This window comes from Lepidochelys kempii, chromosome 2 (genome assembly GCF_965140285.1).
Source record: "Lepidochelys kempii isolate rLepKem1 chromosome 2, rLepKem1.hap1, whole genome shotgun sequence".
NCBI lineage: Eukaryota > Metazoa > Chordata > Testudines > Cheloniidae > Lepidochelys > Lepidochelys kempii.
Window position 1 is genome coordinate 267,032,280 of NC_136381.1, and position 108,699 is coordinate 267,140,978.

At 48.9% G+C, this 108,699-nt stretch overlaps 1 protein-coding gene across 11 annotated transcripts; it reads right to left on the reverse strand.

Annotated features, from left to right (window-relative positions):
• Positions 1-297: 297 nt before the first annotated feature.
• Positions 298-107,552, reverse strand: SCAP (SREBF chaperone). 11 transcript variants are annotated; one of them, XM_073334905.2, is made up of 25 exons: positions 107,465-107,545; positions 106,600-106,877; positions 104,353-104,494; positions 77,829-78,055; positions 40,420-40,549; positions 38,205-38,362; positions 33,443-33,663; positions 32,114-32,219; positions 30,924-31,096; positions 30,090-30,216; positions 22,874-22,986; positions 21,787-21,881; positions 14,825-14,923; positions 14,165-14,383; positions 12,938-13,374; positions 11,941-12,135; positions 10,534-10,735; positions 9,488-9,603; positions 7,542-8,112; positions 6,447-6,532; positions 5,529-5,611; positions 4,522-4,688; positions 3,229-3,309; positions 2,063-2,269; positions 298-1,135 (listed from the first exon to the last, which is right to left on the reverse strand). In XM_073334905.2, the coding sequence occupies exons 4-25, from the start codon at positions 77,948-77,950 to the stop codon at positions 890-892; spliced, it is 3,954 nt and encodes a 1,317-aa protein (XP_073191006.1). In that variant the 5' UTR covers positions 77,951-78,055; positions 104,353-104,494; positions 106,600-106,877; positions 107,465-107,545; the 3' UTR covers positions 298-889. The 11 variants fall into 11 exon arrangements, with proteins under 11 accessions (XP_073191006.1, XP_073191005.1, XP_073191009.1 ...); XM_073334904.2 differs by lacking the exon at positions 107,465-107,545 and adding an exon at positions 87,098-87,182 and having other exon boundaries at positions 106,600-107,407; XM_073334908.2 differs by lacking the exon at positions 106,600-106,877.
• Between the last annotated feature and the right edge of the window lie 1,147 nt (positions 107,553-108,699).

Consider the following 108,699-nt stretch of genomic DNA (forward strand, 5'->3'; position numbering starts at 1 on the left):
GCTATGGCCACCCTATGAGCAATGCCGGCACGGACTCCCTCTCCTCACACTGGAGGGCCCCGTGGCTGACCTGGGCAACGCCCCCCACCAAGCACTGGGCTACACTCTCCAGGCTTTCCAGTCTCCAGGGGGCAGGGTAGGGTTAACCTGCTTCACAGCTACAGAAACATCCCACAGAGAGCCCCAGGCCCCTGCTGGAGGCAGCAGCCAAGCCAGGTGTTGGACACAGCAGGGCCAGGCTCCCCATCCTGCAATCAGACCACTAGGCTCCCCCCCCCCCCCCCCGCAGCCCCCTCCCCAGCTGTAGCAGGAGTTCCCCTCTCTACCGTCTCAGCCCCATGGGTACTGGGCCCCCATGCTCCCCAAGCCCATAGCACTGCACATACCAGGCTCTGTTAAGCCCCATCCCACAGACTGCTCCTCGGTTTTCTGGCCACCTGCAGTGCAACGCAGCCAAGGATGTGCCGGGGCTGCCGGCACTCAGCACCGAGCACCAGACACATTCCCCATTGCGGCAGCTCCCCCAGGGTATCCCTCCAGCTGGTGACAGCACCAGCTTCCTGCCTCACGGGGGACTGCAGATCCATGAGCTGGGTCCCATCCTCACTGAGCTCAGCCGCAGCCCCAAGGGAAGAACTGACCTGCTGAGCAAGAGCAGGGCAGGAGGATGCCTCGGGTGGGGGGGACACAGGCAGAGCAGGGCTCTGCCCCACCCAGGCAGCTGCAGGGGGAGCGCCTGGGATCCAAGGAGCTGGGGAGGGGGAGGAAGGGATGGAGAAGCAGGCTCTCTCCTGGGAACCCCACTGGAGCTCCTGCCCTGTCCTCCCACCCTAGGCGCCAACCAATCAGAACTCAGATACGGTGGCCCGCAGGGCCCAGCTCCACCCCCTCAGTCCAGTTTCTCCAGCACCGAGGGCACGTAGACCAGGCTGAGTTCGCTGCCGAAGTTGCAGACGATGGCGGCGTTCTCCAGCACCAGGATCTGCCGGGCCGGCTGCGACTCGTTGCTCTTCCCCAAGTAGACGGTCTGCAGCAGGTCGCCGTAGCCGATGTCCCAGAAGGAGACGCAGCCCTGGCCTCCCGTCACCAGCAGGTTATCGGAGATCACCCCCAGGCTAGCCCCGCACCCCAGGTCCTGTGCCGGGAACAGAGGGGAGAGCCTCAGAGACAGCGCCTGGCAGCCAGGGACAGCTGGTCTCAGCGTGGGAAAGGTGCTGGATTGAGCCCTGGGGCCACGGGTCCAGGACAGGCCCAGCTATCCCCATCAGTGCATCCCCCTGCGCTGGAGGGGCCACCTCCAGGGATGAGTGTCCACGTGCCCATGGCCTCTCGGCTGCCACTGCCGGACACATCTTTGTCAGTCCCAGGGCTGGGCCCAGCTGTCCCGTCCTACAGGCTAAGTGCTGGAGCAGTAGGGGGCGCTGCAGGCAGGGCTGAAGGGCAGTGGGGGAGCTGGGGGAGCCTGGTCTGGAATTCAGCAACTGGCCTGAGACCCGACCTCAGTGTTCTGCCCTGCTGGCCTCCCCATGGGGCCTTGAGCAGGTCCCTTGGTCTAGCTCCACAAGGTTGATTTCCATCTGTTCATCCTAGTCTGGTCTTAGATCTCCTCTGCCCGATGGGGGGAACTGCCCTGCCTCGGGGGGGGGGGGGGGGGAACGGGAGAGGGGATATGACTCATTTCAGCACCTGGGATTCTGCTGCCGACGGCAGGGTCCAGGCTCTCCACAGCCGACTCCATGCACCTCCACTCCCCGCCTTGGGGCAGGTCCTGCCCTGCCCTGCCCGCACGGCTCCTCAGCTCCTACCTCCCGCACCCTGCTGGCTGGCAAATGCTGTCGGAGCTGGGGCAGTGAGGGGCCTGAGCCAGGCTAGGCAGGCGCGGCTGGCCTGGATACTCCCAGCTCCTGTCAGAGCTTGCGCAGCCTCTGCCCTTGGAACAAGGAAGCCCCCGCAGCGATCTGACCACAGAACTAACCCCGCCCCCAGCAGACACACGCCCCACAAAGCTCCCCACGGATCGGGGCGTCTGCAGCTCCCGGCTGGGCCTGGGCCCTGCACCTGCCTGCTGAATGGAATAGAGTTTGATCCCAGAGCTTCGGTCCCAGATGCTGATCACGTCATCCAAGCCACTGCTGATCACGCAGGAGGTGGTGCAGGTCAGCGAGGTGACATCCCCGCGGTGGGCGTACATGTGACTGACCCTGCTTCCTGTCAGCACATCCCAAAGGCAGATAGCGCCGTCCTGGCCCCCGCTCGCTAGCCCCATTGTCTGCAAGGACATGGGCCAAGAGATTGAGCAGTGATCCCTGCGGTGGCCCTCCCCTTCGTCCGTCCCCTGGTAGTGCAGGGGCGCACCGCAGCACGGCTCGCACACAGGCCTACCCGGGACAACGGGGTTCCCATCCAAGCGCCTCCCAGTGCTCAGAGCAACACCCTCCCCTAGGCTTTAAAGAGCCCTGGTCTCTGTGGCTAGGCCCGTAACGCATACTGCTGGGGCAAGGCTGGCGTCTGGCACATTCCCCTTACTGCCTACAGGTCAGAGGAGGACCGGTCCAGCAGAGGGGGACAGAGGGGCTCCTGTTTGTTACTGTGGGGTTGCAAAGCACACCGTCTGTTGTTAAAGCCAGGTTTGCAGCAAGTCACCGTGCCAGGCCTCCAGCAGACAGCTCCGGCCCGGACGGGCTGCAGAGGGCCTGGCACGGTGTCCAGCCTGTGCCCATCCCCACACACGGCAGCCCTGGGGGTGCTCCCAGGGAGATGAGCCCAGCTAAACAGTCTGCCCCCTTTGGTGAAGGCCAACTCCCGTCGGGGCGGAACTTCCCGCAGCGGGGTAGAAAAGGCACCACTGGGCCAAACTCATCTTGATGTGACTCTCTGATGTCAGAGCCGCTGCCTTCGTTAGCGTTACGCCAGGGATTTGGTCCCCCGCCCAGGACCCCCTCAGAGCTGCACCCCCATCACACCTGCCAGCCTGCCAGCCAGTCGGGGCCAAGCCAGCTCCCAACGGGAAGGGCAAACAACCCAGAAAGTGCCACCTGTAGGAACAGGGATCCCCTGCCTGAAGCAAGCAGTGCTCTGGCTGGGAGGGTGAGCCTGACCCTCATCTCCTAGCGCGCCAGCTGGCTGCTTGCCGTAACGGAGCCCACTGAGGGGAGGCCCTGAACCCTGCCCATGCCCCGAGCTAGGCGCACAGCACTGGTCTCCCCATTCAAGGCCTCAGGGTCGTACCTGGTCTATATACACAGCTGTGATTGCTCCTGAGTGACCCTGCAGTGTAAACAAGCAGCACGAATCTTCCAGCCGATACACCTGCAGGGGAGTGAGAACACAGCCTGAGCCCTATTGCTCTAGTGGGGTGGGTGGTTCAGAGACATGTATGGGGAGTGTACGTGTGCGGGCAGTGCACCGATCAAGTTGGCTTGGCAGAATGAGTCCAATCCACTGCCCTCCAGATTCCGCAGGTGGACGCTGGCATTGCCCTTCTGCCCATGGCCCCGGTCCAGGGGGGTTTGCAGGCCAGAGCACCTCGCTGACCCCCTGGGTCATGGCTCCTGCTGCGTCTATCTAGAAATGTGGCCTGGGCCATGAGAGCTGCCAGCTGCGGCTCTGCCTCTGGCCTCCCCTGGCACCCAGATGCTGCCTGGAGAACGCTCTGCCCTTGGGGGTCACTGAGGGCGAGGGGGGACGCCAGGCTGACATCACCGCCAGACCCTGGAGCTCCCTCCGCTGGGCGATCTCCGTGAAGACACTAGTGCACCAAGGGAGTAAGCCAAACCGGCGTGTTAACACCATGCTGCCAGTGAAACAGAGGGGGGGAGATGGGGAAGGGACCTGGTGGTGAGGAAGGGGCTCCACACACGGACATGCCCTGTACACATGTACTCCATTCAGACACGCCCCCTACACGTGTACTCTGCTATGCAGACATGCCCCTAACGTGTACTCCGCTCCGCACACAGACATGCCCCATACACATGTATGCCACTCTGCACATGGACACGCCTCGTGCACCTGCACTCCACTCCGCACACAGACACGCCCTGGATGTGTGTACTCTGCTGCTGACATGCCCCCATACACATGTACTCCCCTCCGCACATGAACACACCCGGTACACATGTACTCCGCTCCACACAGAAACGTCCCCCTGCATGTGTACGCTGGTCTGCACATGAATATGCCTCGTACACGTGTACTCCACTCCGCACAGACACGACCCATACATGTGCACTCTGCTCCACCAATGGACACGCCCCCCCATGTGTACTCTGTGTCACACATGGACATGCCCCCTCATGTGTACTGTGCTCCGCACATTGACACACCCTTATGTGTACTCCTCTCCACACAAGGACATGCCCCCACATGTGTACTCCTCTCCACACACGTGTGCCTACCAACCCATCACCCCCATGACAGACGCCCATGTGCTAACAGCCCCGCCCCATACTAACAGCCTACCCACACCTGCCCCGCCAGCCCATGGCCTGCTGGGGAGAGCCACGGCAGTGGGGCACTTACTTTCAGAGTATGGTCCTGGCTGCCTGTCACCAGCCGCCCGGCCGCAGCCTTCAGTGCCGTGATTGGCTTCTGATGGGCGCAGGGCACTGTGTGGGTCAGCTGGCAGATGATGAGGTCATTGCTGCTGCACATGGGGGAGGATGGGATGCTGCTCCTGCTCAGGGTTCCTGGGGGAACACACACACAGCGGGGGTGGTGGGCACTGCGGCCTTCCACGCATGGGCCAGCACGCCCAAGAGTGGCCACGGAGGGTGGCTGCCCCCATTTTGGAGGCCCAACCTGAGACGCCTGGTGTCTGATTTTCAGCACAGCCGGGCACCCATTGCTCCAGTGGAGGCCATTGGAAGCTGCAGTGCTCAGCACCTCAGAAAGGTAGGCCTGGAGAGCTCCAGGTGGGCCCCCAAATCAGTGGCCGCTTCTGAGTAAATCTGCTGCTGGAGACCAGTGCCCTGGGATTACCCAGCAGGCAGGTCCAGCACAGGGACCTGCCTGCGGGAAGGAAGGGCTGTGCCCATGACCTGTTCAGATCTTCACCTCTCTGCACAGACTGTGCAGTATCCAGCCCCCAACGGCTACGGTTCAGAGGCCATCCACCCCACCACAGCTCCCCTCCCCACCAGCCCACTCCCAAGTGGAGGGAACTATCGTGCACTGGCAGGGGGCTGGGCTGGCTCGTCATCCCAGAGCAGTGACACCTCCAGGGTCCAGCTGAGATCAGGGCCCCTGAACAAACTCCCAGGGACAGACAGGCTCTAGTCCGAAAAGCTCACAGTCTAACTGGACAAGACAGACAAAGGGTCGGAAGGGCCACAGAGGCACATGGCAGAGCTGGGAACAGAACTCGTGTCTCTCGAGTCCCGCTCCAGTGCTCTGTCTGTTGGATCAGTGCCACAGACCCAGATCCTTGAAGGTACTGAGGTATCTCAGTGCCATTGAAATCAGTGGGAGTTTGGCACCTGAATTCTTTTACAGATCTGGGCCGTTTTCCCTCCCAGGCGCTCGCTCACCTCGGAACTGCAGGTGGTTGTAGGATGAATGGGTTTCTAAAGAGAAGAAATCCAAGGAGCCGTTCAGCCTGGCAGCTACAATCCTGGGAGAGAGAAACAGACAGAGGTGAGGAGAGGCCTCTTCTCTGTCCCCACAGGTGCTGGGGTGGCAGCCCTGGAGGCTGGACGACTCCAGCTGCAGATAAGGACAACACCCAGATTTCCCTGGCTCCCAGCACTCATGTGACCCAGCCACCACCTGAAGAGGGGCAGTGGGGGAGTCAGTCTCCAGGCCCCAGTCTGCCAGCATGGGGACATAGTCCTGGGTGGTGGCTTTTGTGATGAGGACACTTGTCCCCTGGAAACCAGACTGAGACCAGGCCACTGAACAGCTGACAGATGGGAACAGCTCGACTGGCACCCGGCTGGGCTGGATGGGAGCTGGGGACCTGGGGAAAGGCTCTTTATACCTGTCTCCTGAACCATTCAGCACCCGGTGGAGAGGTTAAATAAGTGGTGGAGAAGAGGCTACTGGGCACATGGGTACCAAGAGTTTTAGGATTGCCAACACTGCATTTCAAAAAGAAGGGAGTGTTTTCTTAGCACCCCGCGCTACCCCATCTCCTGCTATTATTAACACCACTAAGCAGGACTCAGCTGCATTCGCCAGGGGTATTTCTTGCTGCTTTTTGCAACACTCAGCTGCTCCCGATCTTGTTGTATGGAGGCATCCATACAATAAGACCCTGTTGGCAACCCACCGCTCTCAGCTAGAGCTTCAGGGGTACAGGCCAGAAAGGGGAGCTCACAGCTCTGTCCACCACGACCTGGAGCTGCCTGCATCACCTCCCCTGGACCCAGACAGCTGGGCTCCTGCCTTCCCAGCCTCCTCCCGGGTGAGATCCCTGGGGAGGGAGCGTCAGAGGCTCAGTCCGTTACCTGTTGTTCAGAAACACAAGTGCTGTGATTCCGGACTGACCCTCCTCGTTACTGAACCGTAAGGTCCCCTCGATGGCATCCCACACCTGGAAGAGAGGCGGAGTTACAGGGAGCCGAGGCAGAGCAGCTGGCCAGGGAGAATTTAAGCGGTTTGGAATTTAAAATGATAGTAACAATAATGCTGGCTGTGGCCAGGCCCCCTGAGAGCTGGGCCCGTGAAATCACAATAGTTGGATCCCCCAACCCATCTCAGTCCTGCCCTGCAGCACTCCCTGCTAGTCCAGTCCTGGGGCCCGGCCCAACTGCTGTTCCTGTTCGCAGCAGAGACTGATTTGTACCAGATTTTGAAGCAATCTTGTGAGGCGGCCCGGAGACAAGGTTTAGAAGTGAGTTCAGGGCACGGCTGTGCTATGCAGACTACACCAGCCCGACTACGGAGTGCAGCTGAGCTGCCGTCACCCTGCAACATAGTTGCAGGCATGCCGATAAGCGGGTTCTTCTGTCGCTGTGGGAACACCGCCTCCCGGAGCGATGGCAGCTGCACTGACGACCGACCCGCGGCTCCACGGGGGCCAGGGCGGCCCAGCTCTGCCAGTCCGTGGTGGGGATTTTTCACACCCCGAGCGATGTAGCTTTTTGACCTAACTTTAAGGGGAGGCCCGGCTGCAGTCAGTCCTTCCCAGCTCCAGTGTGGCAGAGTGGCCTGAGCTCAGAAGCATGGACGGGAAATGGAAACTCATGTAATGAGCTGTCTAGTGTGTCTGTCACCAGCCCCGCCCTGCTGCCCTCGGCTACCAGTGCGTGTCCTAGGCCCTGTGCAGGTGACAGCAGTCCCTCCAGGAGCCCCGTAGCTGCGGCCCTGGTGCTGGCGCCAGAAGAGTTGGGCACGCAGGTGGCGTACCTGACTGCAGATCTGTTACCACCTGGCTCTGCAGGAGTTCTAGGGACACCCCAGTACAGCTGCCTTGTGCTCTCACTCGCAGGGGCGGCACGGCAGGACCAGCGCTCCGGGACCACCAACGGGTGAATGTGGAGTGCACCCTGCTATGGCTTTCTCAGTGCCCATTCCAGGGGCAGCGAGCTCCCCACTCTTACCTCCAGCTTCCCATTGCTCCGGCCAGCCACAATGAGGTTGCCCCGCAGGTCCAGGCTCCAGACAGAGCTTTCCAAGTCACCGGCCCAGGCAGAGACTGGGGAGGACTTTTCAAATCCGGCCAAAGGCTCGTCCCCTAGGCTCTTCCTGCGGGCGCTGTACCCTCCCTCCCCGGTCCCGCAGCTCAGGGCCCTGGCGCTGCCTGTCCTAGTGCAGGAAGCAGCCTGCCCATGGGGGGTCGGGAAGCCGGCGAAGTTCATGCAGTTCGAAGCGCTTTGCTCCTCGTAGACCTTCTCTACCAGTCTGTCGAAGTCGTAGCCAGTGTCCTTGTGCCGGCTGCAGACTGCGCGGTGCCTGGGCTCTGGCTCCACCACCTTGGCCTGCTCCGAGAAGTTGGTGTCGATGAGTGAGGTGAGGTCCGGCTGGTCGCAGAACAGAGGGGGCTGTGGGGGGCTCAGCATCCTCTTGAGCTGGTGGCTGTTGTCGAAGGGATCCTCCAGCCCGTTCTTGAGGTCTGGGCTCTGATCCCAGCTCTCCTGGTAATCAAAGATGCCGCTGCTGTCTCTACGCAACCTGAAATGCAACAGCTGCAGGTTAGTGCTCCCTTCCGTACAGGCTGGAAACAACAGGCAACAGGTGAACTGTGACTGTGGAGGGGTGAAAATCACCCCTTTCCTAACAGCTGGGGCAGTGGGGTGTCCTATCAAAAACCATGAGAGTTAATTTCTTCCACCATGCGTTTACGTGGGTTAGTGAGCAGTGATCGTATAAGGACGGGGGAGTGTTTACATGAGGTAGTGAGCACTGATTGTGTAAATAAGGTGTGTGTTTCCACAGGTTAGTGAACACTGATTTGTAAGTACAGGGGTATGTTTGCAAGGTTTAGTGAGCAGTCATTGTGTAAGAACAGGGGTGTGCTTGCACGGGTTAGCAAGCAGAGACTATTTAAGGACAGGGCATGTTTGCACAGGTCAGTGAGGAGTGAGAGTGTAAAAACAGGGGTGTGCTTGCATGGGTTAGTGATCAGTGTCTGTGTAAGGACAGGGATGTGTTTGCACGAATCAGTGAGCAGTGGCCATGTAAGAAGAGGGGTGTGTTTGCACAGGTTAGTGATCAGTGTCTGTGTAAAGACAGGGCATGCTTGCACAGGTTAGTGAACAGTGACTGTTTAAGAACAAGGGTGTGTTTTCACGGGTTAGTGAGCAGTTACTGTACAAGGACAGGGGTGTTTGCACAGGTTAGCGAGCGGTGACTGTGTAAGGACAGGGGTGTTTGCACGAGTTAGCGAGCGGTGACTGTGTAAGGATAGGGGCGTTTGCAGGGTTAGCGAGCAGTGATTGTATAAGGTCAGGGGTATTTACACAGGTTAGCGAGCAGTGACTGTATAAGGACAGGGGTGTCTGCACGGGTCAGCGAGCGGTGACTGTGTAAGGACAGGGGTGTTTTCACGGGTTAGCGAGCGGTGACTGTGTAAGGACAGGGGTGTTTTCACGGGTTAGCGAGCGGCGACTGTGTAAGGACAGGGGTGTTTGCACGGGTTAGCGAGCGGCGACTGTGTAAGGACAGGGGTGTTTGCACGGGTTAGCGAGCGGCGACTGTGTAAGGACAGGGGTGTTTGCACGGGTTAGCGAGCGGCGACTGTGTAAGGACAGGGACGTTTGCACGGGTTAGCGAGCGGCGACTGTGTAAGGACAGGGACGTTTGCACGGGTTAGCGAGCGGCGACTGTGTAAGGACAGGGGTATTTGCACAGGTCAGTGAGCAGTGACTATGTAAGGACAGGGGTGTTTTCACGGGTTAGCGAGCAGTTACTGTGTAAGGACAGGGGTGTTAGCACGGGTTAGCGAGCCGTGAATGTATAAGAACAAGGGTGTGTTTGCATGGGTTTGCGAGCAGCGATTGTATAAGGACAGGGCGTGCTTGTGCTACTCACACAGTAGAGAACGTACCCTTGTTTGGGGATGACAGTGAGGCAGTCTCCAGTCTGAGCATCCCACACTCGGATCTGACCCACCAGGCAGCAGCTGACGAGCAGCATCCCGTCGCTGGCCAGGCACTCAATGTCCTGAGGGGGGAAGAGCAGCCTAGGCTGAGTTCATGGAACCAGCAAACCCCAGAATACCTGGGAGTGCCCTGCACCCTCCCCCTGCCCTGGCAGAAGCCCCTAGCCAATGAAGCTCAGGTAGAAACAATTCGCTGGCTCAGGATCCCGAGAGCAATAGGCTCGGAGCCCAAGGACTGCGGCAGACGCCAGCTGCCTTCACTTTCAATGCAGAGGTGTGGCCTGAGGAGACAACAAGCCCCAGCATGCAATGCGGGCTGGCTGCTTGGCTCAAGACAGAGCACTGCATGCTGGGACTTGTAGTCTCAGCTCCGTACTCAAGATGAAGGCAGCTGCAGGGTAAAACTCTGGAGTCTGTGTGTAGAGTGGGGTGCTGTAGTCTCCATGGGCCCCATCTGGCACCCAGGCCACATGCTGGCCTGCTGTGCTCTATGGGGCATGGCTCCCCGTGGGAAAGGTATGGAGGAAGGAGCCATGCCGGGCCGTCCCAGCCTGGAAGTCAGCTTGCTGGGAATCTAGCACATTTCTATGAAGCCCATCTGGAACATACCCACCTCCTCATACTACTGAGAACAAACCAGGACGCGCTCTGCAAGCTACTGCCAGGGGAGAGGGGCTGAACAGCCCGGCTAGTGAAGGGTGCCAGCTGTGTCAGTAAGTAGTGGAGCAGCAGCAGCTGAGGGCCCAGAGCATATCACAGACCGTGGGGGCCAAAGACATGGGGGCACATCATGCTCCATCACCCCATGGGTGGCCTGCACCATGCCCCTGGCCCCCGTTAGCCCCACTGAGCCACATGGCTCCGTGCTACATTACATGCCCACCAGTTCTGATGTCTGCGACTTCAAGGTGGCAAAGGGGGTAAGAGGTGGGTTGTGTGGGCCCCCTGCAGTGAGGTGCACTGGACACTGCATATGCCCCAGGCCAACCTACCATGAGGTGACCCCTGAGGACCAGGGGGACGATCTCGGTCTCAGGTGGGGAATAGCCGTAGTCGTCACAGGGCAGGTCCCCTCTCTTCCTCCGGCTGTGCGAGAGCCCGTTCTGCCCGTAGTTTTTGGGGCAGAACACTCTGTACAGGCAGAAGAGCAGAAGAACCAGAAGGATGCCAGAGGCCAGGCCCAGAGCAGCTACCCTGATGGGAGAGAGGGATGTTAGCTGTGCCACACCACCACCTCTGGCACACAATACTCCCAACACAGCGCTTCAGCGTGCCTCCGAGGAAGCAGCTGGTCTGACCTGGACTGTTGCTTACACAGGGAGCCGGTTTAGGGCTCCCAATTTAGCTTCTTAACAAAGAGGAGAACTTCAGTGAGTCCAGCCACCTGCGGGTAGTCAGCTGGGGCAGCCGAGGGCAAAAAGCACCTGCAGCTTTTAGGAGCCGCTGCACATGCGGTCTGGGAGGCCTTTTACAACACCTGTTTACAATGTTAAAAAGGCAGACGGAATGGGGGGGGGGTTAAAAAAAAATCTCTCTCTATTGATTAAATTGTTTTAAATCCAATCAAGTGACATCTCCGAGCCTGAAAGCGTCAAGCAAATGGCTGGTATCAGTTGGTCGACTGAAATTTCTCCAAGACAAAATAGGAGGTTTGCCTGAAATTGACATTTTTCCTGGGGGGAAAGTCAGTGTTGGCAGCATTTTTCAATGGGAAAATTCAGAGTGAAAAGTTTCAATCGAAAACATTAAAAAACACGTCTTTTCAACAGTTCTGAATGGAAATCTTTCAGAAACTTTACACAAAATTGTTTGCTATTCTGACCTTTTGTCCATTTTGGAATGAAAACAAACGTCGAAGCGTAAGAATTCCCTGCAGGATCGAAATTCCGATTTCCAGACAGACACGTTCTGGCCCTCCTGCCCCGAGCTGCTGCACCATATTGGACCTTGTGGCTTCATCATTCTGACAGCTGCCCCGCCAGCCATAGCTCTGAACGAGCAAAGCTGGCTCTTCAAAGTGCCTGGCTAACTGCACGTGATTATCTCACGCACATGCAGTGAACGCTTACGCACGCATGGAGTTTTACCGTCAGCCCCTCAGTGTCTAGTACAGCATGACAAGCAGCCCCACTTTTCTTGGGGCTCAGCGCACTAGCTAACAGCTTAGGCTGCTCACTGAATCTCCCACTTGGAAGCCCTCAGCCTCTGAAGACCACAATATGGGGCATGATTAAAGTAACACTGCCCTAGCAGAATGGAAGCACCAGGGACTTTGCAGGGCTCTTTTTGGGCCCTGACCGTAGTCTCTCCCCAAGGAGACTCTGAGCCCCCAGGCAACTAGCTGGGTGACAGAGGCAGGGCCAAAGGGGTGGATCACGGGGGACTGTCGACTCTCTTACTTGTAGAGTGTGACGTCCCGGTGCCCTTGCAGTTTGGGCAAGGCCTCGCCAGGCTGATCCACCGCCTCCAATTTCCCAAGGCTCGAAGGGAAGAAAGAGTGGTAGCGATCAGCCTCCTGAGGGTGGCGCACTTCTAAGGCTTCTCGTGGATTCAGGTACAAGGTGACAGGGATGGCTGGGAGGATGCTGATGTACCTGGGGAGAGTGGGGAAAGACGAGGGACCGGCTTAGGAACAGCAGGATGCAGAGATGGCAAAATCCCATAAGATCATCTAAGTCATCCCTCCCATGGGGCCACGCCAGGGCAGAGCCACTCCGAGTATTCTCTAGGGCTTCATCCAGGCCAGATTTAGCTATCCCAACCCCCGGGGCTTTGTTATGTGCCTGGAAGAGCATTCCAAAGTCTAATGGGGCTCAGCTTCCTCCCTGAGCTCTCCGAAGAGGGGGACAAACAGCCAGCACTGGAGCTGCTCACTGGGGACTGCCTGGATTTCAGGGATTTTAAGGCCAGAAGGGACCAATGTGATGATCTAGCGACTGTCTGTATGGCTCAGGTGAGAGAACCTCGCCCCGGGAGCCTTGCACGGAGCCCAGTGAGCTGGCTGCACTGCAGCATGTCTGTCATTCACCCTTAGTTTGGCCTTTAATTCCAGATGGCCACAAGCGGCTCTCCGAACGTGTGCATATGGCCCCACTGCAGAGCAGCCACCTCTGGGGTGGAGGGAAGTCACCAGGCACACAGCACGCCCAACACCAGTGGGAAGGAAAGGGCATGTTTTGGACAAAGACAAAGCCCCATGCCACGTGCTCAGTGATGTCAGCATCCATGCAAGGCAGACTCAGCTGTTTGAAAGGGCTGCCCAGAAGACCCACCCGAAGTGAGCTGCGTGGAGTTTGGTTTATCTGCTCCAAGGGCGAACGGCTGAGCCAAACCTGATGGGATTCTATTCTGTGTGGACTCCAAGGGCTCTGGGCACCTGGTCTGCGACCCACTTGCCTTTTGGCCAGGGTGATGTTGTAGTAGCTGAAGAGGGATGGCCAGTGTCGGAAGGAGAGCTTCCTCCAGATCTCCTCATCCTCCACTCCCCACGTCACCTCCGCCTTGGTGCCAGGCTCCGGCTGCCCATTGCCTTGGCTCTCCGGTCCCTGCGCCCACGGCTGCTGATTTGCCTCCAGCCCATTCCGGGACTCTAGCCCTTCCTTCTGCTCGCGCTGCTGCTGCGTCTGGTTCTCTGACAGCTGCACGGGCTCCGAGGGGAAGACCGAGAGGGCGAGCTTGGCATCCCCAGCCGGAAGGACCCCTCCAGGAACTGGCATGGGAGGCAGTCCCGCTTCTCCCAGCGGGCTCTGCTCTGCGACCTGCGATGTGAGGTAGGTGCGGAGGCCAGCTGGATCCGTGTACACCAGGATTCCAATCCAAATCACCGTTCCAGCCTGCACCGTACAAGCGAAGAGACAAGGCTGTTTAGTACACGGCACCCTCCCCCCACCACCATAACTGTGCAGACACCAGGGCATCGGTGTGGCCAAACTTCAGCCACATCCCGCAAAGGGTGCACCCCGCCCTGAGATACAGCCCTGCTTCCTGGGACTGATGCCCATAGGCCTGGGCAGAGACTCACCCTTCAAAGAGGGACTGCAAAGGTCTGCAAACCACCCACAAAAACCAGACACTTGGGCTCCACCTGACACCCCCCCACCCATACATGCACAAGTGCACTCTGGGAAACCGGCTCCGTACTGACAACAGGGCCCCCATGACGTGCTGCAGAAAATACTTTAACTGCTAACGTAGTAAAATGCTGCTGTGCCAGCTTCCACGCTGCCCCCAGGACCTGAACTCTCCTTGGCTGGTCTGCCAGGGTTTCCGCCCTCCCCTCGCCCAACCATGCCTGAAGAGCCACCTCTGCAGAGCACCCCTCAGGTTGCAGGGTAAGTGGGAATTGTCAATCACTATCCATGTGCTATTTAGACAAACAAGAGACCACACGGCAGCTGGTCACTCCATTAAGCAGAGCCCTAGAGCAGACATGTGTAGGTAGAACATTTTCCTGGAAAATCAATTCTCTGACAGCAGCCACCCCTCTCAGGGGAGTGCAAGGACTGCCGAGAAACGAGGAGGCATGAGCATCTTTTGGGTGTCTGCTCCGTGGTTGTACAGCCAGGGCAGGGCGTGCACGGCCAGAGGGGAGGTGAATCAGACAACAAACAGCACAGGGTGTACCATGATGAGCCGCTGGGCCAGCCGGGTCCTGGCAAAAAAGTAGATGACCCGCAACCTCTTGGGCAGGCGCAGATTCCTGAAGGACGACGGCTGCAGGGTGATGGTGTGGGGGGTGGCTGGTTGCATGGCTGGCTGGCGCTCGTACCTCTGGGAGCGGCTCACTGGCTTTGCCGGGGGCATGCAGGCTTCTGCCGGCAGCCGTTTGTTCAGGTCAGCGAGCTGCCAACAGGAGAGCACATGGAGTAGAGCCGCAGAGACTAGGCCCTTCCTCGAGAGAAACTAACACAATTAGCTGCACACACATCCGAGCCCAGGCACCGGCTGTTCTCACACACAGCTGTGCGGTCCACAGGTGCATGCCTTCATCTGAGCGCACAGTCTCACAGATACACCCATGACCACGCCTGTCCTTGGTCTCCCTATACTCATGTGATTGGAGCTGCTTACTTTCACACCCAACCGCCCTTGCTGCTGTTCCCCTGCCCTACCCACTCACCCCCACATCCGGATGCCTGGCATGCACTCCTGTCCATCCAAACCAGCCTGCTCACGCTCAGTCACGCCATGAAAAGCACAGGAATAAGCTGTCCTGGTCTCGCTGCCTGGCACAGCCGCAGAAAGGTCAAGCGTGAAAACCTACCTCCCGTGCCCGTCACCTACCTCCATCCGGCGAATGTCAATGGACAACACGGTGGTGAAGAAAAACATCTGTAGGAAGAAGTCAGACACTAGGCCAACCACAGCAAAGAGGCAAAACTCCTGCAGGACACAACATGTCCATGGGTCAGCAGAGGGCTCTCTGAGCTCACGGCAAGTCTTCTAACCCCAGAGTAAGCAGCACAGCAAAGGCCTGTCTATGGCACAGCCATGAGTGTATTCTACTGGCAATCCCTGTTATCAGTACTCTGGTTACCTTGGTGTGTGTGATGTTCGTTCTGGCGGAAGGTGCCCAGCTGATAACTCTGGAGACTGTGCAGTCATGGGACAGGCCTAACATTCTTTGCACTGATCATCCAAAAGTCTCAAAGTACTTTGGGTAAACTGAGGCAAAATTATTTGAGTCCACAGAGCAAGGCAGTGGCAGAGCTGGGACCTAAACTCATGACCCCCGATTCCCAGTCACGTGAACTAACCACTAGATCACAATGCCCCCCAGTCAGCAGCAGTGCCAGCTTTCTTGGCACCACTCCATCAATTAGCCTCACCCCTGACCTGAAGGTACCTCCTAGAGCAGTGATACTCAGACCTCAGTGCTTCAGGAGCCAAATTAGCAATCACCGTTCCCCAAAACAGCCACCTGAGTGTGACTCATTGTCTCATTTACTCTAGCACTCTGTATTCAGTCACACCATGATTTAATATCACATGCTGCAAAGAGCTGCAGGAGACACATTAAAGAGCTGCTTGCCGCTCCCGAGCCTCAGTCTGAGGATCGGTGTCCTACAGGGATGCAGGGAGTTCTGAGGCTAGTCAATTACTTCTACAACCAGGCCAGTTTATGCCAGCAGTGCTGGTGGTTTTGCGACGTGACCTGGCCTTAGACCTCCAACAATCATTTCACACTGTCCACCAAACAGACACTTTGCCGTCCCCAAACCCTTTCCATGGAGGTGGATGGATTCCATGAGCTAACAGGTCTTTTCAATTTCTAACCACTATGAACCTGTCAGGATAGTGATGAAGCTGGTTTCTCAGACCCCATGCAATGCTCAGCTCTCACCAGCAGGTGTCATTGCAGGCACAAGGATTACACAAAAATTGCTTATGCTCTAATAAATTGGTTAGTCTCTAAGGTGCCACAAGTCCTCCTTTTCTTTTTGCGAATACAGACTAACACGGCTGTTACTCTGAAACAAAAATTCCAACCTTTCTGATGAAGGGAAATGAACTGAGCCCTAAACCACAACAAAACAAATGTAATCAGTCACCCCAAACCCAGCACCAAGTGTCCCGCAAAGGGCTCCAAACCAAACTTTCTCCCCATAGGAAGGCATTTCGGAGGGTGACTCTTCTACCATCTGAGAACCAGACTCCTGTCAGCGTTTTCTACCACTGACAAGGGCCAGGGGACAAGGCAGGAGCGTGAGTTATAGATAAAAGCCCCTGGAGACGCAGCAGAAATCCCTTGTAGAGCCTGCTGGCCGCAGCCCCTGGGAACTGCAATTTCACCCATTGCGAAGCCAGTCAGGCTGCAGCCACTCAAATGGGGGTCACCAAGAGCCACTTGTTATGGGTCCTCGGCCTGATTGGCCTCCCCGCCTCACATGCAGTGCTGGTCACGCACTGCCTCAATCCAGGCACATTGGGACGGAAAGCGCCTAGTGGTAACAGGGAGAGACCGGCTCCTCCAGGCCTTCCAATCTAACCGAGAGGCTTCCCCAGCCTGCCAGGGCTATTCTCAAACCCAAGCAACACAAACAACTGCTTGGAGCCACAGGTGGAATTGGCAATTTACAGGCCTAGTAGGCCATATGAGGGGGCGTAATTCATCACTGGATCAGCTGCCCCCTCGGACAACAAAGCCACAAGGAAAGGCATCTCCTGGCTAGATATTTCCTTCTGCTCCTTCCCCAGCAGCTGGGCTGGAGATTTTGGGAGGGGCGGGACACAGGAGCACAAGGCCAAATCCACCCTCTAGACAAGGGTCCAGAAGGGAACAAAAGCCCGCCACAACCAGGGACTCCACAAAGGCTGGGCCAGCTCTGCTCTGTACAGAATTCCACATGGCACTTGGGAGCCAAGACACACCTGATCCTGGGAATGCCAGTAGTGAAAGGCTACGAACCAGGCAGACCCTGATCCTGTTCCGTCCGCAGCAAAGCTCTCATGGATTTCAGTGAGAGCAAGACTGGGCCCTCAGTCTGTGACTGTCAGATGTTTCACATGAGCAAGGTAGGCAGGGCATTGGCAGGAGCAGGAGGACACAGGACTACTCCCCAAAGCACCAAGGTGCATACAATGTCTCAGGGCCTGGGGTTTCTCCACAAGGCCTTCATTGGGCCGCCAGCCCCGGAGAATGGGCGTCCTGCACGTCTGCAATTCCTGGGAAGAGGCTCCCATCATTATAACTTGTACCAGAGTGCTTGCAAAATGGCTCCCTGCTTTAGGCATGGGGAGAGCAGCAGCTGGGGGGGGGGGGGCAAATTCTCCTCCCCCAACTCGGATGGGCTGCCTGGGTGTGATTGAGAGGAGGCGGCCTGTCCAAATGTTTGGAGCTGATCCCAGGCCTTGGACAGTGGGAATTCCTCTTCCCTCTGCTGCTGCTCTCTGTACCATGCGGTGCCTAGATGACTTCAGCACTGCACTGCTCCCTTGGGCAACCACGAGCAAAGGTCCCTGCCAGATTTATGCAGCCCAGCTCCCTATTGCCAGGGCTCCTTGGACTCTGTGACACAAGGGCAGCATGTTATCTCTGCTGTGTCCTTCGCTCCCAGAGACAAAGATAAGGGAGACACACACACCAGACTCCCGCAGAGCAGCAGCCACTCTTAGACAGCATCGCTGTGGGGCTCTGCCTAGGGAAGCCAGAGTATGCAAGTCTGCACCCCAAGAAAGACAAAACCATGTACAAAGCACAGAATGAGTGTGACCACATACCTCGTGCCCCGACCTGGCACAAGCAAAAGCCATGCTGGCAACCTGCTGGCCAAGGACACACATGGGTGTGGGGCATAGTGGTACCTTCTTCCACAACCCCACTGACATGCCCCATCTCCCACTCGTCCCATTCGTCTCTTCTCTCCTTCTGTAAGAGGAGAGAAGAATGAGACGAGTGGGAGTCTAAGTGAGTCACTGGATGCTGCTGGATGGGCATGATGGGAAGAGATGACTTGGAGTCTAGATGGCATTCGCTCAAGCCAGAAATGTTGGAATTCGATTCACTGTCTCGCTGCAGCTCAGCAACCACCAGCCCTAAGCGGTCCACCTGTCACGTCAAACCAAGCAAACACCCACCTGCTGAATGCGTCAAAGGCCCCAAATGAGAAGCAGGTCCGACAACAAGTCCATGACTAATAGCATCAGTTCTATCGGAGGAATGCCACTCAACAACACAGAGAGCCGTTCACAGCCACAGCGTTAGACAAAATTCTGAGTGATACTAGGATTGGCATTGCTGCTGGCTATGACAACATATCGCTAGAGTTTCTGAAGCACCTTAGGACTTGTGCTCATCAGTGGCTAGTGCAGTTCTTCATGCGAGTAGTCAACATAGAGTGATTTCAGAAGACCTGGCCAATGTCAAACACCATTTGCTCTACTGCAACCAGGGAAAGAGCCACATAATGTTGCAAGCTATCCAACATCGGGGGAGGGATAGCTCAGTGAAACCCAGGGTTGTGAGTTCAATCCTTGAGGGGGCCATTTAGGGATCTGGGGCAAAAATTGAGGATTGGCCCTGCTTTGAGCAGGAGGTTGGACAAGATGACCTCCTGAGGTCCCTTCGAACCCTGATTCTCTATGATATCCCTGTTGGTCTGTGCCTTTCAAAGTGTGGGGGCATCTCGTTCTCCAGTGTATCTCCCCAGAAGTGGAGTCAATACTCAGCATCGAGCAAACAGGCTTTCAGAGAGGTTGAAGCACCTGTCATCAAGTGCTAGCTTTGACAACATTAATCAAAGACAGTTTTTAGAAGAACCTGAAGACAGGAGCCATATTTCTGGACATGACAGCAGCATATATGATATGGTCTGGCACACGGGGCTCCTAGTCAAACTGTTGAGAGCACTCCCAGCATGGATAGTCAATGTCCTTGACCTCCTCCTCCACAACAAACATTTCTGAGTACACATGGGAGAGGGCGTTAGCACGTGAAAAAGACAAACCACTGGTCTACCCCAAGGCTCTGTGCTGCCATTGACACTTTTCAATCTGTACACAAATGACCTTCTTGACCAGTTCTGCAAGTTCACATACACAGATGACATTTGCTCAGGCATCCAAGCATAGTCATTCCCAGTACTCGAAAGCACCCAAAACACTGACTTGACTAAGATGGCTGAATACTGTAATCAGTGGCATTTACAACTATTTGCGACCATGACAGTTTCAAGTGTGTTCCAAATCTTCACAACGCCAGAGCCCTCAAGAACTGAATATCTTTCTCAATGGTCATTACTTGAACTATGAATCTCACCCACGCTACTTAGAGTAACCCTAGAGAGATCTCTCACGTTTTAACCACCTGAGGAAAACTGCAGCTACAGTGAGGTCACATAATGTTCTAAGCAAATTGGCTGGGACTTCATGGAGAGCAAATGCTCAAACTCCATGCTCATCCAGTCTAGCCCTCTGTTACTCTGCAGCAGAATACTGTGCTCCGGTCTGGCTCCATCCGTCTCACGTCAAGTTAGTAGACACACAGCTACACTCAATCATGTGCATTGTCACTAGGATGGTTCGACTGACACCAGCACCATGCTCCCCGTGTTAAGCCACATCATTCCTCCACACGTCCGTTGGGAGGAAGCTACAGTCAGAATGGTTGAGAAGATCCAGGCAAACCTGAGCCTACCACGACACACAGACCTCTTCAACCACCCAAGAACGTGATTGTTGTGGAGGTGCCTGTTGTGCGTCCATATTTCTCTGCAATGTCAATATGGAGTGAAGAATGGTCTGTAGCTGATGTCAGAAACCAGTCTCATAACTGACCCCACTATGCGTGCACCCAACTTTGCTTTGCCATGCCACTCATAAGCCCTTCAAATGGGCCAGGGTCAATGTGCAACCAGCCTTCACAGCTGGGCCACTGAGAAGTTCCCACGTGCGGCTGGGGCCAAAGACAGACAGCGCCACACATCCCTGATGACTGCCCTCTGCCCAGACTGCCCTCTGCATTTCACTGATGAAGCTGGCACAAACTGGTTTGACAAACTCCGCATTCAATAATAACAAGAACACCAGAGAAACAAAGGCAGGATAAATGGAACTCCAATCGTCCCTCTGGGTTCTGTTTCCATCACTTAATCATAGTCATGTGATGTTTTCATACCGTGATCATGAGGGACCAGGTTCTCACTGCATATGCTGTGCTGTGATCTGGTCAGCTCTCTTTGAGAAGACTTGGTCTGGGCTTGCATGACAGGGCTGGAGCATGGCCAGGACCCTGCAAGACCCTCTACCTCTTGAAAAAAGTGATTTGGGGACTTATATACCATCAATGCTCTACACCAGTGATTCTCAAACTTATTTCATCAGGCCCCCCTTTTTTGTGTCTGCACTCATTTACGGCTCCCCACCCCCAAACAAGTACATATACCACTACCCAGCTCTGAAGGCAGAGCAGAGAGCAGCGGCTGCTGGCCAGGCACCCAGCTCTGATGGCAGAGCGGAGAGCAGCGGCTGCTGGCCAGGCACCCAGTTCTGATGGCAGAGCGGAGAGCAGCGGCTGCTGGCCAGGCACCCAGCTCTGATGGCAGAGCGGAGAGCAGCGGCTGCTGGCCAGGCACCCAGCTCTGACGGCAGAGCGGAGAGCAGCACTGCACCAGCAGCAGCACAGAAGTGAGGGTGGCAATGTGAAAAGTGGTATTTGTCTCTCTCTCTTCTCAGCAGACTTAGCGCCCCACTGCCACCCTTACTTCCACACCGCTGCCACCCCGGGGCTGACAGCTGCCTCCCGGGGAGGGATTGAGGGCAGGGGAAGGAGAGCCCATGCCCAGGCTGCCTCCCAGTGAGGGACTGGGGTGGGGAAGGACCGCCCAAGCCTGGGTTGCCTCCTGGTGAGAGATGGGGTGGGGGGAGAAGAGCCTGAGCCTGGATGCCAGGACTCCGGCTGTCCCCTTTATCCCTGCGTCCTGAGTGGGCACGGTCTTCTGCATGAGTCCCAGCCATCCAGGGCTGACAGCCAGAGCTCTTAAATAAAAAAACAGAACCACACAGCTCGTGCCTCCCTTGACACATTCCTGTGCCTCCCTTGTGAGGCCCACCTCATAGTTTGAGAACTGCTGCTCTAGATCTTTGTTTTACATCTCATTTGAAAGACAGCTCCATCCACCAGTGCAGAGCCCCCCAACATCACACTGCGGCATGGGTTCAATACGGATTTCAATAGCCAACGGAAGTCTTACTGCTTCACTCTGGTAATAAAATTCTGCCTCCTCAAAAGGGAGGCAGCATTACCTAGGGGTTAGAACAAACAACTGGGGACCTGCGTTCTATACCTAGTGCTGTCACTACATTGTTGTACAACATCAGGCATGTCACGTCACCACTCCCTGCCTCAGTTTCCCCAACAGTTAAATGAGGATGTTACATACCCCAAAGTGGCACTGTGAAATTTGATGTTTGTAAAGTGCTTTGAGAAGGCACTGGAGAAGGGCAAAACACTATACATTCTCCTGTAGTTGCAAACGGAGATAGGACTCTTCATTTCCTGTCCTAAAGTGTGGCGTGGTGCAGCTGTACACTGTAAAACTGCTGTTGGGTTTAACCCCAGAGGTGGCTGCATTTCAATAGGGAGTGACGTGATCCTTGTGTATTGAATGCATAAAGCCACTTGAGATCCTCTGGGAGGTGCCAAACTTGTTACTGAAAATCAGCTACTGCCATTGTGCTTGTAGCTGAGGTTACACACCTCTTCTCCACAAAATCCTTAACCGTTCATATTGATCAACCACACACACCTGGATGGCCGGGACGAGCGTGAAATAACCAATCAGGATGATCCCAAGCTCTGTGGCCATGTTCTTCATAATAGACCAGCTCTCATTGCTCAAGCCTAGAAAACAAAACATGCTAGTGATTAGAACAGGGGACTGGTGCTCAGGACTCCTGGGTTCTAGTCTGCCTCTGCGAGTGAACTTAGAAAAGGCTCTGTCCCTCAGATTCCCTACCTGTAAAAGGGGGATAATACTCTGAGATCGTGACAGAAGGCAGCAAAGCCTTATTATTATTACCGGAGACAGGAAGTTTCTGAGATTAGAAAAAATTAATTTCCTTTACTCAGCTACCCAGAGAGACCAACCCTTGTAGTCTAGGGAACACTGGGTCACAGCCAATCCACCAAAATATGGACGAGCCCCTTGTTTTTGTCCATCCCTCTATAAAGGGAGCACAACACTTTGAATAATGTGCAAGGGATCATGCTAAATTCTTCACATGGTTTTTGGCTGGTAACATGCTCAACCGTGAGTCATTCTGACTGCCTGCCAGGAGCCCAAAAGCCAGCCTGAACATGTATGGAGCAGCCAGCACAGACTCTTGGACTATCTCAGCATGCAATGCTCCACCTTGAGCTAAGCAGCCTGCATGAGTGGACTGCATGATGAGCTATGCCACCCCCAGGGGGCGTAGCACCATAGTAAAGACATGAACCTGTCCCCCGTGGGGCTGCATGCAGCCTGTAGGCAGCACTTTGGCCATTCGTGCTCTGAGAAGACATGGCACCAAAGGTCCATACTAGGGGATGTTGCAGCCATCCCTGTGCCAGTGATTATTTCACAGCAGGTTATGTAGCATGGAGGAACCACGGCTGTGTTCCAGGCTCCCAGTGACTAGGGGACCCCTTGATGGGCTTACAGGAACTCCTGGGCTTGACAAGCAACAAGCTGAAATGGACATTAGACCCAGAGTGCAGAACACACAGCTCCCACATAACAGCATCTCGGTCCAAGGCTGTTTCACGCCCTCTCGCAGGCCAAGAATTACAATCACTCCCCTTTGGGGCTGGAGCGAATAGGAATTTCCCCCTTGCCAGAGCCAGACGGGTACCTTGTGCAATCCTCAGTTTTACTTCCAGGTCAACGGGCGTGGAGACGACCGATTTGGTGAGAACCAGCACATTCTCCAGGCCAATCACCACCACCAGGTACGGAAAAATCTCCCTAGGAAAACAAAGCCAAGCGTGAGAACCAAGGGAGCAGCCAGGCGCCCTTCAGCTTAGTCCGGGGCAGGGCTGGTTACAAGCTCTCATTTGCTACTTCAGCAAGCTGCAGTAAGGGGCCCTCTCGCACCGTGCTTTTCTGCGACCAGGCGAGAGGTTGTGCAGTGTCTGGTTCAGACAAGCGGTAACATTTCAGCAATGCTGACCGTGTTACTACAGACTGGCCATCACGTGCCATCCTTATGTTAGATTTAAGCTTGCCAGGGCAGGGACAGTGCCCTTCTGGGTGTCTGTACATGCTAGCACAGGGGGCCCTCGGCCAGGGTCCAAGCTTTGAGCACTGCAGCAAAAGCTAACCATAAACAGCCAGTAAACGAAAACTAGCAAGTTGGGGAGGAGTCAGAGCCAGGCGCCAACACAAACTCCACTGATGAACCCCAGGCAATCCTTACACTATCCAAACCAAACCACTGCAGAGAGAGTCAGGGGATGTGTGGGGGGTGGGGTGGGGGAGGGAGGGAGGAAGGATGGAGAAGGGGCAGGCGCCCATGGGTAGCGGGTTCCTCACCGTACAGCTGCTACTACAAAGACTCAGCTCTGCTACAATCGTAGACACTGGGGGGGAACTCCCCCAAAGGATGCCTGATGCCTGGAGCAAGCCTGTGCTGAGAGCGCAGGGGGAAGCCTTGTCTGTGCAGGACACTGCAATGCAGATGGAGGCCGACGGAAGAGGACAGCTGCCTGGCCTTTTGTACAGTAGGGAGGGTCAAAGGAGGGGTGTGCCAGCTGGACGGGCACTGAAGGCCCAGCAGTGGGGTTTCCTAACACTGACCTTCCTGCCGCTGAAACGAAATCCCTTCTGCCTGTCTGAGGTCAGGCTGCGGTGATCAGCAAGTGCTGCTGACTCCTGTGGCCCTGGAGACTGAAGCCCTCTGATCACAGACCAGCTGGAACCTGCGCTGCCCCGACTTGCTCTGCCCTGCCCCTGCACTGGAGGGGTCATGTCATACCTGGGCCTCCTGAGCCCATCAGCTAGCCCGATGGGGGGATAGGTTTGCAGTGACATGGACACCCAGAGCTCCCCACTCCTTCCCCACAGTGAGTGCTGGCCTTTGGTCACCGGCCAGGTGTGGAACTAGTCACCTGGATTGAAAAGCTCCATGGCCCATGAGCCCATCAGTCCCTTGCAGCCTTTCTAAAGGCCAGGAACATCATGAAACTCCAGTGCCCTGATCCAGCTCCAGCGTGAGCCATTACAATCTGCCTGTCTAGTGAGGAGAGACATCAGCCTCTGGGAAGATTTCCCTCTTCCCCTTCGCGTCAGGGTACCTAAACAGCTACCACCGTGGGCTGGGATCAGATGGGGAAGCGCAAGGAACCAGTGAGACAAGACTGATCACCATGAGTGTTGCTACACAACTGCAGCCTATCCACTCTCAAGTCGCATCCTGGCAGAGGAGAGTTCTGAGGCCTGGCTTGAAGGAGGACAATGAGTTCGTTTTTCCAAAACTACAAGACTTTCCCTGGCCCCTGCTGGGGCTCCCATCACCCCTCCCTCCTACTGCCACTATTCTCTGGGCTGCTCACAGCAGCCGGGCTGGCTCTGTTCAGGGGAAGCAAACAGCTGCTCCAAGCATAGGGCCAGTACCCAGGATTTGCTGAGCATGGCAGGTTCCAGCTACCTCTCTGCCACCACCAGCCAGTCATTCACAGACATCGACCTCTCCCGTGGGGGCACCGAAATCCATGCCCCAAAGGTGACCACTGCACTACGAGCACTGGGCTTGTGTGGCACGGAAAGGGGTGGGCAGGAGAGGGAGCCAAGACGGAAACTCTTCTCCGTGGCGATGCAGCAGCAGGCAGGATGGCTAAGCGATGGGGCTGGAGGCAAAGCAATCCGGGTGGCTGCCTTTGCTGCTGCCTGTGTTGAGCCCTAAGGACCAAGCGCTGCCCTCGGTTACCCGCAAGCAGCTGCCACTGGCTTCAGCAGGAGCCACACACGTGTAACTGAGGGCAGAACAGCTTTCTCCTGTCGTCAAGGTCAAACGCTGCGTTTAGGGAACCGACGAGTCTGGCACCGACGGCAGCTCTGCTTTCTCACCCGAACTGATCCATTAAACAAACATGGCAAGATGAAGCCGCACTGGCTCCTTTTCCAAACAAGAGCAAAGCCACAACCCTCTCCCCGGGCTGCCGGCGGCGCTAGCTGCTCTCGCTCAAGCTGCCAGCGAATGGGAGTGGGCAAGTGTGGTGACTGAGCTCCCAAGTAGCAGTGGCGTGATCCAAAGGGCCCCAGCCCACTGGCCAATGCGTTCTGCCAGGGGAGGGGGACGTTGCACTCACACCAGATCAGCTGAGAGAGCCGCAGGGGCATGTCTGTAGCGTGAAGGTCACGCTGTGGGAATCACACAGGCACTGGCTAATGCCCTCTCAATGGTTGCATAAGAAAGTGATGCAAGTATTAAATGGGGGGGAGGGGGAGGGAGAAGGGTGCAGGGTTCTCCATAACCCGCTATCTATTGTGACATAGCTACCTAGAGAGAGAGAGAGAGAGAGAGAGTGGGGCGGGGGGATTGTATAACACATTTCCTCTAGTGCGTTCTCCCCTCCCCCTTTGTCCACACCCTCAACGCAGAACCACAGCCCCCACTGCAAGCTGCACCTCCATTCTGCAGCCACGCCCCCTTGATTCCTTGACTTTAGCAAAGCTTTTGACACGGTCTCCCACAGTATTCTTGTCAGCAAGTTAAAGAAGTATGGGCTGGATGAATGGACTACAAGGTGGACAGAAAGTTGGCTAGATTGTCGGGCTCAATGGGTGGTGATCAATGGCTCCATGTCTAGTCGGCAGCCGGTATCGAGTGGAGTGCCCCAAGGGTCGGTCCTGGGGCCAATTTTGTTCAATATCTTCATTAATGATCTGGAGGATGGTGTGGATTGCACTCTCAGCAAGTTTGCAGAGGACACTAAACTGGGAGGAGTGGTAGATACGCTGGAGGGTAGGGATAGGATACAGAGGGACCTAGACAAATTAGAGGATTGGGCCAAAAGAAATCTGATGAGGTTCAACAAGGACAAGTGCAGAGTCCTGCATTTAGGAAGGAAGAATCCCATGCACCGCTACAGACTAGGGACCGAATGGCTAGGCAGCAGTTCGGCAGAAAAGGACCTGGGGTTACAGTGGACGAGAAGCTGGATATGAGTCAACAGTGTGCCGTTGTTGCCAAGAAGGCCAATGGCATTTTGGGATGTATAAGTAGGGGCATTGCCAGCAGATCGAGGGACGTGATCGTTCCCCTCTAGTCGACATTGGTGAGGCCTCATCTGGAGTACTGTGTCCAGTTTGGGCCCCACGCTACAAGAAGGATGTGGAAAAATTGGAAAGTGTCCAGTGGAGGGCAACAAAAATGATTAGGGGACTGGAACACATGACTTATAAGGAGAGGCTGAGGGAACTGGGATTGTTTAGTCTGCAGAAGAGAAGAATGAGGGGGGATTTGATAGCTGCTTTCAACTACCTGAAAGGGGGTTCCAAAGAGGATGGATCTAGACTGTTCTCAGTGGTCACTGATGACAGAACAAGGAGTAATGGTCTCAAGTTGCAGTGAGGGAGGTTTAGGTTGGATATTAGGAAAAACTTTTTCACTAGGAGGGTGGTGAAACACTGGAATTCATTACCTAGGGAGGTGGTGGAATCTCCTTCCTTAGAAGTTTTTAAGGTCAGGCTTGACAAAGCCCTGGCTGGGATGATTTAAGTGGGGATCGGTTCTGCTTTGAGCAGGGGGTTGGACTAGATGACCTCCTGAGGTCCCTTCCAACTCTGATCTCCTATGATTCTGTGGCACCCCAGGCTGGAAACTGGGGGGTAGCTCCCTTTGAAACAGGAAAGTGCAGGTTTTATTGCATTCTTTAGGAAAGCGGAGTAGGCACTCAACTCCTGCGTTATTGAGCTCCCAGGGAATCCCATTCACTCTATGCTGGCCCCACTTTTGCCATTTCTCAGTGTGCTGCCGCATTTTGCATCATCACCAAGTAACTCCGTCACAGAAGCTGCCAAGGGGAAGCAGAAGGTTGTAGCAGTTGAGTAGGGATAGCTGGGACTTCGCCCACCTGGAAAGCCTTGGGAAGCAGTATAGTATGATGGGAGAAACACATCAGCTGGGTGTTTCTGCTGAAAGGATCAGCAATCAAACAGCAAACACTGGCAATATTTAACAGTTACCATCTTTCAGCATGTCAGAGTCAACAACGAATTGAAATGAACTGGGCACTTCACAGCTCTCAGAGCCTTGTTCCAGGCTGCCTGCAGATTTCCCTGCCTCAGTTCAATTCAGGTCATGCTTTTCTGGTTATCTTCACACCATGAGGGCTAGAACTATCTTTTGTTTAATTAAAGCTCTGATTCTAGAGCAGACACTGTGGCTGGAGGTGGATTCTGGGGCAAATTCCATGTCTGAAGAATCACAAACTATAAGGGAGAGGGAAAAGGGCAGGAAAACAGCTGTGTTATCACCTTCGCTGTTAATGTTTGTAACATGACCAGGGGAAAAGTTAATCTGAATTGTCACAGATCCCTAAAACATCTCCTCAAGCCTGCTATATAGCCTCCTCTGGATGCCCTGGGAGGCTAGAGACGGCTGTCTCTTTAGAAGTCTGCAGTCACACCACCTCGGGCTGTGGTCTTGACAGATCTCACAAGCTAAGCTGGGCCAGTACTGGGACAGGAGACTTCCCAGGAGGACACCGACTGGAAATGCTGCTGGGGATTCAGTAGGGGGCGCTCATTCCTCAGACGCTGGACTAGACAGTTACCCCAGCCTGTTGTTACTGATACTGGTTTCAGATAAGCCCCAGGCCCTCGCCATTCATGGTTTTTCTTAAAGATCTCAGAGCATTATTTTTCTTTCCAACAAACACGTTAGCCCTGGTACCCTGGCCTAATGCAAACTCAAGCGATTCTATTTCGCCTGCCTGCAGTCCCTTTGTCATTTCAGCTGGACATAGTACTCTCTTCACTTTCTGGCCACAACTGCCATGTAGAAACTGCATTTCACTGGGGAAACAAATACACATACCCAGAGATCACTTCTGGGCAACTTCCTGTTGAAAGAGACCACCTCAAGAATCCTCCAGTCCAGCAAGTACGGCTCGGCTCCATCTTTATTAAAAGACCCTGCTATTAACCAACCAAATTTTGTCAGTCTCTGGCACTGGCCACTGTCGGAAGACAGGATACTGGGCTAGATGGACCTTTGGTCTGACTCAGTATGGCCGTTCTTATGTAATCCTAGGATCTACGTACTGCCCTCCAAACAGCATGCTTAATGATGGTACCGTACAAAACCAAAGCGCGAGAGACCTGACATAAGAAAAGGCTCTACTAAAACCCTCCCCTCCAGTAACCTTGCTGCAGAAACAGGTCAAATGAAAGCTTGAGCAAACAGACAGGGCTGACATGGCATCCTAAAGCTGGCCAAACACAAGCTCCGGCACACTGCCAGAGGGTGCAGGTTCCATCGAGGACACCTCGCCACCAGGCCTGGAAAGCTACCCCTCATGATCGGCAGGAAGAGAACCCCAGGAGATGGTAAGGTTGCAAAGGGACACAGGGAGAGAGGTGATCTCTCAGGTAGCTGGCTCTCAACCCTCCCCTGGCCTATCAGCACCACTTCCATCTCACCCAGACCAAGCTACCTGGCTCCCACCATGTCCCCACCTCTGACAGGTGCTGGGAAAGGAGAGACCAGAGTGTCAGCGTTTGATGAAAGGAAGAGAGATCCTACTGCCTTTCAAATACTGAAGGGTCTAAATGCCTCACGATCTCCCCTTGCAGCCCTATGCACATGGGAGACAAGATGCATCCCCGTGGGACCCCTCCCTGTGAGAGCCTTTATAGAGAGAGGGAGCTGCCACCAGACCTAACAAAATGGGTTACATGTGTCCCACACAGGAAGACCCCATCCTCCATCCCTCGCAGTCAGGTCTCTGTGGTAAGCCTACCTATGAAACCAGACTGTGGGGGCCAGGGGTAGGCAGGGAGTCAAGAGGTGCCGGCAGCTGCTCCAGCATGAAGAGAGGGTTCGAGAATGGACCACAACGTACCAGGTTGCTCTCATCACGAGCGAAGCAAAAGAAATGAGTTCTAAGTGCAGTGAGACCTGTGAGCCTTCTTAGCGCTTGTGGGAGGGAATTCCCCAGGCTAGAGCTGGCTCCTGAGACAGTTCTGGCTCCTGTGCTCACCAGCCTCCCCCGTTGGCTGGTAGCATCGCTGTCCCAGGGGAACGTAGATAGCAAGGGGGGTGGCTGTGCTGTAGGGAGAGGCAATCTCTCAAGTGGGCTTCGACAGAGATCTTGACCTGGGCGCTGTATTCAGTGGGAAGCCTACGGAGAGCAAGCACCAGGGTGATGCGCTCACAGGGCCCCGTGTTACTTAGCAGGAAGGCTGCTGAGCTTTGTGCCTGGTAGAGCCTTTCCAGAGCATGCAGTTTCCCACCTCGGTACAGCCAAGTGCAGTAACCCAACCTGGAGGTCACCCAATGCATGGATCGCAATACACATGAACACCGCCGCCCAAGGGAAGAGTCAATAATCCCCACCAGTAACAGCCCCAAAGCCTCCCTGCTAGTCCCCATCAGCCCTGAGCACCAGGTTCGTCCAACCTCACTGAGCAAAACACAGAGAACCTCGGCCAGGAAAGGCAAAGACACACAACCTCCTGCCCTGGACATCGGTCTGATTCAGAGCAGGCTTCCTGCCACTGGCATGCCAGCCATGGTGACTGGAACAGGAAGAGGCTGTCTACGTGCCAAGCTGCTGATGTTTAGGGAGAAAAGATGGACACAATATTTCATTAATCTGTCAGCAGCCAAGTGTGACAGATGTGTAGCAAAATGTCCCCAGGAGGCCAGGAGCCGTCCAGTCCATCAGTATCCTGGGGAAGGAGGGCCAGGCAATGTGGAAAGTGATCAGGCAATGAAAGTGGGTATGGTTAGAAAATCCTCAATCCTGGACACAAAGGGGTAAGTAGCCGGCATCAGACAGGTTAGCACCCACCCTCCCTTTGTCCCTTCTTTTAGCAGGAGACTCTTATTTCTGGAAACCTACCCTCCGTTGAGAGTAGGTGTCAGGCCAAACAGCGTACACAGACCCACCGACATGAGCAGAGAACTGAGCACCGTCACAACTGCTGCCAGGGCCAAGCCCCATTTCGACTTCACCATGTCAATCTTCCCTGTGAGAGAGAACACGAGGCCCACATCACTGGGGGAAAGCCAGTGCCAACTCCCCCATCATGGGGAGCAGGATCCGCGTGCTCATTCACTTCGAGAGGCAGCGCGCTAGACAGGGATGGTAGTGGTGGGTTCAAGGCCTCGGGCGCCTAGCTGGTGTTGACATAGCAACACAGTACCAGAGAGGCACGCTCCAGCCAAAGGACACAGCAGAAGAGAGCAATGCAGGGATGGGCCACAGACTCTCATTCCAGCTACAGGATGGTCCAGGGCACGTGTGAAAGGAGCATACGTAACCTCAGATCAGTGGCAGGTCCTGACGGCACAAACACAGACTATTTGTGGGATCTTTCTGGCCGTGGGCTGGTCCCCCAGGAGAAGCGGGACATGTGCCATCATGTGGGGCATTTAGAACTGAATAGGTCAGAGCCCTGTAGGATATACCACAGGGAACAACCCTGCACTGGCTCAGGGAACGGAACAGCTGAAACTAATAGGGCCTCTTCCCCTCTAAATCCTAGTTCTATGTCCCAGTGGAAATTTAGCTTCACCTGGCTGCAGGAGTGATAGGAGACTCAAGCACTGAAGATAGGTGCTTTACCCTCCCTACACGTGGGGCAGGGTGTACTGTGCCATCAGGCCCCTGTGCCCCCTCTGCTGTGAAGCCCATGGGTGGGGCACTCGCCCTCCCTGCTGCCCACAAACCTACGTGTGGAGAAGTAGATGTAAGCGAAGAGGATGATGTAGGTGGTGACGAGGGGGATCAGCTCAGCAATGCCAATCTCTTCCTTGAAGTGGACGTGAATGATGTGCTCCTCCCGCAGGGTGCAGTTGGGGCTAGGGTGCAGCAGCTTCAGCCGGGAGCGGAGGCTGGTGAGGAACCTGACACGTGAGAAAGGCAGAAGGACGTGACCCTGGTGCTATGACGTACACCTAACGCATCCCTCAGAGGAGGGCCCCAGGGCTGCAGCCAGCTGGGAACATGGCTCTATAGATTTATGCAATACTTGGCAACCAAGAGCAAGGTCAGCTCTGCCTGTCTAGGTTTTGCACCTCATTCATCACCAGGTACCACCAAGTTCCCCTGAAATCTACAGCGTTCCTGCGGAGGATTCAAAGAGGGGAGCTGCAAGACCTCAATAAAGGTGTTTAGAGAAGGGTGTTGGGGTTTACCAAGAACTCTGATTCTGGGGGATGGCGTGTGCTGTCGGTTCAAACACGTTTACTGTTGCCGGTGTTTGGTAAGTAGTGCTGATGAATGATGCTAATAGACAGTCCTGGAGACGGGAGGCTTCTCTCCCCAATGCACAGCATGGTCAGCAGCGGGGCAAACTTCCACCGGCCAGCCTGCCAGGCTGCCTTGAAGGCACCACCCGGAGGAGGGAGAGGAGCATTCATTCTCCAGTCCCATTCAGTCTGTGCCCTCTCTGCTGAGACGGCCAACAAGAGAGCCAGTTAGTGCCAACCAGCATGGCACTCACTGGGATGTAGAAGCCCATCCACCAGGAGCTGGACTGAAGCCAACTCCCCAGACCAACCAGCTGCCACCAGGAGGGCCACGACTCCACTCACTACAAATATGAGCTGAAAAGAGGACTGTGATTGTGGGCAGGGGCAGCCATCAGCAGAGGAATGCTGGGGTGGCTCCTGGGTGTGCTGGTTTCTTTTTAAAGCGACAGTGCTATGCGTCCAGTGGTGGCAGACAGCTTTATATTGACGATGATAATACTCTGTGCTTCTATAGTGCCTTCCCTCTGAGGATCTGACCGTGCTCTGCACGGCTCTATCCAGAACAGCGAAAGGACAAATAAAGAGAACCAACGAGCTTCCCAGGAGACAAAGAAGGGAGCCCAACAGGCAGGTGATCTGACATGGGAGCAGCAGAGCCAAAGCACTTACCGGGAATCATATTGCTGGAGAGCTAGTGTGACAGTGTAGGACACCACCCGCTTCCTGTTGTACAGGTTCACGCCGCTGTACTTCCCCGGGACTCCAAACAAGAGATCTGCAAACACAATGGGAGCCTAACACCATGAGCCTGGACAGAGGTCACTGAGGGACAATGCATGAGTGTTCATCACCAGATGGGAAAGGATGCTGGAGAACCACGGCCCACCTTATTGCAAGGGCTGCCAAGTCCCCACAGAGCAGCAGGGCCTTTGCCTTCCAGGGCTCCCCCAACCCCATGTCCCCACCGCCACACACAGTAAAATGGAACTTCAGTCACCTGCCTTTGGAGAGAGCAACGACTGAGTGAGGTTTTCAGCTGTGGTTTCAAGAAGACATGGTGTTTTGAGGTTTTGCTCAGACTGTTAAGCCCGGCCTCCTCTACTTAATCTCACTAGTACAATGCTGACCCCATGCCATTTCTGTGCACACTTATACATCCACACGCTACATCAGCACATTCTCTGAGAGTGAGTGTTTGTGTGTGTATTCGTTTTCTGCTTGGGAGAAGGTACGGTCCCCGGAGATGTAGCCCTGTCTTCCTTTGGGGTGGTATAGTGCTGAACACATTCTGGGTACTGAACTGGGAAACTTTTTAATCAATAAGTCTTAAGGCTCCAATGCACCTCTTTAGGCAGAAGGGATTACAGGGGTCCTGACCTCAACTGGATCCCCTTATACAGAAAGAAGTGAACAATCCTCTAACTCGGTGGAACCAGGGAACAGCATGACTTCAGACGTGGCCAGATTCCTTATTCTAATTAATGCAAGAGACTTTCAGTGGCACCAGTAGCCCACTTGAGGACAAACCCCGTGGGTCACTCCAGGCAACGATCAATAAAAGGACAAGAGGGAGCACTATGAACATTCACTCCTCACCTATGGCAATCTGCCCCACCTTTGGGCAGCGCAATCAGTGCTGTTCTCAGAGCAACCGGAAATAGACAGGGTGGGAGAAAGCAGCATGGTTAGAATAATTCAGATCAAAGGGCATGGGGCGGGTGGGGGGTTGTTGGCTATACACAGATGTTCTCTCTATACCCACAGGCAGCAGGCTGATGGGGTTAGAACACCCACTTTTCACCTCTGGAGGGCTGGGTCAAAATCCACTTAAAACCCTAGGTGGAATGAGTCCAGTGGCCTCATCCCAGACTCTGCGCAAGGTAAAAACCACTGCCCGATTTGGCACTGCTGGCAATCGGCTCACGAGAGACCTGGGACTGGAACAGCAGAGCAGGGATAAGGCACTTCTCCCAGTACCTGTACCACTCAGCCTCCTACCTTTGAGGGTAGCTGATGTCTGCAGTGTCTTTGGTTCGTGCTGGTGGATGGTTTTGATGATATTAGGGTCGGAGTTAAAGCGCTCTCGGTCATTCTGCCAGAAGTTCCCTGGAGACAGCAGGAGGCAGCCATGTTCAGGTAGCAGGTCTCGCAGCTTCTTTAAGCTGGGCAGGAGGTCTGTCACCTGAAGGCAGACTTCCTCCAAACTTCTGATCCCAGAACTGAAAGACAGGTAGAGACCAGAAGCTTCAGCGTGTTAGGGTATTCACAGACAGCTCATCTCAGAAAGGCAACACATCCATGCACTCCTGAGCTCTAATTCTCACTCACTACTTGGCTTGTGACCACACAATTTCAAAAGCCTCCACCAATTCTGGGGGCCTCAGTTCTCAGCACCCAATTTAAGACTCTCAGGGCCTCATTGTCAGAAGCGCTGGGCACCTGTAGCTAACTAGCTTTAGCTGGAGTTATGCATCTTCAGCGTTTCTAAAATCAGACCCAAGGAGTGGGAACTTTTGAAAACTTGGGCCGTAACCTCTCTGCCTCCTTCTTTCCCCATTTGCTAATGTGGGATGATAATACAAACCTCCCTCAGTATTTCTGGCATGGATTAGTTAGGGGTCACACGGCTCTGAAGTGCGTGAAAGATATAGCAGGAGTAAAACTGCTCAGCACAAGCAACTCAGCAAAATCTTCTCCAAACTCCTCTGCGGTGCACAACGAAGGGAATGCCCCAAGCCAGGTGAACTCGTGGGGCTGCAGCACCACCCTGCATGTCATATATGGCTTGGATGGGTTGGCATTTCCAAACGGTAGGCACAAGCCTGCAGCCCTTGCTCAGGGACTCTCCTCACATGAGTACAGACTGCAAGATCAGGCCTCCATTTCAGAGCACCTGTCACAGCACTGCAAAGTGATGCTTTCCCAGTGGGTAAAGCTGTGTGAACTCGTGTTAACGTTGGGCTTACACTAACATTCACAATAAAGTGATCTTGTTATAAAAGTTCAAGCCTTGCTTTATATGCTTACACAATCCTTAGATACCCACTAACAAATCAGATACGCATCCGACTTGACCCAGCCTGGGTCTACACTAGCACTTGTCCGAGTGTGCAAGGCTCAGTGGCAGACTGGCTGCCAGGGCCAGGGTTGGCTAGCATTGCCCAAAAAGAGAGCAGTACTTCCTTGTGAGTGGGCACAGCCAAGGCAACTGGCAGGATCTACCCTAAAATCCATGTCCAGCCACAGAGGCACCCAGCAAAATCGAGGCTTTCACTTCAGAAAAAACTACATTTCTAGTCCTCCTGGAGGCAAAGACAACCTTCTGCATGGGAACTGACGTAGTGAGGCCTGCCTGAGTCTGCAGAGAGCTTGGAACAGCTCTGGAAGATGTCAGAACTCTGCTCTGTCCCCTCAGTCAGGCAGTGACTCTGAAACCTAATGGTGACAAAGTTCTTGTCAACAGTATTCACTATGACATCCCGGATCAGTTTAGCAGGTATATATGGCTCATGCGCTTCTCCCTAATGCCAGATGCAGTGACAGAGACTGGGACAGGATGCAATGGAATGGCTAGCTGCCCTCAAGGCTGCTGGGATCTGGAATTAGGTGTTCAAACCACTCCAAAAATTTCAGGTCATCCCTGTCCCTGCCAGAAGGGACAACTGCCCAAAGCCTTAACTGTCTCCAGGGCAAAAAATGCAAACTGCCTCCCATATCATTTGGCTGGAAAAAGCCCTGGCTGTCCCGTACCCAGACGCCCAACCCCCCACTGACAGCTTCAACATGCGGATATGCTTTTTCCTATACAGTTTTTTTGCAGCACTTTAACAATTGTGGAGCAGACTAAACTAAAAGGAATTTGACGTCAAAATGAGTCTCAAGCCCCAGGAATATGCCACTGACTGTGTTACTAATTTCAGATTTAATTCAAGAACATCCGGTTTGGAAATTATTTCTCTGCCACAGAAATGGGAGGCTTGTCCCAGAGCTGAGGTCTAGCTGGGCACGGAGCACATGGAGCCTTGTTTCATTTCCATGCAGAGTGGCTACCCATCAAGGACACTGTCACAGTGATCTGAGACACCGTGCACACCAGGAGGAGAGGGCTTATAACTTGCCACTGACGAATGTGCGGCATCACCAGATAGCGATCCACACATATGTGATAAAAGGGCAGCTGAACTGAAGACAAACACTGTGTAGCAAGGACTTAGCCAAAAGTTGTGACTAGAAGGGTATCGAAAGCTCTTTCTGAACACAGCACAGGCAGCTTCTCTGGCACATAAGACTATAAGAACGGCCATACTGGGTCAGATCCAAGATCCATCTAGTCCAGTATCCTGTCTTCTGATAGTGGCCAATGCCAGGTGCCCCAGAGAGAATGAAAGAACAGGTATCAAGATCATCAAGTGATCCACTTCCTGTCGCCCATTCCCAGCTTCCAGCAAACAGAGGCTACGGACACCATCCCTGCCCATCCCAGCTAATAGCCATTGATGGACCTATCCTCCATGAATTTATCTAGTTCTTTTTCGAACCCTGTTATAGTCTTGGCCTTCAAAACATCCTCTGGCAAGGAGTTCCACAGGTTGACTGTGCGTTGTGTGAAGAAATACTTCCTTTTCTTTGTTTTAAATCTGCTGCCTATTAATTTCATTTGGTGGCCCCTAGTTCGTATGTTATGAGAAGGAGTAAATAACACTCCTTATTTACTTTCTCCATATCAGTCATGATTTTATAGACCTCTATCATATCCCCCCTTAGTCGTCTCTTTTCCAAGCTGAAAAGTCCCTGTCTCATTAACCTTTCCTCATATGGAAGCTGTTCCAGACCCCTAATCATTTTTGTGGCCCTTTTCTGTACCTTTTCCAATTCCAATATATCTTTTTTGAGATGGGGTGATCACATCTGCACACAATATTCAAGATGTGGGTGTACCATGGATTTATATAGAAGCAATATGGTATTTTCTGTCTAATTATCTATCCCTTTCTTAATGATTCCCAACATTCTGTTTGCTTTTTTGCTTCACATTAAGTGGATGTTTTCAGAGAACTATCCACAATGACTCCAAGATCTCTTTCTTGAGTGGTAACTGCTAATTTAGACCTCATCATTTTATATGTAGAGTTGGGATTATGTTTTCCAATGTGCATTACTTTGCATTTATCAACATTGAATTTCATCTGCCATTTTGTTGCCCAGTTACTCAGTTTTGTGAGATTCCTTTGCAACTCTTCGCAATCTGCTTTGAAATTAACTATCTTGAGTAGTTTTGTATCATCTGCAAATTTTGCCACCTCGCTGTTTATCCCTTTTTCCAGATCACTTATGAATATGTTGAACAGCCCTGGTCCCAGCACAGACTTCTGGGGGACACCACTATTTGCCTCTCTGTATTCTGAAAACTGACCATTTATTCCTATCATTTGTTTTCTGTCAATTAACCAGTTACTGATCCTTGAGAGGACCTTCCCTCCTATCCCACAACTGCTTGCTTTGCCTAAAAGCCTTTGGTGAAAGATCTTGTCAAAGGCTTTCTGAACATCCAAGTACACTATATCCACTGGATCACTCATGTCCACGTGTTTGCTGACTCCCCTCAAAGAATTCCAATACATTGGTGAGGCGTGATTTCCCTTTACAAAAACCATGTTGACTCTTCCCCAACAAATCATGTTCATTTATGTGTCTGATAATTCTGTTCTTCACTATAGTTTCAACCAGTTTGCCTGGTACTGAAGTCAGGTTTACTGGCCTGTAATTGCCGGGATCACCTCTGGAGCCTTTTTAAAAAATTGGCATCACGTTAGCTACCCTCCAGTCATCTGGTACAGAAGCTGATATAAATGATAGGTTACATACCACAGTTAGTAGTTCTGCAATTTCACATTTGAGTTCCTTCAGAACTCTTGGGTAAGTACCATCTGGTTCTGGTGGCTTATTAGTGTATCAGTTTGTTCCAAAACCTTCTCTAATGACACCTCAATCTGGGACAGTTCCTCAGATTTGTCACCTAAAAAGAATGGCTCAAGTTTGGGAATCTCCCTCCCATCCTCAGCTGTGAAGAGCAATGCAAATAATAAATTTAGCTTCTCTGCAATGGCCTTATCGTCCTTGAGTGCTCCTTTAGCATCTCGATCATCTAGTGGCCCCACTGGTTGTTCAGCAGGCTTCCTGCTTCTGATGTACTTAAAATTTTTTTTGCTATTACTTTTGGAGTAATATGAGCTTATCTACACCGGGGTGTGGAAAGGATGTGACACCATTTGCCACAAAGCCCACCTAGTTTCTTGCTTTCCTTATTTCCAGGAGTCTAAGGATTTCAATCTTGATGGCTAGATCTAGAGAGCACTAGGTCAGAAGGGGGGTCAGTGTGACACTGGCAGGCCCAGTTCCGTATCCCTGCTCTCTAGAGTCTCTAATCCAGGGGTAGGCAACCTAGGGCACGCGTGCCAAAGGTGGCACGTGAGCTGAGTTTCAGTGGCACACACACTGCCTGGGTCCTGGCCACCGGTCCGGGGGGCTCTGCATTTTAATTTAACTTTAAATGAAGCTCCTTAAACATTTTAAAAACCTTATTTACTTTACATGCAACAATAGTTTAGTTATATATTATAGACTTATAGAAAGAGACCTTCTAAAAACGTTGAAAATGTATTACTGGCACACAAAACCTTAAATTAGATTGAATAAATGAAGACTTGGCACACCGCTTCTGAAAGGTTGCCGACCCCTGCTCTAATCAATGGGAGTTTACCTGTCTCTCAGGGCGTGATTTCTGATCTCCTCCACTAGCTGGAAGACGCGGGAGAGCGGTGAGCGGAACACGTCCACAGCGAGGAAGTTCTTGTGCCATGGCGAGACAGTAGCTTTCACCAAGATCTGCTGGACGTAGGCCACAGGAGCGCCCAGGTACTGGGGGAAAATGGGGGTAGAGAGAAAGGTGACCTTCTGGAGACAGTGAGTTGGCAAGCCTGCAGAGTGAGCGTGGATCTCTCCTGCAAATCGTACAGCATCAACTCCTAACCCTTCCTTCTTGCAGTCCTCTCTCTTGTGATGGATGGGTGCCCCCTCCCCCCCACATGCCCCCTTGTGCCACACCCAACCATGGCTTGTTTTCCTCCTCTGATTTTCTGGTTTCTTTCTAGCTTCATAGTTTTTTTTCCCTCGTGTTTCCCCTCATTTGGTAGCTCTCCCATTCCTTCCCGGTGGCTGCATGCTGCTTTGGAGTAGGTGTGGCCTCTGGTGGCCACACCCTTCGTGCTCTAGCAGCTGACCTGAGTGCCATGGCTGAAGAGAAGCTTTCCTCAGCCAGCTGCAGCCTGAGCCTTCAGCCCTGCACACCCAAGCTGCTTCTGGGGCTGGCTGTACTGGAGCGACTGCAGGAGCCTGGAGGAAGGCAAGTGTCTTCAGCCACAGTCAGAAGAGCCCGGGGAGACCTTGATTTACCAAAAATGTTCATGCCTTGGAAGCCTCTGCTGAAGAGAGGCCTCAGAGTGTAAAAGCAGGGGGCTTGCAGGTCAGGCTTGAGGTGCCCTGACAGAGCTGTGATGCGCCAAGAACTAGGATACCCAGGGATCCCGCAGATCAGGAAGGAAGGGCATTGACAGAGCTATGCTGAGCAGGGGGGGAGGTTTTGAACTGTCCCCAGCCTCCAGGAGAAGGGCTGCGGATACAGGCTGCTCATGCCAAAGAAAAGTCAAACTCTTATCCGGTACATTCGGACACAAGCAGCATTGATTTGCATGATCCTCCCCAATACAAGAAACCTTTGGCTTCTACCCACGTCAGTGTTAACCCTTTGTTCATGCCTCTACTGCCAGAGCACAATGGGCTCAATACGCTGGGACAGTCACCCAGCTCGGAGTGTGGCTGCTTAACCTCAAATGGAAAACACTTGGTTTTGCCCTTAAGAAGCAGGCGTAAATGTTGGAGATGAGACCCGAACTGGCAGCAAATGGCTCCTAGTTACCACGGACACTTCAGGCAGCTAGCCAAGCCAAAGGAGCGAACACACACGACGAAGAGCTCAAGGCACAGGGATCCACAGCCTTTCATCTCCAGGCCAGCAGTCTGATCCCAGCTGAGCTTGGCAGTGATGGACCAGTCATTCTGTTCTGATGGCTGGTCAGTGGAGTAGGAGTTGTGAGCTAGTTGGTAGGTCAGAGACCAAATCTCCACAGACAGGGGTACAGCAGTAAGTGACCCCCGGATTGGTAGCATCTCTATGGATGATAGCAGCAATATGGACTGGCTGAGCTCTATTCTCACCCTTATGGGGGGGGAGTGTCCCATGGCAGGGTTGAGCCATGCCAGCAGAGTGGTGACGGGGAGCTTGCCCTGTTGCTGCCCGTGTTGTCCCTGTTGGAGGGGAAGAACTGAGACCTTTTGTCTCCTGGGCTGTCAGTCCAGCCCTGGGGGCATGGATCAACGTTCATGTCATGCTCCCCGTCAGTCCCCGGCCCAGGCTGGGGAAGCGAAGGATGCAACCAGTGGACCAAATTCGGTGCTGAATCCTGGTCATGTGCCACCCGTGGCACATTGCACACAGGCTAAGAAGAATCCAGCATCTACCACTAGCACTAAATTGACTTAAAACAACTGAATAACAATTGTGAAAAAATGCAGCAAACAAAATGCAATACTTGACTCAGGATACAGTTCTCTGTCTCCCCTTGGACAGCAGGCTCCTGCTGAACAGCGTTTGAAAGCTTTTACCCACCCACGCTGAAGGCCCAGAATTGGGTCTCCTGACAGCATTCAAGTCTGACGACAGGAGCACATTAGCTCGAATTTAACAGCCAGGCGAGGTGCAGAAATTACAAGGCACTTCTTCAGTTCACTACATTAAGGTGCAAATAACACCAGAGTGAACTCCCCCCTGCTCTCTCTCTCTCTCTCTCTCGGGTGCACACACACACACACACACTAGTCAGCAGGGGGCAGCACACACACACATGCAAAAGACCTACCCAATCAGGTCGCTCACTAGGATCTCCTTGCTGGTGGCCTGGCTCTGAAGAAGGTGGCGAGTAATCCTTCACGGGGGTGCTGTACTCCACAGGGCCTGTTCCAGGTAAGGGGAGTTTAAGCAGCGGGTAGCTAAGATTAAGACACAAGCAGGAAGAATTATACATTTAAACAAGCCCACGATTTACTGCATGTCACTTGCTGAAATGTGCTGGGCCCATCAGCCAACCTTGCAAGGACTGGGAGCTGTATGGGGAACTTTTTCCAGGTTACCAGTCTGAATCTGACCCAGCACAGTAATATCCCAAAGCTGACACCCTCTGTTGGCCTCTCTGTGTCTACATGGGGATAACAAATATGCAGCTGGCTCACAGGTCTTGAGCTCTGGGGCTGAAAATTACTGTGTAGACACTTGGGCAGGGTCCCAGAGGTTGGGCTCCAGCCCAAGCCTGAATAGCCATTTTTAGTCCTGCAAGCCTGACGCAGCTGACCTGGGCCGGCCATGCCGTGGGGCTTTTATCCCCATGTAGACATACCCTCCGAGTTGGTGGCTTCAGTAGAGTTCCTGTCAGACGGATTTATGCATCACAGCCAGCCCTTTAGTTGGCAGCCTTGGGGAGAACTCAAAGAATGAACGAGCCATGCAGTTCAACCACCCTCTGAGCCACCACGCCATCTCCCCCCGGGCGGGTGGGACAGCTAGAACATAGTGACAGGTTTCAGAGTAGCAGCCGTGTTAGTCTGTATTCGCAAAAAGAAAAGGAGTACTTGTGGCACCTCAGAGACTAACAAATTTATTTCAGCATAAGATTTTGTGAGCTACAGCTCACTTCATCGGATGCATCTGATGAAGTGAGCTGTAGTTCACGAAAGCTTATGCTCAAATAAATTTGTTAGTCTCCAAGGTGCCACAAGTACTCCTTTTCTTTTTTCTAGAACATAGTGAGGATGTGGAACTAGTGGAAGCAGATTTGTGTTTTTCCTTGAGGGAGCGGTTAGTCATGTGTGCTGTAGTTTTGCAGTTTGGGAGAGGACCGTTGAGCAGCTCAGCATAGAGACAGCAGAAAAACTAAATTGCTTTTAAAGTCCTGAAAGTTAGCAGTGTCAGAGACAGATTAGGGTGCTCAGGCAGCCGGCTCTGGCTGGCTACTCCACAGTCTGTGAACTCTGAAAGCAGACACCTCTCACAGAGTTAGGCTCCACCAAACACACTCTGCATGGGCCACATTCTTGAATAACCAAGAGATGGTAACTACTTTTGATCACTCCTGATCCAAGCTGGATTCGAAAGGCCCCAGGTCTTTCCAAATCCTTGACATCCAGCACCACCCCTATAATTTTCCAGGACTGGCACTCAAAGGCCTGTCTCCAGTGTGTTTTGAACCATTTCTGACACTTGCCACAAATTTCACTGGCCTTGAAGGCACTGTTAATGGTGGGTTCTGAGACACCAGACCATAAAGTCATGTCATTCTTATTACCTTCTTGCCCCCTTGCAGCTGCAATTTCAGTGCGATTGTAGCAGCTGGTAACCTATTAACCGTTCATATTAGAGATTAATGCTTTATAACACTTGAAAGCTGAGAGGCCCAGCTTTCAGACAGTAGAGAGCATTTTCTTTTTTAGCTCTAGACATCCTTTTGGTTCTAAAATCATGTTAGACTTGAACTGGGGGGAAACAATTCAGCCAATGCCATTAAGCCAACCCACCAATGCTAGAACTATTAAGACAGGATTCCTGGTTTTCCAGCAGCATACAGCGTAGCTCTGTAGCCTTGTTGGTTCACAATATATCAGATCTGGAATTTGTCACTGGTCCTTCAACCTCGCAAAGCTTTTTATGGCCGTGATCCCAAGCAAACTATAAAGGTCCTGGACCAATGCCATTTTCAATACCTGAAACGATTAGTGACACCGTAATAAATGCACTACCCACTTGGTTTATCCGTGGATCTGTTAAAGAGTCTGGCAACACAGGAGATTTCTAAGACTTAAAGTTTCAGAGGGCAGGGTGCAGACAAGCAACAGATAGAAGATGAGGTTTGAAAAAAGCCAGCAAATCAGAAGAGGACAAAGAGTGATGTGACTGGTTAAAGAGGGTCACTTTTCTGTTTTAATATTCCATACATTTTCAGTCACTTGACAAAACCCACTGGCCAGGCCATGAAAAGATTTGACCCAGACGATGGCAAGTGGATCAGGGAGGAAGATGACAGTGCATCGGGATGAGAACCCCCAGTACAGGCCACAATCTTGGAGGCACAGTTGCAGCAACTGTTTTTTTCTGGGCTGTGATTACCTGCTTTTGTCCTTTTTCTACATAATTCAGTGGTCCCCAAACTTTTTACCTCGTGCCTCCCTTACCCCTGTTCCCCCCCCCCGCCGCCCCCCAGAGCCGGGGTCGGGAGCAGGACTGTGACTCCAGGAGGCGGGGATACACACGGGGTAAGGGGGCTGAGGCAGGGGCCACAGATAGAGGTGGGGTGCAGCTGGAAGTGGAGCCCAGGGCGTGGGCTGCCAGCCGGGACTCCGGGCACAGGGCCGGCAGCTGAGCTGGGTGGCACTCCCTCCCCACCCCCTATGGGGGCTGGCCTGGGCCCCAGCCATGCCCCCTCCCTGAATGTTCCTCCGCACCCCCGCGGCCCACAGTTTGGGGACCTCTGACATAACGTCTAATAACTTGAACATTAAACCACCTGCACAGCACACGAGATCTGGTGAAATCACAGCCCAAGGGGGTATGGTTTCATTTCACAGAGTAAACTGGTTGGCTCTGAAATGGGTGTGACATTGCACCCCATAATGCTTTATGGAAATATGCTTATGAAAGTAAATATGACATAACTGGAATATGTTTTATGCTAGATATGCCATGTAACGTATCTCTGTAAGGTAATATACTGGATATATTCATCCTATTTGTATGCATGTATCATTTTTGTATTCGAAGTTATGAATATTGCCTAGGTACTTGTTTAATTTTAAGCAGCCTCAGTGAAGCAGTTGGTCAGCTTCCTGAAAAAGGACTATTCTCAGTAATCACAGGTTTCAGAGTAACAGCCGTGTTAGTCTGTATTTGCAAAAAGAAAAGGAGTACTTGTGGCACCTTAGAGACTAACCAATTTATTTGAGCATAAGCTTTCGTGAGCTACAGCTCACTTCAGCTGTAGCTCATGAAAGCTTATGCTCAAATAAATTGGTTAGTCTCTAAGGTGCCACAAGTACTCCTTTTCTATTCTCAGTAAGCGCCCAATCAAGAAACACTTAAATTAACAATTAACTTGGAGACGCCAATCCACATCTGAGCTTTCCCAGGAATGTGGCCTGGCTGGTAAGGAACTCAGTCATGCATGGACATGTGACTTGACCATGTGACTCCAAAACTCCATCTTGGAGCTGAATTCTGGATAGGAGGGAGGCGGGGATCTCCACCCACAAGAGAAAGTCTATATAAGCCCCTCGGAAACCCCTCCATTTTGTCTTCAGCTGGCTCCAGAGATAGCCTCTCCACCCCCAAAGAATACCTGAAAGAAACTGGAACAAAGGACAGTAACCACAGGGGTGTCAGTGATTGCTGGACCAAGACTAGAAGGAGGTTAGTCTGTAAAAGAGGCTTATTGGAACATCTCTGAGGGTGAGATTTCATCTGTAATCACTTTCTTACTGTATTAGGTTTAGACTTGCATGTTTTATTTTATTTTGCTTGCTAATTCACTTTGTTCTGTCTGTTGCTACTTGGAACCACTTAAATCCTACTTTTTGTATTTAATAAAATCATTTTTTACTTATTAATTAACCTAGAATATGTATTAATACCTGGGGGGGGTGGGGGGAACAGCTGTGCATATCTCTCTCTCAGTGTTACAGAGGGCGAACAATTAATGAATTTATCCTGTATATGCTTTATACAGGGTAAAACGGATTTATTTGGGGTTTGGACCCCATTGGGAGCTGGGCATCTGAGTGTTGGAGACAGGAACACTTCTTAAGCTGTTTTCAGTTAAGCCTGCAGCTTTTAGGGGATGCGGTTCAGACCTGCATCTGTGTTTGCAGCAGGCAAGCGTGTCTGGCTCAAACAAGGCAGTAGCCCACCTACAGGGGCACCTCACCACGTAGCCACCTGGGAAGTTTAAACGCCAGATATATGTTCATTCATATATCTTACCTCATTTAAAATTAGGTGCACTGAACGCAGAAAGCGAGTGTGTTAATGAGAAGGACATTGCTTATGACTGATGAACACCTGTTCAGCAGTGCACACTTTGAAGCCCATCTCATCCCTTCCCTGGTTAAAACTCTACTGCCCAGGACTGTGATCTTAACAGATAAAGCTAAGCAAGGTCCAGGCCGGCCAGTGCTTGGATAGGAGATACAAGTGCCACAGGAAATGATGATGGTGATTCACGGGGTGACTTTCCTAAAGAGTCCATAGCACTGTGCCCTGACTCAGGGTGTTTACCCCTGCTGTCTCGGACAAATGCCTAGTTAGGGCATTGATTCCATAGATAAATCTTACCCCGCTGCTGCTTCTGCTGGTCAGAAGGTTCTTCCTCACTTCCTGTCCTACAGCACTGTGGGCAGTTCCCTAAACAGTGAAAGAAGTTCCTACATTCCAAGTTGTGGGGTGAATTCTGTACAGTGTGTAAAACACTTTGGGAGCCTTGGCCACGAGAAGTAGCGCTATCATTATAAATATACAAATAAGGACATGTACAGTCCACACAGGCTGGTTGGTTTTATCCTCTCCCCTTCAGTACCGCAAGATGCAGCTCCTCCTCCACCCCCTGCACATGACCCCCATCTCCCAGAATACTTTGAGCTACTGCTTTTAGTCCTTCAAGAGATTCCTAGTGGAGCTCTTGATTGTGGCATATGTGGAGAGGATGCTTCACTCTCCCTGCTCCCTTAGGACCTGTTTGGAAGGAGACCGTCTCCTTCCCTCATTGCTGGGGAGGGGCAGGCTCCGCTCTCACTGGCCAGAGGAGAGCACTAGTGTTGTTCAGTGCCTCCCCGCTACTGGATGTTTTGCTTCCTTGTATTCTGGAAGAGCACCGGTGTGACAGGTATTCCAGTCACTTTGCGTATGGTGTGGGAAGAGCATGGACAGTGCTGACCAGAAACACCCAGCAGTGGAATGACCGCCAACAGGGACCAGTTTATGACCTACGGAAACCCACTGGGGGCTATGCCACAGACTTTGAGATCTACCAACTGAGGCGATGAATGAAATTCTGCACTATAATCCATATGGCAGCCAAGATAACAATGTTAAAGGAACGTTATGGCTGCCAAGTAACTGCTCAGAAGTTAGGAAATGACCTAACAAATGTTGCCATTGCAACCTGAAGTTAACTCCCTGGTGCACATACATCATCATAAAAAGAAAAGGAGTACTTGTGGCACCTTAGAGACTAACCAATTTATTTGAGCATGAGCTTTTGTGAGCTACAGCTCACTTCACCGGACTGAATGCATCCGATGAAGTGAGCTGTAGCTCACAAAAACTTATGCTCAAATGAATTGGTTAGTCTCTAAGGTGCCACAAGTACTCCTTTTCTTTTTGCGAATACAGACTAACACGGCTGTTACTCTGAAACCATACATCATCATACTGGCTTCAAATGATCGAGGGAAGTAAGGCTGTATGCTCAACTTAATAGCATTCCTCTGCGCTCTCTGCTCCTTGGGAATGTAAGGTGATAACTTCTGAACATGTGACCAGTCTGTAGGTCTAAGAGCTGGCTGATGGCTGCCCTTAACACCTTCTGGCATAACTACCTCCTGCATCTCCGTTCTGCCCAGAATCCCAAGGGAGTTTAACATGCTGACATATGAGGGATTTCTCTCTCCTTGGCCTTACACTGTTCAGGGAGGTGGTGTGACTGCGTCCAGGTACCAGCGTGGCAGCGTCAGCGGGAGACAAATTTAGCTCTGGATGAATGCAAAACTACCCCAAAACAAGTTGACATCAGTCAACATAATTTTGCAGCATAGCCCAAACCACAAAGAAAAGAACTCATTTAACAAATTACCAATTATACAAACTGACCTATTTACATCTCTTCCTGAACTTGCGGGGGCCAGGAGGGTGGCACATAGGGAGCTTATGGGGATTGGGGGGGGAGAGAGAAGGGTGCAATGAGCCCCTGATGTGTGCAGTGAGCTTGGCCTTCAAAAGCTACAAAGTGTGTGTCCTTCTAGACACAGGTAGGCCAAGACAGGAGTAGTCACAAGGGAAACGGGCACACAGAGCCCCTGGCATAGGGCGGGGAAGGGGGGGCACACAGAGCCCCTGGCATAGGGCAGAGAAGGGGGGGCACACAGAGCCCCTGGAATGGGGAGGAAAATAGGGGACCCCAGAATGTAGGGCACAGAGTCCTTATCATGAGGGAGCGCATGTGGGGGATAGGGGTTGTGAGACCTTGAACTAGAGGGGGATGGGAGGGTGGTACACAGGGAGATTTTTGGGGGAATGGAGGGATGCAAAGAGCTGCATTGTGTGCAGTGAGCTCAGCCTACAGTAGCTATGAACTATGTGACCCTCTAGTTATTTTTTCCCATAGGACCCCTGCCTCATTCACTGAATGCACAGTTATTCAACTTCTTTTTATCCCCCTCATTCAGTGTGTAACCCTAGCCTTTATTTAACACTCAGCAGAGATCTCAACCACTTGAGCTAACAAAGTAACTGGCAGCAGTAGTGGGTTGTTACCCTCTAAGGGAACCAGCCCCTAGAAGGTGGTAATACACACAATGACACACTCATTATGTCACCTTGGTCAAGTCACTTAGTTTCTCTCGGTCTTATTTTCCCCAGCTGTAGAAAAGGGATCCTGGTACACAAAATCGTGGGGAACATCTACTGCTGTCTCCAGGTACATTAGCACAATGATTGTAACCTGGAACAGTTGAGTATGCCCCTTTCAGGAGTTTGATTTGTCTTGTGTACTCCCAAGTTTCACCTCACTTAAAAACTACTTGCTTACAAAACCAGCACACTATTACTGAAAAATTGCTGACTTTCCCATTTTTACCATATAATTATAAAATCAATCAACTGGAATATAAATATTGTGCTTACATTTCAGTGTATAGTATACAGAGCAGTATAAACAAGTAATTGTCTGTATGAAATTTTAGTTTGTGCTGACTTTGCTAATGATTTTTATGTAGCCTGTTGTAAAACTAGGCAAATATCTAGATGAGTTGATGTACCCCCTGGAAGATCTCTGCATACCTCTGTACATGTTCCCCTGGTTGAGAACCACTGCACTTACACAAAGGGTGCACGGGGAGGGTGGAGTTAACTCAACAGAGCTCTGAAGAAGAGGGGTTAAGGATCAATATTATTACAAGACATACCAAAGAAAGAAAGGGGCTGGGCTTGCTGTAGACAGATGAGACATTGCTTACCACCTGCAGAAGATGCCTAGGACAGGACAGGACACCTGAATTTAGTTTTAATTAAAAATTATACAGCCAATAGGGAAGTGTGAGGGTTTTTATGGCAGTGGTGCGGGAGCTCGTGATAGGATTTGAACACTCCTCCTAAGTCAACAGGACGCTAGAGAAGGGGAGCTAGGCTAAAAGTGTGTCACCCAAGGGAGAGGCAAGCGTGCACATGGCTTGCCACACCTATCATTTCAGCTTCATGCTCACCCTCTGGCAAAATTAACACAGCCCAAGGAAGTGTTGCTAAGGAACAGGTATCTCCCAGATCAGATCCACCTTAGCAGTGCAAGACGCAGGCTCCAGAGCCAATCCCCAGCTCTTGGTTGTTTTATAACACCGTTCTGAAGTGATAGCTGCATTTTGATCATACATGGAAAAAGGACTTTGTAGGCTAATAAATATGGATACACTTTTACCAGGAAGGTGACCAATTCAGACGTGCTTCTAGGTGGTGGGAAAAGGCAGGTACTAATGCCAGCCCAACAGAGTAGGCAGATAGACCCCGCACCAGATTGCAAATCAGATGAATTGTATTTCAACTGCCTTCAGCCATGGCTAGTGCCTCTGTTACCCCAGAATCTGACATTCCTGCATACACCCAAGAATTTGACAATTCTGCAGCCAACAATTTTGTATGTTCAGCCACTGCTAGCTGAAAACCAAACATCACATAGCTAGGAAAATCTTAGGCCTTTGTGAAGCAAGGGCAGATGACTTCAGGCTTGCAGTTTCTTAATCGGAAGGGGAAGATAGGACAGAAAGTTAACAAGTATGAAAGAGAGTGTGAGTTGATAGGGGCATTTGAAACCAAGGTCACTAATACATTATTGGTATACCCTAGAAATGTTTTTATAAATAAGTAGTTTATAAATAAGTTTTTATAATAAGTAGTTTTATTGAAATTAGGAAAATGAGTGACCCATTAGGAGTCACAACAGGTTGTTTTGTTTAAAGTTAGCTATATAAAATTAGGCGAAAGAATGTGCTTTGGAACAATATGATTGGGCAAGGATCCGGCCTCTAAGCTCTCCAGCAGTCAGACAGGAGGCAGGGCCCCACTCAAACCTGGCTGCTGATTCCTTAAAACCATTTCTTGACCTTAGGTAAACGTACGTGTTTTAAAATTCTGTAACCCTACTGTGACAGCATGTTTGTGTGTGTGCTTGAAATCTAATGAAAACATAATTTTAGGTGAAAGCCGTCTGCTTTGTATCAATTATTTATCAGACAGAAGCACTGTGTTCGCACTGATTAATTCTTGACACAGCCCAAAGAGAAACAATGAAGGCAGTGGTTCTCAACCAGGGGCACATATACATCTGGGGGGTACGCAGAGGTTTTCCAGGGGGTACATCAACTCATCGAGAGATTTGCCTAGTTTTTCAACAGGCTACATAATAAGCACTAGCAAAGTCAGCACAAATTAAGATTTCATACAATGACTTGTATATACTGCTCTACATAGAACACTGAAAGTAAGTATATTTATATTGCAATTGATTTTTTTTATAATTATATGGTAAAAATGAGACAGTCAGCAACCTTTCAGTAATAGTGTGCTGGGACTCTTGTATCTTTGTCTGATTTTGTAAGCAAATAGTTTAAGTGAGGTAAAACTTGGGGGTACGCAAGACAAATCAGACTCCTGAAAAGGGTACTGTAATCTGGAAAGGTTGAAAGCCACTGAGTTAAGTTACCATTGCTTTGAGTTCTGAGAAACCCCGCTAACACCCAAGCAGAAGTCACCAATAGCAACCGTGGAGAACGTAAAGGTCTTTAGCGTATAGGATTGTAAGAGTAGTTGTCATGTTGGAGCAGTTCAAAAAACAAGCCAAGAATTTCTTTGGGGATGGGGGGGGAGAATTTTATTTTTCAGTCTTTTCTCACTCCATGGTTGAGCTGATTTTACTCAAACTTACACACACACACAATCACCTTGACAGAGACCAAGCATGGAAAATTTCAGCATGAAAAAGTAAAGGTTTTAAACAACTATGAGCAACCGGGCAAAAAAAAAAAAAAAAAAAAACAAAAGGGGGAGGGGGGGTTAGAAGTGAAATAGTTCTGGATTCTTACAAGAGAAGGAGCTATGGTCTTTGCTCTCTTATAACACTTTGCCCTGTCACAGCATACAGGAGATGATCTCAAAGCACTTTACATATATCATGAATGAAGCTTCACGCTAGTCATATCAGGGCGCGTAAAAGTGAGGTACTGAGAAATTAAGGACAACATCTTTAAGATTAGCTACTACTTGTGTATCTCAATTGCTAGAGGCCTACTCTGACACAGTGTGCCTGATTTCCACAGGTAATACACACCTACCACTCAAACTGAAATAAGACCATAGGAGCTGCCATACCAGGTCAGACCATGGTCCATCTTGCCCAGTAGCCTGTCTACAACAGTGGCCAGTACCAGAGCTTCAGGTGGAGGGTACAGAACAGAACAATTATGGAGCGATCCACCCGCCTTCCACTCCCGGCTTCTGGTAGTCACAGGTTTAAGGTCACTTCAAGCATGTGGTGCTGTCCCTGAGCATCATGATTAACAGCCATGGATGGACCTATCCCCCATGAACTTATCCCATTCTTTTTTTAACCCAGTTATAGTTTTGGCCATCACAACATCCCATGACAATGAGTTCCAGAGGTTGACTGTGCGTTGTGTGAAAAAGTACTTCCTCTTGTTTGAATTAAACCTGCTGTCTATTAATTTCATCGGGTGACTCCTGGTTTTTGTATTGTGGGAAAGTGTAAAACAACACTTTTCTATTCACTTTCTCCACACTAATGATTTAATAGATCTCTATCACATCCCCTCTTAGTTGTCTCTTTTCTAAGCTGAACTTCTCTGATTATTTTACTCTCTCCTGGATCAGAAACTGTTTGATACCCATATCCTAGAATCATAGGACTGGAAGGGACCTTGTGAGGTTATCTAGTCCAGTCCCATGCACTCAAGGCAGGACTAAGTATTATCTTCTAGACCATTCCTGAGAGGTGTTTGTCTAATATAATTGTTAAAATCTTCAATGACAGAGATCCCACAACCTCCCCAGGAAATTTATTCCAGTGCTTAACTACCCTGACAGTTAGGAAGTTTTTCCTAATATCCAACCTAACCCACCCTTGCTGCAATTTAAGCCCATTTCTTCTTGTCCTATCCTCAGTTAACAAGGACAATTTTTCTTCCTCCGCCTTGTAACAACACTTTATGTACTTGAAAACTATCATCATGTTCCCCCTCAGTCTTCTCTTCTCCAGCCTTAACAAACCCAGTTTTTTCAATCATCCCTCACAGGTCATGTTTTCTAGACCTTTAATAATTTTTGTTGCTCTTCTCTGGACTTTCTCCAATTCGTCCACATCTTTCCTGAAACGTGGCGCCCAGAACTGGATACAATACTCCAGCTGAGGCCTTATCAGTCCGTGTCTTGCTTACAACACTCCTGTTAACACATCCCAGAATGTTTGCAAAAAAAAAGCAAGCAATGGTGTGACACTGTTGAATCATATTTAGCTTCTGATCCACTATACCCCCAAATCCCTTTCTACCGTATTCTTTCCTAGGCAGTCATTTCCCCTTTTGTATGTGCACAGCTGACTCTTACCTCCTCAGTGGATCATCTTTGTTGTCCTTCTCTGAAGCTATGACATGGAGGAACTAGAGCATGCACAGTAGGCAAGGTGCAGTAGTAGCAGATTTTCTGTCTTATGTTCTGTCCCTTTCCTAATAGCTCCTAAAAGACGGTTAGCCTTTTTGACCACTGCTGCACCTGAGGCAGAAATTTCAGAGAACTATCCACTGTGAGTTTAAGCTCTCTTACTTGGGTGGTAACAGCTAATTTAGAACCTACCACTGTATATGTATAGTTGGGATTATTTTTTTCCAATATGCATTATTGTACTTAGCAACACTGAATTTCATTTGCCATTTTGCTGCCCAGTCACCCAGTTTTGTGAGATCCCTTTGTAAATCCTCACAGTCTTCTTTGGACTTAACTATCTTGAATAATTTTGTATCATCTGCAATCTTTGCCTCATCTGTTCACCACCCCTTTCAGCTTATTAATGATTATATTTGAACAGTACTAGTCCCAGTACAGATCCCTGAGGGACGCTGCTGTTCACTTCTCTCCACTGTTAAAACTAAACCATTTATTCCTACCCTTTGTTTCCATCTTTTAACCAGTTAGTGATCCATAAGAGGACCTGCCCTCCTATCCCATGGCTCCTTTGTTTGCTTAAGAGCCTTTCACGAGGAACCTTGTCAAAGGTTTTTTGAAAATCCAGCTATACTATCAACTGGATCATCCTTACCCACCTCGTGTTGACTCCCTCAGAGAATTCTAGTAGATTGGTGATGCATGACTTCCCTTTACAAAAGCCCTGTTTACTCTTCCCTACCAAATAATGTTTATCTAGATATCTGAGTCTATTCTTTACTATAAAAAGAAAAGGAGTACTTGTGGCACCTTGGTTAGTCTCTAATTTATTTGAGCATAAGCTTTCGTGAGCTACAGCTCACTTCATCGGATGCATACTGTGGAAAGTGTAGAAGATCTTTTTATACACAGAAAGCATGAAAAAATACCTTCCCCCACCCCACTCTCCTGCTGGTAATAGCTTTTCTAAAGTGATCTCTCTCCTTACAATGTGTCAATGTCTACGTGGCTCTGGGAAGAAGGATAAAGGAGTTTGAGGTGCAAGTGGTCTTCTCTTCCATCCTCCCCGTGGAAGGAAAAGGCCTGGATAGAGACCGTCGAATCGTGGAAGTCAACGAATGGCTATTCAGGTGGTGTCCGAGAGAAGGCTTTGGATTCTTTGACCATGGGACGGAGTTCCAAGAAGGAGGAGTGCTAGGCAGAGACGGGCTCCACCTAACGAAGAGAGGGAAGAGCATCTTCGCAAGCAGGCTGGCTAACCTAGTGAGGAGGGCTTTAAACTAGGTTCACGGGGGGAAGACCAAAGCCCTGAGGTAAGTGGGGAAGTGGGATACCAGGAGGAAGCACGAGCAGGAACACACAAGAGGGGTGGGCTCCTGCTTCATACTGAGAAAGAGGGACGATCAGCGAGTTATCTCAAGTGCCTATACACAAATGCAAGAAGCCTGGGAAACAAGCAGGGAGAACTGGAAGTCCTGGCACAGTCAAGGAATTATGATGTGATTGGAACTACAGAGACTTGGTGGAATAACTCACATGACTGGAGTACTGTCATGGATGGATATAAACGGTTCAGGAAGGACAGGCAGGGCAGAAAAGGTGGGGGAGTTGCATTGTATGTAAGGGAGCAGTATGACTGCTCAGAGCTCAAGTTGAAACTGCAGAAAAACCTGAGAGAATCTCTGGATTAAGTTTAGAAGTGTGAGCAACAAGGGTGATGTCATGGTGGGAATCTGCTATAGACCACCGGACCAGGGGGATGAGGTGGACGAGGCTTTCTTCCGGCAACTTGCAGATCATCCCAGCCAGGGCTTTGTCAAGCCTGACCTTAAAAACTTCTAAGGAAGGAGATTCCACCACCTCCCTAGGTAACACATTCCAGTGTTTCACCACCCTCCTAGTGAAAAAGTTTTTCCTAATATCCAACCTAAACCTCCCTCACTGCAACTTGAGACCATTACTCCTTGTTCGGTCACCAGCAACCACTGAGAACAGTCTAGAGCCATCCTCTTTGGAACCCCCTCTCAGGTAGTTGAAAGCAGCTATCAAATCCCCCCTCATTCTTCTCTTCCGCAGACTAAACAATCCCAGTTCCCTCAGCCTCTCCTCATAAGTCATGTGTTCCAGTCCCCTAATCATTTTTGTTGCCCTCCGCTGGACACTTTCCAATTTTTCCACATCCTTCTTGTAGTGTGGGGCCCAAAACTGGACACAGTACTCCAGATGAGGCCTCACCAATGTCGAATAGAGGGGAACGATCACGTCCCTCGATCTGCTGGCGATGCCCCTACTTATACAGCCCAAAATGCCATTGGCCTTCTTGGCAACAGCGGCACACTGTTGACTCATATCCAGCTTCTCGTCCACTGTAACCCCAGGTCCTTTTCTGCAGAACTGCTGCCTAGCCATTCGGTCCCTAGTCTGTAGCGGTGCATTGGATTCTTCCGTCTCAAGTGCAGGACTCTGCACTTGTCCTTGTTGAACCTCATCAGATTTCTTTTGGCCCAATCCTCTAATTTGTCTAGGTCCCTCTCTATCCTATCCCTACCTTCTAGCGTATTTACCTCTCCTCCCAGTGTAGTGTCCTCTGCAAACATGCTGAGGGTGCAATCCACACCATCCTCCAGATCATTTATGAAGATACTGAATAAAACCAGCCCGAGGACCGACCCTTGGGGCACTCCACTTGATACCGGCTGCCAACTAGACATGGAGCCATTGATCACTACCCATTGAGCCCGACAACTCTAGCCAACTTTCTATCTACCTTTAGTCCATTCATCCAGCCCATACTACTTTAACTTGCTGGCAAGAATACTGTGGGAGACAGTGTCAAAAGCTTTGCTAAAGTCAAGGAACACCACGTGCACTGCTTTCCCCTCATCCACAGAGCCAGTAATCTCATCATAGAAGGCAATTAGATTAGTCAGGCATGACTTGCCCTTGGTGAATCCATGCTGACTGTTCCTGATCACTTTCCTCTCCTCTAAGTGCTTCAGAATTGATTCCTTAAGGACCTGCTCCATGATTTTTCCAGGGACTGAAGTGAAGCTGATTGGCCTGTAGTTCCCAGGATCCTCCTCCTTCCCTTTTTTAAAGATGGGCACTACATTAGCCTGTTTCTAGTCGTCTGGGACTTCCCCCGATTGCCATGAGTTTTCAAAGATAATGGCCAATGGCTCTGCAATCACAGCCGCCAACTCCTTTAGCACTCTCGGATGCAGCGCATCTGGCCCCATGGACTTGTGCTTGTCCAGCTTTTCTAAACAGTCCTGAACCACTTTTTTCCTGCACAGAGGGCTGGTCACCTCCTCCCCATGCTGTGCTGCCCAGTGTAGTAGTCTGGGAGCTGACCTTGTTTGTGAAGACAGAGGCAAAAAAAGCATTGAGTACATTAGCTTTTTCCACATCCTCTGTCACTAGGTTGCCTCCCTCATTCAGTAAGGGAGCCACACTTTCCTTGACTTTCTTCTTGTTTCTAACATACCTGGAGAAACCCTTCTTGCTACTCTTAACATCTCTTGCTAGCTACAACTCCAGGTGTGATTTGGCCTTCCTGATTTCACTCCTGCATGCCCGAACAATATTTTTATACTCTTCCCTGGTCATTTGTCCAATGTTCCACTTCTTGTAAGTTTCTTTTTTGTGTTTAAGATCAGCAAGGATTTCACTGTTAAGCCAAGCTGGTCGCCTGCCATATTTACTATTCTCTCCACACATCAGGATGGTTTGTCCCTGTAACCTCAATAAGGATTCTTTAAAATACAGCCAGCTCTCCTGGACTCCTTTCCCCCTCATGTTATTCTCCCAGGAGATCCTACCCATCAATTCCCTGAGGGAGTCAAAGTCTACTTTTCTGAAGTCCAGGGTCCGTATTCTGCTGCTCTCCTTTCTTCCCTGTGTCAGGATCCTGAACTCGACCATCTCATGGTCACTGCCTCCCAGGTTCCCATCCACTTTTGCTTCCCCTACTAATTCTTCCTGGTTTGTGAGCAGCAGGTCAAGAGCTCTGTCCCTAGTTGGTTCCTTCAGCACTTGCACCAGGAAATTGTCCCCTACACTTTCCAAAAACTTCCTGGATTGTCTGTGCACTGCTGTATTGCTCTCCCAGCAGATATCAGGGCGACTGAAGTCTCCCATGAGAACCAGGGCCTGCGAACAGAGGGTTGGACTAGATGACCTCCTGAGGTCCCTTCCAACCCTGATATTCTATGATTCTATTCAGGGGACAGAGGACAAAATGTGAAACAGCAAATGCAGACTGTCTGATCTGGCCCAAGAGAAATACCTACGGAAGTTAGAGGTCTGTATTTGCACTACACGTTGAGTGCCTTCACACGGGGACACTACCTAGGAAAAGAAAGGTGCTGCTTTACTACGTATTAAAGCAGAGTGCTCCCCATTTTACAGGGCACCAAGAGCAAATTAGAACTGAGGCAATCCCAAGGAACATAGGCCCAGATTCTCAAAGGTATTTAGGCTCCTAAGTTGCACTGAAATCACTGGTCACTAGGAGCCTAAATCCATTTGAGGATCTGGGCCCTACATCTAACAACTTGAGCCCGCAAGTACTGCGGAATCTACAGTCTCTGCTGGATCTTTATGAGACTGTCTGCTCAACTGCTGCAGGTTTAGAGAAAGACACACTTTGGAGAAGTGACTTGAAAACAAAAGATCACCCCCATTAAATGAGGACACACGTCAGTCGTCCCCACAACTTACACACACGCACCCCCACCCACTACACAAACGCAGCTGGGTTTTCAGGATTAATTAGGGTGTGCTGGCACCCTTCTCAATCCTCTCCTAGAACATAAGTCACAGAAATACCTTCACCTGCAATTCCATGTGCTCCATATAGTATATGCCCATTGCCATGGATTCTGATGGCCAACAGCAGGAGAGAAAGGTAATGCAGTATTGAGAACAGGAAAATGGGAGTCAGGGACTCCTGGGGTCTATTCCCAGCTGTGACAGTAACTCACTCCACAGGCCATGTCCAGGGCCCAGCCTCTATTTGCTTCTTCTGTACAGTGAGCTAATGTTGACCTACCTCCGAGAGATGCTAAGAGAATCTGTGTCACAATTTCAAGCACAGTGAAGTGCGCTAACATTAATACACAGCAGCATGAATCTTAAAATGCACAAGGAAGGAGAGATGCTCTCTCCTGCTGTTCTGCATGTCATACCAGGCTATCACCATTAATCCTTTCAGTGCTTCAGAGCTTGGGGGAGAGGACTTCACAGGGCAGCTAACATACCAGAGATCTATTGGGAGGGGGGGCAAAAGAGAGAATTTTATGAAAAACAAATCAACTCTTGGTATCTCTCAGCGTCCCCACAACTGCCCAGCCAGTGGCAGATTTACATCTGAATAAGACTGTTCACTCCTGCTGCCAGATCCAAGGGGTGGGTGTGTGTGTGTGTGGGGGAAACGACTGACACGACTTATTTCTGTTTAGTGACAAATTCCCTCTCCCGTTCATATCTGCATTTCAGGGCAGCACAGATTGTTGCTATGGAAGCAGCTGCAGTATCACACGCCCTGCAATATGCAGTGGTGGTGCAGCCAGTGTCAGTCCCAGGACAGGAGAGAGACAAGGTGGCTTTGATAATAGCTTTTATTGGACCAACGTCTATGATAATTACCTCACCCACCTTGTCTCTCTGAAGTCCTGCAATGTGACTTCGTTCCAGGACAAGCAAGGAGGCAGCTGCTAAAAAGCACAAATATGGCATGGGAGAAGAGAGAGGAAGTGGATTTAAAATTTTAAGTGTAAAGAATGACAGAAGTGTTCCTTGCTGTGGGTGGATGCAGCAATAAGCTGCCGCCACTCACGATACCTACCTACTACACAGGCCCATTAATGGTCATCAAGAACCTGTCTACATAGGAAGTTTAAACTGAATTAAATTGAGTTAGTCTGGTTTGAAAAATCTTGCATACACAACGTAATTCATTGTAGTACACTGACTCTTCATTCATCAGGAACTCTGCAGTCTCTTTCAGAGTGAACTAGCTTTGCTGAAAATCAAATTAGTCTGGTCTATTGTTTGCACGCATACAATGCTGCTGCAAACTACTTTAGCTGCTATCCCAACACCGCTTTGCAGATGACTGTTACTGACTCGTCTGTTTACCTGTGTACTTCTGCTGCTCGGAGGCCAAGATGACCGGATATCCCCAGCCCTGTTTATAGGCTGCCGCAGTGCCAGATTTTGCTCATTTGCTCCTAGAGACGAGTATATCCACATTGCTGCGATAATACTCCAGAAACCCCAAGTGCCTCAAGCAACCACTTTGAGCCATGCGGACACCCTGGATCTCATCGTCATCTGGGGAAAGGGCAGGAAAGTGCTTTGGTGCAGGAAACTAGTCAGCCAGTCACCAAAATAAGGATCCGGTTGGGGACACTGCGAAGAGGATGCATGGGAGAGGCTACCACCAGAATAGAAACAGCGTCATACAAAGAGCAAGCAGCTTCCGAGGACCTATATTAAAATGAGGGATGACAGGGGAAAAAAATCTGGCAGGGGACATGTAATCTGTACATATTTGAGGAGCTGGACAGGATTTTCCAAGGTTACACAACCACCCAACCGAGGAAAGCAGTGGAGCCTGCTGCCTGTTTCCTTCTCCCCCGACCCCTTTATTAACAGCTGAGTGGCTGGCGAGCCTGAGGGGCAGAAAACGAACGCTGAAATGTTCAGACATTATTACAGAGTCATCCCCCTGCCCCCGTAACAACCACAAAAAAAAAAAAAAATGAAAGTCAAGTCACAGAGAGATGGAGGTAGTACTGGAGGACAGAGAGGGAAACAAAGAGCTGCAGTGGCCAGGGACAGCATTGCCATGGCCAAAAACAATATGGAAAGACAGGGAGATGCAAAGGCAATTCCTGGAGGCAATATAACACCAAAGGGCCCTGTTGCAGCATGTTACTTTTAGGACAGCAAGCAACGCAGTACTGCAAACCACCACCCAGACTCGGGAGGCAGACCCTGGACAATGATGTGATGGAGTGGGAATTTTCTATAAATGTTTTGTAGGAGTACTGAGGTGTGCCTCGGTTTCCCCATATACTGCATTGTCCCCCAGGAAGTGAAGGAGGGTTGCTGACTCTCTGCGGAGGCCTAGAGGTACAGGTGTGACTGACACCTAGCTGTCTCGGGTTTGGGGCACAGGTCAGTGGAGAGTCCCTGAAAACAATAGCAAATCTAGTCACGGAGACATTTTGTTTTAACCCCGTCACATCTCTGGGGCTCCGATTTCCAAGGTGAGGCAGGGATGCAGGGTGCTCCTGCACACTGGCAGGCGCCCCCTGGAGTCGGGTCCCAACCAGAGAGCTGTGCACACGCCAGGAACCTATCTCCCCTCATGGGGTCAACCTATTGCCCTCACCCCCAGGACAGAGTCCTCTCTCAGCCCCTTCTCCTGGGGGCTGTGTTTTGCACCTCTTGGTGGGCCCACCATGCCCATGGCCACCTTCTGAGCAGGTGTCTCTGTAACCAGTAATCACTTTCCAGCTGCTTTCCCTTTCTCTCCCCCTTAAAAAAGGCAAGCATATTTTGGCAGTCATCCTTCCTTGCTGGCATTCCCACCCTGCTCAGCTCTGCCTTTGCTTTCCCAGTGATGGCAGGGCGAGAGCTTGCTGCCTTAGGCACAGCATCAGAGTCAGCGAGACTCACATCTCCCCTGTAGAGATAGGCGGGGACCATCCTTCTGCCCACTCAGCTACAGACAGAAAGATATCTTGAGCTTAGCAGCTCTTCCTTTGTGTTACCAAAGGGAAAAACCCCTCCTCCCTGCCAGACACGCTATGTGCTGTTCACTGACACCTTCACTCCCGCTTGGCGCGATTCAAATCTTTGGTTGTTACAAAAGCAGGGACTGGAACCTGAAGAAGAGCTCTGTGTGGCTGGAAAGCTTGCCTCTCTCACCAACAGAAGTTGGTCCAATAGAAGATATCACCTCCCTCACCTGGTCTCTCTAACATCCTGGGCCCAACATGGCTACACTACACCACATTAAAGCGATAGTCACTTCCCAAAAGGACATCAACACTGATATTCTGGAGAACCCCAACCACCCCAATCCTTCCTGTGGCTGCACAGGGATCTGAGCCATAGGTAGGGGAAATGGCTTCACATGTGAGACTTTCACCCAAGTTATGCAGCTTTTCAACATTTGATGGGGTTATACAGGCTACTGGGAACAACTCCTCCTCCTTCACTGTACCACTGCAGCCATTCCTTTCACAGACCCAAGCTCAGGGCTCTGAGCACAGCAGCCCCCTGGGAACCCAGTGCTTTTGAGCCCTCTGTCATGCCTGGGAACTTGGAGTCTTGGCACTGCACGCCAACAGGCCCAGGAACAAAAGGCAGAGCCAAGACAAATGCTTGCCTGTGACTTTAAGCCCCCCCAGCCTGTGTTGTGCCCTGCACTGCACTCTTGCCAGATGCAGTTTTGTTTCACTCCTGTGTTAATGAAATGGCGCTTTGTAGATGGATTCTTCCGAAACAGTCTATTTTTTCATTTCATTAATTCATTCATTCCTAATTAATCATAGTTACATTAAGGTTCATTTCTGTTTGTAACAGACTGTTGAATAATCAAAACCTTGAAAGCGTCATTCACAGGACTTACCAGCTCATTTTACAGAGAAAATCATTACGTTTGCACTAATTCATAAGGTTGTAAAAACCATGTAGGCAAAGACAAGGTCAAACAGCGATTGCTACAATGGTGCACTTCCACCGCCCATCAGCAACACTAACCCCCTCAAAAAACCGCTCCGCCTCCCACGGGTTAACAGCTGGATGTACAGCTGCACGATTTCAGGACTGAGATTCTCAGGAAAAGCAATAGGCATGCCCAGGGCTGGATTAAACTTTTGTGGGCCCGGCACCAAACATATTTGTGGGCCCCCATGGGGGCAATGGAGCATGGTGCGGGGAGGTCAGTCCCCAGAGCGAGGGGTCAGCCAGTGGCAATGGGGCATGGCATGGCAGGAGTGGCCCCGCACCACCCAGCCCAATGAGAAGGCACTACTTACAAACCAGCAGTTGCCAGACACACAGTGACCCGCCTCAGGGGTAGGCCCATGCCGTACCACACAGCCCTCCCACCCAACCACCCACCCACCTCCCGGCTCCCTATGGCCAGAGCCCCTCTGGATCCACTATGCCCAGTGCCCACCCCCCTCCCCTCCACAAATGCACAGCACCAGGTATGCCATCACCCCTACCCAGTACCCCCCTGCCCACAGCCCCACTGCAACTACCCAGCACCCCCACAGAACCCCTACTCCTTAGTGCCCCAACACACACATCTTCCCTGCCCCCCTCACAGTCCAGCACCCCAGGCCTCCCAGAGACCCACTCCCCCACTCCCTGCCTCACACACCAACCCTTCTGGGAGGCGACTGCGTTTGCCAGGCTGAGCCGGTAGTGCAGCCAGGGCTGATCCCACAGCCGGGAATTGCTCCAGCCCCTCAGGAGCGGTGTGATCAGCCAGGCCAGGGTCTGCCCCAGCCAAGCTCCCTCAGGACCCACCTGCCTGGAGGGGCTCAGCCACTTCTCCTCACCTGCCCAACCCCCAACTGGCCGAGACTGGCCAGGCTTCTGCACCAGTCCCAGGAGGCTCAGCTCTGGGGAGACAGGTGGGGCCCCACAGATGGTGGGAAGCAGACACTGCCTGGAGCCAGAGCTGCACTGGGGTCCGGCCAGGGGGCAGAAAGGAGCAGGGGAGTGGAAGCAGGGAATAGAGAGGAGCAAGTGGTGGGCGGGGAGAGCCAACGGGGTCTCGGGGCGCAGTGCAAGCAGAGCAGGCCGGGGCCCTTTCTGAGCATGGGCCCGGCTCCATGGAGCCGCTGGCACCATTGTAAACCCAGCACTGACAATATCGCCCTGGCTGTTTGCATTTGGCACTGAACAGCTCACTGGCTTCTCAAACTGCAGAGCAAATCCCTGCACCTCAGCCTCGCACCCACGGCTAAGGCCTTCTCCTTTCCTCTCACAAATACTGTGCCAAATACATCTTTGGGACTTCTCTCTCCTGCTGCTTCCAACCTGTTCCACAACCAACACTACCTTCTTTACAAAGGGCCAAGTGCACCCTCTGCTGCCATTCTGCAATGACTGAGGCAACAGTTCCATAGTTCCTTCCTTCCGTCCAAGCGGCCTGGGAACGGCTTCCTTAGCCAGGAAAGCAGAGAATAAGCAACATCCGCACCACTAATCATAGAATATCAGGGTTGGAAGGGACCCCAGAAGGTCATCTAGTCCAACCCCCTGCTCAAAGCAGGACCAATTCCCAGTTAAATCATCCCAGCCAGGGCTTTGTCAAGCCTGACCTTAAAAACCTCTAAGGAAGGAGATTCTACCACCTCCCTAGGTAACGCATTCCAGTGTTTCACCACCCTCTTAGTGAAAAAGTTTTTCCTAATATCCAATCTAAACCTCCCCCACTGCAACTTGAGACCATTACTCCTCGTTCTGTCATCTGCTACAATTGAGAACAGTCTAGAGCCATCCTCTTTGGAACCCCCTTTCAGGTAGTTGAAAGCAGCTATCAAATCCCCCCTCATTCTTCTCTTCTGCAGGCTAAACAATCCCAGCTCCCTCAGCCTCTCCTCATAACTCATGTGTTCCAGTCCCCTAATCATTTTTGTTGCCCTTCGCTGGACTCTCTCCAATTTATCCACATCCTTCTTGAAGTGTGGGGCCCAAAACTGGACACAGTACTCCAGATGAAGCCTCACCAATGTCGAATAGAGGGGAACGATCACGTCCCTCGATCTGCTCGCTATGCCCCTACTTATACATCCCAAAATGCCATTGGCCTTCTTGGCAACAAGGGCACACTGCTGACTCATATCCAGCTTCTCGTCCACTGTCACCCCTAGGTCCTTTTCCGCAGAAAAGGAAAAGAAAATGTCCATCACGTTCCTGGGGGCACAGTCCTTTCTCCACTAAGGTACATACAGCAGAGTTCCAAGACCTTATCACCATGGATGCTTTCAGCCTTTACGTCTGTAAATCTGCCATGGGGGTCAACGAGCCCTTGGAGCACCCTGAAGGAACACCCCTTCAGTTCATGAATTGTGAGCTTTGCTGCGGGGCACAAATAATCGGGATATGGATCCTATCAATTACCCCAATTATGTTTGGGAACCCCCGCACTAACCTCCTGAGCACAACCGAGCTTTAGAACCTGGTGCAACAGTACCTTTGCCATGGAATCACACACCTGCATGACAATGGCCCCAGTGGCTGATCACCCCACACCAAAAGAGGTCACTACAGACCGGCAACATTCAGGGGCAGCCAGCTTCCAGATGGCAATGGTGACCCTCTTCTCCACTGGTATAGGTTGTCTCATGTTGGCACACTGCAGCTCTGGAGTTAGTTCAGCACGTATCTCCAGAAAGTTTGCATTCCCCCATCCTGAAATTCTCTTACCATTGCTCGTCACTCCATGTCTGCAGAATGATCCTTTCCCACCAATCCGAGCTGGTTTCCCAAGCTTAGAGCAGCATTGAATGCTATGAAGCTGCTGCAAGAATCAGTCCTGTAATATCACTTGCTCGGTGTCTTCCTCATCCCGGTTCCCCCACTGCTGAAGACCCTCCTGCTGTTGCCGCCACATTGTCTGCTCAGTGGGATGGCACTCAGATAGCCCTGCTCCAAAAGCACAAGCCCTTACAACTAGAGCTTTTAGAGTTTAATTTTATCTTGCTCCTTCCCTGGAGGTGCATCCAAGCCCTACTAATATTGCCTCAAATTGGGTCAGTGCTGCATATTGCCTTGGAGAAACTATCAAGAATTAGTTAGGGAAGTGGATTGGACTGAAGAACTTACAGATCTAAAGGCAGAGGAGGCCTGGGATTACTTCAAGTCAAAGCTGCAGAAGCTATCGGAAGCCTGCATCCCAAGAAAGGGGAAAAAATTCATAGGCAGGAGTTGTAGACCAAGCTGGATGAGCAAGCATCTCAGAGAGGTGATTAAGAAAAAGCAGAAAGCATACAGGGAGTGAAAGATGGGAGGGATCAGCAAGGAAAGCTAGCTTATTGAGGTCAGAACATGTAGGGGTAAAGTGAGAAAGGCTAAAAGTCAAGTAGAGTTGGACCTTGCAAAGGGAATTAAAACCAACAGTAAAAGGTTCTATAGCCATATAAATAAGAAGAAAACATAGAAAGAAGAAGTGGGACCGCTAAACACTGAGGATGGAGTGGAGTTTAAGGATAATCTAGGCATGGCCCAATATCTAAACAAATACTTTGCCTCAGTCTTTAACGAGGCTAACAAGAAGCTTAGGGATAATGGTTGCATGACAAATGGGAATGAGGATATGGAGGTAGATATTACCATATCTGAGGTAGAAACGAAACTCAAACAGCTTAATGGGACTAAATCGGGGGGGCCCAGATGGAATGGGACCAGGATGAATAATCTTCATCCAAGAATATTAAAGAAATTGGCACATGAAATTGCAAGCCCATTAGCAAGAATTTTTAATGAATCTGTAAACTCAGGGGTTGTACCGTATGACTGGAGAATTGCTAACATAGTTCCTATGTTTAAGAAAGGAAAAAAAAGTGATTCGGGTAACTACAGGCCTGTTAGTTTGACATCTGTAGTATGCAAGGTCTTGGAAAAAATATTGAAGGAGAAAGTAGTTAAGGACATTGAGATCAATGGTAAATGGGACAAAATACAACATGGTTTTACAAAAGGTAGATCGTGCCAAACTAACCTGATCTCCTCCTCTGAGAAGTAACAAATATTTTAGACAAAGGGAACGCAGTGGATCTAATTTACCTAGATGTTCAGTAAGGCATTTGATACGGTGTCACTTGGGGAATTATTAGTTAAATTGGAAAAGATGGGGATCAATATGAAAACTGAAAGGTGGATAAGGAATTGGTTAAAGGGGAGACTACAGCGGGTCACACTGAAAGGTGAACTGTCAGACTGGAGGGAGGTTACCAGTGAAGTTCCTCAGGGATCGATTTGGGGACCAATCTTTTTATTACTGACCTCAGCACAAAAAGTGGGAGTGTGCTAATAAAGTTTGCAGAGGATACAAAGCTGGGAGGTATTGCCAATTTAGAGAAGGACAGGGATATCATACAGGAGGATCTGGATGACCTTGTAAACTGGAATAATAGTAATAGGATGAAATTTAATTATGAGAAGTGTAAGGTATTGCATTTAGGGATTAACAACAAGAATTTTAGTTATAAGCTGGGGACGCATCAGTTAGAAGTAACAGAGGAGGAGAAGGACCTTGGAGTATTGGTTGACCACAGGTTGACTATGAGCCAGTGATATGCCTGTGAAAAAAGCTAATGTGGTCTTGGGATGCATCAAGCGAGGTATTTCCAGTAGAGATAAGGAGGTGTTAGTACCGTTATACAAGGCACTAGTGAGACCTCACCTGGAATACTGTGTGCAGTTCTGGTCTCCCATGTTTAAGAAGGACAAATTCAAACTGGAAGAGGTGCAGAGAAGGGCTACTAGGATGATCCGAGGAATGGAAAACCTGTCTTATGAAAGAAAAGGAGTACTTGTGGCACCTTAGAGACTAACCAATTTATTTGAGCATGAGCTTTCGTGAGCTACAGCTCACTTCATCGGATGCATGTGAGCTGTAGCTCACGAAAGCTCATGCTCAAATAAATTGGTTAGTCTCTAAGGTGCCACAAGTACTCTTTTTCTTTTTGAGAATACAGACTAACACGGCTGTTACTCTGAAACCTGTCTTATGAAAGGAGACTCAAGGAACTTGGCTTGTTTAGCCTAACCAAAAGAAGGTTGAGGGGAGATATGATTGGTATTTATCCCTCTGATATATTTAGAGAGAGCAGAGAGGGAGAGGAATTATTTAAACTCAGTGCCAATGTGGACACAAGAACAAATGGATATAAACTGACCATCGGGCAGTTTATAGACTTGAAATTAGATGAAGGTTTCTAACCATCAGAGTGAAGTTCTGGAATAGTCTTCCAAGGGAAGCAGTGGGGGCAAAAGACCTATCTGGCTTCAAGATTAAACTCTATATCCCATCATTCCATCTCCTCCATAAACTTAAAGATCAATTAATTGCCAAAATCATGTTAACTATTCATGGTAAATAGGCCCAATGGCCAGTGGTGGGATGTTAGATGGGGTGGGATCTGAGTTACTACAGAGAATTCTTTCCTGGGTATCTGGCTGGTGAATCTTGCCCACATGCTCCGGGTTCAGCTGATTGCCATATTTGGAGTTGGGAAGGAACTTTCCTCCAGGGCAGATTGGAAGAGGCCCTGGGGCTTTTTCGCCTTCCTCTGTAGCATGGGGCACGGGTCACTTGCTGGAGGATTCTCTGCACCTTGAAGTCTTTAATCTATGATTTGAGGACTTCAGTAGCTCAGACATAGGTGAAAGGTTTATTGCAGGAGTCAGTGGGTGAGATTCTGTGGCCTGCATTGTGCAGGAGGTCAGACTAGATGATCATACTGGTCCCTTCTGACCTTCATATCTACGAGTCCATAAGAAGAAAGAAGCCAAGGCATTCAGGTGGCTCTCTCATTGATTTCAATGGGAGTTAGATACCTAAATACCTCGGAGGATCTGGCCCCAGGTTACTTCAGTGTGGGCACAGGTTAATTTGTCTGGAAACCGGTATTGTTTTCTACCTTACAGCAGGACCAGCCTGAGTTTGATTTTCTCTTGGGGGTGGGAGGAGGGAAGAGAAGGAACAGCCACCCTAAAAAGAGAGGACAAACATAGTGAAACATTCACTCTCTCCCAAAACATTACTGAATATTCTAGCACCCTGAAGTTTGGTTCCCTCATTTTACGGTCAATGGTTTTTGCCCAGTGTTTTAAATCCAAATGCAAGTTAAAAAACCATTTACAAAATATTTACAAAATGGCACCTTGGTGGAGCAATGGAAGATAAAAGGATTGGGGATCAGGGATGGGAGAGAAAAATCTAAGATTCCGTACACAGGTTTGCCAAAGGTGTTATGACAGCCACAGCAGGAACGTAACCAAGACAACAAGGAGTCCCCTACGCCCCACTATCCTCTTCACCTTCGCACTAACTCCCCACACAACAAAATCTACATCACAGTTTTAAATTCCTTTCCAATCCTATTGCTAGGTCATAAATACAGAAGAGGTAAGTGCAGCATGATAGATCCTATGTCCCCCAGCCACACACTGAAAGCTTTCACTGTGTTAGATGAGGAAGAAGAGAGGTGGCATCTACCGGCACTTGGTCATTAGATGACCTGCCTCTCTTTTTCTCAGGGTGGTGCAAATTCATTGATAGTTGTAGCCAGGAAAACCAAATCTGTCTGGAAGCTGTCCCTTCAATCTGCTCATGCTTCCAAGGCTGCTAATTCAGCACCTGCAATCATGCCAAGCACATCTGTGAGTTTCTCTGATTTTCCCCAGACTCTTAAAAATAAAGAAAGATTTAACACCGAAGACCCAGGTCATTTTTTCTGACAATGTCATCAGACAACGAACAGTGTTAGATTTCAATCTCCGAGGTTGTCAGTCTTGTTCATAAAGCCAGTACAGCAGTACAAACATCCCCCAAACTGCCCTACCCACTCAGTTCTTTGCTGACCTGAAGAGGCCCCTTCAGGAGTGAGAAGTCCAGGCTCTGGACCCATTCACCTTTTGGCCTTTGCAAAGACTGCAAATATTTGTATTACCATAGATCCTAAAAGTCCTAGTGGTAAACCAGGACCTGAATGCCCTAGGCACTGTACAAACAGAACGAAAAGAAGACCCTTACCCCCACAGAGCTTATAATCGAAGTATAAGACAGCAGATAGACACAAGTAGACGGGAGAAGTATAAGGAAACAATGACAGTATTGATCACCATGACAAGGACTGGTCTAAGCGCACCAGCAGCCCAATGACTGTCAGTTTTTTGTATGCATCACAGCAAAGGAGAGCTTTGAGGAAGGTTTGGAAGGAGGATAATGTGGTAGTTTTGTGGATGTTCATGAAGAGTTCCTCCCAGGCATGAGGGGCAGCACAGGAGAAAGCATGAAGAAGGTGCATGTTAGAAAATCAGGGGAAAGGTAGGTAAGTGGTGGGTGGATATTATGTTGATATTTGCCCACTGGGTACAGAGCCAAGACCCAGGTACTTCTCTGCCACAGGGCAGAGAACCTTTAGATGGTAACCACTTTTGGTTACTACAAACCTGTTCAGATTTCACCAGCAGCCTGCAGGTGATAGGCTCCATATCCCACCACCATCCCACGCAGGACATCATCTTTTACAGACCATGGTGTGCAGCAGTTTGTGGGCAGACTTCCATTTTTAAAGCAAACGGCATGCGACCACCTCACTGAGGTGCAGCACTACACCAACACAACAGGTGCTATCCTCCCTAACTCAGACTGGCTTTTTACTGTAGTCATTCACCTCATGGCTGTCTGTTCATTATCTGCTGAGACTGTAAGCCCTGCTAGGCAAGGACCTTTGGCTCCCTTACCTAGAGAGCGCCCTGCACATGTTTATATATATTTCGCAGTAATGGACAGCCCCAGTGACAGCATTCCAAACACAGCTCAGCTGGAAAAGGAAGGTTTGTTTTCAGAGAGCAAGGGTACCCGCGTACCCTGAGCGGGAGAAAGGGAGCGCACCAAGGCTACGTGCACGTTGCCGAGCCTATGCAAGTACAGCTGTGCCCATACAGCCCCCCATGGACGCAGCGTACGCCAACAGAAGGTTTTCTGCCACGGTCGGGACACCACCTCCTGAGATGATGTTAGCTATGCCCACACAAGCATTCTTGTCTCAGCGTAGCTGTCTCTACGCCAGGGGTTTTGTAAGCATAGCCTTGTCGCTAGGGGGTGTGGTGTTTCCACAGCCCGGACCGACATAGCTCTGCCAGTCTACATTTTAAATGCAGATTCGCTTGGTGCCTTCCCATACTGGGGGGCACAAGCTAAAGGGGAGGACACATGAAGGCTCCACGTGTCTCCCCTGCCCAGTGACCCCTCCTGCCCTGCACCCAGCCCGGGGCAGAGATCTCCCCACACCACTTACCTGCATGGGGGAGGGGGCTCCTTCTCTCTGTCCTTCCTTCTCTCCCTGCGCCTCCCCCTGCCCCACGTTTGGCTACTCTCCCTGGCAACTGGGTGGGGAGCAGGATGGAGCCGTTTCCACCTGAGAGAGTCTAACACGCCTGTGTCAGTGACATGCGCCTGAAAAGGGGTCAGTGGAGGGGTGTAGAGGAGGAGAGAGAGATTTCCCTGCATCATCCCCTAGCAACTTCCAGTTTAGAACCAGCTCTGCCTCCCAGCCAGGCTCTCTCATGCAGAAGCAGCTCCGTCCAGCTCCCTGCCCGGCTGCACCAAAATCATTGGTGGCAAAGCACAACAGATAGGCACCAAAGCCCAGACTCAGGTGACAAGGCAAAGTGCCTCATACTTCCAATATTGGTTTTAAGAAAAGGAGTACTTGTGGCACCTCAGAGACTAACCAATTTATTTGAGCATGAGCTTTCGTGAGCTGTAGTAGCTCACGAAAGCTCATGCTCAAATAAATTGGTTAGTCTCTAAGGTGCCACAAGTACTCCTTTTCTTTTTGCGAATACAGACTAACACGGCTGTTACTCTGAAACCTGAATATTGGTTTTAGTGGACCCAACAGCTTCAAAGTGATGCAGAAGAAGAGATGAAGCAGCAACTGATAGGGATGCAGCTACTATAGGGAGTTCTTCTGCTAACTGACTGGAAGGCTTCAAAGGCTGTAGTTAAGCTGTGCAGGTGGCCCACAACAGCCAGTGGTGATTCTGGCTCTTGCTCCACCTGTCCCTAAGGAGTTCTACCAGTCTCATGCTCGGGGGCTGACACCCAAAAGATGATGGTATCTTTAAGGAGAAAATGCACAGTATAATGCAACCAGATAATGGTTAGGCAGGTGGAGAGCTGCAATGGTTACAAATTTGCACATCCTATTATATATTTATTATCCTGTCTCTTCCATCCCACCTGGGACATCTCGTCTATCTCACCCATCTGTTGTGTTATCTTTTCGTTGTAAAACTTTTGGGGAAAGTTTAATCCTTACTATGTATCTTCACAGCATCAAGCACAACACGAGGGATGACAGCAGCAGCAGCAACAAACCAAACCATTACAGTGAGTCAGATGCAGAGCAGGGATTAGAATGCAGGAATGGCTCCTCTTCTAGTGTTTAGTCCACTAGACCACACTACCCCCTGCCTAGCTAGATGACACATCTAAAACCATATGCTGATATGTATAGCTGGATAATTGCCTAGGCCAGGGTTCTCAAACACGTGGAGCTATTTCCTGCAGGCCGCCATAGACGCCATCTCTCCCACTCCCGTCCCTCCCTCCTCCCAGCGTGCAGCGTCCCCACTCCGCCTACCTCCCAGCGCTTCCTGCCGCCAAACAGCTGTTTGGCAGTGCTTCGGACTTTCTAGGAGGGAGGAACGGGGACACGGCACACTCAGGGGAGGAGGCGGAGAAGAGGCAGGGCTGGGACAGGGATTTGGGGATGGGGTTGGAATAGGGGCAGGGAGGGGGAGCATGAGCTGTATGCTATTCTAGTTTAATGCATCATCAACAGAACTTTTGACTATGAGTCTAATCCTACCCCCACTGAAGTCAATGACATTCTTTCCATTGGATTTCAATGGGAGTTAGACAAGATCCTAAATTCCAGTTGCAGAATATAGTATTGGTGAAGAAGCATAAGTGAGAAAGAACATTGCTGGACTAAAATTACAAGGTACATTTGCAGACCTGTTTAAAGGGGTCCACTCACCGCAGGAGCACCTTCTTGTGGGTTCTCCACCATTTTAGGCCTCTTGTAAGAATCCCTAACCCAGGACAGAACCATGGGGTTTACTCTCCTCCTGACCTCCTCGTCTCTAGCCAACTCCCCTTCCCTCTAGCGAGTGGCTGCAGACCTCCACCCTGCAGCCTCCTTCCTGCTGTCACTTCCTGGCTTTATCATCCTAGCCCAGGTCTTCCCCCTGCTGGGCTTCATCTTCCATTAGTTCTTATCAATCCCTGGCTTCCCTCCAGGTGCAACATATAAGGTTAATTGGCCCTTTCTGGCCCACATTTACCCATTCAGAGCTTGTGTGGGATGGATACCCTATCACAGGCTGACAGAAAAATTTTTTAACTCATACAATTAACAAATTAACACTGCCAGCTAAGTGTCCAAAAATGAAATGACTTGTCAAAATTAGCACTGACTTTTTGCATTACAGTTTAAAAAAAGTTAATACATTGATTTTTAATAGCATACTATATTATTCTCATTTTTACTATACTTTTGTATCGTTGTACGGAAAAGGTTTCAGTGATGCGGCCCTCAGGCCAATGTACTGCTCCTCATGTGGCTCTCGTGGTGATTTGAGTTTGAGACTCCCGGCCTAGGCAGATTATGGCCCTTCAGTTATCTGAACTGAATATTCATGCATTCAATTCAAACAACCACAGCTATTTAAATTTTAATGTGTAACCATAACAATCTCTACATTTGCTCAAGCCTTGCCCATAGGAACAAGCTGCTACCTTATTGGTACCTTGTGTCCATTCAGAAACCGCCTTGGAGAATGGACTGCTGCAAAAAACCGTTCAGGGTTACACTTGCCTTAGACTAACAAAGTGTAAAAGGAAAAGAGCATTCTCTAGCAGGCAAAGCTGGGGAATGGGAGTTAGGACTCCTGGATTCTATTCCCAGCCCTGCCTCAGACTCTCTGATCTTGGGGTGGTTGCAACTTGCATCAGTTTCCAGGGGAAGATAATACTTACCTATATCACAGGGGTATTGTGAGGATTAAAGGCTCTGAGATCAGACAAAAGCCATAGAATCTGAGTGTTCTTTTATGGCCCTGTTCAAGGCTACCCCAATAACAGGCGTCAAAGAAGATGCTAACAAGACTAGGTGGGTTTCAGCATTAATATGGACAGGCCTAATACTGAAACAGCTCTGGTGACTGCCGACAGCAGAAGTAAGTTGGCAGCGGGAAGAGAAGAAAGGAATTGGGAGACAGCAGGGCAGTGACACTGAGAAATTCACCAGAGCTACTACTTCAGAAGCAAACAGAGCGCCTATGGAAACAAAAGAGGTGTTTAAAATAAACCAAAGCGCTCCAGCGGAGATGCCCAAGGGATTCCAGCTTTCCCCAAGTGGCCAGGCACGGTGAGAACTCGGAAACCTAACGAAACGAGCTCATTGTTAAGATGGTGTGCACCACACGACTCCAAACGGCTCTAAAAGGAGTGAGAAGAGATGGCAGAAAATGGATCTCTGGTGAGAAGGAAAGACTGAGGAAAACAAAGCTGAAACGTAGAGAGCAATAAGGTTCCAGTGAGCATTCCTGAACACTAGCTGCAAGGCAGGAATGGAAAGGATGGCGGTGGGGAGGAAGAGAGTAGGGTTCTGAATCAATGACAACTCTAGAAAACAGGAAGCTCTAAGAAGCAGCCATGGTTCTGAGAAAGGTCCTTTCTAGACACCGAGTGCCCAAAACACAGCTTGCGGGCTCTCTGTAACCACAGCACAGAGACAAGCCATCGTCAACTGCAGGCAGGGCCAGCTCTAGGCACCAGCAAAACAAGCAGGTGCTTGGGGTGGCACATTTCTTGGGGCGGCATTCCAGTGCCGGCCATGCCACCCCTAGAACAGTACCCCCGCCGCCCCAGCTCGCCTCCACCTGCTCCCCTGAGCACGCCGCCACTGCTCCACTTCTCCCCCCTCCCTCCCAGGCTTGCCATGCGCGAAACACCTGTTTCACACGGCAAGCCTGGGAGGGAGGGAGAAGCTGAGTGGTGGCATGCTCGGGGGAGGTGGTGGAGCGGAGGCGAGCTGTGACAGGGAGCGGTTCCTCTACCCCCCCTTACTTCCTGTGCTCCCCCCCACCCTCGCTCCCCTCCGCTACACCTGCTCCCCTGAATGCGCTGCCTCTCCCTCACCTGAAGGGGGGGGGGAAGAAGTAGAGCAGTGGCGTGGTCAGGGGAGCAGGCGGAGCAGAGGTGAGCTAGGGTGGGGGTTTGTGGGGGGCGGCGGGGGGAGCCGCAGAAAGCAATGTGGGGGTGGAAAATGCAGCACGCCCTGGGGAGGAGGCTGGGCTGGGGATTTGGGGAAGGGGTTGCGAAGGGGGGCACAAAAAAAAAGCAGGGGCAGCCAAACTTTTTTTTGCTTGGGGCGTCAAAAATCCTAGAGCCGGCCCTGACTGCAGGTTTCTATTACTGTTGAACTTGAGTAATTAAGATACAGCATGATGCAGTCCAACCAAATATATTTATGCCCCATTTGCTTTTATATCTTTTCAACACAGCATAAAGAGGAAGGCTGGAGAACCGCCAGCTGAGCTAAGAGCAGCTGAGGAGCCAGCAGAACTGCCAACCCCACTGTTGCAAGCCTTCTTCAAAACACTGAATCAGAAGAGCCTCCACCATCTACTCCTGAGGTTTCCTCAACCCAGCAGCACCACCTCCACATTATCCCCGAGGGACCCTCTGCTAATGAACCAGCCAAACAAGGATGGAGAACTGCCAGCCCTTACAAGAGAGAACCTACCAATTACCACCACCCTGTGCACCACACAGGTACCAGGATAATATATGCTTTAGAACAGCTCTCATCCAATCCTCAGTCTGGCTGAGACAGGGAAAATAGCGCAACCTCACCACCTGGGTCCAGTGAGATTCCACTGGCTGAACTGTTCTTGGTGCCTGTCACCCAAGAGGAACAAGGCTGAGGGACCCCCTACATTCAATTCATTCCCACTTGTGGTTCTAAAAGAGCTTGACAAGATTTAGGGAGCAGCACAAGATGTATGTGATCTATTTGGTTTTCGGTTAACCAGGTTTTCATTTTCTAGGCCAGTAATGATCCGTGGGCAGGGGTGGCAATGGCAAGGGATGGTCTGGTTCACAGCCAGCTGCTGGCAACAGTGGCTCACTGTTTAACTCTGGTAAATGCACAAACCTAAGCTAATAATGGTGAGATGCCAGTTTCTGAACGATGAATGAGTACTGTCTGCATTCCACTGAGGAATGCTCTCAGGACTCCCAAAAAACAAATGTGCATCGTGTGGCAAAGATTTTCATATTTTTATCTCCGTGCCACCAGTATGATTTATTTTGGAAACAGACTGGGGAAGTCCCATTCCGCAGCGTATTTGCTTCTGATTTTATCAGTCACTCCCCCAAGAGACTGCAGTCCCTTTGGGTATTGGGAACATAAAGTAGCTTAGTTCCAAGGGTTAAAAACATCTGAAGTCAGATTAGCAATTGAGTAAAATACAAAAATTTCTCAATTCACCTGAAAACGCTCTCTTTTCTAGCGGGAAAGTCCACAGATCCATTACAATGGGTCTTAACCTTGCTTTGGAGTTCCGTGGAGGCAGAACCGGACCTACCAATCAATTCAGGCTAGAAACAGCTACAACCTATGAAGCCCCAGCCAGTTCAAGATACTTCCAAACTTTTTTCATAGAGCTAATTCCCTTAAACTTTAGTCCTTGTGCCAAATTGGGTTTGATTTGCAGACTTTCCCACTAGAAGAAAGGATATTTTCAGGCCAGTTAAGGAATTTTGCGATTTTGCAGGGAAAGTCTCCAGATCCACCAGACTGGCATGTCCAACAGCAAATGTCTCACCAGAGAGGAAAACAAAAGATTACAAACCCTCCAAAACTGCATCTATCTATATATCAGTTACTGGGTGAGAATAGTAGGGAGAGCCCTCCTCCACAGCAGGGACTGAAGAGGCGTGCACATTTAATTTGTAACATTTGGTGAAGATGTGGAAACATGTTTCCATGATTAGATGGCCACCCTACATCTCTTTATATGTTTCATATGGTCCTTCAGGACAGGAGGCTTCCATGGCTCTGCACAAACGTTTGAGGAGAAAGATGGCTTCAACCCTGGAAAGCTTGAAAGCAACAATTTAGCCATCTAATAACTGAAGCCTTGGTAGCTTTGTTTAGTTTATGATGGGTGTTCTAGACCAACAAAGCTAGAGACTGATTAAATTTAGTTCTGCATTCAATGTTTTGATTTGGTTTTTTTTTTTTGGTTTTTTTTTTTTAAGAGCTGACACAGAGCATGCCAGAAGGGTGCTCATTCTTGTTTGGTTGTTTAAATTTTATTAAGTTTTTTGTGTGTAAGTCAAGAAGGCTGGAAGAAAACACTATTGTAACCAGGTTTATTTGGGGAATGAAGGCTGTGTTAACTCTTAGCAAAATTTGGCTTCATGAGATATGCAGGATTGCAGCTCCCCATAGACCTTAAATTTAAAAAACAAAAACAAAAAACACCACACCTTGCCCAATAGATTGCAGTCAGGATGACCACCTTTGAAGCTAGAAAATCTAATGGCACTTCTTATAAGGGATCAAAGGGTCCCCTAGTCAGGATATTTGATACAAGATTTAGTTCCCAGAAGAGAATTTTCCTCACTGATGTAGAGCTGAGAAGTAAGGCAGCTCTAAAAAATTATGTCTGAGTGAGCGGACAATCCCATGCCCCTTTGCAGTCTCTAGTGAGCTGGCAATGCCTACCAAATGGCCTTGAGTATGAGGTCTTAGGACTATATTAAAAAACTTTACTGTAAGAATTCCAAAAAGATATGCTTTGCCCTTGCCTTGAGTAGATTGATCCATGCTAATGACTTAGCACTATGTCTTCCCCATAGACCAGGCCCTTAAAGATGCCCAGTTTATGGCATACTTTCTCAAGGCTAAAGGTATGATAAAATAGGTTATTTGGATGTGTTTGTAACTGGTACCTCTTAAATATCCTGTAGCTACATTATTCTGGGCTTGGCTGTGGAATTTGGATTTTGAGACTAGATCCTTCTTGAAGAGAAAGCATATCTGAGCAGTGTTTACCATCCAAATTGGAGGCGAGAACCTAGACACTCCTAGACAATATGGGCCAACTCAGCTCACTTTGGTTAAACTGTCCCGGAAAACATTATGAACAGAAATTTACTCATGATTTTGCCCACAGAAGAAAGTGCATGATCATAGCTGCAGCCTATTGATCTCCATCTGGAATAAGTCTCCAGGATCTTTGCTGGATCCTGGATGCACATAGGTCCATTGATGGGGATGCAACACTCAAAGATCTTGGGATGTAGACTCCACTCTCCTGGATTTACCCTATTCCTGCTTAACCAGATGCTTTGATGTTTATATGTAGTGCTTGAAAATGCAGAAGACTTTTTTCTCCTTCCCTGCCCCCCACTACTTCTTCCCTTCACCCAGAACGGAGAATATTAGAGACACACCAGGGCTAAGGATGCGTTACTCCTTTCTCGTTGATGAAAGCCACTGAAAAAGTGTTGTAAGACATCACCAGTACATCTTGGCTGACTAGGACTGAGTTACAGCTCTTACAGCCTAAGTGCTCCGAGTCTGATGTAAGTGGTAGTGTGAGGGAGGCCCGTTCTTTCATTAACCTTGGATGAAACTGCTACCTAAATGAGCGTCCCTGCTACTGAAGCTGGTTGGTGGAGAAAATTAATCCCATCTCCAATTCTGACATACTGTGCCCTTCCGGGTACCTTTTGACAATGGGACAAGGGAAGGGGTGATGATGGCTTCTGTAGGCTGAAGAAGTTAGGAAATTTCTGGAGAGGACCCAGAGGGAATCTCACTCTCAATAGTACATTGGTGTAAGATATCATCGTTCTGATTTGAGACTTAAGAGCCCTGACAGATATGACTAGAAAACAAATATCTTTGTGCCTTGTGGCCACCAGTTTCTGAGTCCTATCCTCTGATAGAAATACATTTCTGTAGCAGTTGATATCTATGACTCCCATAAGTAATATTTACTGCACAGAGTCATTCAACTCTGTGTCGACAAATCTATGTTACTCTACAATATAATCTTGGCTCTGTGATGGCTGCTCCATGGGTCTTTCCCAGGCTGGGTGCTCAGGTGAGCAGGTAGTTTTAAAATGGACCCCTTTTTACCCGAGGAAATTAAGATGTTAAGGGTGCTGTTTAAAGCACAAATCAGAGAGGAAAGTAGGCCAAAAGGTGAAGCATTGTACTGGTAATGCCTATTGCTCGTGAAGTGGAGATATCCAGTATGGGATACTCAGATGGATGTTCAGCTCAACTGACAACAGAGAAACAAATCCCTTTTGGAAATTGCTACTATGCTGGAATTTACAGTCAACTCTATTCAGATCCACAAGATATGAGGCAACTTCCTCTTCTTCCAGAGCATGCCTCAGTGCTATTAAGAGTAATTCTGTGTTCTCAAATGGAGACCCAGACCTATTAGTAATGGATACATCAGTAACATCCATTAGGAGGTTTTTAATCCTAGGACCAACATTCCCATGCCTTGGGACACTGCAAAACACGGATAAAGGCCCCTTTTATTCCACACTCTTCAGCAGCTGTCCAATGCATTTTTGGAAATTTCTCTTTAAACAAGAAGGTATCAGGAACTACAGAAATAGTTATTAACAATCACTTCCTTGTAGTGTTATGCATATGGAGGAAGCTGCCCTACAGCAAGTAGAAAACGAGCGCTCAAGGGGAATTTCTTTATCATCTATTTTAACACAGATTGGAGGCCCCCTAAAAGAAGGGATTTGGAGAGGAGGAGAGACAGGTCAACAGATCAACTTCCACTCTTCAGTTAATGTTGATCATTTTAGGCAGATACTTCGAGTGCAAGCTCTTCAAAGCAGAAACTATTCATGTGTTTGCACAGTGATTAGCACAACTGGGTCCCCAGTCTCAACTGCCATAGTCCCCAAGAGCCCAGTCTAAATAATAATGGCCTCTTACGAACCAGCCCAACATCCCTGATTATCCAACAATAGTAAGTGCACCCTACACCCCATCCGAGTTCCTATTTTCAGAGAAGAACCAAGCAGCCAGGAGTTACAAGAACAAAAACTGGGCAGATGAGCTAGGGTTGAGCTGGATAAGGATAAGACGATGAAGTTCCAGGAACAGTAGTTTAGGCTGAATATTGTGTGGGTAGGTAGGTGGGGGAAGACCATCATTTCCCCTTCCTCACCTCCTATTTCTGGTTTCAGAGTTGACCATTAGTTGGTCTGCTTTTACACATCAAGGTATTTTGTCCCTGGCTTTCCATTTTGCTCCTCAGCATGACAATGACTGGAAGCTCCCAAACACTTCAGGGACAGCACATACCAAAGTGCTCATGCTCAGAGAAAGAACCTCACAGACCAGTAGCAAGGAACCGAGCAATGACCTGTGCAGACAAGTATTTTGCAGCACTTACCAGCAGGCCAGGATGCAGAGGCCAGTGAAGAGGATGATAGGAATGGGGTATGAAGCACACAGCAGCCCGTGGTTGTAGAATGCCCGCGATATCTTCTCGCGCAACTTTTCAGTCAGGGTCATCCTCAGCTGTCGTCACCTAGCTGCCATCCCGGAATGTGTCCTGCGGGTTTCTCAGGTTCACCATATGCAGCACTTCAGCAAAGGCACCGTATGCAGGATAGGAAGCTGGAAAGGGGAAAGAGAGTGAATCAGAGGAGCAACAGGAGCATTGTCAGCTTGGCTTCACAGCCATCCAGCTGCACATCTCCTCGGGAGCAAGCTGGAAAAACAACTTGTCCTGGGCTTCTGAGCAATAAGTTGTGCCATCAGTCTCCCTGACCACCAGACGAAGACAACAGGAGAGGAGGAGAGCAGGTTGCGTGTCATTAGGCACAGCAAGTGAGCAGCCAGTCCTAGGGGCAGAGCGGGAACAGAACCAAGAGAATGTAGGTGCCTCAGGGGCAGAGAGAGATGGGGATGAACAGAGAACAGAATAAAGTTGTCAGTCAGAAGAGGGGGAGCAGAAAGCGAGATGAGATACCAGCTAGAGGGGAAGATATACAGAAGGGCTGAGTGGGAATGGAACTGGGGTGCCTGATGGGTAGGGAGAAGAAGGGGCTGGGCACAGCAACATAACTGAGCTACCACTCAAAAGAGGTGGCAGAATGCCCTATGCTGGCATGTCACTTAGAGGAAGGGTTTGGGCCTAGTTGTCAGCAATACAAATACTGTCTTAGGAGAAGGGGGGACCACAGAGAAGCACACTGCTGAGCGTACTTGAGGTTGAGCCTCAGTATGAGCATCCTGGCAGTTAGCGATCCAATTGTGGTGATGGGGGGAGGCAGAGGAAGAGATTGGGCCTAGACTTTACAGCTACAGACAGACAGTTTCAAGGCACTTACTTTTGCTGGGGAAAGCAAGCAATGGTTCAATTTGCCAATCAAGCCAGAGTAGACTGTGCAGTAAAATAAAACACAGCTTGAGTGCTTGCTATTGGCAAAAGACATTTTGCCTTGATTGTAGGACAGGACCTAATGCTTTGTTACTGCCTCACAAATGCAGACCTAGAAGCTGCTCCAGGATCAGGCAGTTCAAACTTTTCTATAAAAATCTACTAGTATACTCAGACATTCAAGAGAATTTAAAAAAATATATGAAGGGACACACAAACCAGCCTTTTGGAAAGAAATTGAGTTTTTAAAAAGACTTAGTTTGAATCAGCAAGGGATAATAATGAAGACGAACCAACAAACAGAAGCAGGAAACAGTGGAGGTTAGAGAGGGAGTGTGAGAGGAAAAAACATCTAACAAACATTCTAAATTTAGTCCAATAATATTCCCATAACCTAACCTAACCAAACCACACCACCCACACAAGAGAAAAAATAACACAGGCAGAGTCCAGCAGCAGAGAGGGCGGTATCCAGTTTATTGCACTGAATGCAGCATGATCGGTTACCTGTCTTGTGGGCAGGTGGTGCATGTGTGCATTCAGTGCAAGCAGCTCATGGTCCTCAGAGACATAGTATGGGCTCTTGAGACCAGAGTGGCTGAACTAGAAGAACTAAGGGAGACAGAGAAGTACATAGAGGAAACTTTCAGGAATACAGAAGAGCAGTTCCACCCTAGTCTGACAGCCTCTGTGCTGTTAAGGAGAATTAGTGTTTTGGGGAAGAAGATAATCAAGCTAGAGTGGAGAGAAACAATCCCATAGTTGGGACTCTTCTTCCAGATGATGTCATGGTATCCTCTCACACTGAGGATACTCTCCAGGGGAGGGGAACCCAGTTATTAGCTTGAGAAAGGTAACAGTAATGGGAGATTCAATTATTAGAAACAGAGTTGGGTTTGTAATGACTGGGTTTGGAAGAACTGCACGGTGAACTGCCGACCAGGTGCCAAGGTTGCAGATCTCACAAGACATCTAGAAAAAAGAAAAGGAGTACTTGTGGCACCTTAGAGACTAACCAATTTATTTGAGCATGAGCTTTCGTGAGCTACAGCTCACTTCATCGGATGCATGCCGTGGAAACTGCAGCAGACTTTATTTATACACAGAGAATATGAAAAAATACCTCCTCCCACCCCACTGTCCTGCTGGTAATAGCTTATCTAAAGTGATCAGGTGGGCCATTTCCAGCACAAATCCAGGTTTTCTCACCCTCCACCCCCCCACACAAATTCACTCTCCTGCTGGTGATAGCCCATCCAAAGTGACAACTCTTTACACAATGTGCATGATAATAAAGTTGGGCCATTTCCTGCACAAATCCAGGTTCTCTCACCCCCTCACCCCCCTCCCAAAAACCACACACACAAACTCACTATCCTGCTGGTAATAGCTCATCCAAAGTGACCATTCTCCCTACAATGTGCATAATTAAGGTGTGCCATTTCCAGCACAAATCCAGGTTCTCTCACATCCCCCCCACCCCCATACACACACACAAACTCACTCTCCTGCTGGTAATAGCTCATCCAAACTGACCACTCTCCAAGTTTAAATCCAAGTTAAACCAGAACATCTGGGGGGGGGGGGGGTAGGAAAAAACAAGAGGAAATAGGCTACCTTGCATAATGACTTAGCCACTCCCAGTCTCTATTTAAGCCTAAATTAATAGTATCCAATTTGCAAATGAATTCCAATTCAGCAGTTTCTCGCTGGAGTCTGGATTTGAAGTTTTTTTGTTTTAAGATAGCGACCTTCATGTCTGTGATTGCGTGACCAGAGAGATTGAAGTGTTCTCCGACTGGTTTATGAATGTTATAATTCTTGACATCTGATTTGTGTCCATTTATTCTTTTACGTAGAGACTGTCCAGTTTGACCAATGTACATGGCAGAGGGGCATTGCTGGCACATGATGGCATATATCACATTGGTGGATGTGCAGGTATATGAGCCTCTGATAGCGTGGCTGATGTTATTAGGCCCTGTGATGGTGTCCCCTGAATAGATATGTGGGCACAATTGGCAAGACATCTAGACCGATTTATGTGCAGTGCTGGGGAGAAGCCGGTGGTTGTGGTACATGTAGGCACCAATGACATAGAGAGGGATACGAGAGAGGTCCTGGAAGCCAAATTTAGGCTGCTAGGTAAGAGATCAAAGACTATGACCTCCATGGTAGCATTCTCTAAAATGCTCCCAGTTCCAGGTGTAGGGCCAGGAAGACAGGCAGAACTGCAGGGTCTCAATGCATACATGAGGCAATAGTGTAGGGAGGAGGGCTTTAGATTTATTAGGAACTGGGGCACCTTTAGAGAAAGGAGAAGCACATGCAGGAAGGATGGGCTCCACCTAAAACAAAACGGAACCAGGCTACTGGCATGTAAAATTAAAACGGCCGTAGAGGAGTTTTTTAAACTCCGGTCTGGAGGAAAGCCAATAGGAGCTCATGGTTCGGAGGAGACATCCCTTAGGGATGACTTTATTAAAGGGGGAACTCTATATCCTAATAAAGAGGATACCAAAGCAGTGGTAAATTACAGGTAGGAGATAGTGATGAACAGTCAGATGTAAAGGAGTACTTTTAAATATTACTAGAGCCCTACCAAATTCACAGCTGTGAAAAATATGTCAAAGACCATGAAATCTGGTCTCCGAGAATTTAAAAACACCAAAACACAGGCTCAAACTAAATGCTATTTTTGATTTGGAATTAGGGCTGTCAACTAATCACAGTTAACTCATGCAATTAACTCAAAAAAATTACTTACGATTAAAAAAATTAATCGCGATTAATCGCACTGTTAAACAATACGAATTGAAATTTATTAATTTTGGGATGTTTCTCTTCATTTTCAGATATATCGATTTCAATGACAATGCAGAATACAAAATGTATAGTGCTCACTTTATATTATTTTTATTACAAATATTTGCACTGTAAAACTGATAAAAAAATAGTATTTTCAATTCACCTCATACGAGTACTGCAATGCAATCTCTATCATGAAAATGCAACTTTCAAATGTAGATTTTTTGTGTTACATAACTGCACTCAAAAACAAAACAGTGTAAAACTTTAGAGCCTACAAATCCACTCAATCCTACTTCTTGTTCAGCCAATCATTAAGAGAAACAAGTTTGTTAACATTTATGGAAGATAATGCTGCCCATTTCTTAATTACAGTGTCACGTGAAAGTGAGAACAGGCATTTGCATGGCACTGTGGTAGCCAGCATCGCAAGATATTTACGTGCCAGATGCGCTAAAAATTCATATGCCTCTTCAAGCTTCAGTCATAGTTCCGGAGGATATGCTTCCATGCTGATGACGCTCATTAAAAAAAAAAAATGCATTAATTAAATTTGTGACTGGACTCCTTGGAAGAGAATGGTACATCTCCTGCTCTGTTTTTCCCGCATTCTCCCATATATCTCATGTTATAGCAGCCTCAGATGACGACCCAGCATATGTTGTTCGTTTTAAGAATACTTCCCCTGCAAATCTGACAAAATGCAAAGAAGATAGCAATGTGAAATTTCTAAAGATAGCTACAGCACTCGACCCAAGATCTAAGAATCTGAAGTGCCTTCCCAAATCTGAGAGGGATGAGGTGCGGAGCATGCTTTCAGAAGTCTTAAAAGAGCAACACTGATGCAGAAACTACAGAACCCAAATCACCAAAAAAGAAAAATCAACCTTCTGCTGGTGGCATCTGACTCAGATTATGAAAATGAACATGTGTCGGACCGCACTGCTTTGGATCATTATCGTGCAGAAACTGTCGTCAGCATGGATGCACGACCACTGGAACGATAGCTGAAGTATCAAGGGACATGAGGATCTTTAGCATAAGAATCTTTAGTGCATCTGGCATGTAAATATCTTGCAATGCCAGTTACAACAGTGCCACGCAAATGTCTGTTCTCACTTTCAGGTGACATTATAAACAAGAAGCAGGCAGCATCATCTTCTGCAAATGTAAACAAATTTGTTTGTCTGAGCGACTGGCTGAACAAGAAGTAGGACTGATTGGATTTGTAGGCTCTAAACGAAAGTTTTACATTGTTTTATTTTTGAATGCAGGGTATTTTTTTACATATCTGTAAATTCAACTTTCATGATAAAGAGATTGCACAACAGTACTTGTATTAGGTGAACTGAAAAACACTTTTACAGTGCAAATATTTGTAATAAAAAATAAAGTGAGCACTGAACACTGTATTCTGTGTTGTAATTGAAATCAATATATCTGAAAATGTAGAAAACATCCACAAATATTTAAATAAATGGTATTCGATTATTTTTTAACAGCGCGGTTTATTTTTTTAAAAATCGCTTGACAACCCTATTTAGACTATACAAGACCAAAAAATGCCACCATGGCTAAAAACAGAGTAAACGAGGCAGTTAGAGGTAAAAGGGCATCCTTTAAAAATTGGAAGTCAAATCCTACTGAGGAAAATAGAAAGGAGCATAAACTCTGGCAAGACAAGTGTAAAAGTATAAGAAGGCAGACAAGAAAGTATTTGAAGAGCAGCTAGCTAAAGACAAAAACTAACAGCAAAACAATGTAGTACTTCAGAAGCAGGAAGCCTGTCAAACAATCAGTGGGGCCCCTGGACAATTGAGGTGCTAAAACAACGAGGAGTCCTCGTGGCACCTTAGAGACTAACAAATTTATTTGGGCATAAGCTTTCGTGGGCTAAAACCCACTTCATCAGATGCATGGAGTGAAAAATAAGGGAGGATATGACCGAGATCTAGAAGATCATGAATGGTACAGAGAAAATGAATGAGGAAGTGTTATTTACCCCCTTGCATAACAAAGAACCAAAGAAATTCATAGGCAGCAGGTTTAAAACAAAAGGAAGTACTTCTTCATACAATGCACATTCAACCTTTGGAACCAGAAGATGTTACGAAGGCTAAAAGTACAACTGGGTTAAAAAAAATTAAGAGAAATGCATGGAGGATAGGCCCATCAGTGGTTATTAGCCAAGATTGTCAGGGATGCAAACCCATGCTCCAGGTGTGCCTAAACCACTGACTACCAGAAGCTGGGACTGGAGGACAGGGGATGGATCACTCAATATTGCCCTGTTCTGTTTATTCCTTCTGAATGAGCATCTCGCACAGGCCACTGGGCTAGATGGACCAGTGCTCTGACCCAGTATGGCCATTCTTATATTCCAAGACCCTGAGCAAAACCAGCGTAAAGCACATGGTATAGAACAGAGGTGGGCAAACTATAGCCCGTGGGCTGCATCCGGCCCACCAGCCGTTTTAATCCGGTCCTCAAGCTCCCGCTGGGGAGCAAGATCTGGGGCTTGTCCCGCTCCAGCCAGGGAGCAGAGTCAGGGGCTGCTCCGTGCGGCTCCCAGTAGCAGCAGCATGTCCCCCCTCTGGCTCCTTCGCATGGGGCAGCCAGGGAGCTCCACTTCGCATGCTGCCCTCATCGCAAGCACCGCCCCTGTAGCTCCCATTGGCTGGGAACTGCAGGGGTGGGAACTGCAGGGGTGGGAACTGCGGACAGGGCAGTGCACAGCAGAGCCACCTGGCCGTGCCTCTGCTTAGGAGCCGGAGAAGGGACATACCGCTGCTTCCGGGAGCCGCTTGAGGTGAGTGCGGCCCAAGCCTGCACCCGAGTCACGCCCCTGATCCCACTACTGCCCTCCAAACCCCTCAGTCCCAGCCCAGAGCACCCTCCTACACCACAAACCCCACATCCACAGCTGGCCCCACCCGGGAGCCCGCACCCCCAGCCACAGCCCTCACCCCCCTCCCACACACCAACCCCAATTTCATGAGCATTCATGGCCAACCACACAATTTCCATATTCATATGTGGCCCTTGGGCCAAAAAGTTTGCCCACCCCAGTAGAGAACAATAAGCTACAAAATGAGATACTTAGATGTAAATACTTTCCACAATTCACGGAAAGCAAAGGTTACCCAAAAGTTGTGTGTTGGAAAGATGAAATGTGTAATTTGCAGAAAGCATGAGATGTTTCCTTGATAAGGGCAATCTTCTTGTAAACGGGCAAAAATTCCTTTATTCAGGACCATACTGCTGCTCATGTCAAATTCAGGGAAGCAGAAAGTGTGTCACTTTGTCCACAAGAAGTGCCCATTATTGGCTGCTCTATCAAGTCCACCTGGAGGTGACCCAAAGTTGACCACCCTGTTTTAAACCAGTTACAGAGCTGTTAAATTGGACTTCATCTTGAGATTCTGAAACACTCTGCAACCTGCACGACAAATACGGCCTTAATCTCAGATCAAACTCTATTTAATACCCACAGAGGGAAACTTCACAGAGGTAATTGCAGAGTCAGGAAAGTTTCTCAAAAATGCATATGAAATCTTGGTTTGATGAGTCTTTGTTAACAGATCCACTTTTACTGGTCTATAGATCAGCCGTGAGACTGTATGTCAGGTTTGTGCAAGACGGTTAACCTTTCATTCTCTTTGCTGACACAGTAGGCTGGAATCTGGAGGGAATAAGGGAAGAGCTAACAGTTGTGGGGGATTCTCTCAGCAGAGAGTTTTCAAAACTGATTTGCCTGAGTTTAGTGCAACAGTAAATACAGGCTGCTCAAATATTGAGCAAGCCAAATGTAAACCTCATGATACTGTGCACTGAAGCCAGCACAACCTTCAGCTTGCTATTTGAGATCTCAAAAAAACCTCTAAACGTTTGAATTGAGAATAGTGAATTTCAAGATCTCAAAAGGCAACAGCATCTTCAAGCCCTCATTAATACACTGGAGTGAACGGTGAGCTTATTTAGAAATAGCCAACATGTATGCTGGGTGTTTAGTCAGGCCAGATCACTGAAAACAATTATTAAAAACCATCAGTTGGAACATAGGCCAGAAACTGAATGAGAACTGATGCAGCCTGAGTTAGGGAAATTGTTTAGGACATTAAGACAGGCAAGTTTGTGAACACATTATATCCCACAATGGACTTAATCACAGTTGAGACTCTCACTTTTCAAGGAGAGGTTCTCTTGATGGCTGAGGATTTGCAAGAACTAGAAAGCACTATGTTGGAATTCACATGAATGAAAGATATCCCTGACATAAAACTTACTTTTATGGATGACAAAATTGAAAAGATAAATATTTCTGGATCTTTAAAGGCAAAGCTGCAGAAAAAAGTGAAATCTATACCCTTGAGGCTGCCAGCGACCCTTCTGCAACAAACATTTACCCAGTGTGAACTGTGACTCCACAAAATGGTCTAATTATAAAAAGATTTGACTGCATGACCCAGGTCTCTCCTGGGTTCAGGAGAACCCGCTGTCTGAGTCCTTGGTTGGGTGTACAGAAACAAAAAGGTGATTTTATTTGGCTGGCAGCTGCTTGTTCCCAACCAAAGGCAAGTCACCAGCAGCAAATCAAGAGATGGACGGCCCCAGCCTACCTTCCCCTCAGGGAGGCTCTGACAGGCAGCTGACACTTAGAGTATGTTTACATTACAAAATTAGGTTGAATTTATAGAAGTCGATTTTTAGAAAGCGATTTTATACAATTCTGGGTGCAGGAACAGCTCTCAGGGTGAGAGCTGGAAGTCTGGTCTCCTTCTCTTGATGAAAATGAGCTCTGCTCTTTCCTTTTAATCCCTCCCTCCAAGCCTGACACCTACTGCAGGTGTATAGGGGGGCCCTGACTGAGCCCACTGTAGGTCATTGACCCTTTCCTGGCCAGTATGGGATATGCATACCCTATCAAAGACTCAGATTCATTATGGCAAGGTATAAGTCAGTCACTCTGATAAGCCAGTTAAGCAGATACAGCGTGATGAGAAAGGAATATGCCCCATGACAGTGATTGCCTTAATCAGATATAAATCCCATCACATTCCTAACAAGAGACAGGGAACATGGATATTTAACAAAAGCTTTTAACCACCATAAATAAATTCCATATTGCTTGGCTAAAAGGCTACTCAGGTAATAACTGCCTACAAGTTTTTGAAAGGCAAACAGCAAAGAGGGAAAGTAGTTGTTTAGGCTTGTTCAAGGTGGTCTAACTAGGAGTAATGTGATAAAATCCAGCACTGGACAGTATAGTCTCAAGAAGAGGGAAAAGCTTCCTGACAGTAAGACCTAAGGTCACCTCTGCCTTTCTGCTCTTAGACGCACTCTGGCTAAACCTGCCATCTGTGATAGGAATATGCAGTTTTAACTGCTTTGAGAACCCAATACAGTACAACAACACAGCTGTGAGATGTGAGCCGAGCCCACATTACAGCAAACACGCATCAACTTACTCAGCATTGGAGCAGCCTGATTTTGGTAGCTTCTTTTTTCTGACAAGGTGACAATTGAGAATCCACTGTCATTACGGTATTGACCCTGAGAAACCAAGCACAGTCAAAGCAATATGCAAACCTGTTTAAGTTACAGTTGTCAGTTTAAAACTGAGCTCCCAATACTAACCTTCCTACAAAAGAGACCAAACGTCATTGCCCCAAACAGGGAGTCCACTAGGTCATTTACCCACTATACCTGTACACCCACTATTGCCTGTTTGTTTTGGCAAATCTGTGCAAACAGAAGCCAAGTTGACTGAAGAACAGTTGCAATCTCACTCTTTGAGAAGAGCTGCCACTTAAAATTTCCCTTTGGCTTCTCAGCCTGCTGCTTTCTGGGGACAGCTGGCATTTTTGGCATGTTAATCAGACATCTAGAACTAGTCTCCTAGTACTTGATGCAGGAAAAGAAACAGTTTATTTCCCAAAGCTCAAGCATCTGCTGCTTTCCTTACATTCTATTAAGCCAGAGATGTAGAATCAGTCATTGTATCTGATGGGCACGGGATTTCTAACGGGCACTGGCTCGCTGTATCACTGACCTGTTGAATCCCACATGGCTTAGAACAAACACCTCAGTGTTTTTCAGCCAAGAGAGGAGCAACTTAGGAGCACTGAGTATATCCTACTTAAGTTATAAAACATCTTGCTCACAGAAGTTACTTTTTTTGGGACTAAAATTAACTTATATCAGTAACTTTTGTTACTAACATTAATAGTATTTTGTTGGGAGGGAGCATTTTCTAAACAGTAGAGCACCGGCTGGTGGTCAGAAGATCTGGGCTTTACTTTCACCTCCACCAGATTCACTTCATGACCTTGAGTAAGTCATGTAATTTCACTGTGCCTTTGCTTTCTCTGCTTGTTAAATTCAGGTAATACTGTCCTCACAGAAAGAAACTTGCATTTGTTAATTCTTGAAAATTTGAAGTCTTCAGACAGTAGGGGCTAGAGAAGTTCTTTACAGTAAACACCAGCCCAGCAACCAGTAGTCTGTCTTGAAAAATTTACAGGACACTAGCTAAAGATAGAGGGGAGGGGGCTTTTTTTTTTTTGGTCAGTTTCACTCTGCTCCAATTCTTGAAAGTGTTAGGAGCACATGCATTAGAACTGTCAGTGTGCAGACTCAAGATACTGTTGCATCAGTTCACATTCACAAACTATAATGGCTAGACTTCTTTAAAAGACCCCCACAAGCTTTGAGTCTGAAATTATTGTTGACTTAGAACCCACTTATTCAGAGAACGTTTCCTACTCTCCACTATCAAAAGGATTTGTCAAGTCTTGCATAACCAACCCAACAAAAATGAAAGGTTACATGGAAATAGAAAGGCCATTAAAGAATTCTTTCATAAGCTCATAAAACAGTATTTTGCATTTCTGGAGCACTTTACATCCAAAGATCTCACTGCACTTTCCAGACATGTAATGAAACTACCACCACCCCCATGTGAGATACTCCTTCCATTTTACTAATGGTAAAAAATGGAGGTGCACTGAAGTTAGACAACGTGCCCTAGAATAGGGGATCCCACTCTGTGGTATGTGAACCACCATACATAAGCTTCATGCTCCATCCATTCACTTCACAGCAGTTTGGTGTGGTTTTTTTTTTTTAAAATCAATGACTGGGACCCACAGCCCTAGCACACACAAAGCATGTAACAGAGCCAGGAACAGAAGCCAGGTTTGGGCTTTTTAAGCACCTCGAGATCTTCAGATAAAAAGGTGCTTAAACAATAATTCTGTACATCTTTTATCCATTCCTGTCTTAAGTGCAGAGCATTATTACTGTTAGAGGATTACAAAAATTCCAGTACCTGCCTCAAGTGTGATTTAAATTAAGATGCTTTTCTCTCGGTAAAAAGAAAAGGAGTACTTGTGGCACGTTAGAGACTAACAAATTTATTTGAGCATAAGCTTTCATGAGCTACAGCTCACTTCATCGGATGCATGCAGTGGAAAATACAGTAGGGGGATTTTATATACACAGAGAACATGAAACAATGGGTGTTACCACACACACTGTAGGAGAGTGATCAGGTAAGATGAGCTATTATCAGCAGGAGAGAAAAATACCTTTTGTAGTGATAATCAAGGTAGGCCAATTCTTGGTGCAATTACAATGCTTTATTAACTACCAATCCTTACACCCAGCAAACAATAGTTAATGTAACTACTTAAGAGCCCCGAGGGTGGGATGAAGCTTATCAATACCTGTAAGCTGCCTAAGGACAGCACCGCATTATATTTTCACCAGCTAACACGGCTGTTACTCTGAAACCTGTCATTAAGAAATGATGGCACAACACAACATTACTCCACTATTGCTTGAGAAACATTTCTCAAAGCAGCCTTGCTACACAGTCTATCAAAGACATTGTGCGGCATCCGCAGTCTCACCACAAAGTGCCAGTCCAATGCTGCAACAGCTTCACAGAAGAGGAGAATTCAGGTTATAACCAGTTCATGTTACAAATAGGATAGAAGAAGATTCAAACAAGCTGGAGCCAGAAACTACATTGTTACCTCAGCCTGGTCTCCCCTCTCCTAGGTACAGTAAGAGATGGCAATAGCACTTCTGAACCACTGCAGAGAAATACAGCACAGCAAGCCACATCACCTGAAGGGAAGCAAAGCTTGACTGCAAATATGTAAGTAAGTTTTACACTGGTGAACTGCGCTCTTTGGACAGCTGTGGAGATAGGAGTCTTCCATTCACCAACAGGCAGCAGCGGGGCTAGCTTCCCCACTAGTGTGCCTCACTCGTAAGGATGGACCTTCCCTCGGGAAGAGAGCTGAACCTCTGTGGGACATTCTGCTACTGGTTTCTCTAGGGAGAGCACCTTTCAATCAGCTCTGCCATCTAGGACAGTCCAGGAGACTTCAGTAGGCGTACAAGGGAACACAGTTCACTAATGTAAGATTTACTTTACCACAAAGGTTTGAGATGGAAGGTGATAGTCCCTATCCCACAACTTTTCATCCCTTCCTTCCATATGCAGGAAGTGAAATATGGCCAGAGCCAATAGGATGGAGAGCTATTTGGATAGTTGGTCTTGTGCGGGTTGCTGGAGACCCGATGACATCACAATGCCTAAGCATGAAGTCATTACACATCATAAATGCTTACAAGATTATATTAAAAAGGAGTTTTCCCGCTGGCTGACAAGCAGTATCTAACACAACAGAGTACCTCAAGACAGACGAGGTCACAGAAGTCTCATGTGGATGCAGTGAAATCATTTCTTGCTGTTCTTCCATAATGCAATATGGGCAGAAAGAACAGCCAGCACTCACACTCCATTCACCCCAGGGCCCAACCTCTCTTCCAGCAGATCATGACCTGTTCTTACACTTCTGTGGTCAGGTAATCACCCCATTAAGTCACATTCTACTGTATTCTGCTACTAGTAACCAAAAGAACTTTGTCAGTATATACCAGCTGCCTAAGGACAGCCCTTTCATTACATGTCCCCCACTCCCTTCCCTGTGCCCTTTTCCATACTGGAGCAGTACACCAGACACTATTTCCTCATTCATCTCTCTTCTAAAAACACCATGGCTTGCCCTGACTATCCAGCTGGCAGTAGCTCGTTCTCTTGAGTTATCCATCTATCAGGAACTCTCACTCAGACAAGAGTCACTTTCCTCTCTTTAAAGCCCTTTTACAGGAGTTTAATGTTATAAAGTATTTTGAGAAACAATGGACCAAATTCAGTATGCAATGGAATTGGAGCTGAACCTGGTCCATTTGATTGAAGACAACCTATCCAGATCAGTTGTATGCTACCATACTGTGTGTTAGGGGATCTGGTAATGTCACTGTGAAATAAATGCTACAACAGCATAATTGAGTTATGCAAAAATATCTGTGGGAAACTGATGGCTTTCATCTCCAGCCAACTAATTCAAACTCAGACTAAGTCAGCAGTGGCCAAAATAGCTCCTATATGTGAAAGCATCTCTGTGTTAGTATGACCGGTCTATGGAGAGAACAGAGAGAGATCAGGGAATTGGTAATGGGACCTTGACCCCCTAGGTCACCAGCGACAAATATTTCACACGTCCATTGGCTGTTCAGGGACCAATATGAAATGAATCTTGGGATTTCAGATCAATTCCTCGTAGATGTGTCCACACCACAAAAATCTACCATCAGAGCTGACGCCTTCATTTTGGCAGTAGACTTATCACTCGAGGTTGGTCCGTCTGTGGTGGGGTTGAGACTTGGGATGGGAAAGCTTGCACTGCCACTGCATGCATTGTACACGTTCTGAAGGCACAGGCTACAGCCTAGAGGGATGCCACTTTGTCAAACTGATAAAAATCACCAGAGATGGCAATACCCTGCAATATTCTTGGGAGACCTAACTGAATTCAGATTAAGAATCTTTGGGGTCAATTGTATTAAATGAATGGTTTATGTATTGTTGTGGGCTGGAATTGTATGTACTCTCTCAATGGGGGGAGATTTGACAAATACAAGGCTTGGAGTTACAAGGACTCTACTGAACAATCTGCCAGAAAAGAATGGACTTTCGGAACAAAAAATGTTAAATGGTTTTTCTGGGGAATAACTTTGAGGAGGTGAATGCAAATTCCCCACCTCCATTTATGCAGAAACCCAGTCTTTGGAAACTACGCTCTGAGGATAGGGCCATTGTCAGCTGACATTATGAGGCCAAGACCAAACTCAAGCTGGATAAAGGAAAGACGGAACTATTCATGGTTGGTCTGGTTCTGCATCTGAGACAGTAAAGAATTTGTAACCCAGCTGTAGGTTGTGAAGGATCGACAACTACCAGAGCCTGAGGGGGAATTGGGGTGACCTCGGAGAAGCTTTTTAGCATGCATATGGGTTCTTTTCTTGATTCTAATATGATATCTCTGTAATGCATCCACCTTAAGAAGAATTGTGCTTGCTTTGAAAGAGGGGTATAGTAACTCGTAACTGCTGGCAATACACTGTTCATAACTTCTGGAGAGAAAGCAAAGAGCAGATGCTGGCCTTTTGGGAAGTCTGGCCTGCTGGACATATCATAACATAGGCAGGAGAATTGTGCAGTCTAGACAAACCCCAGTCAGGAACATAAGAGCAGCCATACTGGGTCAGACCAAAGGTCCATCTAGGCCAGTATCCTGTCCTCTGACAGTGGCCAATGCCAGGTGCCCCAGAGGGAATGAACAGAACAGGTAATCATCAAGTCATCCATTCCCTGTCGCCCATTCCCAGCTTTGGGCAAACAGGCTAGGGACACCATTCCTGCCCATCCAGGCTAACAGTCATTGATGGACCTATCCTCCATGAACTTACCTAGTTTTTTTGAACCCCGTTATAGTATTGGCCTTGACAACATCCTCTGGCAAAGAGTTCCACAGAGTGAGGGAGAGAGTCAAGAGTCTCTGCTCAAGAGAGATGAGAGCTGGGAGCCAGAAACCTTCAATCGGGTGCCCCTGGTGGACCACGGTGGGGGGAAATACTGGTGCAGTTGCCCTGAACTGTGACAATCAATAGTTAAAAATAAGCCTAACTGAAGCTAGCTGTAGCGTACAAAGTTTAATGAAGAGTATGTAACAGTGACAGACCCATCATACTGAATAAGGTTGTCTATACTTAGACCGCTTAGCAGCACAGCTGCAGTGCTTCAGTGTAGACACTTACTACACTCCCATCACTGCAGTTAATCCAACTCCCCAAGAGGTGGTAGCAAAGCTAATGGAGGAATTCTTCCGTTGATCTAGCATTGTCTACACTGGAGGGCTGGTCAACTTAACTATGTCGCTCACGGGTGTGGACTTTTCACACCCCTGAGCAACGTAACTGAGCCAACCTAACTTTTTAGTGTAGACCTGGCCCAAGTCTTGCACTGTAAAATACCTTTCTCCCATTTCCACATACTTTATGTAAACCATCAGGCTTGCCACACTTCCCAAGCACAGAAGAGGAACAGGCTACTTCTTTTGGCCATAAACCCACCCAACTGAGAAAAGCCATGACTAGACAGACCAACACCGAAGCGTGGCTCAGCAGGCAAAGGAGTACACCCTGTTACCCTGCCGCATTTCAGATTTCTGATGTGGCTTGTACACTCTGGTTTGGCTAGCTTACTCTCGGGATTATCAAGACAGTGGCTGAAAGTTTCCAAGTGCTTGTAATGTCAGATTGACCAGGGCGGGAAGTGAGCGATTCCAAGATTACCCAAAGAATTTCTCCTTGAGGGAGGTAACAGTTGCTGGATGACTCTTCTGCACACATATACCACTCCTCCTCACTGCGCAGCAGCATTATATATTCTGCACTTCTTCCTTTCACCCTGAAAATCATTTTACAGACTCCACATATAAAAGACATCCCTTCACCACTGAAATGCAGCCGCCCTGAGCATGGATGGGTGCAGTAAGGTACACTGGTGCACCACAAACTCAGTAGTAGAGGTGGAGGGTAGATTTTACTAAAGACATGGGGGGGAAAAAAACACCGTGATTTTTTTTTTTTTAAAACCAATACAGTTTTAAGGTCCCACATGAAAGAGCCACACGCAGCAAGCGTCACAGAACTCTGATTATCTATGTCAGAAGAAGACAAGATGAATCAACCCTGCTGGGATTTGATCCCAAGGATTCCAGACAGCCTACGCATTTCAAACCTGATGCTTTGGTCACTAAACCTTCCCCTCTGAACAAATCCTTGAACACAAGGTTGAGCCAGTTTAGCAGGACACTAACAGATTAAAAAAAAAAGTTTCAAAAAATTTCATTGTAACTAGCTTTTCCATAATGTCACAAAAAATTGAAGAATAGTTTAAGTATTCCTCTGCAGTCTTAGCAACACATACCAGAACACTGGGCTAGTAGGACAGTGAAAATAAGTACAATATATTCATTGTTCAAGCTTCGAGAAAAGCAGTTAATAAGCAGCACTGATTTTTTTAAAGAAGTAATTTCACTTAATCTTACTTTTTTAGAAACATAGCTAAACGATTCTGCCTTAAATAGGATTTTTAACTTGCCAACATTTATTTAAAGCAGCTAGTATGGAGATATGAGATTGGGGATGGAGTGCATCCAACAGTGGTGAATAGACACATTATGCTACACTGCTGACTATTAGAATCCCCACTGGAGTGTAAAATGTATCCTAAATATATTCACAGTCCGCACATACTGTAGAGCAAGTAGACAGACACCGGACATCCCCCTTCTCCTTCGCATGAGGGAAACACATGTTTTCATTAGGACCAGCCCTCAGCTTAGAAGCAGCATATGCTGGGACCTTTGTTGGCGTAGCTGCGTATGTAAGCTCTGGCTGCATACTATTTCAGAAGAAGGAGGGACTCACCAAAAAAATGCAGATCTGTACAGGTTGTTCCACTTCTCTCCCCCTTTGCCTAATATGAAGCAAAAAAAGCTGGCTAGTATTCCCTTACAACGCAGCTCTGAAGGTTAAACAGGGCACATGGACTGTCCGAGGGAATTCACCTTCCTAATGCTACGTTCGCTTGCAGTGTATTTACCAGACCGATAACCTTCCCAGCAGCGTCCATCCCCAGAGATCAGCAGGGAATTGACTACAGAATAACTTCTACTTTCAAAGTCATTTCAAAACAAGAGACGATAACAGGACTGATCCTGTTTGGGGCTGGATGAAACATCCTATTCCAAAACTGTGCCGTCACATGGGAATCACAGGTTCAGTAACAGGTGCCGAAAGCTCAGTTTCCAGCCAAAGCAGGCTAGGTAAACAGACAGCCATTACAGGACAGAGGGCACTCCTTACTTGGCAGAATTTGACATGCATATCTACATACTGTACAGACACAAACTTGCTGTCATGATGAGATTGCATAGGAGGACACCACAGTCCTGTGCTGTGCCCCCAGAGACACACAGCATCTGCAAGTGGCACCTCTAACACCAGGGTCTATAATCTGACCTCTCTGTCTTCACTGAGCAGCCAAGGGTCTCTGAAGTCTCTTGCCAGCACTCTCTGCAGAGGTGGCTGCTGTACAAGTTACCTGAAACTCAGAACATCAAAGAGTTCACAATGAAGATACAGATGAAAATGAATTCCACCACCGTCTGCTACCAACTACAAGAGACACAGGAGGTCTCTGGGCCCTAGATCAGGTATACACCAGGGAGCAGGCACCTCAGGCCCAAGGCCAGCATTCTATACAAGCAGCCACTGCACAAGTTGCTCAGCTGATCCATAACCTGGAGCTGCTAGACATTATAGCCTCTCTTCCCCCCTTACCAAAGCAGATCCATGGAGGAGTACTGACAGCAGCTGCAGTAGGAGCTCTCCTCTCCCAGCCTGAAAGATGCTCCAATAGCAGCAACAATAAGAGAGAGGGGAAATGAAAGAGGAACCCATAGAACCCAACCTTCCAATCACCCAATAAAAAAGGTCTCCTGACTGAACTGACATTTTGACATCTGCTCCAACGCGGGCTGGTGGGTGGGAATTGGAGCCATTTCTCTAAAGAGAGGTTCAGAGATGAAAAATCAAGTATGTGCTGAGGACATTAATCGCCCTTTATGAGCCTGCTAGACAGCCAGCTTCATAACACCACACTGCTGTTCTCTGCTTCTATTCCCATGGCGAGAACAGCGTGCTTTGTGCAGTGCAGACACACAAAGGCCAAGTGAAACAGAACATTTCCTGTGGGAAAATCACAACCCAAGCACTGACCCTTTGGGGGCTGGTGTCTTGTGTGGGTGAATACTGACTCAGCTCTTTGGACATTTTGGAGCCTTGCTTCTGAATCTGTTCTGTGCAGAGAATCTAAAATTCATTTCAGGTTCCATTCCCACCTACCCCCAGAAAACAACATCAGCCAAGTGATCAACTCAGTAACTAGGTTTGAACTGGGCCCCTTCCCATGCTCTCATCACATGGGATACACATCACAGCTACCGGAACCAGACCACATCTTTCCAATCCAAAACATATCACTATCTGTGACCACACTGTCAATCAAGCCAGGTCTCTGGCCCCCTATCGCACTGCACATCAAATTAAGGCTCTAACTGTTAGAGTCTTGAAGATAAGAATAGCAAGCTGCCCCTACCTATATCTCTGACCTGATCTTCTTTCATGTGGTTCACCAACAAACAGCAACCATTTTCAACAAACATCAGCTACTTCTTGCTTATCCTTTTCCCCAACGTGTCTCTACAGCTTTTCCCACCATGCCTCTTGGGCTTCGAATTGCTCCCCAAGCCACTTCCCTCAGCTCATTCAAATCCCTCTAAAACAAAAAAAATATTCACACCTTCATGGCAGAAGTGAGTTTAACAAAAAATTAAGGGACCATACCATTAAGATGTATACATGTCTCAGTGCGTAGTCACTCTTGGTGCCACCCTTTCCTACCCTCTCCCCTCAGCTATAACACTCAGTCAAGTCTTGGGATGTATTAGACTGCAAGCTGTTTGAAGTATGGACCATGGTTTTGCTTGTTTTGCAAGGCACCTACCACATCTTGGGATGCTGAGAAATAATGACCAGTATCAAAATAGCCAGCATTTGAGAACACAAGCAAGAAAAGTAAGCTGGCCTCACAAAGGCTTTAAAAAAAAGAGAACGGAGCTGCTGAAACAAGCAACCCTTGATCTTACAAAGAGGCTGAATGATCTCAGTAACCACCTAAAGTGCTGATTCCTTTAGTAGCACAAGACAAGCACCAGCCCTCACTTTTGGGACATCCCGTGGTCCTCTACTCCACAAGAGAAGAGCATTAAATTGAAATTTGTCCAGGACAAATGAGTTAAGTATAGTAATTACATTGGTTCTCATTTGCCAGAATGTCCCTCTGTACTTTCAGTTGGACTAGGTGTTCTTTGATTCTTGTCATAAAATGGCATATAATGCTGCTTTGACTGGTATGGATGACATGAACACACATTCGGGCATGCCCTGAAATCCAGCTATTCTGGATGAAAGACAGTAAAGAAATGGAAGGATCAGTTGAAAGAGACATCTACGTTGTTTAGAAATTTACTTCCCATTTTTGATTTAGCCAAAGGGAGGTTAATAGAACCTCTATCCACATCATATGAAATAGAAGACTTATTTTTCCAACATAGTTCCCTTTTCTACAAAGCTACTACTTTAGACCACTTCTGAGCAAACGTTTGTCCAGGTTAGCAGCCCTCTGTTCTTCCTACAACCATATTTAACAGGAATAAAAAATGAAGATGTAGCATGGAAACCTTTCTTACTGGAGATAATTTTTTCCAGCGTGTCTTGCAGGAGTCATAGCCATTTACAACACTGTCAAATTTTTATTACTGAATGTCCTGTACAGCAAGTACAGATATGGGAGTGCAAGCTGGAATTTATCCTGCCTCATACATAAAATTATCAGCTAAATTCTAACTACAAAAATCTTAGTTATGTAAAGCAAAACCCAGTATGATTTAGAGAAATCTTGACATTTAAGCAGGATTAAGCCAGGTGTTGAAATCACAGCAAGAGAAGAAATGGGGAGCCCCAAAGCGTCGCGCTTCAGATGACGACAGCTGCCCAGAAAGCAAAGTGAACATGGAGAGAAGTTCAATGGCTTGGTATAGAGAAGAGATGCAGACCATCACATTTCCTGAAGGACTCAACAGAAAAGCTATGTATCAGTTTAGTGTAGAACCTGCCCTCTGCACAGTCTCACAAGGACATGCCTCTCCAATAAGTGTGTTAAGTGGTTCTCAATGTCATCAAGCCCTTCAGAAAACAAACTGTTTGGTCAAGGGATTTTTTTCATCAAACAGGATTTCCACTGAGCCATTCTGTAGTAGTTTGCCAACATTCATTCTATCAGTCCACACCAGGTTGACAGCCTCTTCCACCGTTCATGTCCTGAAGCTAGCCATGCTTGGTAGTATAGGCTACTAAGAGGCAGTTTTAGCCAAGTCCATTTCTCTCCACTACCACCACCGCAGAAGTAGAACTTGCCTGGGACTGCCATAGCTAATAGCCTTACTCTGAAATTTAAGGTTTATTGACACAAATATCAGCTCTAGTTACCGATCCCGACTGGCCTATTGCCATTATCACATAACACTGGGTCTCATTTCCTTCATTAGGGGGCACCATCTGCATGGGCAGACCTGGACATTACTTGAAGGAACTCTGTACTTAGACGCCATGCAGAAGGTAAAACATGGGGAACTGGTTTTGTTCACGGATTCTGCAGTTATGGGGAGATCTTCACCAACCACCTAATGGAAGCTGTATAATGTCTGATCATGTCACCACTCATGGAATAATCAGCCTCCTCTTGTTTATCAATGTGGCTGCTTCACAGCAAATGGCTAGGGAATGCACCTGCCCTATAAATCAAAAGGATGATGCAACAACCACATGCAATTACATCCTCTGCACTCTGAAATGCAGCATACTGAAAACCTACAAGCGATAAGGAGCAAGGTCTACCACTGCCCTCTGCAACTGATCATGTAGGGGAACAGACCCCCATGATACTCAGCAGGTACCTGCTCGGAACTACAGAGGAAAGCATAAAAAAACACCAAGAATCCCATTAACATGCTCTTATGGGCATGGAGGAAAAGTTCTTTCCAGATTCCAGCTATGGTAGTCAAGTCATGCAAAAAGTGTCTCCTGGATACAAGGAAACACCACCATAGTTTAAGCATACAGCTCCAATTACACCCCAAAATGCCAGAGCAATACATACTATCTTGCAAATGTATTTTTTTCCAGTTTAAAAAATTTAAACTATATCTCCATGAAAAATAATCTGTAGGGATTAGAAGTGCCAAGTATTATTATTGTTATTTATCCTGTTGTAGGCCTTAACTAAACTCCACCCCTCAATTTTCACCACCACTTTGTAGGTTTCTATCCCCCTCTTGGATATAGTTTCACCAAGTTATACCATTTTAGCTCTTTCCACAGTCAATCAATCCCTCCAGTCCCCGGATCATTGGTTGCTCCTCTCAGTTATTTAGAGTTTACAAATAATGTACACTTACCAAAGCTAAGTTTCATCATCTTGCTCATGTTCCCTCTCACCCCATGACTTCAAGTTAACACTTCAGTTGTAAGCTTCTGGGCATATCTTTCTATTTGTACCGTGAAGCACTTAACATACTTTTGAGCATTACTAAATAAGACAGTAACTCTCTTCAGTTTGCCAAGACCTTTGATAAATGAGACCAATGAAGGAAGACCAACATGTATGTCTGACTGAGAAGTACTTTTAGGCTGGGGATGCATCAGTCAGCTAACACTTCCACCATCACATCCTGGTGGGTTTTTTGGTTTCTTTGTTTTTTTAATATCTCTCTCACACACACACACGATTCACTAAAGGCAGGAAGTACAATTTAGCACATCCATCACAACAGATGTGAGAGAATTACAGAACCACCCAAAACCAGTACACACTTTTGCACACCAATTATTATGCTGAAACAGAACACAGCATCTTCTCCCTCTAGTTTTAAAAAGTGTCTTATGTCCCTTCCCCACACAGTCTTCAACAAACAAGAGAAATGATAGGCTGTAATAGAGTGGCATCCATATCATTTATTGTATGCATTGCACTAGTGCCTAGGGGCCCTGGTCCATGTTTGGGGCCCCTATCATGTTAGGTGCTATGCAAACACACACACACACACACACACACAAAAGACAGTCTTTACCTTAAAGAGCTTACAATCTAAGTATAAGACAAGAGACAATAGGTGGATAGAGAGACAAGGGAGCATAAGGAAACAATGAGACATCTCTGTTCTTAGAGGACCTGCATATTATTGCCCCACTAGCCAGAGCAGCATTATAATCTAGTGGTTAAAGCACAAGATCTGAGCTTTTATTCCTTGCTCTGACACTGCCTCACTCTGACCTTCAGCAAGTCATTTCCCTACCTGTATGCACAGGGATAATATGTACCTCCCCACTCCTTTCTGAAATCTTTGGATAACACTGTCAGCGTAAAGGCGGTTTTTATTATAAAAAATATAAATATACATCAGTTACGTCTTATATGCACAGTGTACCCAGAAAAAATTCACTTGTCTCTTCAGTAAGCAATTCCCCAACTGCACTGTCATCTGTTTACTCCTACATCCAGTTTCGGGTAAAAGTTTGGCACTGCCTCTGTATCTTTATCCTGAGCACATGGTTCCTTTCGTTATGAAGGACGAATCCCTGATGCAGGAAGAGCAAGATAAAATTGAATAAACTGTGGTCTTTATTGCCCTCTACGTCAAAAAAAACAAAAAACAAAAAAACAAAAAACCCACAACGAAACGAAAAACAGAGTGGAGAAAATCTGTGGGCCACGAATCATTTCTGCATGTCATGCTCCTTCCTAGAAGTGGCCTTGGGTACACTTTTGAACAAAATATTTTCTATTGTTGCAGCCTTGTTAAGGGGGATTTCACCACGACAGAAGAGAACATCCATATTTCATTTTTTTTTCCCCCATTTTTCAAGGGCAATTTTTTTTTTGGTGGAGAAAGGGAAAGAGGGTTTATGCAACACTCAAATGTATTCTACTGGAGGGGGAAGTGATGATGCAGGAAATTGCTATCCCACTTGTCGTCTCTAGATCAGTAGCTCAATCTAGGGCTACATAGATACTGCAGTGAATTTTCAAAGCACTTCTCAGCTAAACTAGATCTCACAGCAAATTCCTTACCACACTTCTCAGTTTTCTCCCTCCCGTCATAATAGGAAGCTCCTCTTGATTTTGCTTAGAAGTGGGGGGTTGGAGAGGTTTTCTACATCCAGTAGTGGCTTTCTGAGGATCAGGTGGACTATTCTATTTTTCAAAGAAGTTGGCATGTTAATTTTTCTGGAGGAAACTGTCATTTCTGTTAGTGGCAAGCACAATTCTCCATGGTCTTTTATCAGCCAGGAGTGACACCTTTTTCACAAGTACCAGCTCAAATATTTACAACAGCTATTACAGTGAGACAGGATCTAACCCTTTTGGGGTGATCAAGTGATTAATTTGGGCTGATCCATTTCTGAATTTTATGCCTTGACCAATTCCTCTTGTATTCAGAAGGGATTTTATTCAGAGTAGGATGAAAGCTAGTCACAGCAGCCAGTGCTTGGATCCAATGACTGATTTAGGCCATCTGGATTAATTAATTGGTTCGCCATGCAGAACAACTCTGCTGGCCATTATTTTATTGTTTTGATGGAGGAGGGATAGAAGAGCAGGAGAGCCCTACAGGAAGTCTTTGTGCTTCTGGCAAGTAGACTTGGATCAGGTTTTGTGCCACCAACAATTTTGTTTTCTGCCTCAGCACACCATTTCACTTAATTCACTAGTCAACTTTGGTGATGTTCCGAGTTGGTACTGAGTGGACTATCCTATGAGCTTATTCATACCTTAGCCTTTCAGTTGTGTGGTTTGTATTGTAGAATATGCTGGAAACGTTAAATGATTCAATTTTTTTTTGTGAGTAAGCGAGCCGAAGTTGGTGGTTTTTAGAACAAGAACATGCACACACTCAGACACCAGGTATTACTACTAAACGCACTTTCAGTTCTTCAGATGAAAGGTGCTGTGGAAGTGAATGCTTTACCAACACTAACCAAGCCTCAGCTTCATAGATGGGAACCTGGAAAGAGACTGTGATTTGCTCAAGGTCCACATCAAGCCTAGCAGAGTTAAAACCAAGAGCCAGTCCTCTGGCTATTAGAGTATACGACCCCTTCAACCAACCGTTCTATACATTTTGCCTTATATTTCAGAGCTATGCAATATCATGGTTCTGAATCTGAAGAACCTTCTGAAATTCTAACAAGTTTATAGGAAAAGCACCTAGGGTTTCTAAAATCCCTGTATCATGCAATGCAGGAAAAAAAGCACCTTTTCCTGTCTTAAGTAACATATTTCCATTAGCTGGACCCAGTACAACTCATGTACTTCAGCCTGAGGTACATGTAAAAGTTTTGGTAGCATAGCTATTTTGGTTAGGAGTGTAGAAAAATAAAGTCATTCCCCTGACAGAGCCATACCAGCAATAGCCCTAGTGTACAGATGCAGTTCTATCAACAAGAAAGTCCTTTTGCCAGTATAGCTTACTCTTTGGAGAACTGGCATGTAATGAGTTCTTTTTGCTCATATAGTTTATTTGCCAGTATAAGTTGTGTCTCCACTAGGGGAGTTTACTGATAATAGCTCTACTGACAAATCCTTTTAAGTGTACACAAGGCATTAGACTTGCAAAGTTATTTCAGTCACATACATTTCTTCACTCTTGTAAATTTCAGCTCTGACATAACTAACAGGTGCTCTCCCCAGAGAAAGAGCTATGTGCTGTGCTAGAATGAAAAGAGAAGCTGAGCGTACATCTGACCTTTTAGCCCACAAAGTAAAAAGTTAGCCTTCAGCATTGATTTCCCTGTAATATTACCTTAAGCCTCCTGGCATTCAAACACTAAAACTTCTTTTAAAATGTATAACAATGAACTTTCATTTAAACAGCATTTTTCAACAAAATGGAATTTCAATGCACTCTACAAACTTACTAAGCAATTGTATAGACATATTAAGTTATTTCACACTCCACTGAAATGCAGTTATCTGTGAGGTGACTCACAATAGCAACAGATTACTTTCAAAAAGACTCTAGATTACAAAAATACCTTTTCACAGGCCTGAATACACAAGATGCTAGAAGCTCAGAACTCCTGCTGAAGCCAGCACCTTGCAGGAGCAGATGATCCTCTATTTTAATTCTGAGCAATACAATAATCATATAAAAAGAATTACAGATTAGACATTTGATTTTTGAGAGCAGCAAGCGACTATTCAAGTCTCTCCATCCACTGGTGAAACACCGCCTAAAGCGATTTGTTACATAACTAGTCTGACTTTGAGACTGTTGCTGTTGAGAACAAGGTATCTATTATTCCCCAGGCACCTTTGTCACAAAGATCCATGCAAGATTAATTTAACCACTGCCAAAGAAGAAATGCAACTCCTCTCCCCTTCCCACACTCGGAGGCTGTCTGCTCCCTCACAATGAAACCCCCGGTCCCAGAAACAGGACTCTTGTTGCTCCTTGTCAAGACACACTGATTATGCAACGACTAGCAAGAGTTATGTAAATGGAGCAGGTGCCCCAACCTCAGGGCTGGCATCAAAGAATCACTGAGCACTCAACACAGTACACAGTCCCATTCTGTTGCTTTTTCTTCTTTGATTTGGACTCTTCAGATGAGCAGGAATCATTGCAGATTCTGAGCTAGACGGATCATAAGCCACAGAGCTGCATTACTGAAGAATCCCCCACCGCTGCCCCCTCAGAGACCCTGCACCAGATCTAACAACTTATTTTCTTTGCTTTCCATGAGGAGATGAAAGGGTGGTTACTTGCATGGACTGGGTAGAATGAAAAGAGAACATGACGGCAGATGGAGGACAAGTTGGGTAGGTAGTGGTTTAAAGACAAAGAAGGAGCTTGAATGTGAGACAGATGGGAGGAAGACAGTGATGGGGTTTGGAAAGGGGTTGGACACCATGAAAGCAGCAGGCAAGGAATAGGATTTTCACAGCCATGTGTTGGTCAGGATAGAAGAGTGAAAAGGCAGCAAAGGCCAGCGATTTCACTGTAAAAAGGTTTCTGAATATTCAACCTAAGTTTTCCTTTGGTCACCCTATTCACAATTTCTTTGAGCTGCACCCCCTTATGCTGTAATTAATTTGCATGTCTATAATATGCAGATATTTAATGCAACACACTAAATAGATTAAAAACTGGCTAACTGATAGGTCTCAACATGTAATTGTAAATGTGGAACCATCACTGAGTAGATGTGCTTTCCAGTGGGGTCCCTCAAGGATCAGCTCTTGGCCCTATGCTATTTACTATTTTTATCAATGACCCGAAGAAAAGGTCATCACTGATAACATTTGCAGGTAACACAAAAATTGGGGGAGTGGTACATAATGAAGAGGACAGGTCACTGGTTCTGAGTGATCTGGATCACTTGGTAAACTGGATGTAAGCAACCAATATATGTTTTTAATATGGCCAAATGTAAATGTATATATCTATGAACAAAGAATGCCAGCCATCCTTACAGGATGGGGGACACTATCCTGCAAAGCAGTGACTCTGGAGAAAGATTTGGGGGATGTGGCAGATAATCAGCTGAAAATGAGCTCCCAAAGAGTCCATGCAATTCTGAGATGCTTAAACAGGGAGCAGTGAGCTTATTTTACCTCTATTTGGTGTTGGTGCCACTGCCGCAGGAATACTGAGTCCGGTTCTGGTGTCCACAATTCAAGAGGGGTTCTCTTGTCACTGAAGCCAGTCCATCTCCCTGACAGGCAGTAGCTGGCTCGACAGAATTCTTCCGTTGACCTAGCATGGTCAACACTGAGAGTCACATCGGCATACCCATATCTCTCAAGGGTGTGGATTTTTCACACTCTGAGACATACCCATACCAATAGTTTTCAGTGTACCACACCCCTTAGACAAGCTACACATCTTTAGCTCATACCAAAAGCTGTCACTCTTCTCCAGCCCTTTGATCAAGTCATTTTTTTTCTCTCTGCAGGTTCATTAAAAGTTTGAAACTAGGCATGTCTAGCAACCCTTTTAGTTCAATAAAAGGAACATTTAAAAATTCTTCCAACAGTTGTCTACAATAAAGATTTAATTTGACCAGATGCATTGACTATGAATATCAGGACACATATGAATATCAGGACACACTTTCACGTTTCTAAAGCCAAACTGATTGTATTTTGCCCTTCTATAATTTTAGTGCATCAGATTACTGAAGCCACTTATTTGAAAAGGTAAAAAATAAGCATCCTGCTAGACTAAAACTTTGTAGTTCAAGATACGAAGCAGAGTTAATATCAGCCATTCCAATTAACCACTGAAAGCTAAGTATTCTTGTGAGGGAAGTCAGAGACTAACAGCAAGACTTTCAGCATAGTTTATATCTAACAAGACAAATAAACTCAAACAATGTTCCCTTTTTAAAAGAATACACCAACTGACCCACCTGCTGCATCACACACTAGTTCCTGTAACCCTAATCTTATTGTATTCATGTGTTGCTATGGAAGTCATTGGTTTCTCAAAGGACTTATCATAATAAAGTGCAAAGAGGAAGTTCCTTTGTATTTTAAAACCCTCTAGAAATAAATGGAAGTTGCATCCAGAGATTTTGGGAAAAGGCATCAAGTGGTGCAGCTTCTCCTCCCAAAGTCCAACACCCAGCAAAGGCCCAACTATTTTTACTCACCACGCACAGAGAGACACAACCACATCACCTCAGAGCTTTTCTTCAAGTTCAGCACTGCAGCTGTGTCACTGTAGCACTTCAGTGAAGACACTACTACATCAACAGGAGAGCTTCTCCTGTTGCCATAGTTAATCCACCTCCCCAAGAGGCTGTGGGGACATCAACAGGAAAAGCTCTCCTGTCGACATAGCACACAGGGGGTTAGGTCTGTATAACTAGGTCGGTCAGGGGGTGTGGATTTTTCACAATCCTGGTGATGAAGTTATACTGCGATAGGCCTGTAGTGGAGACCTGGCCAGTCTTCAAACAGCTTCTCTGCCTCCCCATTCCTTCCAGAAGCCACCCTCCTTCTCTTTCGCAGAGCTTGAAACAGTTTCTCTAACCCAGTGGTTTTCAACCTTTTTTCATTTGGAGACCCCTAAAAAATTTCAAATGAAGGTGCGGCCCCTTTTGGAAATCTTAGGCATAGTCTGTGGACCCCCAGTGGTCCACAGACCACCTGTTGAAAATCACTAATCTAACACTTACAAGCTGAAAGGCTAGACCTACTAGAGCTGAAGGTGAGAGTGAAATAGCCCTGTGCCATCACACCCCCTCATCCATGGAGTGTACAGTTTTGCTCTCTTAAAGTGATAATCAAATACTTCTCACTTGTCAATCAAGTCTACTTAATAACTGAGTAACTTACTTCATGTCTGACTTTATTAGACCTTCTTTCCCTTCTTAACTGCCTGTTACTTTCTCCCTTTTCTTTCCTTTCATTGATCATATTGCATTTTCTTCTTGGTTTTCAGCGTCTGTAATTAACTTCTCTTCCCCTCCATCCTCCTATTTCCACTCCCAGACCACCATGTGGTCTCTTCCTACCTTCTCTGTGTTTTCTCTCTCTCTCACAGGTCCTTGCTTAGAGAGTCCATTTATCCCCCATGCCTTCCCCACCTACGCCTCCTGCAAAAGGAGGAATGGCTCAGGGTCACCACTCCCTGCTCACCTCTAGAGGAAGGAACAGTGGGCTGCTCTGTTCCCCACGCTCCCTTCCCATCCCCTGTTCCTGCAGGCAGACACAGCAGTGGCTCCTCAGCATACCCCAAACCTCCATTTGACTCAGGTGAGCGAGTTCCCCCCACCCCAGCCTTACTTTGTAGAAACCTCTGTAAGTTAACCCAGGTGGCGGAACCGCTTCACTCTCCCCATACCTACTACTTGCCTCTTCTCTCTTCAGCATCCGGCTACTGTGGGCAAGTGAGCCTTTTCCTCGGCCATTCTTAAGGTCCAGAGAAGCCGTCTGAGCGCTCTCCACCACAGGCCAGGTTAGCGGGAGGCTTCCCTGTCCTCTCTTCCCTGGGCTGCTTCATGCCCCCTCCCCGCTTTGCTGGTTATTTAACCCCTGCACAGGGCAGGCCTTTTGGCGACGCTCTGCACAACTCTCCAGGCAGTGTCTCCGCTCCTGTAGTGGGAGACCGAGGCCCCAGGACCAGAAACAACCTGAAGCAAGAGTCCGACTCAAAAATCTCTCCGGCACCAGCCCGCTCCGCCTGAGCCGAAGGACCCCGGGCCGAGGGAGAGAGGGAAGGGGGGAGCTCGGTCTCCTCCCACTGGTTGCAGGGCATCCCAAACACACACACACACACACACGCCCTGCCGGGGTGGGGGGGTGGCCACGGCCGGCCGGGCCCGCTGTGCGGGGGGGGGGGGTCTCGCTGCACGCCCCGTTGGCTTCACCCGGCGCGCGTCACAGGCCGGCGTGTCCCGGCCGGCGGCTCCCCACGCGAGGCGGCTGCACGCGCGGGGACACGGGACGGCAGCGCCCCCCCCCCACCCAGGCAGGGAACGGGGGACTGGCGGGCGCGGCCCGACCTGCCCCTCCCCCGCTAGCGCTGGCCCCTTTTAACGGGCCCCCCCTACGGCGCGGGGGCTCCCCCGGGCCCCACGTGTCCGAGCCCCGGCGCAGGGGCAGAGCCCGGGGGTGGGCGGTCACCGCCCCCGCTGAGGGGGGGGGGACACGACGACGCAGAGCGCTCGTGCCACGGCCTGAAAAGGGGGGGGGGGAGAGAAGCGCGCGTGTCTCTCACCTCACGGGGGTGGGCGGGTCTCGCGCCGCTCGGCTCCCAGCCCGAGCCAGCGCCTCACCTCTGACCTTTCCCCTCTCACCCTTACGCCGAGCCGCGCCCACGCGCGCTGGGCCCCGCCTCCTGCCACGGCCGCGCCCCTCAGGCCATAACCACGCCCCTCCCTCCCTCCCTCCCTCTGCGCTGGGGGCTCCGCCCCTGCGTGGGGTGCCCGGAGCGGCGCCGCCCTGTGCCCGTTGAGGGGGAAAGGCGGGGCCTCGGCGCCCCAGTCAGTGCCCTGGGGGCAGGGTGGGGTCGTGGGCCAAGACAGGGTCAGGCCATGGGGGGGGGGCGGCTGTGGGCCAAGACAGGGTCAGGCCATGCGGGGGGGGGCGGCTGTGGGCCAAGACAGGGTCAGGCCATGATGGGGGGGCTGTGGGCCAAGACAGGGTCAGGCCATGGGTGGGGGGCGGCTGTGGGCCAAGACAGGGTCAGGCCATGATGGGGGGGCTGTGGGCCAAGACAGGGTCAGGCCATGGGGGGGGGCGGCTGTGGGCCAAGACAGGGTCAGGCCATGATGGGGGGGCTGTGGGCCAAGACAGGGTCAGGCCATGGGGGGGGGGGCGGCTGTGGGCCAAGACAGGGTCAGGCCATGGGTGGGGGGCGGCTGTGGGCCAAGACAGGGTCAGGCCATGGGGGGGGGGGCGGCTGTGGGCCAAGACAGGGTCAGGCCATGGGGGGGGGGGCGGCTGTGGGCCAAGACAGGGTCAGGCCATGATGGGGGGGCTGTGGGCCAAGACAGGGTCAGGCCATGGGGGGGGGGGGCGGCTGTGGGCCAAGACAGGGTCAGGCCATGGGGGGGGCGGCTGTGGGCCAAGACAGGGTCAGGCCATGATGGGGGGGCTGTGGGCCAAGACAGGGTCAGGCCATGGGGGGGGGGCGGCTGTGGGCCAAGACAGGGTCAGGCCATGCGGGGGGGGGCGGCTGTGGGCCAAGACAGGGTCAGGCCATGATGGGGGGGCTGTGGGCCAAGACAGGGTCAGGCCATGGGGGGGGGCGGCTGTGGGCCAAGACAGGGTCAGGCCATGATGGGGGGGCTGTGGGCCAAGACAGGGTCAGGCCATGGGGGGGGGGCGGCTGTGGGCCAAGACAGGGTCAGGCCATGGAGGGGGGCGGCTGTGGGCCAAGACAGGGTCAGGCCATGATGGGGGGGCTGTGGGCCAAGACAGGGTCAGGCCATGGGGGGGGGGCGGCTGTGG

Coding starts and splice junctions, on each gene's coding strand:
- SCAP (XM_073334909.2), bottom strand. CDS start 77,950: ATGACCCTGACTGAAAAGTTGCGCGAGAAGATATCGCGGGCATTCTAC. Junction 40,550..77,828: donor CTCTGCATCCTGGCCTGCTG/GTAAGTGCTGCA, acceptor TCTTAATCTTAG/CTACCCGCTGCTTAAACTCC. Junction 14,924..21,786: donor CGCTCGTCCCGGCCATCCAG/GTGTGTGTGGTT, acceptor TGTGTCCTGCAG/GAGTTTTGCCTCTTTGCTGT.